The sequence below is a fragment of the Pezoporus occidentalis genome, unplaced genomic scaffold, assembly GCF_034315485.1.
Source record: "Pezoporus occidentalis ecotype Australia unplaced genomic scaffold, CSIRO_AGI_Poc_V1 ctg189, whole genome shotgun sequence".
Classification (NCBI taxonomy): domain Eukaryota; kingdom Metazoa; phylum Chordata; class Aves; order Psittaciformes; family Psittacidae; genus Pezoporus; species Pezoporus occidentalis.
In genome coordinates this window covers 212833-357011 of record NW_026913737.1, presented here as the reverse complement: position 1 = coordinate 357011, position 144179 = coordinate 212833, and the positions used below count along the sequence as shown (strand labels likewise).

Below are 144179 nucleotides of genomic sequence, written 5' to 3'. Positions count from 1 at the left end.
GCAAGCTGCAAGTGTATCCCACTTCTTTGATACAGACCAGGAAGCTGACTGATACATTTCCCTACACTTTATCTACATTCACTAAACTCTCTCTTCTGCTCTGAGAGATTGGCAACAGGTGGGAGAGGTTCAGCATTTGGTAGAAGCTGTTATGCCAAGATACACACCCACTGCTCTTCCCCAGTTACTTTCTGAGATATAAAACAAACCCAAAAGGGTCCACTAGCCTGAAGATCTGGCTTTACAGAGGCATTTCTGATGATGTTGCACAGATACATATTGTTTAGGACAACACCATTACAGGGGGTTCTCAGGCTGCTCTGAAAGTAACTACTGAGTCTTGCCAGTCAGATTGAGTAGCCAGCAGACCCTGGGGCAAAGCCATCCCACTTCTGACCTGCCCAAAGACACTGTGGTTTCTGCCTAAGCTGCCGATGTGTTGAGAGCATCCTATGTCCAGAGCTATCGTCGGCTCTCTGAGGGCAGGTGAGTGATACAACATATAGTAGTAGTGCCTGAAAGCCTGCTCCAGCACAGCTTCCACTCTCCGCTTATGCTGGTTAATAAATATACTGTGCATTGAGAGTTTTTCTGTCAACATTTCTGTCATGCAGAACCCTGTTCTAAAGATGAAGTACACATTGTATAGTACATACACATATATCTTAAAAAACAAGGTAACTTTCCTGGTTGGTGAAACGAGTGGATGATGCTGTCCTCTCTTCACAAACAGGGAGCACAGTCATGTAGGAAAGATAAATTACAACCTCTAATTTGGGTTCCTTGAAGCAAACTACCTAAAGACCTGTATAAGAACTACCATTAATTTTGGCTGTAACTTCCAGTGCTCAAGACTTCTACAAATAAGTCCAGTGAGGTAATGCAGCTTGTGATATTAGAGCTAAGTTGATATTAGAGCTTGGTTGATATTCAAGGATCACCTGCTACAAGGTCAGGAGTGTTGCATCCCAACCAGAAGGAAGTGCAGCAGGAGGGCCAGGAGACCTCCTTGGATGGATAAGGAGCTGCTGAGGAAAATTCAAATGAAAAAAGAGGCTTATAATAAGCGGAAGCAAGGACAGGCGGCCTGGGAAGAGTACCGGGATGTTGTGCGGGAAGCTAGGGACCAGGTTAGCTAAGGCCCAGTTAGAATTAAACTTGGCTAGGGATGTTAAGGATAACAGGAAGGGATTCTATAGGTACGTAGCAATTAAAAAACAGACTAGGGAGAATATAAGCCCACTCAGAAAGCTCTCGGGAGAACTGGCTACACAGGATTTGGAGAAGGCTGAGGTTCTGAATGACTTCTTTGCCTCGGTCTTCACTGGCAAAGGCTCTGACCGCACCACCCAAGTCTTGGAAGGGAGACGCAGGGACTGTGAGAATGAAGACCTTGCGCCCACTGTAGGAGAGGATCTGGTCTGAGACTATCTTAAAAATCTGAATGTGCACAAGTCCATGGGACCTGATGAAATCCATCTGCGGGTCCTGAAGGAGCTGGCGAATGAAGTTGCTAAGCCACTGGCCATCATATTTGAGAAATCATGGCAGTCAGGTGAAGTTCCCAATGACTGGAAAAAGGGAAATATAACCCCCATTTTCAAGAAGGGGAAAATGGATGACCAGGGGAATTACAGACCAGTCAGTCTCACCTCTGTGCCTGGCAAAATCTTGGAGCAGATTCTCCTGGAAGGCATGCTGAGGCACATGAAAATCAACAGGGTGCTTGGTGACAGCCAGCATGGCTTCACTAAGGGGAAATCCTGCCTGACCAATTTGGTGGCCTTCTATGATGGGGCTACAGAACTGATGGACAGGGGTAGAGCAGTTGATGTCATCTACCTGGACTTGTGCAAAGCCTTCCACACTGTCCCATGCAACATCCTTGTCTCTAAATTGGAGAGACATCAATTTGATGGATGGACCACTCGGTGGATAAAGAACTGCCTGGATGGCCGCACACAGAGAGTTGTGGTCAACGGCTCAATGTCCGGCTGGAGACCAGTAACGAGTGGTGTCCCTCAGGGATCGGTGTTGGGACCGGTCTTGATCAACATCTTTGTCACTGACATGGACAGTGGGATTGAGTGCGCCCTCAGCAAGTTTGCCGATGACACCAAGCTGTGTGGTTCGGTTGATACGCTGGAGGGAAGGAATGCCATCCAGAGGGACCTCGACACGCTTGTGAGGTGGGCTGATGCATGAAGTTTAACCATGCCAAGTGCAAGGTCCTACACCTGGGTTGGAGCAATCCCAGGCACAGCTACAGGTTGGGCAGAGAAGAGATTCAAAGCAGCCCTGCGGAGAAGGACTTGGGGGTGTTGGTTGATGAGAAAATGAACATGAGCTGGCTGCAGTGTGCGCTCGCAGCCCAGAAAGCCAACTATATCCTGGGCTGCATCAAAAGGAGCGTGACCAGAAGGTCAAAGGAGGCGATCCTGCCCCTCTACTCTGCTCTTGTGAGACCTCACCTGGAGTATTGTGTGCAGTTCTGGTGTCCTCAACATAAAAAGGACATAGATCTGTTGGAACAAGTCCAGAGAAGGGCCACGAGGATGATCAGGGGAGTGGAGCACCTCCTGTATGAAGACAGGCTGAGAAAGTTGGGGCTGTTCAGCCTGGAGAAGAGAAGGCTGCGTGGAGACCTCATAGCAGCCTTCCAGTATCTGAAGGGGGCCTATAGGGGTGCTGGGGAGGGACTTTTCATTAGAGACTTTAGTGACAGGACGAGGAGTAACGGGTTAAAACTTAAACAGGGGAAGTTTAGGTTGGATATAAGAAGGAAATTCTTTCCTGTTAGGGTGGTGAGGCACTGGAATGGGTTGCCCAGGGAGGTTGTGAATGCTCCATCCCAGGCGGTGTTCAAGGCCAGGTTGGACGAGGCCATGGGTGATACGGTTTAGTGTGAGGTGTCCCTGCCCATGGCAGGGGAGTTGGAACTCTATGATCTTAGGGTCCTTTCCAACCCTAACTATTCTATGATTCTATAAGCAAGCTGGCTTTGGTTCTGGTGTGAGAATGGCTACCTAAGTAGTGTGCTTTGAAAAGCCTTTACTCTGGACAACATAACCTGTGCTTCCTGGGTAAGAATGAACTGTCTCGATGGAAATTTTCCAGGGAAAAAATTCAGCCTGGTACAAACCCTTGCACTGGTAATTTCAGCTCTAAAATTTAATGCGTGGGAAGTTCAACACTGTTGAAAACAGTTTGTCAAGAGAACAAATAGAGAAGCATTATTGTTATTCCTGTCCCTGTAGACTGAATACTGGTTTTACAGTGATATTTCCCATAAATGATCTTTGTGAGATCTTGTGGTGGTCTTACCCCTCTTGTTTCTCAACTGGGTGGAGATTTTATGGTGCAACCCAAAAAGCCTTAGGCACCAGGCTAAGGTGTAGCACTCCAGTTTCCTGCTCTATTCTCCCAAGTTAAGGAAGGGTTTGCATCATGCCCAGGCTCTTCACCTCCCAGGCACACCCCCACTATGTGAGGTGGCACTAGCAGATGTTTTGAGAGGAATCATCCCCATCCACATGCAGGTTTCTGCATGCTCTTGTGCCTCCTGATTTCAGGTCTCCACTGTGCTGGAAACTTCACTTCCATACATAGCAAAAGACAGACAGTGTCATCACAGACTTTAACCTAATAAGCAAAATATATGTTAGAGGGGAAGAAAGAATTATCAGTACTTTAGAGATAGGGAAGAAAGGCACAGCAAGATGATGCAATTTCTTTAGGGTCACTGTAAGTCTACACAAGTAGAGATGAGATGAGAATTGATCATGGGACTCAGGGGAAGATACTAACCAAACATCCTCATTGCAGACAGTAAAAGCATAGAATCACAGAATCATAGAATAGTTAGGGTTGGGAAAGACCACATGTGGATTCTACTCTCAATTATTCTTTTCCTCTTAAAAAAAAAAAAAAAAAATAAAAATCACAGTATCCCAAAGTCAACAAAGAAAAGCTTCTAAATGCAAGAAATGTGACTCCGGTGCAGAGTGCAGTGCCGTGCTCACCCACTACTTTCTTTATATTCATTGGACACCTGCCTTTCCTACAGATCACTGCGCTTTGAAAAGCTGTGAAGCAGAAACTCATTTCTGCTTCAGGTTTTCTGAAATAGGGTTTTGTATTGAATGGCCATCCCAGAATAAATTTGGGAAATCCCACCTTTTATCTCATTTAAGGTGAAAGAACACAACAGCATTTTGGTTTTTTACCCTTTGACACACAACATTAATGTGTGGAAAAGAAATTCTGATTTCATGCCATAACTACACTGAAAGTTTCCACAGCACCTCAGCTCCCAGTACCCACAGAGCAGTTCCTGGTTACTGCTAGCACAGGCTTTACACACAGTGCAGGTAACGCATTTGCTCTGCACCTTTTCATAAACAGCACAAGGGCTCTGACACTGAGTAGTGCTGGAGAAACTGCATCATGGTATGACCATGCTGCTCCAGAAGATATCTGCTGGTATGGGCCAGCACCCTGCCTACCCCACTGGTAAATCTCTGAAGAAGTAGAAAGGATTTGGAAGCAACATATCCTGTCTCTGGAAAGTAAACAATTCACAGAAGAGCCACTGAAGGGAAGTGGCAGGGGTATGACTCACTCTTGGCATAAAATCAAAAGTATTTTAGGATAAGAGGTAAGAGCTGGATGCTGTTCCATCTTGCTATCACAGGCAACACCTTACCCCAGCTCCATTGTTGTAGGTTCCCTAGCATTCATCTTTTCTACTGGAAGACTCTGGGTCATCTCAAGCCCTTCAGACATTTCCAACCTGAAATAAAGTCTGGCTGGTTTATGCCCTGCCCTTTACATAAAAGGCTTTTGCTTTCAGTACTCCTTTCTCTCCCTTATCTTACCTCTCCTGCAATGCTGACAGCTGACTGCCACCTCTCCTCAAACAGTGCCTCAAAACCTTCCTCACAAGCCTTGCCAGTGGTTTTCCCACAGCACCACATACCAGAAATGAAGGCTTCAGTTAAAGGGCTTGCTCTTTTCCTGTGAGGTTTTGGAGGAAAAGTGAAAATATAAAAAGAAACCAAAGATATCAAATGGCTCCAACCTAACAGAAACTAGGCACTTTTCTTGTTAATCTTCAGATTTTATAGCTGGCTTCACAATATTTGGGATCTCAGTTAAAATTTTTAAACATTTTAGACTAGCAATAATAGAAGACCAAGGAAACCAAATAACTCCCTTCCTCCCCCCAACAATCAGATCTGTATGGAAATCGCTATGGCATTATCAACAAGCCATAGTTTATTTAAGTGTTACATGCTGCAGACCACGTTATGAGATTTAACTTAAGAAAACCTGTAAAAGTTTTTGACATGTGTGGAAGAAGTGTTGCATAATATTGTGGGGAGGAATATGATAACAAGTTCCAATTTTGGGCATTTTTGTGCTCACCTCAGCAGCCCATGAACTTACAGAGAAGGTTTTGTTTCTTTTTCATGACTGGCATTTGTTTCAAACTATTTCAAATGTGAGTCAAAATTGTACAGCTGGAGCTGAAAGGACCTGACCAACATATGGGGATAAGAAACCTTACTTCAATTCTCCTCTCTCATTTGGGGCATTTCACAAAGAATGTGCTTATGTGGAGCTGCTACATCAGACAACAGAGGTACAAGCAAGTAATTAGATGAGCCTTGAAAGAAACTCAGTCCTGCTTATCACCTCTCTTGGATAGCCTCTGTCTCCAAGATGGGCCAATATCTGCGTAAGATCAGCAGAGATGACAAAACCATTTTGACAAAGAACTGAAAAAGACCACCCTAGGGAGCATACCTACAACAGAATTTGAGCCAAATAACTATGGATTTTGTTTATCATGGACATGAAACTGCTACCAGGTGACACAGGTTTTCAATACTTTCAGGATCCAGCCATAGGGAGGACATCCAAACTGCTGCGCTGGAGCCATCCAGGTACAGACCTCAACCCTGACACACAGCTGGGCTAACAAGAAGGTGTCCTGGGTTTGACTGCAACAGCTGTTTTTCTCATTGCCAGTAGCTGGTGCAGTGCGGTGGTTTTGACTTTGGTCTGAGAACAATGCTGTAAAACCAATGTTTTTAGTTGTTGCTAATAATGCTTACCCCAATGGAGGACTTTTCAGTCTCATCCTCTGCCAGTGAGGAGTGGCACAAGAAGCCGGGAGGAAGCAGTGACAGGGCACCTGACCCGAACTAGCCAAAGGGGCATTTCATACCACAGCACATCATGCCCAGGATATAAACTGGGGGGGAGTTACCCAGAAGTCCCAGATAGCTGCTCGGATTGGGCTTGGTATCGATCGGCAGGTGCATTGTGCACCACTTGTGTTTAATGGGTTTTATTTTTCCTTTTCCCTTTCAGTTTATTATTCTCTTCCCTTGTTATTTCCCTTATCATTATTATTATTGGTGGTAGCAGTAGTAGTTTTGTGTTATACCTTAGTTACTGGACTGTTCTTATTTCAAACCATGGGATTTACATTCATTTTATTCTCCTCCCATTCCCATTCCATGTAAGCGGCTGCATGGTTCTGAATTACCAGCTGGGATTAAACCACAACAGTCCTTTCTTGTTGCAGCCAAACCCAATACAGAAGACAAAGGGGGTGATCAAGAAATCAGAACATATATACGCATATACTGCAGGCTGGCTTGCAAAATCACTTATCATTAGTATAAGTGAAACAATTTGCTTTCACTGTTGATGAAAAGATTTATGGAAATATTTTCCTGGCTGTCAACATGTTATGTATATGCTTTTTAAATATTATTTTTGTTTATGTGCTGAAATTCATATGGTTGCACAACAGCCTTGGCTTTGAAAACACAAGCCCAGTTATATTCTAATGTTATTTGGTGGGGGAACCCATATAAACAGTTTATCTTTAAGTGTTTATAGTGACTCAGTCCGAGACAGTAACATCTGTATTATGCTTAACCATCATGCCTTTTAATATGTGGGGACTGAGGACACGATTCTGCCCTTATCGATGATAATCCTAAATTTTGTATTGACAGTTGATTTAGATAACTTTAATATGAGTGGGATTTAAGTATGCCTCTAACAACAAAGGCTTGGCTGATTGTTTACTATTAACCATTAAATATTGTTTTATTGTTACTGTTAATTAGATGAGCAAAGAAATGCAATAAAAATATGGTTCAGATGACTTTGCTGGTATTTCATGGAATCCTGTTGAAGTCCTGCAGGCCTGCATGCATCCCAAAATAGAGACAAAGGACAGAACCCGACAATGAAGCTGTCCTGGCTCTGCCCCGATGAACTTGGACAGATGCTACTAACATAAGACCAGAACTGAGACCCAGGAGACGTTTTTTCAAAGTGTGCTCAGTAAACTACTATTCAATTACTGGAATTCACCTGCATTCTTCATGTCAGCTCTGCCTGTTGGGTAAGTCTCACTAGGTTAGGTCTACCTGCTCACTTGGCTGGCTGTGGTGGTTCCTGATGTGCCTTGGAGAGAGCCTGCTTTGTGGGCAGCCTTTGCCTTGCATAGCACTCATGAAGGCAACTGGTTACTCAACCACTAGCTGCTTATTAATGTAATTTGAGTGAAAGGACCTGTGGTACCTGGGACTGCAGAAACATGAAGCTCCTGCCCGAAACGGCTTGTGAACTAAACTGCTCTACATACAGAAAAGGGGAATTCACATTCTAGGTTGTAGAGAAACAAACCATAAAGTGTTTAAGTGATTAGTACGAAGTCAGATGAGCCCGGGACAGATCTGGGATGACAATGCCTCTTGCTTGATTCCTAAACCAGGACTTTAACAAGATGATGGTGGCTTTTCACTCTTTGTCCACATTCCCTTCAAAGATCTGCATAACATGGTTCTTTATCTCACTTTTTCGAAGACAGAAAAAAGTATGAGGACATGCAAGTTATATGATCAGTGGATAAAAGCTAGACCTGTTTTTTTTTGTACACAGGGAACCAAGCTAAAGCTGCAGAGGATATTTATTTTTTTCCCAAAGGAAATGGATAGGTTATAATTTAATTACCACTTGTAAGAATTTCTCTATGCATATTTCTCTTTGACCACACATCTATTATCTGCTGTGAGCTACCCTAAGTTCACTGAGGAGTGCTGGTTCACCAACATCTTAGTTCCCATGTAGTCCCATGTACTTCCAGCTATTGGGTTTGGACTATTTGTAGGTCTTCTCTATTACCTGTGTTTAATGAGGTCTCTTTCTAAAACAACATACTTGTGCTCTTTCTGTTTAGCTCAGCTCTAAATACAGATATTAATTCATATACAAAGTAAAGACCCAGTCTTAGAGCCTACCTTCTGCAAAACTCCTGGCATTCAGGCATCCAAAATTAGAATAAATTTTAAACTAAAATGCTTAACCCCGCTCCCCAAACCACCAACCCAATGTCACGCCAACAATCCCTTACCCCTGCCTCAGATTCTCTTCAATTTTCAGAAATGCTGATTTCCCACCATCAGGTGGATGTCTGTGATGACAGTCTGAGAAACCAGGCTCAAAGCATCTCAGGTATTGAGAAAAAAATAAGCTACTCAAAAACCCAGACCCACAAGCCCTCAATATCACATTTAGATATTGGCTCACAGAGGTTCCTCATTCAGTATTGCTCTTTTTGCAAGCAAGTCATGGTGTGGAGGCACACGCAGGGAGTAAGTAACCAGTCCTGTCTATGCAGCATGTTGCATGAGCATGAATGCTGCAGTGCTGGAGTCCCATGTAACTGATGGACAACTTTTAAGAGTAAGCTGTTTATTTTTTTTTCTTTCCCCTTTTAGTTTTATATTCTCTCCCCTTGTTATTTCCCTTATCATTATTATTATTGGTAGTAGCAGTAGTGATTTGTGTTATACCTTGGTTACTGGGCTGCTCTTACTTCAACCCGTAGGAGTTACGTTCTTTCGATTCTCCACCACATCCCTCCGGGAGAGGGAGTGAGTGAGCAGCTGCATGGTTCTGAGTTACTCTCTGGGCTTAAACTTACTCTCTGGGCTTAAACCTGCCGCCCATGCAGAGGAGCCCACGCAGAAGCAGGCTTGCCAGCAGGAACTGTGGCCAGGGAGGACCCATACAGGATTAATCTGCTCCTCAAGGACTATACATTGTGGAAAGGACTTACTCTGGAGCAGCTCTTGAAGAGCTGCAGCCCATGGGAAGCGCCCATGTTGGAGAAGTTTGGGAATCATAGAATCATAGAATAGTTAGGGTTGGGAAGGACCTTAAGATCATCTAGTTCCAACCCCCCTGCCATGGGAAGGGAAGCACCATACTCATGGTAAGGGCACCATACTCATGGGAGGGACCCCATGCTGAAGAAGGAGAACATCATGAGGAGGAAGGAGTAGCAGAGATAAAGTGTTACGGGCTGACCACAGTCCCTGTACTTCACCCCCTTGTGAGCCTTGGCCAGGAGAACATGGAAGACTCAGGAATGAACTGAGCCTGGGAAAAAGGAAGGCAGGAAGAACTTTTTTAAAACTTTGTTCTTATTTATCACCATCTTCCTCTGTTATTCACTGGCAATAAATGAAATGAATCTTCCCCAGGTCAAGTCTGTTTTGCATGTGGTGGTAATTGCTGTAAATCCCTGTCCTTATCTTGACCCATGAGCTCTTTCATCTTATTTTCTCCCCATGTACTGCTGAGGAGGGGGACTGAGAACATGGCAAGGTGATGACATGGTAGAAAGCCAAGGTTAAGCCATCAGAGTCAGCAAAATGTACATAAATTGCTAATCAGAACAGCAGCATTTTCCCTTGTCTGAACAATGAGATAATTTAGGTCATGAGGGAAACAAACTCTCTCCATTTTTGCTTTCCTTTCTGTATCTATGAGAGACTTCTGTTATACTTCAGGGTACAGAAAGGTTACACCCAATGAGGAAGGAGACAGCAAAGAAATATACAGCTCAGTAGGCCTAGGCAAGAGTTGAAATTTTCTGTCTTCATGCCTGTCTGCATTATTACACAATAGTCCTGCATAATTTGTTATGATTGTCTTTAATCTGTGCCAACTATTTTATTTACTGCAACAAGGCCATTAGTCGTAGAAAGTCACATGGAAATAGACTTCATAAGCCTGTACAGTAAAACGTGAGGACAACAATTCAGTCCTACTCTTAACCATCTGCTTAAATAAGCAGGGGTGAGCACCCCTTCCTGAAATATTGTTTTTCTCTTGAAGTCTGTATTCTATAGTTTGATGTTTTCAGGGAATCACTCTTGAGTACAAACTAAAAATCTCCACAATAGTGACAAAGTTTTTCAGGCTATAATTTAATTTATTCTTTTTTTAATTTTTTTTTATTTATTTTAAATGCATGTAAAATAAGTAATTTGCACAGGGTGTTTGTCCTGGGTTCAGCAGTAGCAGTCATTTTTCTCCTTCTTGGTAGCTGGTGCAGTGCTGTGTTTTGACTTTCGACCTGGGAACAGAGCTGATAACAATGTTTTGGTTTGGCCAAGGACTTTGTGAGCCTCATGCTCTGCCAGGGAGGAGGGGAAGCCAGGAGGAAGCAGAGACAGGACACCTGACCCAAACTGACCAAAGAGGTATTCCATACCACAGCACATCATGCCCAGGACGTAACTGGGAGTTACCGAGAAGGGCTGGGAGTCTGCAGGGTTGGAGGAGGTATCGGGCAGAGCTTGGTCGGGATGGGGGGGCAAATTATCGGTCGGCTGGTGCTGAGGTGTTGTATTCTCTTCCCTTGTTATTTCCTTTGTTATTATTGTTATTATTGGTGGTAGCAGTAGTGATTTGTGTTATACCTTAGTTACTGGACTGTTCTTGTCTCAACCTGTGGGAGTTGCATTCATTTCGATTCTCCTCTCCGTCCCTCCGGGAGTAGGGGGAGGGCAAGAAGGGGGGGAAGTGAGTGAACAAGTTGCCTGACTGGGCTTAAACCACGACAGGGTTATAAAACAGTGACAAAGTAGGAACGCACAGTACATTTCAGCATTGCTTCTGATGTTCTCTCTGTCTTGTGAAGTAGTAAAAAAGGGAAAATAAGAAATCTCTCAAAACGTAAAGACTACATGTGATGAAGCAAGGAACAAGCATTACATCTTGAACAGACTGAAGTTCGCCTTTCCAGTATTTCCAAATTAGGAGTTCCCAAGATAATTCTTACTATTAGCCAAAGAGTAACCTATACTTTGTGTTACTGAGGTTAGTAATGAGTCACAGCATAAGACATGTTTAGAAACAAACAAACAAAAATTCTATTTGCTTAGCAATAGAAGGAAATTTACCAGGTGAAATTTCCTGCTGGTGGTTGGAAGATGGCTACATTTCACATTGCAATTGCTGCCAGTCTTGGAAAAAATTCCTTTCTCTCCTGAAACGTGGCCATCTGCTAAGCCAGAAGTGCATGAGTAAGGCAGACTACAGAGCACCAGAGCTTCTGATAACAGCAGAAGAGCCAGCACACCTCAAGCAGTTTCTTTACTCCAGTTGTCACTTCTATATAATACTTACAGAAAGGCAAAAACCCCAGATGTGAAATTCATCTTGTACCAGGGAGAAAACGAAAACTTCCTGACCTCTGAAGATGACAAGCAGAATGCCAGAGCACTAACAGAATATCAGTATTACCAGATTAAGAGCTGTTAAATGCTCTTCATTTCTCTATGACTAACACTTCTGATAATCCAAGGATTTGTACCATTAAAATTTCCACCTCTTATTCTAAGATTACCCTCAGATAATCTCCTCCTTTAACCCCATATAGGAGCAATCCCACCAGTCACCCAGAAAGCTGCTCAGCTGTTCAGAACAGTTTCAAAGCTTTTGGCAATTTTCAACATGATTTATTCATAATTAAGTAGCTTTGAACTCAGAATTAACCTTAAACTGAAGCAGTCTCCCTCTTTGTCTGTTTATAGAGAAGCTTGGCATAGTCTGTAAATCTGCTGTTAGGCTAAACAACAAACTTCTCATTCGTTTTTATTTTCATTGGAATGTGTCTCTGAAGGTTAAGAGACACCTTGGCCACCCTAGGAATACTTTTGCTCCTCTCCAATTTATTTATTTTATTTTAAACATCAGGGATTGAAACTGTACCCAATAGTCCAAATGGGGTCTTAGAAACAGTTTCTACAACTACACTAATGCTGCTTCATCTTTACTAGGAATTTAAAGTCTGATGCATTCCATGGCTTTATAAGGTTTTTCTACAGCAGAGTCACATTGACACGTCAGTGAGAGAAGTCACTCTTCTCTGTCCTCCTCCACCCTCTCTCAGGAACAACTTCCCAGGGTATTGCAGAAGTTCTTGCTACTTTTCTCTTAAAAAGCAACCGTGCACTTCATGCTACTGCTTTCAATCCTCAGTTCAAAAGATCTTCTAATTATTCTCCAGTAGAGAAAAAAGTCCTCCACAGTAATGATATTAATCTCAGCTGTGTAATCTGCAAGTTTCATGCCTAAATATCTATATAACCAAGGAATATATTTAATAGGGTAGGTCCTAGCTTCACTATTACTGTCACCTCTCTTTAGCTTAGTCCATCTTTATCTCATAATTACCACTGTAATTTCTACTATGAAAAAGAAGCGTTATGGATTAGTGTTTCACTTGATTCTTGATTATGTCTGTGGCATTACCCTTTTTAAGATAGTTACCTTCTAACAAAATATATTAAATTACTTAAATAAACAAAGTATATTAAATTACCTTAGGGGTGTGTGTATCTTTATCCCCTTCCGCTGCTTTCTCACCCTTAGCCATCCTTCCTCTTGACTTATCAAGTCTTGTCAAGACTTGATACTTTTGCCAGCAAATTAGGAAACATATAGATTTCTGAAGACAGATGCTGTATTCACTACTTTGTTCCCAAATTTACAGATGAAGAAAAATTCCAAAAGTTAACAAAAAATAGACAAGGAAAAAGCTTACTTAGGGACCATGGTATTTGCATACTGATCAGCCTACATTTTGCTCCCACTCCAGATGCTGAATTTTCCTTGCCGCATTCACATTTTTACTGCAGACTCTCACATTAACTTTATATATCAGCCATACTGAAAACTCACTTGAGACATTATTTCAGTATTTGGGTCAGACATCAATCTACAGTGCTTCTTTGAAGTATAGCATCTGCACGTCCTCCACAGCTGTTCTCCTTCTGAAGCTAAGAATTTTTCCCTCCTCTAGTTGTTTTCTTTCCATGTGTCATTTCAGCTTTTTATCCATAACTAGGCTCTGGGACATGGGCTCCTTAGATATTCACACTATCTTTGCATACCATGTAGTTTCTAGATTTATCCTTGCTTGAGCAGCTTGCTCTGCTGGGGACATCAATTACTGTTCTTTATGATAATTTCTTACTTTATGGAAATGAAGCTCAACTTCATGTTTTTGCCTGAAATCCTATTCCGCATCTCCATAGTCACTATCACTTCATTTTCAAGGTCAGCCAGATATTTCTCTATGTTATCCTAACCAGCCTTCTTTTGTACTGACAATACCTCCTATTTGTACCAGAAATCCTCTCTCCACCTGCCACCGACATGTAATGTCCAGCATCCAGAATCTTTCCGTAAATTGCACGGGCAGTAAGATCTAAGTTTGTTATGACACACCAGAGCAATATTAATGGCTATTCCCAGCCAGCCACCTCTCTTACTAAAACAAACGGCTTTTTGTCACAAGTGGACAATAGCATCAATCTGTTCTGAATGAGCAGATTTGATTTCGCTAAGCCACAATGCAATCACTTTTACTGATGAAGAACTTTTCTCTCCTTTACATTGCTCAGGTTTGTACAGCACTAGCATTGGACTAGTGTCACAGCCTTCTGCTTCCAGGATAGTCTAAACAAAATCACACTGTCCTATGCCAAAAACTACCTCCCATACAGAGGCTGCATAACACACCTGCTCTACACATTACCAACAAACACATCCCTTTTCCAAGGCAAGCAGCTGCTTATTTTTAATGCTGTGCACATTGGCTCAGCCTCCAGCTGTAATGCTTCCACTACAAGTTGGAAATATACCTGACAGGTTATGGGGAAAGACAGGAGCATCCACTTGAGCATAAAGAAGCAGTGGGCCTGGGGAAGAGTTTTGAGTCTGACTGCTCAATGGTCAGCAGGGCAGCATTGTGTGAAGCAGCACTGTGTGAGGCAGCAGTGGCCCAGGCCCCTCAGTGTGAATGCCCCCATGGCCCCACATAGCTCCCTCATCAAGCTCCCTGTGGTCCTGCAAAATGAACTCAACCTGCTTCTATTGCACCTGAGGTTAGCCAGCTCTCACTGCTTCACCTGAAAGGACAAACTGATGAACCACTCACTTTTGATGTAAAAATACAGGAAGTTCAGCTGCACTTTTATTCCCCCCCCCCCATTTCCATGATAGAACTCAGCAGAGAGCATAGTCGATCATAGGCTGATCAGCCCAGGCTCTGTGTGGCTGTAATATATGCAGTCCTGCACATACCTCTCTGTGGGCATCATGGTCGAGGGCTCATAGCAGCACCCTTGGTGCTTGTCTCAATAAGCACCCTTATTGAGACAAGGGATATGAGCACTTGAATGGCAGGCCAATGCAGATGGTGTCTGCTGGCACATGCTGTCATAATTTCAGAAGTCATAGGACTCTCTAGAGTTCAAGTATGTAGAAATGTACAGAAATGCTGCACAGTAACAGTTTGGAGATCATGAAAACCATATGAGCAAAGTATGAAAAGTACCTATGTTCTGGAAAACAAAACCCTAGATTTTCATTCCTGTCTTGGAGGCTAGTGTAAGAAGGGGATGTAAAAAAACAGTGACCCTGGCTTAAGAAGGAAAATTTTGGATGGAAACATTTAGGTCATGTCTGCGGCATTCCAATTATGCCCACACAAAGCAAAGAACTTTGGCAGCAGTTTGAAAGTTAAAAAAAAAGTGCAGGAAGCCAATAGTTTTGAGACTATCTCATTCTGACTTTGGGAATTATGAAGCTTGAAGAAGGAAACTTCATGAACCACCCATCTCAAGTTTGCTCTTTCACTAAGTTCAGAGGGAGACCACAGGGCTCCGAGATCTTTCCACCACACAAAGAGCAAGATCTTTTCAATAATCTTGGTGATTTTGTGCACCCACCTTTCACAGCTCCCAACAGATCTGTGGTCCACTGCAGCCCTTTAGAAGGACTTGTGTCATCTCTGCTTCGGTCTATCATCTCTGATGACACCCTCAGCCTGTCCATATTGCAGTTGCTCATCTTTGGCAGTCCCCTGTTGTACACCAGCTGTCTACCCAAGAGGACTCAGATCTGTACAGGACTTCTGTTTACTTCATACCTGTACTGCATCTCACAAAGGATCCTTTCCTCAGTCAGACCATCCTGGCACGACTATAGTTTGAGTGCTACTGATAAAATCCTCCTTAATAGTAAATGCTTTTCAGTCTTGGTACCAGTACAGATTAGGGGTTGACCTGCTGGAAAGCAGGTCTGCAGAGGACCTGGGAGTCCTGGTGGACAAGTTAACCACGAGCCAGCAATGTGCCCTAGTGGCCAAGAAAGCCAATGGTATCCTGGGGTGCATTAGGAAGAGTGTGGCCAGCAGCCTGAGGGAGGTGATCTTCTTGCTCTACTTGGCCCTGGTGAGGCCAAATCTGGAGTACTGTGTCCAGTTCTGGGCTCACCAGTTCAAGACAGACAAGGAACTACTGGAGAGGGTCCAGTGAAGGGCTATGAAGACGATTAGGAGAGTGGAGCAACTCTCTTATCAGGAAAGGCCAGGAGACCTAGGCCTGGTTAGCCTGGAGAAGAGATGACTGATGGGAGATCTTAACAATGCATACAAATAATCTTAAAGGCAGGTGTCAAGAGGAAGGGGCCAAACTCTTTTCAGTGGTGCCCAATGCCTGTAAGGATATAGCGACAACAGATAAGGGGCAATGGGCACAAATCAAAACAGAGGAAGTTCTATCAGAATATGAGGACGAACTTTTTTACTTTGAGGCTGACAGAGCACTGGAGCAGGCTGCCCAGATAGGCTGTCACCTTCTCTGCAGATATTCAATATCCACCTGGACAGAATCCTGTGCAACTTGCTCTAGGTGAACCTGCTTTACTAGTTGGACTAGATGATTTTCAGAGGTACCTTCCAACCCAAATTTTGTGCTTCTGTGACTCAGTTATTTTTTAACGGAATAGAAGAAGACAACCCTTTGAGAGTAGCAGAGCAATACATTATTGGGCTAATAAATACCCTCCTATAAATAAAACCAGGAAAAATCACACACTCTCTTTTCTTCTTTAGCTGAGAACACTGAAAGCTCATTTTCACTAACACTTTTGATGCCTGAACCACTTTGGCCGTATCTCTGTAAATAAGAGGTCTTCCTCAGAATTACTCCCAAATAGCTTAGTGCTTACAGTGTTAGCAGGTGCATCTATAAATCATGTTTGTGACCTCCAAAACATGTTTCAGCTACCTGCCATTCATACATAAGGGCAGAATTTTAACCCTGATCCCCTGGGAAAACTGGATGCACATTCAAAGTTACAGTCCTTATTATCATCTGGCTAATACAGCTTCATCCATACTATTAAAAACCTGGTAAGCCAGGTGCTTTATCCTTGGAGTTGGGATGCATTGGCTGTATTGTGGTTAAGCGTGATAATTGGTTCAAAGGTCATCATTCACCAAGCTCTGCGTGCAATCACATAATTTAGTCATATGCAAGCCTTCAAATGCCATGTTTAACAACTAGAGCATTACCCAATTCTCATGACATGAAAATATTGTTTGATAAGTGGAAGTCTGGGATAATTTGTTACATGGGAGATGTTAAGACGTTAAGAAAAACAATACCAAGAGCAAGAAATCTACTCAGGAGTCATGGTGATTCATGGCCATACTAGTGGTCTGTGTTGCAGTTTTGGTTGCATAATATGATGGATGACTGGATGACTAGGTGTAAAGAAGGAAGCGGGCCTTTCCCACCAGCTTTCAGACTTTTCTTTCAGTACTACTGCCAAAGCCCTTAAGGAATTCTGAACTCAGAGATACAGAGGGGCTTCTCTGTTTTCTGCCTTTCTTCATGCAGCCTATGTATACGAGCAGCACCACGCACAACAACACAAAGTGCTGCAAAGAGATTTCTTTATTTTAAAAGAGGCTGTGCACCTATATCTGATACCTCAGAACACCTTCTCTCCAGGTCACTGCTAGCTTGCATTGCGGCAGTTTCAGTTCCCATGCATAAGATGTTTCCCTTACTTATTTCCCTTTGCACTCTCTTTTATTCCCACATGATGTAATATTTGGCTGCAATACAGAGATAAGAAAGGCAGGATAGACTACCAAAGGTCATGTTAGTTATTCTGATGCTCATTCATACCAGGATCTTTTGCTGCTGCCTCTTGTACCACTTCAGAGGCTGAATTTGGAAATTGTCCAGCACAAGCACAGTCTGTGAATGTATATATGCACCTTTGTATTGTCTTAGCCCAGCAGCTGGAGGGGATGGGTTCTGTTGTCACAATATCAATATCTGTTTTCTGTGCTGAAATAGCAGCAAAGTTGAAATAGGAAGAACAGCACCACGCTATTTCACATAGTCATGACTTAGATACAAGGACATGAAGAATACAGTGGGGATTTTGTGACAAAGGAGAAATTCTTGCATAAGAGAAACCAAGCAACTCAGAATTTCCTCATGAAGTGGAATTGGTACAGAAACAGTACTCTACCTTTAACAGAACAAAAGAGATGAGCCTGCAGCTGCATTTTTATGAACAATATATGTTAATGAGAACATCTGCCCTGTGTATGAGCCACAGGTGTGTCAATAGCCTGACTCTCCTATGGGCTTGCCTGGGAGAGCTTTGGAACCTGCCACTGTGCCTAGCTCACTTCCAACACCTGCTGCACTTGCTTTGCCAGGGAAAGCTTTGACAATGGCGATTCAGCAGCTGCCAGGAATGATTGATGACTGCCTCACATATTTACCATTAAAAAATATCTCTGGAATCCAATTTTAGTGTTCCTCCACTACAACAGGTCATGGACTTTTGCTCTATCCGCCAGGGATCTGGAGAAAAAAATATCTTCCCTCCTGCACGTGCTTATTTGCTTGTTCTTGTTGAACATTGTTATGTCCCTACTTATTCTTCTCTTCTTATATGGAATAGACCCAGTTAATTTGATCCACAAAAGCATATATTTAAGACCCTGGGAAGAGCAAGCAAGGTCCTATTCTACTTGAGAAACAAAAATTGCCAAGCTGAATTCGTAGGGCACAGAATTTATTTCTAGAAATAACATGACCTGTGACAGGAGCTCAGGCTCCAGACCTTAGAATGAAGCTAGTAAGCAAGAAACTCTTATTTTAAAATTAAACATCTTTGATTTGAAGTTAAAGATAGACTAAACATGGAAATCCAGACTCGTTCCTCTCTGCATGGTCTACATTAAGCAGGTGCAAAGGAGTGTGATGTTGATAAATAAAAAATAAGCCACTAGAAGTAATGTATTTATGCTTCTTGTAACTGTTTCTGAGTCCTGAATTTATAACAATACTCATGAAAAATGCAGGTGGTCTGTCTCAGAGAGGAAGCTGTAGGTGGGGGAAGGTCACAGAGGAATCAGAAAATGCTGCCATTATCTTGCCTGTGTACCCCAAAGGTTGCACAGGGCTTCACCAGTGCACCTCCCAGACAGCTTTCTCCTGATGGTTGGATTCCTCCTACCCCAGTTCCCACACAACCCTGACCCTCCCCATTTTCCTATAGCATGACCCATTGCTTCCTGACAACCACAGTATCATTGCTAGCTCCTTCTTTCCAGACCCAGAGATACATTAGATCTTCCACATCAATACACTGTCCCTCTGCTGTGCATTCTTGGAATCATAGAATCATAGAATAGTTAGGGTTGGAAGGACCTTAAGATCATCTAGTTCCACCCCCCTGCCATGGGCAGGGACATCTCACGCTAAACCAGATCACCCATGGCTTTGTCCAACCTGGTCTTGAACACTGCCAGGGATGGAGCATTCACAACCTCCCTGGGCAACCCAGTCCAGTGCCTCACCACCCTAACAGGAAAGAATTTCCTCCTTATATCCAATCTAAACTTCTCCTGTTCAAGTTTTAACCCGTTACTCCTTGTCCTATCACTACAGTCCCTAATGAAGAGTCCCTCCCCAGCATCCTTGCAGGCCCCCTTCAGATACTGGAAGGCTGCTATGAGGTCTCCACGCACCCTTCTCTTCTCCAGGCTGAACAGCCCCAACTTTCTCAGCCTGTCTTCATATGGGAGGTGCTCCAGTCCCCTCATCATCCTCGTGTCCCTCCTCTGGACTTGTTCCAACAGGTCCATGTCCTTTTTATGTTGAGGACACCAGAACTGCACACAATACTCCAGGTGAGGTCTCATGAGAGCAGAGTAGAGGGGCAGGATCGCCTCCTTTGACCTGCTGGTCACGTTCCTTTTGATGCAGCCCAGGATACGGTTGGCTTTCTGGGCTGCAAGCACACACTGCAGCCAGCTCATGCTCATTTTCTCATCAACCAACACCCCCAAGTCCTTCTCCACAGGGCTGCTCTGAATCTCTTCTCTGCCCAACCTGTAGCTGTGCCTGGGATTGCTCCGACCCAGGTGTAGGACCTTGCACTTGGCATGGTTAAACTTCATGAGGTTGGCATCAGCCCACCTCACAAGTGTGTCGAGGTCCCTCTGGATGGCATTCCTTCCCTCCAGCATATCAACCGAACCACACAGCTTGGTGTCATCGGCAAACTTGCTGAGGGCGCACTCAATCCCACTGTCAATGTCAGTGACAAAGACGTTAAACAAGACCGGTCCCAACACCGATCCCTGAGGGACACCACTCGTTACTGGTCTCCAGCCGGACATTGAGCCGTTGACCACAACTCTTTGTGTGCGGCCATCCAGCCAGTTCTTTATCCACCGAGTGGTCCATCCATCAAATTGATGTCTCTCCAATTTAGAGACAAGGATGTCATGTGGGACAGTGTTGAACACTTTACACAAGTCCAGGTAGATGACATCAACTGCTCTACCCCTGTCCATCAGTTCCTTAGCCACATCATAGAAGGCCACCAAATTGGTCAGGCAGGATTTCCCCTCAGTGAAGCCATGCTGGCTGTCACCAAGCACCTTGTTGTTTTTCATGTGCCTTAGCATGCCTTCCAGGAGAATCTGCTCCAAGATTTTGCCAGGCACAGAGGTGAGACTGACTGGTCTGTAATTCCCTGGGTCATCCATTTTCCCCTTCTTGAAAATGGGGGTTATAGTTCCCTTTTTCCAGTCATTGGGAACTTCACCTGACTGCCATGATTTCTCAAATATGATGGCTAGCGGCTTAGCAACTTCATTCGCCAGCTCCTTCAGGACCCGCGGATGGATTTCATCAGGACCCATGGACTTGTGCACGTTCAGATTTTTAAGATGGTCTCGAACCAGATCCTCTCCTACAGTGGGCTCAAGGTCTTCATTCCCACAGTCCCTGCGTCTCCCTTCCAAGACTTGGGTGGTGCGGTCAGAGCCTTTGCCAGTGAAGACCGAGGCAAAGAAGTCATTCAGAACCTCGGCCTTCTCCAAATCCTGTGTAGCCAGTTCTACTGAGAGCTTCCTGAGGGGGCCCACGTTCTCCCTAGTCTGTTTTTTATTTGCTATGTACCTGTAGAATCCCTTCCTGTTATCCTTAACATCCCTAGCCAAGTTTAATTCTAACTGAGCCTTAGCTTTCCTAACCTGGTTCATAGCTTTCCGGACAACATCCCTGTACTCTTCCTATGCCACCTGTCCTTGCTTCCACTTATTATAAGCCTCTTTTTTCAATTGAATTTTCCTCAGGAGCTCCTTGTCCATCCAAGGAGGTCTCCTGGCCCTCCTGCTGCACTTCCTACTTGCCTCTATACTACTTTTCTTTTTTACTTAGGAACTAGCAGCATTGAGGGTCCAAGGGAACTTCTTGCCCCTTGATTCTGTAAACAGTAAATTGGCTTGGATGCAAAAAGGAAATGACATGCCAAACCCAGAGACCAGACATGCAGACAGACTCACTTCAGAAACAGACACATATGAAGCACTTGGCTGACAAACTATTCCTGCTAAGGAGATGCAGACAGATCGTCATAATCTGGTTGGCTTTGAATTTATGTTTGCGTTGATTGCACAAGTGTGCACGTGGTTTCTCTGCCAAGTTCAAAGGGACACTCCACAGGCAGAAAGAAAACCCTGGTCAGTGCAGGAGCTGCAGAGGGAACAACCTGATCAGAAAGGAATGCTCCCTGTGGACCCAAACAGGAGGTGAACTGAGCAGTTGCAGCTAGTTGAGTAAGTTTGCAGACTGAAAACCAACTAAAAATAGCATTTAAAGGGAAAATATTCTTATTGTACATAGTTCTCATCAAAAGATGAAAGACTAGAAAAAGTCTAATAATTGCTAATCGTCTACTAATTACTGTGAATTTGTGTGTGTTTCAGAAACAATAAAAACTCTCAAGAGTCATTACAACTGACAAATAAGCAGAGGAATTTGTGAATATACCTACCCATATAAAAAACTTAGTTTGGGATTTCATTGAGGATAGATCCAAAAAGAGCCTGGCAACAAAATAAGACATCAGGGGCTGAAGTCTAAAAATGTTTCTTTCCACATATTAGTTCCAATTAGTTTCAAGATATATTTTTGTTCTATAACTTCAACAGGTGAAATGTATGCTCCTCACATTACACATAAATGAAATTTAGGATGAAGGGTGAGATGATAAAGTATGCTCCAATATTCACAATAGTGAAATTGAAAGGTGACTGTGAAAAGTCACAGACGGCTCTTGTGGGCCAAGGTAAGTGCACAGCAGATGAAATTCAAAATCAGTAAATGCTGTGTAATACAACTGGGGAAAAAAAGACCCTTGCCAGTATACACACATGTGAATGTATGTTTACATAAATAAATTACTAAATTGTTACTAAATTAATTGGGAAGAAGAATACTGTGTCCTTATGCAAAACACTGAAGGCAAACTCAGCACTCATGAGATATGACAGAGGATTAGGAATTATCTTAGGGAAGATACACTAGAATTAGGTGGAGAGGGGCAAGATGTAAAAGCAAAGGCTTGGAAGCTGTGCTGAGATTAAACAGAGAAGGATATTTCAGTTTGAAAAAATTTACGGTAGAAGGAGCAGGCAGTAGACAGATATACAGCTATAAGTGATAAGATGATAAGTAGAAAAGGGTAATTTATTTCTCAGTGCACAAAATCTAAGGGCAGACAATGACATTTTCAGGCAGCAGATTTATAAGAAACAAAAATAAAAGTTTTGCCTTACTGCATATTACTACGCAGGATATGGAAGCCCCTGTGGAAAACTGCAAAGCCAAAAATAAACGCAAGTTTGAAAAAGCATTAGACAACAGGATGTAATGTCTTAAAATCTGTAAACATTATGTCCATAAACATAATGCAACTGCTGTAAATCAGAGATTGTTGAAACAGTGCATATGCTACTCTCTTCTCAAAGCATTCCCCATCATCTGCTCTCAGGAGTAGAATCAGGGGCCAGGTAGGATTTGCTTTGACACTGTGTGGCTCGGGGGGGTTGCAGAAGAGCCCTTTTCAACATGGTACATTTTCATATTTTTCTGCATTTGGTAAATACATTTGCTCTTTCCCTTATTAAGCATAGTTCTTGAATTTTCACTCTCTCATTATTCCATTATGACAGGAGAAAGCATCTACCTCCCAGAGAAGGGAAGTGTCTCTTGTTACACACATGCAGATACAAACCTGTTTTTCCAAAAACAGCTTCTTTAACTAGAAAATACCTCTGGGATTTTTGAAAACTCTGGCTGATATCTGAACACTAATTTCATTGTTCCTACTGCCTGGTATCTTACCTGGGAGGAGAGCATAGACTACTGAGCATTTAGTAATCTGTATTTCAGGAAGGCCATCAGGTCTGAAAGAGAGATAAAAAGGAAAGATGGAAGAGTAAGCACAAGAGACATCAGAAAAATACATCAGGTTTTCTTGGGAATCTCACTATCCTGTGTATGGCGCGCACTCAGCTGTGTGCAGAGAGGTTAATATGGACACCAGAAGCTGAAGAGTCATAAGATCATGGAACACCAAAAGGATAATTTTCTATGAACAAAGCTGAAATATTTTTCCAGGTATGCAAAATAATTCAATCTCAAGCAGCAGTCCAGCCTTGGAATATCTGCCCAAGCAGCAGAAACTTGGAGGAAATTTCAATAACTGAGAAGTGGGGCTAACAACTAGCGTGCCTTGCTGGCCACTCTGCCGAGGCTGGTCTGTTCCTCAAGCTACCTCAACTTCAGTAGCAACCATAGGAGCCTCTGAAGGCAAGATTTGTGTCTTTGTTACTCCTGAGGTTGAAAGAGCCCAAAACATTTAACAAGCTTCTGTTGTTTGTATTCTCTTCACAATATGGAGATGGTTTAGAGACAGAGGAATTAATATGAGTCACTCAATGGCAGAAGGAAGTCATACTCCCGTTCCTGCAGCCCAGGTCCCAGGGGCTGCTGTGAGACTGAGTTTTGCAACCTGCAGGGGATTTGGACAAAATTTCAAACCACAGAACAAGTTTCTTATGTGTGGGAAGAAGATGCCAGAAAACTGTAGGTATGAAAAAATACTAGAAATCTTGCCTAGTTCTTCTCTTCGTAGGGGATATATGCTGACAAATGGTGAATACACTGTTGTGAAGTTCATGAGGGTGGTAAATACTGGCACAGGTTGCCCAGAGAGGTGGTAGATGCACCATCCTTGGAGACATTTAAGGCCAGGCTGGATGTGGTTCTGAGCAACCTGATCAAGAAGATGATTGAGGATGTCTCTGCTCATTGCAGGGGGGTTGTACTAGAAGACCTTTGAAGGTCCCTTCCAATCCAAACTTTTCTATGATTCTATATTACATTTCCACTACCAGGTCTACAAGCAGCTTAAGCTTTGTTTAGAGGTGGGTCTGTCTGACTTCAGAACAGGTTGGAAGGAGCAGTGGGAGGAGGGAGAATTCAGATGGTTAGTTTTGTGTACACTGCCTCCTGTTTCCCAGGAGAACAGGGCCAGCCTCCCCGTGTCCAACTCACTCTGCCCACCACAATAATCTATTTAATGACATTCGCCTGCTGGTGATAAACAGATGAGGAAGGAAAGCAGAGGTGTCCTTTCACAGAAAACCCTGAAATCAAGTTGGCATAACTACATGCCAATTCCTAAATGCCAAAGCTCCAGAACACCTACCAGGAATGCTAAAATAAAATAGAAATTTTTCTATTACTGGAGCAGGCCCCCATGAGGTATGCAATTCCTTAACACAGATGCGACAAGAGTATTCTATTGTTCTATGTGAAAAATATGGAACAAGTCTCAGATCTATTTTCAGGACTCCTTAGGCAGCTAGACTTTCTCAGAACCAGTGTAACATAGGAGAACTGAAACTAGAGTTACACAGGAACTTAAAAGCACTGCATAGTAGTTTTATGACAGCTAAGATGTATTTCATTATACCTGCCACAACCAAAGCAGAGAATGGGTAAAACCCCTTCTCCAAAAGGAAGACAGTGGAATTCTTTGCATTGACTTGAGGAGGGTCGGATTTTAGCCCATACAATTAGAGGGACAGAGAAAGATGCAGCAAAGCAGGTAAGTGGCAGATGATGTTCAGAAGGTGATGCATTAGTTGTAGTGATTCAGGACTGCACTAAACATTTAATTTTTTTGTTTTGCTTTGCATTTTTGAAAGGATGAAAGGTGCTTTCCATGTTATAGTTGGATTGAACATGGTGGAAATACAATTTTCACACAAGAAATTGAAGTTTCCACAAAATCAAATAACCAAATGTTGTGTCGTTCTCCACCCTTCTCTTCTCCTTGCCCCCTTCTTTTTTTAATTTCATTTTTCTGTAAAGAAAATTATGAAACAAAGTTTTGGTGAGGTCACTCATTACTGAAGATTTTACTTAGCTGAACTGTGCTGCTGCTGTGTCATTTCCAGGCAATATCAAACAATGCAGAGCTACGCTTCCCTTGAAGTCTGGAAAAAGTTACTTTTACTAGGCTGAATTTCTCGTAACGTTAAACAAATTTATAATTGAACCAAGCCGTGTACAATGCTGCAGGAGCCAAAACAACTCTGTGGTCACAGAGACAGACTGTATCAAAGGTTAAAATGGCATCAATGTGCTCAGGAGCTGTAAGACTCATGAGCTGACATGTGCTTGGAAAAACTGTATGTAAGAGTGAACTAGAAGAAAATGCACAAGTCTGTAACTCAGTTTTTTAAGCCAGACTATTTTAATTTGGGGAAATGTCAAAAAAAACCCAAATGTTTTTAAATACACTCTTCCTCCTGACACATTTCAGTCTAACAAGAAAATTTCAGAGTTTTGTCTTGATGTGGGAATTCAGAAGTTTGTTCAGACTATTCTGTAATTTTGTAAGTCATTGTGATGGGCTATTAGACATTAAACAAACACGGCATGGCCTCTTTGAACCCAGCTGTACCTCTCCGACCTTTTTCTTGGGAAAAGAATAAGAAACCTATCCTCGGGTTAACATATTTACTAATTCAAGGCAATCAACTTATTTTATTTTTTAATAGAATCAGTTTTGTAATGTATTTATTCCAGTCACAGAAAGAAGTGAAATTATTGCCTGTCTAGACAGGAATACAGTGCTTAAAAGTAGCTACTTGTGATGGCTTAGAAGCAGACAAAACCTTCTGCATTGCCAATTCACCTAACTGTGCACCTTCTCCTCCTTTTCTGATGAATCACAGGCAGCTTTTCCCAGTAAGGGCACAGTCCTGCAGTCTTTTTTGGACTAAAATCTATAGAACTGCTGAGCTACATTGTTAAAGGTGTCAATACTTTCCACTTTTTAATTTTTCATTCAAGAAATTAATGGAGTCTTGAAAGCCAACACTCACCTGCCAGCTTTGCTCTGGGCAGAGACATAATGCTCTCTCCAGGGATGCTGGAGAGGGACTCTTCATTAGAGACTGTAGTGACAGGACAAGGGGTAATGGGTTAAAACTTAAACAGGGGAAGTTTAGGTTGGATATAAGAAGAAAATTCTTTCCTGCTAGGTTGGTGAGGCACTGGAATGGGTTGCCCAGGGAGGCTGTGAATGCTCCATCCCTGGCAGTGATCAAGGCCAGGTTGGACGAGGCCTTGGGTGATATGATTTAGCGTAAGGTGTCCCTGCCCACGGCAGGGGGGTGGAACTAGATGATCTTAAGGTCCTTTCCAACCCTAATGATTCTATGATTCTATAATCTAAGACTAAAGGGAGAGAGGAACAGAAGTGGTGCCCATCTTCTGTGTGACAACCTGGTGGCCGAATCACATGCTGACAAAACGACAGTTCTGACCTCCAAATATGCCTAAACCTGAAAATCAGTGGAGGTGGGTTTACATCATTACAGGTGCTGAGATTCTAACCTTACAACTGTGAATTCAAACTGTGCTAATTAGCACAAGCTGAGGACATGGTTTATCCATTTTAAGTCATACAACTGGCTAAAGCAATGCCTGCATTTGCAGGCGAATCAAACGTCAAAACCAACAGGCCTGCCAGATTGCCCCATTCAAGTGAAAGAGGATGCTGCAAACATGGACCTAAACCAGGAGAAAACAAGCACCTGTGATTTGGCTTGCTGGCAAGAAGGTAGCACACTGGGAAGCAGACACAAGCAATCCACCTCCTCCTGGGGAAATTTAAAAGCTCTCAGGTCTAAGCCCAGAGAAGCTGCTTCAATCCAAACACTCAAGATACAAGAGGAATTTGTGATAGGAGACAAGCCAACAAGTGAAATTAATCATCAGTTATTTTTCCTTAGTTCCTCAATTCTTCCAGTGGAAATACCACTGGAAATAGTCTCCTTTCAAAAGAAATAATCTTAGGTCAGAAGAATTAAATAATTTCAATCTAGTTAAAATTTTTCAGATGTGATATGTAACAACTGAATTAAAGGATATCCTGCACATAGAGTCATCAGGAAAATTCACTACACAGACTGAGATCTTCTGGGCTATTCCCAGAACTTTTTGTGCAAACCAGAAGATAAAACCTCTTTTCCCTGCACCACTCATGTACTTTTCCATGGTGGTGGTTTTCAAGGAGATAGGATTCTGCACAGAAGCTAAGTAATAAGTTGTGATGTGAGAGGATGTGTCTTAATAACTTCCACTCTTCCAGAACCTGGAAGCTGTGGGTGGCAAAATCCTAGGTCACCTTGGCAAGGGCAACAACTCAACAAGAGTACAAGAGGGGAAGAGAAAAATCCAACACCTTTTGATGTCCAAAAATATTACTTTAAGCCAAAGGCAGAATTACCCAGTTAGGACATGGACCCCACAACTGCACCAGTGAGTGACATGACTCGCTGCACCTACTTGTTTCAGAAAACCAGGCTGGTAGAAGAGAGCCTTCCTGAGGAGGGAGTCTAAAGCTACCATCTCAATGTTTTGGGATTCTGGGGTTCACACAGAGAGATCACAAAATATGTCAATACAGTCCTTTGACCTTCCACATAAACCAATTAGAAGGTGAGACATATTTCAATCCTCATTCTGCCTTTCCCCTTCTGAAAAACCTCAGTTAAGTCAGAATGAGTCACTGTGCCTCAGCCCATAGATATTATTCTGTTCTGTGTAAAGATAAAGTATAATTTGATATTTTCATCTCCTGAGGAAACGGGATAAAAAGTATCAATTAGCAGTAGAGCTAAATTTTGAAATAACAAGGTTTGAATAAGACCATAGAGGTGAATAGCACATTGTATAACCCAGCAGTGCTCTTCTGCCAAAACTGGCCTGATTGCTGGGCTCCAGCTTTAATTTGGAGACAGCCAGTAACCCATTTGCAGGACAGACTAACAATACTCCTAAAAAAAACCATCCTGCCCAAGAAATTAATCTCAAATCCTTACCACACACCACTGGCAATAAAAAAAATCAAAGGGATGTGGTCCTAACCGTTCTCTAACCCTGACAAGATGAGCAGCAGTAATTTCAGGTAGCAAGAGCATGAGCTGATCACGGCAGAAACTGACAGCATCAGCGTATGCTCTATAGACAAGCAGAATTAACTAAAAAGTCTGTTTTCTACTACTGTTTTTAAGACTGGTGGTTAGCAGAAACACATAGAGTTAGACCCAGAAAGCAAGTCGTCAAGAAAGATTATCATTACAAACCGCTTTTGACCAGAGCAGCCAGAAAACTTTACCCAAACATCTGCAAGATTCGAAGAGAAAATGCAGAAGGAGAACACAAGGTCCTAAACACCAAGAACCTGCCATTGGTAACACAAAGGTTAAGAAGATGATGCATTAAATCTCGAAAGACATTTAGTGGTGATAGACAGGGAATTTGAGCAGGACATAAAAAAAATACCACGTTAAGTGGGGCAGGAACTGGTGCAGGACTGCAAAGCATATTTCTGGTTTTGCTGAATAGGTAGGGAAGAATATGTTACCAGTTCTAGTGAGATATCACAAATTTTACTATGATGTCTGAAATAAATACATATTTTAAGTCCCAGAGATGCTCTCATGATACAGCAAAACTCTAGAAAACAGGCTGGAGCAAGTACAATCTGAAAGATCAGACATCTAAATAAAATAAAAATTTCCAAATGCATTATTAACAAGAATTTTTTTTTTAAGGAAATCCCATTGCTTTGGGATCCACAAAATGGTATTTAAATATGATTTTGACCATAAATTTCTATTCACGCCCCACAGAGAACTTAAACCACAGACTTTGCTCCTATTTGTTAAAGAAGGCATAAAAGCAGCTCATATACTTCTCTTAGGCCTGGGTCGAAGCAGCTTTACCACTTCAGAAAAGGAAAGGACTGTGGACAGAGAAAATTTCTTGGACAAAAAGAGAACAAAGAACAACAAATATGCTAACAGAAATGTAGCTTCTCATGGGAAACTTGAGAAAGGAAAGAGGCAGATGAGAGGAGGTGAAAAGAGGGTGGACAAGTTAACAGGAACCAGCCTACAGTTTTCTGGAAACATTTAGAAGATGAGACAGTCGGGAAAAACAAGCAGCACGAGATCCCAAAACAATTTATTAAGCCCATCACAGAAGTCTAATAGACCATGCAAGGTCAAAGCCACAAGGGTGAAAAGGATGAAGACAGAGCTATGCTCCCTCATGGAGATAAGGGTATTTCTGTACAAGAAGGGACAGCTTCTTTGGACATCTGTCTTGAACAGGAGGTGGAGACCCACCAAGTTGGCAGCTTGGACACACTCTGAGAGATCGTAGCACCAGCCTGATCTCGATTCTCCTATGACATCCAGAGTTACCAAAAGAGAAATTGCATCCATACTACCAGGAGGGAATCACTGAGGAAGTGATAGCTGGAAATGGAGCCTGGCCTTGTCGGTCAGTTTAAGGACAAGAGTCTCATTCAGCACTGCATAGGTAAAGTCCCACACAAGGAAGCCATTCTGCTTATGCCCCAGACAAATGAAAACTTGCTTGTACTGTCCTGGAGGGATGAATCACACAGAGACAAACTCTAGCAGGAAACTCAAGGAAGGAGCATCACAGTCAGAATGCCCAGTATGAGCAAGCAAGATTCAGGCACATGAGAAGGCACAGCCTTGCAGGCTGCCTAGCAAAAGCATCCACCTTCAGAGTCCACCTATCATAACTTCTTGGCTGTGCCATGAATGCCTTAAGTGAGTTTTCGTATCTTTTTATGTCTGATGTACTGTCCTGGGTTCAGCAGTAGCAGTCATGTTTCTCCTTCTTGGTAGCTGGTGCAGTGCAGTGTTTTGACTTTCGGCCTGGGAACAGAGCTGATAACAAGGATGTTTTGGTTTGGCCAAGGACTTTGTGAGCCTCATGCTCTGCCAGGGAGGAGGGGAAGCCAGGAGGAAGCAGAGACAGGACACCTGACCCAAACTGACCAAAGAGGTATTCCATACCACAGCACGTCATGCCCAGGAGGTAACTGGGAGTTACCCAGAAGGGCTGGGGCACTGCGGGGTTGGAGGAGGTATCAGTCGGTTCTTGGTCGGGCTGGGGGGGGCAAGTTATCGGTTGGCTGGTGGTGAGGTGTTATATTCTCTTCCCTTGTTATTTCCTTTATCGTTATTATTATTGGTGGTAGCAGTAGTGATTTGTGTTATACCTTAGTTACTAAACTGTTCTTGTCTCAACCCGTGGGAGTTGCATTCTTTTTGACTCTCCTCTCCGTCCCTCTGGGAGCAGGGGGAGGGAAAGAAGGGGGGAAAGTGAGTGAACGAATTGCCTGACTGGGTTTAAACCACGACATGTACCAGGCAGGCATTGGGGAAAAAAAATCATTTGTATTTTTGCCTGCTCAGGTTGCAACTGCTTGGCACAGTGCCCCTCACTATGCAGTTGCCTTGCACCACAGGCTGACAAGGAATCTGTGACCCAAAAGGCACTATGATCTCCTCAAAACATGTAGTGAGGGAGTGGAGCTAAGCCAGGCACTGGAGAGAATGTAGTGCACATTGAGCTTGTTTACTTGGGAAGTTACTGCCCACAAGGCAGGGGAAAGAGCAGCACAGATTTTGAAACCCATCAGTATCACAGTCATTGAATCAGAGCTTGGCTTTGCTAGAAAGGCTTCTGAGAGGAAGCCCTAGAAGCTCCTAACCCCAAAGGAAAGGAAACATGAGGGGTGCCTTTGGCAGCTCTTCCCAGATGCTATGCCTGCCTCAGAGAAAAACAGCCTGAGCAAGTATAACTAGACAAAAAACAAGCAAGAAATGTTATCTGCTAAGCTTCCAAGCAAGATTGCCTTCTGACATGTCTTACAACATTAGCTCAGCCCTCAGGAAGATAGAAGCCTGGATATTTGCAGGCGCCTAGAAGGAGCAGTGGAGCATGTTCCATATGTGCTGTACATGAATAGCTGAGGGGCAGCAGAAGAAAAAACGCCCATCTTTAGCAGTTCTTGCTCGCTTGGCTTTCTGAAATATTAATCATAGAATCACAGGATGGTTTGGGTTGGAAGAGACTTTAAAGATCATCTAGTTCCAACGCTGCTACCATGGGCAAGGACACCTTCCACTAGACCAGGTTCTTCAAAGCCTCATCCAACCTGGCCTTGAACACTTCCAGGGAATGCCTACTACTGTATTATTATTCATCTGAGAAACAAAATATCTAGGACTGCTAACATCCTAATAAGGAGCACTTGTCTTTTCCATCAAGAATTAGGCTCTTTGGGCATCCTTTTGGTTTTCTCTGTAAAGATTCAGAATATATTAATAAATCAAAATCTGACTACTACATTGAACTTCCATGATACAAACCTGCTACAACGCTGCTTTTACCAGCAGAAGCACCCAGAAGTTGTTGTGCCTACTTTCAGTGCAGAACCCATGTCCACGTCACACTCATTTCCATGTGCCTGTGACATAACTGCTACATGCTCATTCCCAAAGACCCATGGCACACTTGAAAAATTGTCCCTAAATACCTGCTTTATATTGAGTAGTGTATAGCCATACAAATGGTTTTATCGTGCATATGGGTACTTCTATAAATTGATATAAATGTTGATTATGACTTCCATCTGAATTTCTGTTGGTCTTAAAGAAAGACTCCTTTGAACTACGTTAGCAACCTGCGAAAACGCATGCATGATAAAACTGCCCTCTAGCGGGGAAGTACCAATCACATCCATAACCAACATACAGAGGAGCATTTTAGGGCCCACTACATTGTTGAGCCTCAGGCTGTGGATCAGACAGCAGTTCCACCCTTTCAGACTGTCCCTGCATTTGGCTTGGCTGAGGCTGCAGCTGGGTAGTCTCTGAAGGGCTGCCTGCTGCATTCCCAGCACAGTCACACCAATATGACCAGAGCAAGCACTGCTTTGGCTTTTTCAGCCAGACCTTTCTTGTACTACCATTCACGGGGGCATGCAGAGGACATCCTCTGTCAACTTGCACCACCTATTAATTGAGGAAAGAAGACTTACTGGAAGCAAATTGAAAAAATACACATAAATGTCAACTGTCAGAAAACCTGCCATTATTCAGAAGCCTTGTATTCACATGATGCTAGCACTTGGCCAGCACCAGGTACACATCACTGAGTACACATCAACAGTGAAATCTGAAGCCCTAGAGACTGAGAATTCTCCCCAGGGCCCTATCTACAGAGATGCAATCACTCCGTACCAAAGAGCTGAGTAGATCCCCAAGACCCACTCTCCTGCCACATGCAATCCTTCCACCTTACTGAAATAAGGAAAGCAGTTAATACCTCACTCTGACCTTTTTATTCTTATTTGCTCTCTCTATGACAAGAGATAATGCCCTTCTCACACTCTCTTACCACAGATTTAGAGATGCACCAATGGGGTAGCATTTGCTGATCCTTCACCCCTGGATGATGATCTCAGCTTCAACTCTGCTTATTATTTCTACCCCACAGGATCTGAGGGCTCTGGCCAAGACACCACACAGACTCACTGCCTTCTGACAGAATGTGAGTCCTGAGCAGGACCATCTCCTAACTATGGTTTGTTCACACAACACTACGCCTGGTAGATAAAGAGCCAGTATGACTATTTCTCATAAACAAGCCATAGATCTCTCATGCTGCACAACATTCCTCCCTTCCTCCAAGAGCCTGCAACCAGGATATATGTGTTAAAATACTTGCAAATATGGCTGCTACCTTAAGCTAAAGTAGCCACTGAATGAAAGTGCTTACAGAAAGGTTAATTTCATGCTGATTGAACCTGCCTCAGGCCATTGGCTACAGCTGTAGAAAATAACTGTTCAGGGACACCAGAGGAGAGCCCTAAGACCTATGCAAGTACTTCTCTGCTTATCTTGTGCTCTTAAGAGTAGCCTGGGCTCTCCAATATTTAGGTCTAAAACTTGCACCCAAAATAGCATGCAGAAGTTCTGCAAAGGAAAAGAGCTTGCATAAAGGAAGATGCGCAAATTAAAGCCTCCACTTTTTCTTCAACTCAGACTTTAGTCCTCTACTACCAACTTCAAAATCATTGACAACCAAGAAGGAAGTGCTGAACTTAAAACTTTGCTCCAGACATTGTTTCCATATTTGTGATTTTAGAATAAAGTTTGGGTTAAGATATTTCAGGTTTTACTCTTAGATACATTTAGAATTTAATTGCAGAAATATTTGCCTCGTCCACAGGTGAGCAGTATACTTTGAAATACAAGGATTTTGGAATAAAGAAGTCTCCTTTCTCACACAGTAAAGACAAACTGATCTGACATATTATTTCTTATTAAAGGGCTTTGCTTTGCCCAGGTCACAGCTGTAACCATGTCTGTAACCATGACCTAGAAGCAATAAATTCAATTAAAACATCTCAACCAAAATACATCCTTAGTTACTAAATAAACCGGACTAAACCCGTTGACTGCATTGACTTGAAGAGAGAAGATGTTACCAGCAGTTCTTCACTCATCAGATATGGGGTCAGTTCCTATTCATCCTGCCAGCCTCACTGTCCTCTCCAACAGGTCTGCACAAGAGACAGGAGGGGAGACCAAGCATCAAGTGCCCATGGCGATTCACCAAAACCTTTGTGCTCCCCAAAGGCCAAGGGGCCTTGGACAACACAGACACCAGGGGGATGCTTTGCTTTGCAACTCCAGTGTCAACTCACATCTATGTCATTTTGAAACTACCCCATACCACAGCAGGAAACTCCTCAGAGTTGGCAGAGCAGCGTGGTCTACTCTATTTGAGCAAGGTGCTATACTCTTTACATAGTAGTGTTCACTGGTTTGGGGACCACCATTGCATGTCAAGCTTGCCTTTATCACTCAGATTTCTCCACATAACATCTAAGTGTGGCAGAGTATAGGTACCCTGACAGGAAAGATTACGTGTGGGGAACAGCCAGTAACAGTGAGACTCACATACACAAGAGCAAACACTGTAATCTCTCTGGAAGCTGTATGTGAAAGGAGGGCAGAAAAGACTGTAAGAGGGGCCGCCAAGGGGACTGAAAGCCCCATCAGATGCTTGGTTCAGATGGAGCCAGTGCGCACAGAAAACACACTGGTAGGGAGAGGCCCGCTTTAAAAACGCAAATCTTTTGTCTTCCCAGGGATTTTAATCACAGTGTGGTGGCTGGCAAGAAAGGAGGACTTCAAACAAGAACAAAATGTAGTTATAAACACACTTTTATTTAGAACCTGATGAGTTGCAAGTCAACCTCCCATTGCTGCTTTCCGTGTTGGCACCCTTGAACATTCACACCAAAGCAAGGAGATACCCTCCCCAGCTGTCTGCCCCCTAACCCCCACAGCAGAGAAAGGTGACAGATGAGGGCATCTCTTTATATCTCCTTTTACCAAAGCCTAAATTAGGTTGTATGGAAAGGTTTTGGTCACAACGGGGTCTACAGGGGTGGCTTCTGCAAGAAGCTACTAGAAGCTTACTCTATGTCTGATAGAGCCAATGCCAGCTGGCTCCAAAACATCCTGACACTGACCAAGGCCAAGCTACAGTGATAGCACCTCTGGGATAACATATTTAAGAAGGGGAAAATGTTACTGCACAGGAGCCAGAGAGAAGAGTGAGAACATGCAAGAGAAACAACTTTGCAGACACCAAAGGCAGTGAAGAAGGAGGTGAGGAGGTGCCCCAGGCACCAGAGCGAAGATTCCCCTGAAGCCCGTGGTAAAGACAATGGTGAGGCAGGCTGTCCCTCTGAAGCCCATGGTTAATGGTGGAACAGATATCCACCTGCAACTTACGGAGGATCCCCACTGAAGTAGGTGATGCCTGAAGGAGGTTGTGACCCCATGGGAAACCCAGGCTGGAGCAGGCACCTACAGGACCCATGGACTCATGTAGAGAGAAAAGTCCATGCTGAAACAGGTTTCCTGGTTTATTTCTCACTATCCTACTCTGATTTAGTTGGTAATAAACTGATTTCCTCAAGTTGAGTCTGGGTTTTCCTGTGACAGTAATTAGTGAGTGAACTTTCCCTATCTGTCATATTTTCTCTCCCCTGTCTAGCTGAGGAGGGAGAGTGATAGAGTGGCTTTGGTAGGCACCTGGTGTCCAGCCGATGTCAATCCACCACGAAGGCAGAATGGGCAGAGATTAGTTAGCAATTCCATATCACCAATATCAATCTATAAGAAGAGACAGCAGCAGGTCAAATGCAGTGAGGTGTCAGCACAAAAACAGTAAGCAACAAAGATACCAGTGCTTGATCCAAAGATACTGCCACACAAATGACAGCAAATGCATGCACTGACCAAAGAGTAGGATAAGTAGGAAGATGCAATAACTTGAAGTAAAAAAGCAGAAGTCAAGCTAAATGTACAGCTTGTAGAACTGCTACATAGGATCAGTTTGTGTCAAGAAAGTCAGGTGGAACAAGACTGATCCCAACACTGATCTCTGAGGGACACCACTCATTACTGGTCTCCAGCCAGACATTGAGCCATTGACCACAACTCTTTGTGTGCGGCCATCCAGCCAGTTCTTTATCCACTGAGTGGTCCATCCATCAAATTGATGTCTCTCCAATTTAGAGACAAGGATGTCATGTGGGACAGTGTTGAACACTTTACACAAGTTCAGGTAGATGACATCAACTGCTCTACCCCTGTCCAGCAGTTCTGTAGCCCCATCATAGAAGGCCACCAAATTGGTCAGGCAGGATTTCCCCTCAGTGAAGCCATGCTGGCTGTCACCAAGCACCTTGTTGTTTTTCATGTGCCTTAGCATGCCTTCCAGGAGAATCTGCTCCAAGATTTTGTCAGGCACAGAGGTGAGACTGACTGGTCTGTAGTTCCCTGGGTCATCCATTTTCCCCTTCTTGAAAATGGGGGTTATATTTGCAGTCATCGGGAACTTCACCTGACTGCCATGACTTTTCGAATATGATGAACAATGGCTTAGCAACTTCATTCGTCAGCTTCTTCAGGACCTGCGGATGGATTTCATCAGGTCTCATGAACTTGTGCTTGTTCAGGTTCTTAAGATGGTCTTGAAACAGTTAATTAATTGCAGTCTAAGAAATTCAGGTAAGACATGAGCAACACCTATAATAAAAACCACAGTGACTTCTGCAAGGGAAGATCTTTAGCTAAATACCAGCACTTAAGACACAGATTTAGAAGGCAGGCCAAAGTCCCACAGTACTTGTCATAAGTCCACAGCTCCTGTTTTACTTACTGCTGGGTTCCTGGTGGACACACTGCCACAGAAGACAAGGTCTTGGCAGGGTGAAAAGAATGACACAAGACCTACTGCAGAATGAGGATGTATCTCAAGGTTGCTGCATCAAGGATTTAAAACTGAAACTTGGCAAAAGATCTAGATATTCAGGTGAAGAATAGCAGAAAACAATCTCCCTGAAGAGTTCAGCAGTTTCCTCAAGGTTTCTTTCACTTTTATCCTAGGCAATTTGTGGTGACTAATGATGGAGATGACAGCCTGGGGTAGATGGATCATGTGCTTGACTCAGTCCAGAGATATATATGCTCAGCTACACATACAGATCTTTTCACCTGCTTCTTCTGCTCTCATAGTGAAACAATTGCCAAAATATTTTCCACTGTCTTTGCATCTTCCAGGCAATAACCTAAAAATGCATTGCAAGCTTTTAATAACCCCCCACAATCTTTCTCTAGTACAGCAAACAGATCTTAGCACCCTAGAAACTGAAAGAGAGAAAGCATTTACTTGGACTAGACCCACTAGCAAAACTACAGGGAAACAAGTAATAAGCACAGTTGCATTTATTTTAAGTCCGACAGCCTAAGATCACCAGAACAGCACAGAGTCTCACCGATACTTATGGGTTTGGCTTGATACCCTCCTGTAACACAAGGCCATGCAGGTCCCTGCAGATCAGAGGTGGGAATGTTCCCACTGCCTGGTGCTGGACTTCCGTCCTGTGTACACACCACTCAATCTCTACAATGTACAAAACACAATTCCCAAAGAGGACCAAACACTATTTGCACCAAAATGAAGTGCGCATTTCAATAACCAGGTATAGCAGGCTGCCACACTGTGATATTTCAACCAGATGATCCTTAAGGTCTCTTTCAGCCCAAACTGTTCCATGATTCTATGATGCAGCTGCATCGATTTCCCTGAATCACTGCATCCCACATCACAGCAGGAAGAATCCTTGTTGCTGGAGCAGCGTATGTGACTCGTGATAATTGTAGATGCTGAAGCTGAAGCGTGAGGGTTACCACTGGGGGCACTGAACAGGGATTTTACACAGCCACAAAGAAGAAAGGAAGTTTGTCAAATGAACTATTCAATTAAAAGGAAAATTACCAAAGGTCAAATATTAGTACTTCATGTATTTTTCACTACACCTTCCCCCCTCCCCCATCCCATCTTGTTCCCACTTCCTTCCTCTCCTCCCCCATGTTGCACCCCAACTAACATGAGTCTAGGTAACAGGCAGATAAAAAAACGTATTTCTTTCTATCTCCACTAGTAGACAGAGACTGCTAAAACTGAAAGAAGCTTTAGTCTAAGTAGGGATGTACATAAATGTGGCTGGGATGTTAAAGTAATATGCAAAAATAAAAGGTGGTGCTGGTTTAAGTTGAGGAGTTTGCAGTTTAGACAACAAATCACTACAGAAATTATGTCTAACTACACCTGTTTCAATGCAATAGGATTGGCCAATTTAGACAGGAGAAGCAGCTCTCATTTCCTCAGCTCAAAGTCAGGACCAAAGCAACCAAGTTAGCCTAGCAGCCAGGTAACTGCTGGCCTGCTCAGCCACAACCACCATCTCTTACAATTTACCACCCAAGTTTGCTCTTGGCTGTGTGTGCAATTCTTCGCTGTTATAAGCCAATAAACTAAGAGAACAAAGATAAAAACTGACCGTGGAGAAGACGGAAGCCTGATGGAGTACTATAATACATATAAAACTTTAAAATTGTATTTCTTCTATGGCCACGTTAAAGATAAGTGCTGTGGCTACTACTGAAAACTGTAGAACTGCTTCTGTTAACAGTTCTCTTAATGTTTCACTGGTTTTGGTAGTATTTCCTGGGAGATCCCTGGGCTGATCAAAGGAACAACAAATACAGTGGCAAAGACAGGGATTTTTGGAATGTAAACACGGAGTACTCAGGCAGATCAATCTCCCACCGGATCTATCAGTACATGTTGGTAGGCTACCCACACACCACAGTAGGTAATCTGTGAAAAACCTGCTTAGACTTCAAATTGCTACAGCTGTCCTGTCTCCTAAACACTGGTTGCTAAATCAGAAAGAAGCCTGCCAATATGAGTGCCCTGCTTTCTGTGGCTTCATTTTGAAAATCACCATAAATCAGTTCACCAAAACACAAGGCAATATACAGTCCACTCACGGCAAATGACAGAAGAGCTACTCCATACTGTGCTTCAAAATAAGAACACAAATTGCCTTCCTGCTTAAGAATGGAGAAAGTACACAATTTTCAGAATGACTGTAGGTCACATGTTGGCCCTTGCTAAATGCAAACCACAGTGCTTAAAGACATTGTGGTGATGAATTCAAACAAGAGTAATAACAGCTCTTGTACCAAGTTAAATAAGCAGCACCTGAAATGTACACAAAAGGACAAGAGGCCAAACCACAGCCAGTCAGTGGGAATTCACAGATATTACCATATATGATGCTGACAAACCATTAAGGCTTGGAAATATGGTTGCATAAGTATGTTATTAGAAGAATTATTTTAATTTACAGTCGGATGACTGAATTCAAAGACCTTAAATGACATTATTTCAATCTATGCTGTATAACCACAGGGTAGCAAATTCCTTCATTAAGCTCTGGTTTTATGGTTTATTCAAAGCTTTTCCTCTAGAAAACTATATGTTTTGTTTTAAGGTCTCAAAATGACCACAAAATCAGCTCATTTCTGACTCCTTTATTTGCCTTTATGACTAGCTGCTTTCTGATAAAACACAATGTCTCTTTAATTTCAGACAAAACTTGTCAAATTTCTTCTTCAAGGAAACATATTTTTGTTGTATTTTTTGACCTTTAAGCTACTAAATTATTTTTTGAAAGAATGATAAATGTTAAAAATCTGCATTTGGGAAAGGCTGGAAGACCGTACCCTTTGGAGCTTTGCTAAACAACTGCATTCTGGGTATTTTTAATTTTTTTCCCCACCTGCTGTAATTGTCTCTGCCCAAACCGGACGTCAGAACAACAAAAAGCCATAAAGGAGAATAATAGCCGAAGCCTCCTAATATTTGTTGCACATCACTGCTGCTCATCTGTCTTTCTCTGCACCAGGGTGAATTTGGAAGCTCATTGAGCTCATTATGGAATGACTTCTCCACCTTAGCAATAGTACCCCACGTATGAGCTGAGAGTCACTGCCCTAAATAAAATGTGAGGTAAACCTATTTCCACTAGTGGGTCATAGAAGCAGCTAAATCAAAAGTAGGTGAGTTAAGGAAAATTAATCAGAATAGGAAAGAATTAAAAAGTGTCAGAATATTGCACTGTACTATTTAGCAATGAGCTACAATTTGGATAATGATTAAAAGAAATATGGGAGGCCATATCGCTAAAACAGGCATGGCACATCCTAACCAAGCATGTGATGGGGCTAGCTTGTTTTCAACTGTTTGCAAAATTGCCAGTGTGCAGGCCAGAAAGGAATAACGAATGGTATTCTGCTTGCTTGCTGACCAAAGATCAACATGAAACAAAAAAATAAAGCTTATTTAGATGTAGAAAAACACTCATTCCATGGGCAATATTTCTTATTTAATCCATCTCTACTATTTTAAAATTCCATCACTCCTGTAATCATTACCATGTTTGGATTCAGATTTAGAATACAGCATATTTGGAAGATGACATTGCCAAATTGCTCAGCTTCAATGAGCACATGACATGACAATTGCTCAGTTTCAAAACCAATTGCAACATAGGCCTATTTGCAATAATTTCCACATATATAATAGCCAAAATACTATGACTAGGTTGTTATTTATGATAAGCAGCATTATTCACACTTGACTATAATGAGCAGTGATCATAATCATTATTTCTGAATTTAAAAAATGCTCACCAGTCCTGGACCAGAGGAAATTGCATGGCTGTTGTGGGTGTCAGGGTTTCTGAACTTCACCCCTAGAGGTTGTGAGTGGGCCTGGTCTCAGCCCTAAAGCACAGGAGGCAAGTTCCTCTGTTCCTTGCAATTCTCTACACTAATTTGTGATTCAGTTTCCAAATTCTTCACTTATAGTATGCAAAATGAGAGAAGCTTCGTTTTTGGAGTAACAGTACATTCCTACACACTTTCCATCAATGTGAAGACTTTGGGCGGGGATTGCCACTGTCTGAGTAGAAAAGGACTATGATTTAGGGGAAAAAAAAGTCTAAAATGTGTGTAAATGCCAGAGTAGATTCTTCTCCTCATTTAATCCATTTTGTATATTGCCCTTGTGCATGGAGGATTTGCGTCTGGTGTGACAAAGCAGTCAAACAAAAAAGCTTTTCAGAGCAATAGTTGATTATTTGATGTTTATTCAAGTGTGACCAAATTTGCAGTTGAATGCATTAGCAAAGATGAGGACAAAAGCAGACTGTCAGGAGACAGCAATTAGTGCAAGAGGTGAAGTGACTGTAGCAGCTGTGAAATGTGCTCCAGAGAAGAAACCTAGACACGCAGAATTATGTTAGTGAGGTTGATCTCACCTCCTGAAAACTGCCCACAGGAACTGCCTTTGAGGCTGTCCTGGGTTCAGCAGTAGCAGTCATGTTCGTCCTTTGTGGCAGCTGGTGCAGGGCTGTGTTTTGACTTCCAGCCTGGGAACAATGTTGGTGAAACCGATGTTTTCGGTTGTTGCTAAATACCAGGTAATCCACAAAAATGATTCACAGTATTTAGAGGTCTTGGAACTAGTGCTTTCAACAGAACTTACTCATGGGAACATGAAACATGTGGCTTGTCAGGACAACTGATAGCTCACTCAAAACAGCCAGGTCACTGTTAACTAGTCAATGCTGAAGGTTTCGTTATAAACCTTTCTTCAGCAGTTGTGATTTTTTTGTACACTGTATCAAAGATTTGAGCTAACAAACTGTACGTATCATGGGAAAAGCTGGAGAAAGTGTCAACTCTAGAGTTCTTCAGCCTCAGCAGACATGAGTTTGCTTGACATTGCTAAATGGGAAAGAGGGAACTTACACAGAGGACACTGCTGTTGTCCAACTAAGCCAACTCCTAAACTCACTTTTTTTTCCTTAAGGTTCAGACCAGGAAAAGCCTCATTCTAGAATAATTATACTTATTTAGAATATCTGCTGCTTTCCTAATAAACTGGTTAAAATAACACAAACTGTTCTTGCAACTAGAACAGGTTTCCCAACTTACAAATTTCTCTCTTTATAAAGATAAGACAATGAAAGAAAGTTGTCAGTTCTCTTTATGAAATGTGTAACAAAAACAAACAAACAAACAAAAACCAACACAAAAACCTGGAAAAAATATTATTAATGATGTAAGATTCAGGAAACACCTTAAATAAATTTCCCTCTGCCACTTCAGTTTGGCTTCCTTTTGTACACTCATGATACAACTTTCAATTACCCTTAAAAATAAAACTTTCCCCCAAGCATAATTGTGCCATCGTATGCAAGACAGCCAAATGATCATTAACTGAGTATCCATTGGCATTTGTTTCCTTTCCATTGTTTAATATACACTCCTTATTAATGCACACTATTTAAAACCTCCACTAAAAAGGCATAATTACTCCGTGTTGCAAAGGATTTTCTGTAATTATCACTATATAACAGCAGTGAAATTTACAAGCCTTATGACCCTGTGAAATGCAGACAGGCATAATACCAGGGAAGGAACAGGACAGTGTGGAGGTGGACAGACCAGATGGTACATCACTGACACAAGTGGCTTGTCCAAAGAAAGCCAGAATATACTTTTCTGGGGACAGTGCTGATGACCTGCACTGGAACAGTGGCATGAAAGACACAAGGCCTCAGCTGTTGTTAATAATAAGGAACCATCTCTACCACTTTCTATGAAATCAAACCACTGAGGGAAAAAAAATGTTGTTCCTATTTTTATGAAGAATAGACTCCCAACAAGGGATGGTGGATGCCCCTCAAACTTGAAGCAATTCTCTATGTAGTAGATCACTTCCTCCTTCATGCTGCCTTCACAGAACCCAGCAAAGATGCATATTTAGTCCTACCTTGATATTTGATTCAGAGAATTGGCTGAGAATTTGTAAAATGCAGTAATCAACTGCCACAGAGAAAAGGTGAATTCTTGTCCTCTAACTTGTAGCAACCCTGTTTTCTCAGGAGCTGTGGGATACTCAGATACCCAATATCAATCTAGTATGGTTCTAAGCAGGAAATATTAGAGAATACTATTCATTCCCCATTGCTACTAACTTCAAGATACCATGCACAAAAAAAATAAATCAAGTCATTCTGCTCACTATGCTTAAGAAGATAAGAACAGCAGCACTTTGCCTCAATAATTTGTATCTGATCAAGAAGAAGACTTCATTGTTGAGACAAGAAAATTTTCATTGGAAAATAAGATCTAATACTGCATCAGTCCAAGAAGTTGGATTAGCACAGACAGAAGTAGAAAATGCACATGGCTCTCAGGCATTATTGTAGCAGGGAAAGGAGTCTGCCATAAAAAGGACCTCTAGCTCCATGCACTCCTGGCTTGTAACAGGCTCTGAATAATGAGTCCTTGGAAAATAAGTAATTATTTCAACTTGCCAATATGTCCCTAGGGCTGGTAGACACACCATCTTCCTGCTTAGATGGGCAGACTTCCTTAAATTCTAGCTCTAAAAATCTCAAGGCAACCTTCCAAAATTATTTGAATGACGAGCTGCTCTGTCAATGCACCCGAAGTCTGAGAGCCCCAATCCTCCCATTCATGCTTTATTTTTCCCTAGGAAAGTTCAGATTTTTTTTCCTCATAATTTTTCTTTCTAGAAAGATGAAGTGTCACATTTCTTGTTAGGTTCTCCAAGGCAGAAAAATGGTAATTTCTTGAAGCACTTTTATTCTACATCAATTTACTATTTAGATACGTTAACTTGAAAGGCCAGAGCTGTTATCCAAGTGCTTTACTTGTTCCTCTTTATGAGTGACCAGTGCTCCGACAATGCATCACAGCCTCCTCTCCAGCAGCACCAGTGTGAGACTTTTACAGGAACTGTGCCCAGATGTAAATTCCCATACACCACATCCCTTGAAGCATGCTGAAGCAAATTCATAGAGAAAGCTCCAGCTGGGACATCATAACATGATGACATTTTCTTTGAGGACAAGGTGGTTTTCAAGTAACTGTTGATATCCCTCTTCCACAGGTAGCTCCAAGATTGTTTATTCCCAGTGCAGGACATGATCATAAAAAAAGCTGAGCTCGTGCCAGTATCCAAGACATAAGTAAGCACTCACATGCATATAAAGTAGATGAATGTAATGCTCTCAGAAAAATGTAGCTAAGTGGTGAACCCAAGTCCTTTAGTTCAGTGGTGGGCAGAACAAAATTACCTAGCTCTTGATTCCTTAGTTCATCCCTACAAACTCAAGAAGGTAGCATTTTTACAGTGGGGGTAGGAAGCAGAAGTGATTACAGAAGAATCTGAGTCTGCTACTTTTACACAAGGGTGGGGGGCAGACTAACTGTTAATGGGCAGGCTAATGCAGCTGCCTTTGCTTTGCAAATATTTGGGGATTTTTGTTACTCAATCCCAATGGAAGTGATCTGCTATGAAGAAACTCACACGAACGCTAACTGATAATACTAGTAGTGGTAGAACGTTAAATAGCCTAAACCATCATAAAATTATTTCATAACCGTACTATTATGAAATTCATTTTCAGTCACACTTTCAGAAAGCCTAAAGAGAAGTAATTAGTATCAGCATCTATTGATATAGCTACAGTGCAGAGCTAGCTGGAAAAGATTTCCCTGAACTGCAAGGAAATGCTTTCTTTTGTTCACTGGGGTGTGGTATCTATGCTCCTTCCAGCCAGACTCACAGAATTTTAAGCACCACTGTCTAAAGGTTACTCCATGTGGAAATACTAGCCACATGAGAACTGCAAAATTTAATAACCAGGCTCAGGAATCCAAAATCCTCACCAGTACCTGCACAGGATGCCCTTTTCATTAGTGTCTTTGTTGTAAAAAACCTACATGTAGATATTGAAAATGTGTGATGGTGTTGGATCATGACACCACAGGCTGTTAGGATACAGGCATGTGAAAACTAACCTTCCTCTTTCTCCTTGTGCTTGAACACCTCAGCAGTGAAGAGATACAACACAACCTGAAAGGAAATGAGAAGTTGCATACTCTTCTCTCAACTTGGTGCTCAGTGCTTCCCACACCATCCTGCCTCCCAGTGCTTACTTTTTTCCTCTCTGGGTAGGAATTAATCAAGAAATCCTAGAGGAACAGTAATATAATTATCACAGTTATTTTTTGTGTCAACAAGGGGATTGCAGTTGTACAGAGGAAGGTGGATGTGTTGTAGAAGGAAGCTGAATGAGTTGTCATAAATATTTTAACAAAGGCAATAAGCCTGAAGGGAACTGTCCACATAGAAAGTAATTTGGCTTACTTTGCCATTTGGCTTTCTTCGCCATAGATCAAAATCAGTGGCTGATTTTGGTTTACAGATGACTTCTATGCTGATTCTGGCAAAGCCATCAGTGTTTCAGTTTAGAGAAATAAGAGCATTATTCACTTTTCAAGGCATTCCTTTTGGCTCAGTTCTGCCCAACTTCCATACAGCCCCAAATCACTTTGGGAATGGCAGTGTAATCACACACAATCACAACAGGAGCCCCAGCAACTCTGCTGGCTGCAACAGAACAAATCACTGCAGGAAACATCTGCTCTGGCTGCACAGGACGTTCAGCTCTGACTGCTTTAAAAATCAAAGGCTGTTATATCCTGAACCATAACACTATGTACACTGTGTGACTACCCTAACCACCCGCTGAGAGGGAAGAAAGTGCCTACACTTGGGATGCGTAGAGCACACACTTGGGATGCGAAGATTGTCTCTGAGCTTTCTGCCATAATCTTAAGTTATACACACACAAAAATCAAGCGATCAGAAAACTCAGAGCCGTGCTGAAAACCCTGAGCGCAATGCCAGAAGTGTCACTGCAGCTTTCTCTTTCACCATTCTGTGCTCAGCAGTCTGCAGAAGGAGCCAGAAGCAGGGCAGCAGCAGGAGGCAGCCACAGCTCTGCTGTGTGCGATGGATGATCTGCCCCAGAGCCCCCCCAGCAGATGACAGGGACGTTCCCAGGCTGGGCCTGAGCCCAGCTTGAGGGGATGAGGGACGAACCAAAGCCTCAGCACTCACTGCAGCTGCCCCGGCACAAGTCTGCCCTTCTGCCAGAGGCACGGAGAGGGCCACAGTTCTGTGGCTATAAAGGACATGAGCAGCCTCTAGACATTCACAGATAAATTAATATATATAGGTAAAGATATATCTGTGTAGACAGAAGATAAATTTAAATGACAAAAATATAATTAAAAATACAGGTAAATTTGAAATAGCAGTTGGACTTGCTGCCCAATTGGAGGCAGAGCTGCCAGGTCTTGCATAGGCAGATAGCGTACCTGTCAGGAACAACTTTCAGAAAGCAAGTCTTCCCCACAAAACTCTCCACAGTCTGGGAAATCCAAGTGCATGTGACATGCACTTCATGGCCTCACTGACTAATAATTGCCAAATTGCAAGAATTAACTAGCAGGGATTACAAATCATGTATTTCTCAAGCAAGAAGTCAAATAAAGGCCTTCATATGCACGTGGAGAAAGGCTAGATGCTCTTTCCCTCACACAGCTGCCACAGGCTATCTTCTGTCTGCTGTTTTGCCACCATCAGTTTGAATGTCAGTTTGCATATCTTAGCCACTGCAAGCCCAGGATGACTGAAGTCCAGTCAAATCTCCAGAGTAATTGCTTCTTGACAGCAACAGACACTTTTCTCCATTATTCTGTTCTCAGTGCTACAAAGGGACCACGGAATCCCATTGCCAGTGCTATACTCAGGGAGCTTTGAACCATACTGGAGGAAGAGGTACCAGTGGTGCTGCAAATGGGACCACAAAGAACTGGGCAAGCTGGCTCTGTCAGCAGTTATTCCTACAGCCACAGCAGAAGAGACAGATTAAATCTATTAAATCCACCCATTGCTCTTGGGGGAGAAAAACAAACACCAGCGAATGCTCTGGAATGACTAGTTCAAAATAAGCATCTGCAATCTCCACATCAGGTTTGGGTGTGTGTCCAGGCTGTGTGCTAAGGCTTACCATCAGTTTCAGATTTCCTGAGTATGTACTGTGATCTAGAGGGAGCTGTCCTTCAATGACAGGGGCATCTCGACTTCAAGACGAGTGAGTATAGTTGTCTGCAGACTGAGCAAGGATGGAAAAACCTGCCAGAGATGAAGACCAAATGAGCTTTCTGTGCCCAAGGACCATCACAAACTCATTTGGGATTTCCCTTTACATACATAAGCAAGTGCTGATAGCCCAAGTAGTCTTTTTGGCAGAAGAGAAAACATAAAAGGCTTACAGTAAATAAGTTATCTTCTGAATAAAGTCTAAGTTTCAGTATGTTTCTTGGTTTAACATAAAAATCATACTTGTTTGAATTTCTTTATCTCTAATAATCTACACCACATTGTTAATATCAAGTCACAGGGAATTTGTCAGCAGTGCTGTTTGAGCAGAGCCTTGGTTTCATACCATGATGAGTTTATCATGCTGCATTGCCAATTTATCTGTAATTTATTGCTATTTGACTGTCAACAAGGAAAATACCCTCTGCTTTGCTAAATAAGCAAAACCCTGAACAATACATATTCTTTTGCTAAAGGAAGTCTGACCTATTTAGACTATACTGTAGAAAAATTAATGTTTTCTTCCCCAAAGGCTTTCATGTGCTCCATTTTCAGACAAACTTTAACAACATACAAATTCTTACTGAAAAGTCAGTCATCATACTACAAGTCACATATCTGAATCATTTCAGTACCTGGATGGGGGAAAAACAAGGTCTAACATTTACTTTGGCTTATAAACATTTTCCTCAGACAAAAACAAATTCACCTTGGAGTCTATGTTCCTGTGAAATTCAAACATGCTGCTCCAAAGGAGCTATCCCAGCTCCTGTTGGCTTAAAACCATATCAAGAAAGGAGAGTCTTAGTAATGTTCCCATAAAAAGAAAAGCAATGTGAATCAAAGTGGAAACATAGACTTCCCAGTGGTTCTTCTAAAACCAGTGGCTTTAAGAGTAAGCTTGATATTTGACAGTGACTACATACAGAGAGCTGCATTTAAAAATACAAAAGCTCCTCATGATTTTACTCACACTGAGGTGGGTTAGAATAACTCAAACAAACTAAGCAAAGTTACAGCTCAGAAAACAGGATGCCAGCAGGAAAAGAATAAAGCCCACAAAGTTTAACCTCTCCAAACATAGATTTCTGTTTAAAAGATATTTCAGTGACCTATCTACCACTGAACAGCTGACACTCATCTCCAGTCATCACCAGCCTTCAAAACACTAAAATGAGGGTTCTTTATCACTTCATAGCAAGAAATAAGACCATAAACAGCCTGCTCTGCAACTGGCACTTAAATTCACTTAAAATTCACTCTACCTGTGAGGTGGGAAGGCTCTACAGAGAGATCTGTAGATGAGGCCCTTGGTTTAGTGGTGGACTTGGCAGCCCTGGGGTAACGTTTGGACTTGATGAGCTTAAAGGTCTTTTCAAACCTGGCTGATTCTATATAGATATATATATATACATAAAAAAAAAAAAGAAAGAAAGAAAGAAAATAATCACCGCACTCTCTGGGCAGAACAAAGGCCCCCTACCATTGCCCACCCTGCAGCACCAGGACATCTTTTCTCTGATGGCCAGAACACTCAATCCTGAGAAAACTTCTTTCTTTGTTGCAGACTTCGGCATATTTGACTTGCATATGCATATGAGATTTCTCAAAGCGAAAGCAAAAGTGTTTGGAAAACAATCCAGCTAAACAACTCAATCACTCCTATCTGCAGCACAGTGTCACTGGGGCTCCACTGTGCTCCCCAACTCCTCTCTTGAGATGGCAGCAACAAGGCAAGAGCACCAGTTTCAGTGGTGTCTGCGGGAACCACCAACCCACATAGAGGCCATCAGCTGCCACAGGCAATAGCTGCTGGTTTCAGAGGAAGATGCTATGCTTAACAGGCTATTAATAGCACCCTAAAGTCACCTTAGACTGTGACCTCTTACTTCAGATATCACCCTCCCCAAAAATATATCACAACCTCACATTGCTTTCTGTTCTACGCAGGCACCTTCTTGACACCTCATGAGATAATGAGCATCCATTTTACCTAATTGGTTACACACAAAAAAGATAAACCACTCTTCTAGAAAAGGATGCAGGAGCCACACTAACAGTGTGCCTGCCTCACTAGATGCCAGCAAAATCCTCTAAATTCAGGCCAGGCTGACAAACAGCCTTGGACACAGCTGCTCAAACAGCTCTCTTTTATCTTCTAGGATCTTCATTGACTAGTGGTGGGCAAGAAAAACTTTGGTGTAACAGCACTAAATCAAAGAAGAGGTGCCTTCCAACCACTTTGCAGTTCATGAAGGAAAGGATTTGGATACAACAGCCAGAACACACACACGGCTTAACACAGCTTGAGCAACTGAGGCAGGCAGGAATATTGCCATGCTTTCAAAGTCAGGTGCTGGACTGAAGCATCACCCATCACTTCCAGCTGAAAGCCTCCCACTCAAGTGGCACTGGCAGCAGCAGAGGCTGCCAAGGGGACTCATTAGTGACAAGATTGCAACAGGAAATCTCAATCCATCCTTGTGGCAACAAGCACAGGATGCAAATTCTGTCTGTATTAAAGTCCTACCCCACATGCCTGCAAAAACAAGTCTCTTGCAACTGTGTAAAAGATAAAGATCACAGCAAAAACAGCAAGTTTCACAAAAAAAAAAAAACAAAACAAAACAGACTATTCTTAAAGAAAAAGAAAGAGTTCTGCTCACTTCAGTGACTCTGAGTCAACTTTTCATCTATGTTTTTTGTGAAACTCCTCTGGCTTTCGGTGACCTTTCTCAGATAGCTGCACAGCACCACCAGTGCTGATACTGGAAGTTACATGCGTCATTGCAGAACACATTAAAAGGAAATGGGCCAGGCCTGGAGAGGTGGATCTGAACATCATTCAGGCCTGTGTCCCAGAAGACTCAAACTCAAAAATAGATATACAATGAAAGTCTCTTCCCAACCAAACCTACTGCCAGTAGGAGTGGAGGGCTAGAATGGCTAGAATGCAAACGCTATCTCTACTTATGCACCGAATTCAGCAAATTGTGGTGTCTAGCTGTAGTATAGCCCAATATAATGGGACATCCTGGGTCTGTGTGAGATACCACAGGGTTTGGGTGATCAGCAGTGTGGTAGTTCCAACCTCCACTAGCATGCGCTGGACCCAGGCTTTGACACAGATCTGTGCCTGACTTGCAATTTAGAGAAACCAGTGCTTCTAGAAAGCTTACTTTGTCAGTTGCTTTGCCATCTTTTAGCAGAAAATGCACTGACTCAACACCACATTCCAATGGCAGCATCATGCCTGGCCTCTGCTGTCGACATGTCCTGGCTGATTCAGCAGCTTGGGACACCAGTGTCTGCCTTCTATTTGCTTAAATCACACAACACAGGCACCAGCAAAGCAAACACCTTCAAAGCCCCACACCGTGACAAGTCAATACCAGGACTCTCTGAATCTTTCAAGATTGAAGCATTGCATCAAATTATCAGTAGAGAGGTGATAATTTGGCAAGTGAGGAACTAGACTGGAGCCCCGATGACTTCTCCTTATCCAGTGGATACCATATAACCTTGGGGAACGTCATCCCATACTGGTCTGTGGCTGGAGTTCACAGCAGCTCAGTGCAAGGACTGTGTGTGCCCAGTGGGATGTCTCCTGGAGTTGCATAGTAGTGCTGGGCTTCACAGTGCCTGCTGCAGCACCTGGAGACCATACATCCACACCTCCAGCGGCACAGGGACCCTGTAGGTCAGGTTGAAAGAAGCTGACCCTCTCAATGTCTCTCCATGGTACCTACACACACTTCCTCAGCAAGGTTCACACTTGGCTGTGAAACTGCATTCACTGGTGATTCAGAAAATCAAAAGCCCAGAAGGGCCACATGAGCAATGTTACATATAACCACAAACCACATCAGAGCCAGTCAACCAGCCCATATGGTGGGAGAAGTTACAGCTCTGAGCCTGCTTGAAAAGGATGCTCAGAGGAATCCTGCAATCAGAGGAATCAAAGGCACTGAAAGAACTGCTTGAACAGCAAAAGAGTGAATCCATCAAAGAAATGGCTACAATGTTTGGCTCATGGGGATTTCAACATGCTTTGAATGATACTTTTCTGGGATGAAGAGTAAGTTTCCAAGCTCATCATCAGCCAAATAAGCAGCTGCCTTCAGAAAGGAGCATATCCAGACTTGCTCAGCATCATGTTTCAGAAGTGTCAGAGCCACTAAGTGCAGGACAATGGGTGCTGGAGTTTTTGACTCATCTTACTCATGGTGTTAAATGTTTTCACACCCATGGCTGGATCCAACCCCTTGTTCTGGGTTCGTAGGATTCCCATGTACAAAGACTGGACACCCAAATACAGTGTAAACCATCAAATGTTCTAGTCTATTTATTGAGTTATTACTGCAAAGCAAATATATATATATTTTAATGTGAAGCAGGTTACATACATACCAACCCCTGGCTGAAAGGGATACTGCCAAGCAGGAGAAGGAGATGAAACATATTGCTTGGTGGGAGGGGTGGTAGGCAATGTGTGGTCAGGGCATCCCCCAAATAAAGATGCACATCTGGCCTTCTCACCTGTCCATCCCCACACAGGTCCTTATATCCCCCCTTGGGTTGGAATGGAAAATTACCAGTTGAAACATCAGCCCACATGTGGCTAGCATGTGAACAGAGGTTTACTGGTATAAGATTCCCTTTTTCTAATAGTGGTGTTAACTCCCCTATTTTCAAGGTTATGTTCCCACAACCCATGCCAAACAGTACTTTTCTATTTTTATGTGTTTCACCACTGACCATTATCTGTTGTCACTGACACATCCTGTAATTTCACAGTGGTGTGAAATAAGCCTTGTCATGGTTGAGTGTTAGCCCAAGCTTAAGGGCTAGTCATAAGACTTCTGTTAACATAGCTGGGAAGGCTTCTCCCACCTCCAGCTCTTGATCCCACCATAACACTCCAAGAAGTATTTTCTTTTATCATCTTCTTCACATAGAGGTCACCTCACTTGCATATGGCAGAACAAGGCCATATGTATAGCATCATAGAATATATGAAGCATATGTGCCATTGTGAGCCTGGGTGGTCTCCCTGAGTCCTCTCCCAAAATTTCCAACAAGTCTGTCACTGTGGCAGTGATGAGGCCAGGCCATAGGAACAAGTCTCAGCTGGCTGCAACATGCATGCTGCCAAGAATTTGCTGTTTGGGGAGAAACAGGCATTCTGCTACAAAACAGGAAGCAAAAGATGACAACAAATGACACAAACCAGTGTGTGTGTTGAGATGGGACCCTAATGAAAAGATGGGAAAACAGTCACAAATCAGAAACCAAGTAGAAGCCACAGCTGTGAGCAGCAACTGCAAACACCAATCAATGATTGCAACCACAGACTGTCAAATGTTGCTATCAGATGTGTCCGCAGTTACCATGGCACCAGCTTGCTCATTCAATAGTTACTGGGAAAAAAGTAAAATCTTATCAGTTGGGAATAAGAAAATATCTCTTTCCAAGGCACGGCATACATATTTCCCCTCCTTGGCTCTCTGCTGTGCTCTTAGCTTCCCTATATCCTCTCCATGCTCTGTCTCCTCCTACTGGCTTTGTCTCCTTCACAAGCTGGAAGTGCAGCCAGCTGAGCCATGGGGAGCAAGCCAGAGGCTAATGTGCTGGACACAGACATTTCTACAAAGAAGAAAGCTCAAAAAGAAGGACAGATGCAGAACTGAAAAACAGGTGCACTTGGGAAAAGGGTCTTATGCTTTTGAACTTCTCTGGCATTATGCAACAGTTCTGCTCAGCGAGAAACAAATACTGGCCTGCCCCTCACACAGTCTGCTGGGCACCTGCTGATTTTGGTGGTGGAAGAGCGCATCCTGTCCTAGACCATCTATGAAATTGAAGCAGTTTCCTATCTTTGCTGCACTGAGGAGGCCTTGGACTGACAGCTTCCAGAGAAAGCAGCTGTACTGCAGATTCAATGCTTTTGCGATATTCTGCCAGCAGCAAGCACCCTACACAGAGATTCAGAACTGAGTGCACCTGAATTCATGCCTTTCCAAAGGCCTCATCAACCACTGTCTGGAGGCTTCCACTCCTCTGAGAGGCAACCTCTCCCTTCTGCTCGCACACTCACTCTGTATCCAGCTGCACACCGTCCCTGCCAGTTAGAAGGCCACAGCAGAAGGTGTCATTTTTCTTGCTCCTAGTTTTAGATACAGAAGGTGATTTTGTACTTCCAGACAGCTCAAACAGTGCTGACAGCACATCTACTTGGCTTGTGAATAAATCTAGAGTTTAGAGATTTAAAGGCCTGACCGACAGCCCTGAACACAGCCATTCACAGAGCTTTGAAGTGATGTTACAGAAACAACTTTATGTGACTGGGCTGACAGAGGATATGGGTATCTACACAATCTCCCAGCAAGCAAATTCTTGGTTTGACACAACCCGGCTGCAAGGTAAACAGCCAAGCCTTAGGCCTGCCTTCACAGGGCTCCACGCTCTACTCCCAACTGCCTCAGAAATGCCCACACAAGCTGGCAAATGTGTCTGCTCAATTCAAAAAATAAGCGCAACAGTGAAGAGCATGCAGAGGCAAGCAGTGGTGTCTTCCCTGAAGCATGGAATCCTGGGTTTCCTCAAAGGGTACATGAGAGCTCGTCCAATACCATGATTTAAACAATCGATTTGGAGACTGTCCCAACTGATCTTAGGACCCCTGGTAACAGGAAGGAAAGAAAAAAAGAAGAAAGAGAGGATCCCCAGGGGACGCATGATCTGCTCCATACTTTACAAATACTGGCCCTGGAATAAACACCATTGAGCAATACCTTAATTTGGCAGACATCTGTAGGCAGGATCTTCCTGAAAGCCCAAGTTTCCTTCAAGAATAGACAGAGACAAATGTTCTTTTAAAGGTAATGAGGACACAAGGACAGCTTTGCCCCATTACCCTCTTTCCTCACACCCCATGTTATGGCTCTGATGCCCTTACGCAATATCCCAGTGGTCTTTGGCTCATATTCCAGCTGCAGCCCACACTGCTTCCAGCTGCTTACCGCAGGCTCTGCTAGCTGGTGCAGTGACAAGCAGAGCATGGGTCTGGTGAGCATTTTCAGACAGCACATCTGCATTCCTAGGAGCTGCAGAAACACCCACAGCTCTGACCAGGTCACACTCCCACCCAGAGAGAGCCTTCAGCCACATCCTGATGAAGTCTCCAGAGTCAGTGACTTCATGCACATGTCTTGTGTGACGCAGTACAAGAAGCACAACGTGCAGTAACTGTTTTCCCATAGTTGCACCTTCTCCTTAACCATGTTGCGCTCCTAGAACTCCAATGTCACATAGGCAGGCTCAGGCACAGCTATTGTAAGGGAACACAGTCCGTTTGCACACTGATACTTCCTATAACTTCTCCACACAGCCAGCATGAGGGGGATGTGCTACTCCTCCATTACCACACCAAAGTAATTTCTGCCTTGCACAATCCTTATAGGGGCTTCCACTCAAGCGTAGCCACCCAGATTCCACAAATGTCAGAGGCATCAAACACCACATGTGTCTCACAGGGAGGCTGCCTGTCCCTCAGAGCGGCCTCCCAGATCTCTACAGCAAGGCTGAGCACCCTGAAAAGGCTAAGGTGGTGTTCCAGCCTGAGCTGGTGTAGCTGGAACAGGGGACAAAGCAGGGGCAAAGTAGGAAGGGGCTATGTAGCTGTGGGGAGGTGGTAGGGGAGCAGACCGGGAGGGATGTGATCTGGGGAACAAGCGGGTGCAGCAAGCCCAGCCTGCCCCAGGACACCTTCAGGAAGCAGAGAGCAGGATCCTTCCTCAGGTGAAGGATCTCACCCCAGGGACTGCTGAGCAATTTCCAGCAGGATCTGAGGCCACCCCGGTCTTTCACCTACCTTCCCTGCCCTCTGATGGCTTTAGGGGCATTGTGCGAGAGGACAAGCACTAGAAGACAATTGTGCGAGAGGACAAGCACTTCCTCCTCCTCTTCTACCTCCCCGCAGGCAGTTGGGTAGCTGCTCTCTGGTACTGGCAGCACCCCATCTTGCAGGGGCAAAGCAATCTGCTTCAGCAGAGAAACGCAGCACTCTGTGGCGGTACTCACGTTCAACCAGCACCCGGGGATTTGGAAAGCAGATGCTCATCACTGCCAGCAGAGGAAAGAGGGAGTAGGGCTTCTTCTCACCACTTTGGCCTCTCTTTTCAAAGAAACCTGTGAGTTCTTGCTCAAAGCAATCACTGTGCTTAGAGACACATGACTGTCAGGATGGTATGGAGAGAGCCACCTGAACCTGGAGTTTGTATTTCCCTCTGTGGTACAGCACACTTGAAAGGTCCCTGATACAGAGCTTAATGCCTATCTCATAGGAAAATTCCAAGCTGAGAAAGCACCTTCTTCCCAGTGGAATTCCAGCCATACTGACCTCTCACAGCAGAAAGCAAACCACAGAGTCTTCAACCATCAAGCCTTCAACTGGAAGGTTTCATGGTAGGCAAAGAACAAAAGCCTCTCTTATGCCATTAAACAAAACAAGTTTTCTTGGCAAGGGACAGATTTGATTGGGGTTGTAGGGAATCCTTGCTGGGAGCTTTGACTGCAGTGGCAGAGTATGTCTTACCAGAGTGCTGCAAGTTGGTAGCAGCACTAACCTGGACTTAGGATCCCACAAGACACCTCCCAGTCATACACCATCCCAACTTTGCGTTGCAGGATCTGCCTAGGACCTCCTCCTTTGCTGCCAACCCTTCTGTGCTGCCTGCATGAGACTGAAATCTGGGCTCCACTTCTGCTATTTGTAAGCCAATAAACGCCTAAACCACAGCTGGGACTGCTGCTTGTCAAACCCTGGTTAATACAGACACCTAGTGGTCTGTGCTCAAATTCCGTGAGTGCCATCATGCAGCAGCACCAGTGCCAGGGTTTATTTGCATTGTCAAAGTAAAACCAAGGCATCCCTCTGTTGGACGCTATGAACACACATAACGTAACAACATGCCCCAGACAGCTGCCAATCAAGTGAAGTAATTTAGGGAGCCCATGCCACAAACCAAATACATCCAAGATTAATCCAGTGCTCTGGCCATTTTTGATTCAGAAGAGAGCACGCAACCTATATGATGCATGTCTGGTAAAACATCTGTGTATCTCTCCACACAAGAAGACAACAAAGGCAGATGTCAGAAAGCAGTGTCTCAACAAATCTGAAACATAAAGCATTGAGGGGTGATGGATAAGCAGGTGTTGCACCTGTAATGGGGGATTTCAGCAAATACAGCCCCCAGGGTGCCACAACTGAAGGCATTGCCATCTCCCATGGGCAGCTGTGTCCTGCAGGGAGTTTTTCAGAGGACCAGACCATGGACCTGGAGCCTGGCAGCTTTAAAGAGTTGGTATTTCCTCTGTGGCCCTGTGTACTTGTAAGGTCCCTGTAACACAGCTCAATACCCATCTCACAGGGAAACTGAGAAGCTGAGAAAACTGTGTCCTGCAGGACATGCCCCAGGCATCAACGTGTTCAACCTTGCTCCCCCTGCTTCCTCCTCAACTGCTGTGACTTTTGACAGTCATCCCCTGGTGGATTGAAGAGGCAGTGCTGAATTTGCATGGAGCTGGATATCTTTGAACAGACTGAATGCCGAATATTGATAGATCTTGCTTAAAAGTGATATACACATCACCCTGCCAGATGCTTTGGAGTACCCAAAACAGGCAGTATTAGCCTTGATTTATATGTGTTTCTACCCCTCCACTTTGAGAGAGGCTATCCTGTCTCTACCCCCAGCATACCTTGAAGATAGTAAACTCGGTTTTATTTCATTCACACAGGGTAGTGGCAGGAGAAGATGGAAGTGACTGAGGGTTCAGTAGGAGTTCAGACAGTTTACAGACAGCTTCAGATCACTATCTAGGTTTCCAGGAGAGACAAGAGAAGTCCTGAATACCCACTGCTTTGGCAAAGCTAGCAGAAATCTTACAGGGAAAAAACCAAGAATGTTGCAGTATGTTAGGACTGCCCCGGCAGCAGCATGTACACTACGGTCTGTACCCACAAACTGTCTTACTCCTCTGAAGTTCTTATTGTAATGTAGTAAATGTAATCCCAGAATAGAGAGAGACAGGCTTCGCATTGCTTCTGTGCCCTGCTCCTCCCACCCTGGTCTGGACTTCCCCCACCAGGGTCCCCCATAGGGCACCTTTGCCTTGTTCTGCACAGAAACAGTGTGACTCCATCCCATTTGTGACAGTGGGCTACACACAGCTGCCATAAAGGAAAGGGCTGGAGTACAAGACAGAGAAGGGAAGAAAAGCAGGCAACCTCAAAGTGCAGCAGGAAAGAAAAAAGCCACCCCAAAGAGGAGTCCCCACCTGCTCTGTGCAAGAGCTGCAGCTGAGGAGCTTGGCTCTTGAATCTCTAGAGCACATTTGAATTTGAGGAGGTGGGGATGCCCCTGGAGCTGCTACAAGTAGCATTTGAGAGGTGTCTGTGCAGCTGAGGAGCTGTTGCTATCAGCCCCAGTTAGATTATCTACCTTGGTTTCCTGGAGGGCTGACTGTGTGAGTCACTTAGCAGTGGGAGGGTGATTTCTTCATGCGTTTATTGGAGCAGCATGAAATGCATGGGAAGGGTAAAAACAATGCAGATACAAGTGATTATGGGGGCAGGCAGAATCACCAGAATGGTAGCATCTTTACTAATTATTTGGGTATATATAACCTTCGTCTCATCAGCAGACAGAACTGCTGTTACCTGTGCCCTGTCCTGTGACAGGGCTGATAAACACAGTGCCTGTATCCCAGAGTTTGGGGCCCTTGGGTCTACTCCAATGGCATGCTGTCCTGCCATCAGCATTTCTGTTCTGTCTCCACACATGCTTATTGCCTATCACTTAGGAAGCCCCCTCCATACCTTCCTCAGGGACTTCACTCCATACCAGACTTCCCCTCTTTGCAGCCTTCAGCCCAGGACATGATGAACTGGAGAGGTTTCTTACACCAGATGCCACTTTGGACAGCAAGGGCACAGTGAACTCTGGGCAAGCAGGCAATGCCATACAGATGAGATGCCTGCTCACTGGGAGGGCAACATTCATTTCCCCATGCTCTTGATGCCAGCAGCCTCACTCAGCTAGCAGGACCAACAGCAGAGGGACTGGTCCCACCTGACACATGCCCCTTCAAAGGGCAGGATGAGACAGCTGCAGGGACTCATGCCTTGCTGATACAGCCCTTCTCTGCATCCTTGACCTCCTCCTCCCAGGACACAACTTTGCTCACTGCTGGGCTGCACCCAGGCCTAAGATACAGTTACCACACAGGGAGAGAAAAGAGCCACATCTCCTTTCAGTCACAGCTCTCCCACATTTTCCTCCTCACACCCACAGTCAAAGGCCTCCTCATCAAATCCTCCTCACTCTGTGGCTATTAGAGACTAACCATTTGGGAAGAGCAGATAACCCTTTACAGGACATCTCAGTAGCTGCAATCGGTAAACACAAACCTCTACACTTCTCAAGGTACCATGCACCTCTCATCCCACCTAGAACTAAACTATATGCATGGTAATAAAGGTCAAGGCACACAAGAGCTAACACTGGCTATGCTCCATCGCACCAGGCACCCTCACCACTCCTCTGCGTACCCACTGCTCAGGCTGAGCTGCAGCATTTTCACCAGGAGCAACACTCTGAGAATTACCATTTTACAAATAAACAGTAAAATCAGAAACATGGTGGGAAACTTTAGAGGAAAAGGCTTCACAAGAATATTTGAGCAACGTGGTCTAGTGGAAGATATCCCTGCCTGCAGCAGGATCTTAGATCTTTGGGGATGATTTTGCTAAGGATTTGAAAACTCCCTTTACCAGCCAGCATGGGGAAATAAAGCACCAAGTGGTTTTCAAACAAATATTTAAATGAACAGCCTTTTGCTGGCTAGGAAATAAGAAACATCACATTGTCCCAGGCTTGGTGGCTTAGAGGTGTCCCTTGACAAATGATCAAATGATGGAGCCAGGACAGTTGCAATATTTTTGCTCATGCAGGGACTTTAGAGAAGGACTAAAGGGCTTCAAAAACAGAAATGGTATTTCTCCCACTTATTTAAAAGAGGCTAATTTCATACAAGAAAAAAAAACAACTCTGAAACAAAACTCTGTGGTTGCCACTTCTCAAAAGTAGCATAAATCACTTCAGCACAGATGAGAACTTAAGGTATTGCAGGATGGAGAAAGCACAGCAAGGAATGAACTTTCCTCACTGAAAATCTTTCAAAAACCTTCTCAAGAACTTACAGAATGAAGACTCCCAGCTTCCAGCCTCCCTCAACAACCCTGGACAAGCACATTTTACATAGGCACTACAGCAGGAGGGCCTCATTCTGGGCACAGCTCCAAGACTCCTAGCAGGAAGGTGTTCAGCCTTTAATATTCAAACAAACTGCTGGAGGAGTACAGAATAGTTACAAGCAAATGAAACTAAGGAGTTTTGCATTTCAATCCCCCAATGCAGCTGATCAATGCACAGTTTCTTTGCCATTTTCCAGCTGAACTGCAGAGAGGAGAAGGCTAGAAGCATGCTCAGCTGAGACACAACAGAGCAAGCAGGCAAGGTGCAGGGTGAGTTATAAGATCCCTTTACACAGGGGCTGCTGCAGCTAACTCTGGATCACAAGTATACACCCATTTCTTCTGAAGCCTGCTACTGCTTCATTTTCCATGCAGGCTATCAGAGTACAGATAAATCCTGGGTTAAAGCAGATGGCCTTTGCTGCTAGACCCTGGGTCAGCACTGATCTTTGGAGGAGGCAGGAGGGTTGAGTGGGTAGAGCTGCTCTCCCTCCACTGGGGCATGGAACCAGTGTGGTGGTGGAAAAGGAGCTATTCTCTTTTATGTCTAATGGAAATACCTACTGATAATACCTTATCTCACCAGATCAACTTTCAAAGGGGAAGCACCTGTACTATGCTGCTTCTGATCAAACAGTGCCCGAGAAAGTTTGAGACAAACTTCCTAGAGATATCCCCAGCACTGCTCCTGGACTCAAACCCACACTAGGCAAGGCACCCAACCCTGCCTTGAAGGAGGACTCCTCCACACCATACGGCTGCAGAATCCCCCTTCCCTCTTACCCCACCCAGCAGTGTCCAACAGCCAGCTCCATCCAGCATTCGCTCTATTCCAGCCCAGCGTACCCCAGTCTGCACCAGCAGTCCAGCGTATCCCAGTCTGCACCAGTGGGTGTTCTACCAGGAGAGCTGAGAACATTCCAATTGAGGTACCTCTGTTAGGGGGCTGCCTCGCACATGCCTATTTAGTCAATCCGGTTGTTACGTGTCAGGCAGCAGACTGAGGGAAAGCCAGCACTCAGAGATGTAGAACAGGAGCACAGATCTGGTCAGGTAAAATTACCAGGGCTGATTTCATAGATGATTTCCTCTCTTGTAAACACCTTTTGATCCCTGTGTGACTGCTGGTTAGCCGAGTCTCGAGTCTTGCTCTCTCTCCTTTGACTGCATTTTCCTGTGTGAAAAACACATTCAGGACTTAAAGTTCACATTTTGGTTTATGATCACAGAGGAATTATTTTCATGACTGCAGTCCTGAAGGCTTCAAAGACCTGAAAATAGGGCAACATGGAGCTGCTCAGTTGCCAAGGTCATGGAGGCACAGCTTTCAGCATTTCTGCAGCTAGGCAACATATCCAAGACTTGAGATTTTAAGAACCAAGGTGCACAAATCCCTCTACAATCTGGGTATCAGTAACATGGGAGGGAAAACAGAACAATCCTTGTTGAACAGGATTTTGCTGCCTTCAGATTTGTCCAGCCCCTGTGTCACCAGCTGTTCCAAAGAACCACCAGGACATGGCTCTGAACAGTTAAACTCAAGGTCCAATAACCACACAGCACTGCACCAGCTTCTGGGCCAGACCAAAGGCAGCCAGGCCACTTTAAAACACACACAGCAAAATGCAAGTCAGTGGTAATGCCCTAGGCCTAGACAGGAACGTTAAACTGTAGAGCTTAAAGCATGAAGGTAGGAAAGCATACAGCCATACCTCCCTCCCAGCCAGCACAGCACAACTAGACTGGCACCCACTCACCTTTACCCTTCTTTAAGTAATTTGTCCAAGTAAGGCAGTTAACATTTGGCTGGACCTTGTTCTTCACACGGGTGCGAAGATGCCTTAAGTCAGAATTCCTCAGGTTAGGCACTGTTTCCTGTGCAAAGCAGGTGTTTTATTTTGCACACAGATTAGGCTGGCTTTCACCAGTGGGTCTCAGGCCTATCTCCAGTAAGGGAAAAAACCTTCTGTATTTTTTTCCTGAGAACAGTAGTTATGAGACAGAACTGAATTTCTTCTCAGCAATTCCTGAAGCACTATCATTTAAATTGGAGTCTCACTGCAACTCACTGTTGTTTCTTGCATGTTTTCACTCTTGTCTCTGGCTCCTGTACAGTAACATTTTCCTCTTCTTAAATATGTTATCCCAGAGATGCTACCACTGGTGCTGATGGGCTTGGGCTTGGCCTTGGCCAGTTTCAGACTGTTTCAGCTGACTGGCATTGCCTCTATCAGACATAGAGGAAGCTTCTAGCAGCTTCTCTCAGAAGCCACCCTTATAGCCCCCCTGCTACAAAAACCTTGTCATACAAACCAAATAGACTCCTCTTACTTCTTTCCACTTATCCCAGCAAGTCTTGCTTACTCAAACAAAATAGTTGTTTCCAAGTCCATGACAGTTTTGTTACGAATGCTTGACTTTTTTTCAGGACATTTTTTTGCATGCTTAGCAATGAAGACAGCAATGAGCCATCTTCTAGTAAGGAGGTCTCCTTTAAACAGGTTATCACTGGCAGAGGAAGACCAATGGAAGGCTGCAAACTATATCCAGTGAAGAGGTATCATAGGATGCTGCTTCTGTGCCCTCAGGCGCTTTGCTTTCATATCAATACTGAGCACTTTGCTGATGAGCCAACCTAAAACTTTCAATTTGATATACTTCATATCGCAGTCAGCCCACACTGGTCCCAAAAGACCTATGTGACAAATCCTCAGAAGGACTGGGAAATCTCTTTGGGACTCCAGTCCCCAAAAGATTTATTACTAACTTATTTGTCTAAAGATCTTCAGAAATACAGCTGGAAGTAACATTATTGTGTCTAGCAGATGAACAGTCTCAATAACACAACACTGGCAGTGCCCACCTCTAACTTCTTTAGACTCAGTCAGATGCTTATTTAATCTACTTCGTTGTCTACTTTTGAGTTTTCTGGGGATTTTACTTCAAGATTATTCTGAACTCAGCTTCCTACTTAACATTCTCAAAACAATCCAGGTATGGTTCTGCTAATACCCATTTTGACACATTCACATTCAATATCTGCATCCAGAGTCATATATTAACAAGTCTGCAGAGTTGCATATGTAAAGCAGGGTGTTCATTTCCATTGTGCCCTTTAAGCCTCCCTGTCCCAGTCTTCAGGGCTTCCATATATTTCACCAGCTGTCCTGACTTCAGCTCCTTCCTTGTGGAGCATTTCCTGAGAGCACTCATCCAGCCATGCTGAAAAGTGCATGATACACAGCAAAGTAGACTATCTCTCAGGCTACAAGTGTGACATCCCTGTTCCCCCCAGCCATAGCCCTTTGAGGCTCCTAAGACTCCATCAGGAAATTAAGATGGTGACTATTCTTTGGAGCAGCAGTGGATCAAGACAACCCCCAGAAGTATGCAAATCCCCACTGGCTGTCCTGTCCCTGTTCTCGGTAACCTCTGCTTCCTGCCCAAGGTAGCTCAATTTCCTGTAGCTGTGTTTACACAAAATAAAGCAGCAGCATTTTCTGTTTGCATCTGCTGTTCTAATAAACCCAGAGCTGTTTATTAGAATTGCTACTGTTATGCTCCCTTCCAGGTGGAAGAGAGGCATCACAGGGCAACAGCCCACCATGAGCACCTACGGGTGGAACAAGCCTGTCACCCCAAAGACATCTGGTGTATGGGGCTGTTCATCCCCTCCTGCACATCCTCTCCTCCTCCCTCACTGCCAGAAGAGAGTTTCTTTGTATGCGAGTATCACTCTGAATGTATGGACACTGCACAGAGGAACGACAATTCTAGCTTGGGACTAAGCCAGGACCTGTCATCAAGCCATAGAATAATAAGGTGGGAAGGGCCTTTTGGAGAGCCTTGCACCAGGCAGGGCTTACAAGTAGGGCAGGCTGCTGGCATGTGTCAGCCCACCTTGTAGTTTTCAGTCCCCGAGTTTCTGGCTAGAATCTCTTCCTACAGGGGTATCCTCCTGAGCTCAGAACACAGAGGGAGGCTTCAAGTTTTGCAGAGAATGCATACTTATGCAAAGGCCTCATCCCGTAGCCACATCCATCACCTCCATCTCCCAGCCACAGGGCAAAACTCCTTTCTGGGACTGAGATAAACCCCTGCAGCCAGACATACATTTGTGAAATCCCTGCTCAGGCCCTCAAGGACCCACAAACCACCCGAGGCTAAAATCAGCAATCTCAGGGAAGAAGGTCTCCTCACAGATCATCAGCACTTCCTGCCCCACCACCACCAAGCATCATGGAAACGCTTGAGCACCTTCCACCCAGCAGGGAGGGCAGCACCTGTGGTCACCATGGCCCTGCAGAAAACATAGGACCTCTCCAGTGCAGGCAATATGCTGGCCAGCAGCAGCATGGGGTGAGCCCAGGCCATGGGTGAAGGTGGCACTACTGCACACCCACAGAACCATCCCAAGCATTCACCTGGTCACAGGGAATGGGCACTGCTGAGGGATCTGATGAGCATAGGGAGGAAAGAGTTTCCAAAAGGTCCTCAGCACAGGCCATGGTGCTAGAGCACTGGGGCCAGAGAAGATCCATCATTCTTCATGGGAAGAAAGGCATTATCTGCCCCCAGGCCCTCACCACCAGCAGATGTGATTCACCCATCCCAGTAGAAGAGTCATTTTCAGAATGCAAATATTTCTGAATCACTCGTGGGCCTTGCTGTCTTCAGGCTGTTTTGGAAGTATTACACCACTCTCTCACAATGCCACATCACTTACCACAAGTCCTGCCAGCACTGCGTGACAGAACCAAGAAACACAGGCAGGACACAGGGATACTGGCTTAGTTGAGTGTTAGTGGAGCTGGAGCCTGGAGCTGCCCACAGCTGGGACCTGTTGCTCTGCTTTCTTTGTGCCACCAAAGAACTTTTTCATGTCCTTGCAAGATCCATGGCTTCATTCAGCATGGAGACCCCTGTGAATGTCTGTCCAAATCTTGATCCTCCCTGCAGGCTCCTGGCTCCAGTCACTCGTTTCAGCTTCCTCCTTTATTGCAGAGTTAATTTGTGTGTAGACACAACTTTCCTGTTCTCTGCTGCCCTTCAGCTGAAAATGTTGCTGTAACCGTGCCCTCACAAACTGCACACTAAGAATCAATTCAGACCAGTGTCCCCAAGATACCAGGCTCTGATACAAAAGAGATAAAATTCAGATATCATGTCCTTAAGAAATGAAAGGATGCACTCTGATCATTCAAGCAGAGTTTCAGGGACCTCAGTATAGTTCTTCCATTCTGTATTGCCAGTCCCCATACCTGCCCTTACCAAGCTCATGCCTCCAGGCAAGGAGTTCAGGGTATCTTCCATTCCCTAGCACTTGCAGTGGTACCCGTATGTCCTAACCTCCCTCCCAAACACATCTCCTGGCTGCTCATCCAAGTCACTTCTCTGCAAGGTCTCAAAATCCTGCAGACACAGTGACTGTGGTGTTCATCTTCCTCAGCTTCCAGGTCCCACTTCATGCCAGCAAAGCAAAGTTCTGTGTCAAATCAGAAACATGCTATAACCTTTCTTACAAGGTATGTTAAGTATTTTTGCAGACCAGCTCTTCCTTCCTTCAAATACTGAAATGCAGACACCTCTGGGTGGGATAAAAACCCCATACAGCATTAGTTACTCTGACCTCATATTTTCCTCATCAGCAGTGCTTCTTTTGTGGCATTTGTAACTCTTTGTACGTGCTTCCTGTCCCAGTACAAGAGGAGCTGGAGTGCACTAACAGGAGACGCTCCCAGACGCAAGCAGCTTTTCCATGATGCTGCTTGCAGCCTGTACTGCACACTTCAGCCGTTGTCCCAGCATTTTGAAGAAAACCATGGCTCCTCAGCCTATCATTTCCTTGCCCTCCACCACTAGTCATGTACTCTTCTCTGCCTGGGCACAGAGCCCTGTGCCATGCAAGCTTTGTGGAGAAAAGCGACCGTTAGAGATGTATCAAAATTAGGCAGAGTGGTAGATGGAAAATAGTTCTGTTTTGGACATTCACCCACATGCATACATACACAATTGGCTGCCACCTGCCAATGTTTACAATTTAAGCTGGTTTTTGCTTGCCACAGGCACTGCTGTCACCCTGTCAAGCTCACACTGCCCTCATCCTTAGCATTACCAGCTGCTTATTCCAATGTCATAATATAAAGTGAGTATCTCCCTTCAAGATAAAATAGAGTGCATCCTATATTAAAGCAGAGTGCATCCTATGGTTGAGTTAATGCAAACATTAACAATGCTGAAGGAAATACAAAAAACCAAAAAAAAGATCACATGAAAAGTGTGATTCATCACAGATTGCTGAGAGGACCTCAGTAACACTTGAAGACGTACATACACGCATATCCACGATGCCGTCACACATCAAAGTGCACTAAATGCTGACAAGAAACATATAAATCATCAAACCAGATAACAATAAGAATCATACATCATCTGGAGAGGCATCAAAACATGCAACCAGAAACACAGAGCAAAGAACAATGCAATGCAGAGTGCAAACCACAGCTACGGATCTCAGTCACCAGCAAAGGGTATGTAGGAAAATACTGCCTGGAGATCAAACATATGCTGCTCAGGGTGAAAAAGGAGTAACTCCTCCTGACTTCTAAGTTTTTCTAATTTCAAAGGGGAAACTGGATGTGATGAAGAAGGCCCAGCAGTAAGTAAAGCACAAGTGAACTCTCCTCTCATGCTTTTATACCTACAGTTTCAAACTCCTGCATGTCCCTCATGTCAAAGAGCTTGGTTCCAGGATGCGTGACAGGGCATTCACAGGACATCAAGCCAGAAAAAGGGTAAAAAAATCCAATACCTGGGGAAAGTGCTTTCTAGCAGGTTCCCATGAGGCAGTGTCCCACCTGGCTACAGCCATCTTCCCTCTCTGCACTTCACACAGTTGCTGCAGCTGTTTTGGGTGTCATACTAAGCAAGTGCCTCTGGCATGTGGGGCACAGAGCTCACTGCCCATGCTCTGCCACACTATTGCCAGGGAGGCAGTGGGTCTGAAACCCCTCTGTCCTTGGCAGGGATGGAACTCACCTGCTGCCTATTGGTTGCTCTCCGGTGTTAGACTTCTATAGACCCACTCCTTAAATTCCTCATAAAGCTTCACATAAAGGATTTCGTGTGTTCATCATTCCTTACCTGGTTTAAGAGGTCAGGTGGAAGCCCTCCCATCCTCAGGGATGTACTGAGCCTACCTGGGAAAGGGGCCCTGGTCTTTGTGAAGAGGACAGGGAAAGGAGTCCCAGGGTGATCTGAGTGTCAGCCTGTGGCAGAAGAACAAGCCTTGGGAGTGACAGAGACCTTGCTGGGGCAGCAAGGGCGTGTTGGTGGCTGTAGGCAAAGACCTAGCTGCGAGGACCAAGCAGCCCTGGGGAGCACAGTGGGGAAACCTTTTTTACTTCTCTTTTGTTCTCTCTCCTTGCTCAGAATTGTTTTTTACTAAAAAAAAAAAAAGTATTTCTTAGTTTCTATTCATGCTTTCATTTCCAGCTGCTAGCTCTGCTTTTACACCAGAAATTTAATTTTTAACGGACATGAGGCTGCAGTCCTGTCCTCAACTTGCACATTTAATCTAACTCCAGCAGCTCAAGTAGCTCCAGTCAGAAACACAAAACTGACACAAGTCCTCACCACAAGTCCTCCAGGCCTTTAGGTTTTAATCTTGATATTAATGGGCTAGCTAACTTTGGAAATTAAAGTATTATAGTTATGATATGATTATATTTCATTTCCTTCCAAATGTAAACCCAAATCACCTCAAGTATTCTGCATAAACCGCTGACGGTTTTGTGTGCTCTGTGGCAGGCTGCAATTTATATTGCTTTTGGGTTTGCTCCATTTAAGGGCAGTAAAGACTATCTGTCTATAGACATAGTAATATCTGTCTATAGATATAGATAGTACTTATTAATTACTCTCTATCTTCCCATGCAGACTGTAGCCATTCATTTCTAATGTCCCAGCCACAGCTATTCTGTCACAAATCTGCTGTACCTGCTCAACTGTGTCTCTTCCCTGCCTCAGCCATTCCCAGATCCTTCCGTGTTCTGTCCAATACAGGTCATCACCCTGTTCATGAGCTCCAGTGCATGTTAACATCCAGCTTTCTTCCTATTAACACTGAACAGTTAACGCTGTCAAGCTATGCCACTGCTTCCCAAGCCTTTCAAGTTCTATGTGAAGAAGGGTGTCAGGTAACTGTTCCCAGCCGCTGGCACGCTATCTGTGAGGGGAGCTCGGGGCTGCCCCACATCAGACATGGCCAGCCCCGGCCACCTCAGTAACAGACCCACAACAGGCCCCCTCAGCAAGGCTGGTGGTGCCTCTGTGAAAATGTGTTTAAGGCAGGGAAAGATACTGCCCAGGACTGAAGAGGGGAGACAGAAAGGTGGGAAACAGCTCTGAGGACAGAGGGGGAGTGGGGAGGCCTTCCAGGCACCAGAGCAGGGATTCCCTGCAGCCTCGGGGAGACCACGCAGGAACGGGGTAGGACTGCAGCCCATGGAAGGACCCAAACTGAGGCAGGGAAGGAGGAGTGGAGAGAGGAACTGTTATGGACTGGTCCCAACGCCCACTCCCCTGTTCTGCCTAGGCGGGGAAGGAGGAGGCAGATAGTTACCTGGGAATGGATGTGTGAAGTTGAGCCCAGGGGAAAAGACAGGTGAGGAGGTGAGTGGAAGGTGTTCTGTCTTTCTCACTCTTCAAATCTCTTTCAATTGGCAATAAATTAGTTTCCCCAGATGAAATCTATTTCGGTGGTGAGGGTAACGGGTAAACAATCGCACTGTCTATCTCAGTGTGCCCCCCTTACTGTCTCTCCTTGTCCTGTTGAGGAAGGGGAGCCAGAGTGTCTGGGTGGCCATCGAGGAGCTGGCCAGAGTCAACCCACTACAAGTACCAAGTGCTATTTAAACTTCTAGTCTTAAAAGGTGTGTGGAGTATTCATGTAGGATGTATCACTTCTCTAGCATATTCCAGGTGAGAGTTTGAGTACACGTGGCTCAGCACCACTTGTTCCAGAAAGATAAACTGGCCCTGTTCAGCACACAGGGACACTGAGAGGAAACAAAGCACCTTTGGTAGAGACACGTTTGCAACGCTGGCAGGGCCTTTGGAGACCACAACCCCTTGCAGTGGTGGGGGCAGGAAGGGATTCCTGATAGTCAAGCATGCCCTGATGACTCAGTAACCCTGCACAAAGCTGGGGGGTTACTGGAAGTCAGCATGGGTCTTCACCGCCTGCCCACTCCTTTTATGCTCAGCAAGAGAGCACAGTGGTACTTCAGGTTTCTGTGTTCAGTGTGCTCTTCAAGACCACAGGAAATAGCACTTTTAAGAAGTAAGTCTATGGGGGGCAAATTTTTTCTCTTTTTTTTTTTTTTTTCACAGAGGAAATTAAAGAATGAGAGGAGTAAAAGCAGATAAAGAGAGACTGAATTTCCAAACCAATTGTGTGACGCATACGGCTAAGAGACAATTCAATGGTTCCTCAAGAGGTTTTCATACCCTAAGAACAAAAGCCCCGTTAAGCAGACTTGCAGAGGGTACAAGTCACTAGAAAAGAATCACAAGAAAAAGGAGATCAATTTGGTCACAAAGAAGAGATAAAACTTAACAAGAAAAAGCAGCAACACTTGGTGTCTAAGTGAAGTTCCTGGAAAGTCAATGATATAAGACAATGAACATCAATTTCTTCTCTAAGCCATGTCGCAAAGTCATGTAGCCTTATTCTCTCTCTTCAGAGGGCTTGGTGTACTGATTCGACCTCACTGCAGGCTGGTGGAAGGCAGAGGTTCACCAGTGTCACCATCTCCTTACACAGTTTTGATGCTGGTCATAAACCAAATGTGAACACTGTGGAAAAGTTAGCAAGCTTTTCTTCAGTTTCCCATAAAGTTAGGTGCCAAGCGTGGTTTACAGGCAATGAGCTGAAACACGGAGAAATGGAAGTGCTGCTGTGAAGTGCCATTTTCATGATTTTTTTTCAAAGAATTCAGTGGTTGTATTCCTTTTGGTATGCTCTGCATTCATCCCCAGCAGGCCCAAACAGTGGTCTTGAGCATGGCAGCCTGGATGTTTGCCACTGTGTCCCCATGTTCTCTTATCTCATTCCCCTCAGTGTATCCTCCAGCTCCCTCCAAGCAATATGGCTGGATTTTTGTTTACTTGTTTACTTTGTCTGCATGAAGACAAATGAGGATGGTGGGAGGAATGATTCTAGCTGAAATGATAGTTAGACTTTTCAAGCCTGAGGCCTGGGGGAGAGGAATCAGCACATGGAGGCAGAAGCTCCCAGTACCCAGTGCTGCCTGTGGCCACCATCAGCCCTCAGCAAAGAGCCTGGTTCCAGCAGGAATGGATACTGCTGGTGCTCTGTTCCCTGCCAGGACAGGTTTGCCCCTGTCCCTCAGTACAAAGTCCCAAGCCCATTTTCAGGCTCTTGCATGCTTTCTGTTTCTCTTCTCAGCCTGTCTGATGATCTAGCACAGTAGAAATTATGAGATCCACAAGATGGTTTCTGCTACAACCTGCACCTAGAAGCTTTTCTTAGTGGCATTTCCAGCATGAGAGTAAAGGAAAGGGACTTCTGTGGCATGGTTTTCCTTGACAGCCTAAGTAGACTAGATGCCTCTAGCCTTCATTGATATATATTGGGGAAGGCACTAAGGCATAGGTTCCCCCAGACTGGAGAACCATCTCTGTATCTATTCCTCTCCTATATGCACTCTGGGATCAGGGACCACTCAGGGCAGCACTGGTACATCTCTTGTAGCACAGAACTGATGGTCCTACCAGGTCTGAAACGTTTATTCTGTGACTGGGAGCACACTAGATCCACTGGCAATGTGGATGCATAGACATGACAGATGGATCACACCATGTCTTGCCACTGAACTTCCCCCCTGTGCAGAATAAAATACATGTGATATGACAAAATAAACATTTCAAGGGCAAGGAGACAATACCTGAGAGTGGTTTGAGCTGGAACAAGAAATTACCACCTTCTTCTCTCCTTCAACAGCCTTGCCTAAGGCACATCCTCCAGCCCAGCAAGCAGGGTTTCCACAGGATGCGAGTGGGGAGTTTCAAGCAAACCTTCAAAACAGTCATTCTTTACTCTTGCTGTAAACTCGCACACTGTGGTGGCAGAGAAGCCCTCACAAAAGCTCCTCACTCAAGTCCTTGGCAGCTCAGATAAACAATCAAGCACAGCTGCAAGCAGGAAGCAGAAATGCCCCTCCACCCCCAAACTTCAAAGGATCTGACAACATATCACATTTGCTATGGCCACAGCTCTGCTAACAGACAATAGCTGGCTAAGCCACAATAACTCCTTATCACATGCAAACCTTAAATTCTCTCTCAGCAGCAAAGCAGTTCATATGTACAGTCACACACAGCCTGGCAGGACCACTCATGGCTAGGACATGCATCGCATAACAGCAAGGAGCATCACAAAGTCTGCAACAGCACACATTTGCTGCTTATTTAATAACAACTATCCAGCCAACCTGCCCCCACTCAAACCAAGTGCAACAATGGGATTTGTCTCCTGAATATGCTGAATTTCTCCTGGTCCTTTCCTGTCCAATCTGAGCAGGGAATTAGAGCAAATGACGTCCATCCTTTTTTGTTGCTAAAGTATTTCCCATTTTCCATGGTCTGGATTTCTCTTTCAGGACTTTAATGAAAGACAAATTTTGAATAGCTGTTCCCCATGCAAAAACCTTAGCAAGGAGTACAGATAAATAGAATGGTAGCCAGCCGCTCTGTAAGCATGTCCTACAAAGCTTGTGCTGAGACTGGGCAGCTTGTGCCAGTGTTTTGGTTGACCCCATGGTAGCTGAGAATTGCACCAGCTATAAACAGATTGCCCCCTGCTTAGGGAATTTCATGTTCACCGCATCTCCAGCATGAACAAGTAGCCTGTAGACTGTTGCAATTAAGAGAGACAAATGTATCTCTCACATGTCCTTTTTCCTGAAATCTTTTGCCTCTGTGTTGACATAAACCTCAACAGCAGCACCAGGAGAAATGCATGTCCCCAGCACAGGGCTCAGGAGAGCACGGAGTCCAGTTTTGATATTCATTCACATGGCTCAAAAGTCCAGCTACTCCCCTGTCCTGTGCAGATTTCCAAGCTGAACATCCCAGGAACTAGCTGCTCAGCAGCCTTTCACTCCCTAGGAATGACCTGGCAAAGGGGAACTGAAGGAATCCCTATCAACAAAAGGAAACTGGACAAGAAGACTTTTTCAGTTGTTTTTGAAGGAAACTGGTTGTGTGGTATGGGAAAAAGAGATGCAACATCTCTATGATGGTTTGTAAGTCAGGGAGAGAAGCTGATTCTTTGTAGAGTGCCCTGAATCATATGGAGTGTGCTGAGGAATGGTGAAACAACTGAGGCAGGGTAAAGCTTGCTGGGTTTGTTATTCCACCTACAGCTTTTTATGTTTGCTACCCAGAGGAAAAAAAAACAGTTTATTTAAAAAAGAAAACCATCACACTTCACAACAGAAAGCTTGTGTGCCTGTTTGTATGACTGCTGATGTCCTGGCAGAGGTAAACAGACAGAGCACTGCCTCCTGGTAGGATCCTAAAGCGGCGTTGCTGGTCACACCAAGGCAGGGGCCAGGGAACTGAGCATGTCTTCACACCTTTGTCTGGTGGAAGATGCCACTGCAGACACTGCCAGCAGTCTCCTGCACCACAGCCTGCAGTCCCACATCTCCTATGTCAGGGCTTCGCTCGTGTACAGGGAATGGAGCATCTGATTCTCCCTATTACCCTGAGAGATGAATCAGCAAGAAGTTGCCAAGTTTTTCTTCTTTTCACTCTCTCTCTTTTTTTTTTTTAATTAAAATCAACAAGAAATTCACATATAACTTGCCTCACTTTGCATCAGAACCCCTCCTCTCCCTTTACTCACCTTATCCTCTCGTTTGCATTAAACCTCAATCACTTAGTCAGGCCTAAAATGACACTTTTGTAACCATGATGTAATATGCCCACATGTCAGAGTGCCAGAAAAATAACAGCAATATTTAAATTAACTCCCTTCACCTTTTCTCCCCTCTCTTACCACTAGACAATGCTCCTTTCCAAACGGGTCAAAATTTGGCAGTCTTTACGTCTCTTTACAACTTTACTGGAAGAAGCAACCCCACAAGACATTGTAACAGAAACTTAGAAAGCCCAAGGCTGGCTTCAGGTAACAAAAATAAAGAAAGAAAGAAAGAAAAAAATCAACCACAAAAAAAAAAAGCCAACCCCAAAGCAACAGTGAAACTTGTCAGATCAAATAGAAGGTGGTTGTCTGAACTCACAGGATTTGAGTGGCTTCAAACAGATCAATTCTTTCATTCTTACTCATGCCGTCTCTTCTCCCGGAGAGGGCTACAGAAACAGTCACACATAACACCCCTCAACAGTGTGAGTTCCAGCTAACTACAACAAGCTGTGAGGTTTCTGAGCCAAGATACGCAACTGAGCAAGCCTGCTGAGAGCCAGTCCATGCTGTGGCTCCATTTCTTGTCTCTGACACGCTGATGCCTCAGCACATGCAGAGGACGTGCTGGAGACCAGCAACTGTTCTTTGCTTTTACACTACAGGTGCCCTGCATGCCCTTGCTGTGTACCAGTTACCTTCCTCCCCATCAGGACTGACCATGAACTGGTAAAGAGTCAGGACACATGGATGCAATATGCAGTATTGGTATGAGGGATGCTAGCCATATCTGGCAGGGCACATTTCTTCCTCTCTGACCAGGATTTCTCCACTGGGGAAAGCAGAGCTGTAGCAGGCTCTGGCAGGGCTGTTTGCCAGCACACCACCTTCCGTCTCAACAGATACCTCAAACAGCTCTGTGAGGAATGGTACCCACCACACAGCAGTACCCACTGTCACACCAGCTCTTCTCATTGCTTGTCCTGCCTCACTCTCTGCTGATACTCTGTCTCTCAGAGCCCATTGAGCATCCCTTTGCTTCCACTGTGTTTTTGCTGCAGAAGTAGCAATGACCCTATTCACACATTCCTTTCTTATAAAGCAGTCCCTTTTACCACCTTGGTTACTATACCAAATATAGTCCAAGAGCTATTAATAATGGCAGCATTAAGTAGCAATTAAGTGGTTAATGTTAACAATGAGTACATCACTACAGTTCATTGGCTAAACAGATGTCTTTACTAAAGCCACTGAGGCACAAGCAGCCTGTAAATTGACTCTATACAGTTTGAAATTGTAGAACCTTGTCAAGCCTTAGTTTGAATCTTTAGCTGGAGACTGCAGGCTAAGTAGTGGATTTGCTCTGGGCAGTTCAGAGCTACCTTTGAGGAAGAGATCACAAAGCAGTAACACTGTGTCTTACTTGCAGCCATGCTATTGTCCCAAGACAGTCACAGATGCTCTCTCACTTAGGAGCAAGCCTGGCAGCACCTAGCTTTATCCTGCCAGGATCAGCCAGCTCTGCCCACCTTAGGAGATCCCAGCACTATATATAACATGAGTGTCACTATATATAAACGAGTGGCACTGTGTCACTGCCCCTGAGACATGCAGATCTGCATTGCCTTTAGTATTTCAGATAAAAAGACTAACAGATCCCTGCCCCTCCCAGATGTGCAGCAATAGCAACTGCTGCATCCTGCCCCAGAGCTAACTACATTCACAGCCTAGATGAGCTACTGTGTGCCAATTTATACAAATCTTTGGGATCTTTCCAGCCCCACACCAATATGGTACCAGCAGAGACAGTACCATCTGTGTGAGATTCCCCTGGGCACTGCACCCACTGTCTCTCTCTAAGCTGCTCACCAGTAAAGAAAGTAAGCATGCAATGTGCTTGGCTAGTTTTGCTACAGAAACAGCTGCAAGTTTGAGGGCACATGTACATACAGATGCCTACTCCTCACTTGCATGCCCGGTCACTAGAAAAGCAACACAGCACCAACAGCAATCAGAAGAGGATAGCAACTTCCAGCCTTTCCTGGCAGGGTCTAGATCCAAGCCTCTGTCCCTGCACTATGTGGTTTGCCCCCCTGATACTAGAGGGAATGGGAGCAAGAATAAAGCATAATTCAAACAAAAAGGTCCCTAAACTTTGACTTTCTGAGGGATTTTCTATCCTGAGAAATGCAGTGGAAATATCTGAGTGCAGCAACACTTGTGTGAGCAGAGAGATGCAGCGTTCACTTCACACTGGCCATACTAGTGGCTAGTCTACTTCCATGTTTCAAAGAAATAAGTTCCCCTGAAGCAAGAAACAGCAAACCACAGGACACACATCACTGAGCTGAGAGCAGCACCACCGAAAAGGAAATAAAGGCTGCTGAAGAGCCACTGTTTGCTGTGACCAACATCAGAGTTTCGAGAACTTTGGACCACAAAGATGATGCGCCTTTGTGTACTGCCTGGTGGACAGGTGGCAGATAGCCTTGGGGTTAACACATGCAGGGAAGAGCTCATGAATCAGAAACCAGAGTGAGCAAATAAGGGGCTTTTAACACCAAAGCACCCCTTCCTTTCCTTGACCTTCAGACTTCCACATCAGAAGGGCCATGTGCTAGGGCCAGGGGGCACACAGAGGAGTATGATGCCTTTGGGGATGGCAGAACTTCTGCTCCGCAACAAGTGTCTGGCTCTACTCAAGCTGAAGCCTGTGTTGTGAGATCAGTCACCTTCCTGATGGCCAAACTGGGCTTGGGCTGTCTGGTCTGTGCTACCCACATCACACCTCCCTGGTTCCCAAATCCTGATGTTTCGATGCTGGAACCCCAAAGCTCCATAGCAGGGACACTGTGCCCTGCGAAGCAAGCAGCAAACTGGGATCAAGCTCCCAAATCGCTGTTGATCATAGAGACCTTCAGGACTTTGGGTCACTGCAGAAGCCTGCTGCCCAAATGAGGGGAGAACAGTGTCACTTACTAGAAAAATATACCTTTATTTACCAGATGTGTTTTATTCAGGAGAGAATATCCCCTGATAAGGGGGCCAGCCATAGCCATACTGTTTATGGTGGCCAGCATGCCACCCCACCTGCACCATACAGAGGGTGACAGAACCAGTTTCCCATGGGGGACCCTGATGCTTTGAAAAGACAGAAAGGGGGCTGGAGATGCTGCTTTCATCTTGGGCCCCATCGCTCTCCACCACTATGTTGTTTAGGTTCTGTCAGTGGAGCATGTGGCCTCCCCACCAGCCCCTTCAACACAGAACAGTCATATTTTCTCTCCAGGGTTGGGATCCCCCTCATGGCCCTGCTGCTTTGGCACATTCCTTGCAAGGCAGTGGGCACGAGTTAAATAAAGGGGTTGGGGAACATTTTCTGAGATGGGCACAGTCAACAACACAAAATGTACTGATGGCACCAAAGTAGCCGGCTAGCAGGCAGGTGCCTGTTGTACATCAGTCACAGTGCTGAGTGCCCAGGCAGGGTGCTTAGTCATAGCTTGAGATGGGTAGAGAGACCTCTGCACTACTTGTTCTCACACCACCACCTGCGGTGTGCCATGGCATGGCACAGCCCAGGCACCTGCAGACAAAGCTTTAGGGGCCTCCACGCTGCCTGCCTGCTGCTCAAGCTCACCAAGGCCATGGCACCATGTGGGGCTGCTGGCACCAGCATCTTCTCAGGTAGCAAGTAACTAGTTTCAGTGGTGTTTTCAGGACACTACATTTTGAGTTTGTTGTTGGGTTGCTTTTTTTTTTTTCCAGAGGGGAAAATGTGTGATTCTCTTCAGGTTGGTGTAGTACAGCCCTGGTGCTTCTGAGAGGTCTACTTCCAAACCTTTACCAGTTGCTTGAGGCTTCTCATGCTGAAGACCAAAACATGGTTTCCTGGAGAACTTCATGGGGCAAGACCCTGGCTTTGCCACTGCCACTCAGGCAGCACTCACCACTCACGCATATTTGAGTGTGTCTCATGGGCTGCTGGCCATGCTCCAACAGCCTCATTCAAAGCTTAAATAAGCCAAAGAATGTCTTGGATTCCTCAAAATTAATCAGAGAGATTTTGGAGACATTGACATGCAAACTGTCCATCTTCCTGAGCTTGAATAAAGCCCCCAGGTAGCTTTTCCGGGCCCATGTTTTCTGACCTGTACAGTAGTTGATGCCCTTGTCCTCCATCAGCACATGGCTACCAAGCAAGGCTGGGTTTTTCTTGTAGACGCTGTGGGTCAACACCTGGCTGGTGCAGACACTGCCTCGAAAGAGCACGTTGGAATATACAAAGTACAGACCAGTCTCATTGATGATGAGGCCCTGATCACGGTACTGAATGCCGTTGGTGAAGGCATGGCCAGAGATGGGTTCCCAATCCAGAGGGAGGTCTCGCTGGTCCGGGTTTCCTGGGAGCCAGAACAAGATAAAAAGTGCAGTAAGCACAAGCAGTTGTGTGATTTTTTCTCAAGTGACACCCCAAGTCACAACAAGTCAGCTGTTCTCCAAGCCCTTGTCTGCAGCATGGAAAGCCTGTCCTCACTTCAGGCTGGTGGAAGCTCTCACCTTCATCTCCCTCAGCTGCTTCCGACAGCCTTCTGCCCTGCACACCCCAGATGCAAACCAAAGACAGAGCCCTCATTGAAAAGCCTAAACAAGGGGAAAATTTTAGCTGTGGAGTAACTTCCCAATGTCAGAGTGCATCTTACCAAAGAAAAGCAGGAAAGCCTGAGTGAGCTGTGCTCCTCACAGCTATGACTATGTCACCCCCTCACCCCAGCCATGTCTGCCCTATTCCGTGCTCCCACATTTTGCTGGCCCCTTAGCACATACCTGTTAAGTGTGCTGCTTTCCTTGCTTCATTTTTCATTGACTGCTCCTTCTGCCCTGCACAAAAATAGGGAAGAGTTTAGCTGTGTGCTCCATGGAGAAGCCAGTCTAGAGAGCAGAAGAGAGACAACCAAGAAGCTAAAGCAGGGCAGATTCAAAGCAGCACAGGGAACGTAAGCACCATGGCTTAGCACAGGAAGGCAGAGTAGTGCTTGAGCAAGCACTGCAGGGCAAGAAGAGAAATTTAAAAGGAAGAGCTGCAGCAGAGAGCCCAGATGTGATCAAAAACAAGGGGAAAGAGCAAGAGGAGCTTCCACCTTAGAATGGCTCAGTTGGTGAGCTCAAGCAGAGGCCTCTCATGCAGGATATAGGAGAGGGACAACGCTGCCCCTTTATCCAGCATCTCTGGGCCACGCAAAGGTAACTGCTCATTTTCTATCATAGATGAGCCTGCTTTAGTGCCCCCCCTCTAGTCCAGCACTACCAAGGGCAGATGTACTCATGGCAATGGACTTCTGTTTGCTGACTACCAACCCTCCTCACAGCTAGAACAGAGACGCTTGAGACATCCTGCAAACCATTCCACTGGCCAGGCAGACCTTTTCTTCAGAGACAGAACACAGCTGGGAAAATTCTGCCTTCCCTGGAGCGCTCTGTTTCCCTTGGAGAGATGGACTTGGAGAGTGACTTCATATTTGGATCCCATCCCCACTCCATCCTTCCCTTCTCAGCATCTCCTCCTTTAGACCAGTTCTCTAGCTTTATTTATTTATTCATCCCCTTCAAAAAATTCAGAATTGCTACTTATAGCTTATGTTCGGCTACTGTGGTCAGACCACTGAACGTCGAGTTAAAATGACAGCTCCCCCTTCTCCTAAGCAATAGATTGCAAAATTTATCAATACGGGAGTTGATGGGAACCAGAACTGCCCTTTCCAGAGAATTTTGCTATTTCCAAAATTGCTTTAATGCAGTATCGGAACATACTTGAAAAGAAATTGACTTTCCTACTAACCAAAATCCTCAAGGGAAAAAAAAAAACAAAACACCTTTCCAGATGTAGCAAAAATTGTCAAGAGATGAAAAATTCCTTTAGACTTGGCCGTTTTCAAAAAGTGATATCCTCACTGCTAACATTAACAGGAAATGTAAAAGTAAAATAATAGTTTTGAAGTTCAAAATATTATTTTTAAATTTTTCCTTTCAGATTCAAACTCTTTGGGTTTTTTTCCTTGTCTCTAAACTGGATGAACATAAATTTGATAGGTGGACCACTTGGTGGATAAAGAACTGGCTGGATGGCCGCACGCAAAGAGTTGTGGTCAACGGCTCAATGTCCGGCTGGAGACCAGTAACGAGTGGTGTCCCTCAGGGATCGGTGTTGGGACCGGTCTTGTTCAACATATTCATTGGTGACATGGACAGTGGGATTGAGTGCACCCTCAGCAAGTTTGCCGATGACACCAAGCTGTGTGGTTCAGTTGATATGCTGGAGGGAAGGAATGCCATACAGAGGGACCTCGACACGCTTGTGAGGTGGGCTGATGGCATGGTTAAACTTCATGATGTTGGCAAGTGCAAGGTCCTACACCTGGGTTGGAGCAATCCCAGGCACAGCTACAGGTTGGGCAGAGAAGAGATTCAGAGCAGCCCTGTGGAGAAGGACTTGGGTGTGTTGGTTGATGAGAAAATGAACATAGACCGGCAGTGTGCGTTTGCAGCCCAGAAAGCCAACTGTATCCTGGGCTGCATCAAAAGGAACGTGACCAGCAGGTTGAGGGAGGTGATCCTGCCCCTCTACTCTGCTCTCGTGAGACCTCACCTGGAGTATTGTGTGCAGTTCTGGTGTCCTCAACATAAAAAGGACATGGAACTATTGGAACAAGTCCAGAGAAGGGCCACAAGGATGATCAGGGAACTGGAACACCTCCCATACGAAGACAGGCTGAGAAAGTTGGGGCTGTTCAGCCTGGAGAAGAGAAGGCTGCGTGGAGACCTTATAGCAGCCTTCCAGTACCTGAAGGGGGCCTATAGGGGTGCTGGGGAGGGACTCTTCATCAGGGACTGTATCAACAGGACAAGAGATAATGGGTTTACACTTAAACAAGGGAAGTTCGGGTTAGACACAAGGAAGAAATTCTGTACTGTGAGGGTGGTGAGGCATTGGCACAGGTTGCCCAGGGAGGTTGTGAATGCTCCATCTCTGTCGGGTGGCCTTGGGATGGCCATCTTGGGCTACATGGTCTAGTGCAAGTCATCCCTGCCCATGGAAGGGGGGTTGGAACTAGATGACCTCAAGGTCCTTTCCAACCCTAAGCATTCTATGATTCTGTGATTCTAAATTAAATTTAGAAAAATTGGCAGTTTCTTGTGAGAAGCTATTTCAGTGAAAATGACATTTATAAAAGACACCTCCCCAGACATATAATCAGGCTTTTCTCAATTAGCTTTGGCTGCAGTGAGAATTTGTACCAAAAGGGTTTAGAAAAAAAAATAAAAAAAATGGATTCCCTACCCCAAAGAAAACTAAATCCTTTGCATCATCCAAAAATATTAAACAAGTTAGAAGAGAAAGAATTAAGATGTGCAGTGCCCATCGCTGTTGTCCGTCTATTCATGTTGTTGCTATAGATTAGGACAGCCAGAAACCACTTCTACAGCAGAGCATCTCCAGTACCGCTGCCCCACTGGCCTGGGGAGTCCCAAGGTGGAGGCACACTGTCCCAGAAAGCTGTTGCTGACACCTCTAAGCACTACAGCAGGTAGAGTACAGGACAACATCCCCACCATCACAAAAAGAAAGATCTTTTTTCAGCCAAGCAAGTGAAATCAGCACTTTCATAGCATCAAGCTGTGACCCTGCCTTTACCCCAGGCAAGGAGAGGGAAGAGTTCAACAGGATCATTCACACATGCTGTCACAGAGGAGTTCCTCCTCTATGTACATTAACTCACCTATGAGTTTTTCCAAAGCTGGAGGGATGTGCTCACTGCTGGCAGACTGTCAAAAGAGAAGAGTCACAAGCTGTCTTAGCAGAGTGAGAACACAGGGGCATCACCTAAGCAGCCAAGGACTGTCTTTGACAATGGTTAATTCTCCGTGCTCATACGAAAGACCTTGCTGCACTCAAAGACATCCAAATAGACCCATCAGTCCTCTTGCAGTAATAAGCACCCCCACTTACATGGCAAACATTTAAATGTCCCTTGGGGATCTTTGCAACACTTGAGCACCTCAGAGCCAATTTTCAGGGTTTTTTTCCTGTTTCCCCAAAGCCTCTGCAGACCTCACCTCTCTGAGTTCAGCCAGTTCCTTCTCCAGGTGGAATATCTGAAACATGCTCAGCCCCACTCCAGTGAGGGCCAGCAGGAGCAGCAAGGAGATCACCAGAAAGCCAGTGCTCCTCCTTTCCCTGTTGTTCCTTGGCTTTCTGCTCCGGTCAGGTACTGGTGGTGGGAAAGGAGCGACGGGGGGTGCTGGAGGGCAGGAAGTATTTGCACTGGCACAGCCATCCACCCAAAAGATCTGAGGATACACGTAGTTCAAGTTCTGCTGCATGGCCGGGAGCGGGATGGACTGGACGTGCTTAGCGTGATCTTCCATGTGGCAGCCAAAAACTGCTGGGGCTGTCCCAGACTGAGCCTTGGGGGAAGACACAGATCTACCTTTATACGCCTGCATCACTCCAGCAGAGAGCACCCAGCTCAGATGCTGCAACTCTACAAAAGCCTCAAGCATCAACCCCAAAGCGTTTCCGCCCTCAGCTGCAAGTTCAGGGTACCCGCCTGCTCCTCCCACAGCGAGGCAGCAGCACCAGCCCGGCGGCAGATGCTCACGCAAAACCATGCTCGGGAAGTACATGCACTCACATGCAAGGGCCACGCTGCTAACTGGGGGCTGAGTAATCAGCACAGCGCACATCCACCAGCCAACCACCCTTTCCAGCAGCCCACTCGGGAAGAGACACCTGTTTTTCCACCGCAGTGTCCTGGATGACAAGCAGAGCACCCTGCACAAGAGGGGAGAGGCAGAGTTGAGGACTCCTCAGCAGAAAGATTAAGACCTAATCCCAAATGCATCTATGGGTGCTGGGGAATTGCTTAGTTCATACAGGACAAATTACTTGCTCCTCTCCGTTGTACATCCTGCCTTTTCCTTGGCTGCTCCATAGGGCACAGATTGTGAGTCACAAAACACCGGCCACAGACACCATCCCACTGTTAAAAACCGGTCTATCAGAAAACAGGAAGATGTCAGCGCTGCAGCCACAGCAGAGCTACCCCATTAACAGCCCACTTAGAGCAAGCACAGTGGACTACCTTCAGCCACACCAAATCACTGCAGGACACTAGCCAAGCTGAAACAGTGGTGTACTGTAATGGGGAAACATACCATGTCTCAGGGCACAAGCAGGCTCTTCTGGCAGCTTCTGCTGCCCCTCTTACCTTTGCAAATAGTATCTCAAATCCCACAGTCCTCTTCTAATCTGAAGAAGTCTCAGATAGGGAAGGCTTTTTTTATCATCTCTTCAGGTCAGCGTTGAGCATTGCAGCGGGACCTAACCTGGCTGAGTAACTTAAGAGTAAAGCCGAGGGTAGACACTAGGCTACTTATCTTGATAGAACTTCTTTTGCCTTCCAAGAAAAGATTGAGAATTCAAGCCATGCTGCAAGCACAAGCAGTTACAAGAGCTCATTACAAAATCTTCATGAGACAGGGCAAGACAGGGACATTTCCATTCCTCAATTTCCAGTTTCTCAATTTTCATTCCTTATTGACTGCAGATTTCTAAGGGGCAGCAATGAGACTTTCCCACAGAATTACAGGCGCACACAAGGGATTACAAACAGCAGTTTGCTCTTTCAATTCTTGCACTTATGTTGAAGTGTGTATTTGGGATAGCACATAAAAACAGAAACACTACAAGAAGAACCTGGAGATTTGTCTCTTCTGTGGCAGGACACACAGCCTTTAATCTTGAACATCAAAACTGTGGTCTGAAAACAACATGCTTTAACAACATAAATATGCTTTTTTTTTTCTCCAAACAGGGGCTCAGCTTTGCCTCCAACCACACCAGTAAGTCAGACGTGTCCTCAAAGCCTTGCCTGCACCACCAGACACCACACTGCTTTTTGAAGATGTTCACCACAGCTGTTTGTTGCAGAGTGATCTGCAGCACAAGAGGTTTCAGCAATCCACCTGGCTCATCCTCATACTTCTAGGTTTCTGACATAAAAGACACAAAAGCAACATAATTCCAGCTTCAGCAGTTCAACCCTGGTCATGCCTACCCTCATTCTGCACCTTAGAACAGCACACCCCAGATGGCCCAAGATCCTCATCCACTCCCACAGTCATGACAAGAGATCACAAAAAGGTCTGGGCTTAGCCCTGCACCTCCCATACCACATGGTGAACCCCAGCCTGCTATCCAGTGCTGGGTATGGGGAAAAAGAGATGCCTCCATGGCACAGGGAGCCCAGAGAGACAGCAGGATGGCTGGGGAAGCATCTCTCCTGCCAGGACACTCTCCACTACCCTACCTGTGCAGCTCCCCAGCACCACTGCCTGAGCCACATGTGAGGGAACTCACCAGCCACTGAGGCACCTCACTCAGTGGGCAGTGCCTGCACTCCCTTGCTATCAGAGCAATGAGCACCAGGTGCCCACGACTCTTTCCAACACGGACATGGGCATCAGAGTTCCTGTTTCTTTAATGCCCTCTGTGGCCCATTCAACTGTTGTAAAATACAGTGATGGCCAAGAGCAGAGACTGAAGCTCAGGACTTTGTCATCTGGAGGCATTGCTGACCAGCATGCCAGAAGTCATTGACCACACAGCTTTGCCTGGAGATCTGCTGTCAAGTTCTTCCTGACACTGACTGCTTAATGCAGATAGTTTATCTTGGTGGGATTGAAGGTACAGTAGCAGTCTCCCTTAAATGTCAGAAGAGCACTTATTTCTCACCCACTGCTTCCTTTTTTCACAAGGATGCCTTTTTTGATGGGTGGGCGAGAAGGCAGGGATGACTAAAACAATGAAAGCCATTTCAGCCACAGCTGCTGCATCCTCTCTTTTGGATGGGTAGATCAATAGCCTGCTAATACCACATGCTGTGGCAAGCCAAAGATTGGGACTAATTACCATCAAATGACCATCTTTTGGTGCATAGGATACTTTTAGAGACTTCTCCCTTCCTAGCACACTCTACTGTGCAGGTCCTGCTGTCACACTGTTTCCCCTGTCACCATCTTCAGAGATCACCAAGATGATATGTGCTGGAAGACAGGGCAGGCAGAGCTGTGGCTTTGCAGTGTGTCATGGCACCTACAAGCTCTGTTCTGCTGACTTCCTATTGCTCAAGCCACATGCAACATTAACAAGGCTATTGAAATAATTGTGAGACAATTTGCTGTAGGTAGATACTTAAGTCACAGGAATCTATTTTGCTAGAGAACCTAGAGACAGAATTTAGACAAGCCTGACCTTTCCTAAAACATGGGGCAAGGACAGCTGGGCAGGAAAGGAGGACACAAGAAGGACAAAGGGGGTGGTCAGATTTGTCTACGTGCCTCCCTATCCTCTCTTCACTCAGCCTGCAAGATACACACATTGTTTTCAGCAGCCTCATGTCATTTGAACAGGAGGGAATATTTCCAAGTGGAAATATTCCATATCCCCTTATTAGAGAATCAATCCCCTTTGCCAAGAACAGCAAAAGACAAGCAACAGTTAGACAACAAAAAAAGATTTGCTCAGAACTCCTACCATCGCTATCTCACTCCCAGAGAGGCAGAAGCTGTTATTAACAACACACACCAAGTTTATGTTGACAGCAAAGAGAATCAGCCAGCAGCTAGATGTTTCTATCAGCAGATTTAAGGACAAAAGGATGACCTGCTTGAAAGACACCAAAGAAAAGGACTTGAACAATGATGGAGATCTAATACTCAACAGAAAATAATACTATAAACAACCAAAAAACTGAAGTGTGAACCACTGGTGTATGAGAGACTCTCATTGGTTTCTGGGCAGTCAGATATGTGTCTGAAAGTGATTAACAAATATTTCCTATTACACCAGTGACTAGTGGAAATGCTAAAAAGCAACTGTTAAAAACCCATAGGGCTACGTAAATTGCACCCAAGAACAACTGAAGAAGTTGAGAATCATTTGCATTCAAAAACCAGGATTCAAAACATTAACCCAAGATATTAACAGCCTTGGCAACCTTTTGCAGTCCCAGGCTAAACTGTGCCATCAGACCCAGGAGAGGCAGCTACTGCAAGCCCAGTGAGGATTAGCCACAGCGGGCAGAAGAGATGGGACCCACTGATGCTCACTGGTTGGTACACTGGAAAGAGTAACGGAGCACCATGTAGGACAAAGCTTCTGATTTTCCACCAGGATTGTCCTCAGCACAATGCTACTTCAACACCTTTACCAAAGATCTGGAAAAAACTGGGCAACATATTACACCAGCAATATTTGCAGATTAAAATAACTGGTAAGAGACCCTGAGTAACCATGAGGACAGAGAATTTTATAAGAAGGAAACAAGTCTAGAAACAAAGACTACAGATAAAACTTTAGGTGGAGAATAATATCCTGGAAAGAAAACACAGTTCTGAAACTGATAGAGAGGATACCAGCTGTACACAAGCTTCCAGCAGGGAAAGCCCACGGGCTTCCATAGGCACAAACTCACATTTAGCACTAGACAAGTAGAAACAGCCCAGAACCCACATTGCATGGTTGTGTTCAGCTTCAGAGGGGCTCAAGCAAAAGTTGCAATAACTGCTGGACAGCAAAAATGTTCAACTCAGTCCATTCAAGAGCAGATGGGCAGGGAGGGACAGACTGTGTTAAAAACCTGTCAGAGGGGGATGATTTCCAGCAGCAGAGAGCTCTTACGTTTCAGGGAAAAAACCCTCCCAGGGAGCCACTAACCGGCAGCCAAAGCTGAAGGAGTCTGTGCAAAAAAACTATGGATTTTTGACTGAACATTGGAACAGAGGCTCATGAGGAATGCCTCCAAAGGCAGCAGGATCTCTATCCACTGAAGACTCCAAGGAGCGTGGAAGACACTGGAATTCACCCAGCCTTGCAGTTAGCACTGACATCTTAGTGTCATCTCTTTATTACTTGTGGCTTTTTTATTAACAGTTCAGTTTCCCAGATGAGGGTGATGCTTTTCATTTTCTCTCTTCGCTAGAAGCATTTGTGGCATACGTAAAGCCACATGCTGGTGCCAACAGCTCATGAGAGAGACATTCACATCGAGAGCAGGTTTCAAAATCTGCTTCTAACAGCTCTGGCCAGGCATTAGGGTGCTCAATATGGTCCTCTTCCAGTGAACAAGGTGCTTTGTTATCTTGCTCACCGTGAACCCCAACAAGTAGACAGCAGCACCGGGTTCAGCAGAAGTGGCACAGGACTCTGACCCGAGGCAGGAAAGAATCCAAGCAGGGAAGGAGCCAAAGCAGCTGAGAGGAAGAACTGAAAGCAGCAGAGCAAGATTTTCTTTTGTGTCTGTAACAAAAGGGAAGAAATGAGATATAGTGGTTATGAGATAATGGGACCTATTGCTTAAACAGCCGAGAAAGAGAAGCCTGTCATTTCAAACACATAATAGCTTAGTCACAGAACAAGGTGGTGTGGTCAGCCAGAGGTGGCAAGGAAAACCACAGTGAACGTGCAGATGTTGATTTCCTGTCCAGCCCAGTGACGGTTGAGAACTGCATTCACAAACCCTTCACAGCAGGACCCATGCCCTGGCTCTGGAGATCACCAGCTGCCTCTGACAGCCAATGTGGCCTCATTAGCATTTGACAATTTTATTCCTCCTTGGCAGCAGCTGTTCCCAGCCCATAAAAAAAAACAACAAAACAAACACCCCAAAACCAAGCCCACCCACCCAAACAAGAAATAAACAACAAACCCCCTGGGATCTACCCTGAGATCCTTACTGAGTTCCACCAGGATCACATATAGCTGTGTCACTCAGCAAATTCAGGCCCTATGGCATCAGTCTGGCACACAGAGAGCCCAACACAAGAGTGCCCATCTCATTTCACAAGCACCCTGACACTAGTGACCTACTAACTTCCCAAAACACCAAAGGACCTTCATCTGACTTCCCTGGGATTTTGTTTCTAGCTGCTTTCATCTCCATTCCCTACCAAAAGCCTTACCTCTAATTTGTGACTTAGTGACTCTAATGAAAAAGCAGAAAGCTCCTTGGTATCTCCTTTTAAAATTACTATTCTTAAATTTGAGAAGGGATATGTAAGACAGATTCATGAGTTTTGCCACCCTTTCCTAAGGAAGCATTTTATCTCAACAAGCTCTGGGAAAACTCATTCTTCCCATGCTATTGCAAACCCCCGTTACGGCTTCAGTAGCGCCTGGTGCTGTTTGACACTCAGGGTTTCCAGGAGATGAGACACGCACTGGTGGCGCACCCACAGCACCCTGTGGTCAGGGCTCTATACTTGAATTGTTCCAAATGAAGTGGAACATGTTCGTACCTAATTATGTGAAGCATGCTAAGCTGTTCCGTCTTGTATCATCTCACACTGTAACTTGGCAAGAGCAGAAGCCACACAAAGACACCATGCATTGTAGTTCTCTACTTGCCAAATACCACACCGCTGGTAGAGTTTGCGTATTTTAAAAATACTGGATTTCTGCTCTGACACTTAATGTATATAACCCAAATACCTCAATTTTGGCAAACACGGCTAGTAATTCACTTATGAAATGTGTTGTTTTGTGATTATCCATCCTCCCATGGAAACCTTCGTGCTGCTTAAGTATTTTTTGACCCTGGGCTCAAGATATGCCCAAGGGCCACTACTGCATACGCATGCTGGCTTACACCAACAACTATTTAACCTTACCATATAATATCACAAGATGGACTAGGCCCTCCCTTTAATGATCCACACAATCACAGGAATTTGTCAAGGTTTGTAAGTTGTCTTCGTTAGAAACTATTATGTCTCTAATAAAGATTATGACCAACTAGAGAGACTTAATTTCACCAAAGAATCAAGTTCTGAAAGCTAGAGTCAGTATGACATTAATAAAACTGGAAGCAAAAAGTGACTCAAGCCCACATGAAAGGATAACATTGAGCAACAAGAACTTAGACACGATGAGCTTTTTTTTTCCCCCCTCATTTTTTAAAGAGTGGTTACAAATACTTAAAAGCAGCAAGACAGCAGCAGGTGGAAGCTGTGGTTCAATCTCCAGTCTATTGACAGAATAAACTCTTGAGTTTGCAGTAGCACCATCAACTCCACAGGTTCATTCAGATGCTGGCTTTCTTGACAGCTGAAGCATAACCTACACTTTGATTGGGAAGTTTAGAGCTAGATAGTTTGGTAACGCACTTACGAGAATGTGAAAGCCACATGCACCAGCAGCGACTCCTGCCATAGCTGTGCTTTATTCACAGGGGTCATCGCTGTTAACAGACATCTCTGTTGACCTGGCATTAAAAAAAAACCCTAGGCTGACATTTTTCACTGTATGACTTGAGTTTCTGCTATCCCAATACTTAAAATACTAGAAAAGGCTGCACTGCACAAGTGGCTTCGAAACCCATCTGTCCAGCTGAATACACACAAGCTCCTATTGACTCAGAGTCCAGAGGCACCATTTCTTAGGAACAGTATATAGCTTTCAGGAAAGTTAACCTATACAGCCCATGATATCATTTATTCTTTACACTGACTTTGGGGTACACTTTCAGAAGTGAGGATGCTGTGAGGCATTTTCAGAACAGTCCCAAAACATGGAAGCCTGAGTGAGGAGTGTCCGGCTCTTTATTATCCAGCACTCACAGCATCTGCTGCATTGCCAGTGTGAATTGGAAGCCATGTGGCCTCAAGCCACATTCTCACCAGAGCTCTGTTCTGCCCATTTAGGATACGCAGTATCCCCATGGCATGTTTCCTATGTGTTCATTATGTGACCAGCTTTACTGCTCTAGTTTGAAATGATAACCAATAGCCTCTTTTAATAGTCTTTTATATTCTTTGAAAACCTCAGCTCCGAGTACCAAGAAATAATTTCATGCAGTCATTATCACAGAAAAGTACCACTTCCAAGGATCCCCCAGGTCAAAACATGAACTGACACCTGCTGGAAACTCTTTTAGCAGTTTTTCATGGCCATCATTCCTGAACTTTCAGACAAAGCACCACTGGGCCTTCAGCTTCCCTTCACCCATCTCCCCTTTTTAAACAAATACATACAGGCTAACAAGTTTATGAACTCCTTATTACGGCCTAAGGGACCCCAGTCCTAGTCCTGGACTGAAATTTAAAGACTGGTCCTCCTCAAATAATTTAAGCCACAAGTTTCATTTTCAAAGGAAAAATGCCAGTAAATTAAAGACAAAGTGTTCAGATTTATTTGGAAATTCACAGTTTCTAATGGCACTACAGCTCTGTAGTTACATACTCTTGTTCCACAACATTGTATGCCGCACTCAGGTGTTATGTATTTTCCTCATCCAGGTTTGAAACCCTTCTGAATTCATGTTCAACACGTCTGGTTCATGTGCTCTGACTGGCTAATTGTGCAGATCAACTCCAAAAGTACATCACTTTAAAGTATTCATAAACTAACAAGAAAGCAGCAAAAAAAAAAACAAAGGCTTTAAATAAGTCACATTACATACAATACCCAGGAAAGGCATTAGATCTGTTAAAAAGGGTACCACTAAAAGTGCTCAATAAGTTAACTTACTTTTTATGTGAACCTGTAACACCTGTCAAAAGGAATAACCTTTTGTTCCACTCTCTCAGATACACACGCAACATTTTTGTCATCACACATCCTATAGTATCCAAATATACAGTCACACTCAACATTTTAGCAATCACACATCCTACAATATCCAAATATACAATCACAGTCAAATTAAAAAACACTTAGATATGAAAATACCAACCATACAAACACTGCACATTTGTTAGCCAATACAAAAGCAAACATTATGGAAATACCCACTTTGAACCAGCCTGACTGGTCAGACTCCAAGGCTTTGCAAACTCAAGACATCCAGAGCTGGCTTGGACAAGGCTCAGCTGCAGCTGCACTAGCCTGCCCTCATGTTCTTCAGCTGAGCCTTTCCTGAACTCTCAGCACAGAAATGTCAAGTGTTCCCCAACCACTTCTTTTGCAGGCAATTCAGGTAACAAATGCACTCAGCACCCTAAGTTCCCATCATACATAGGAAATCTTAAAAAGCCTCTGTAATTCATTTAGTACATCAGACTACAGTTCCGAATTACCATCCCCAGTGAGATATTTTCCTCAACCGAGTTTGCAAAACCAGAATCTTGTCAGGCAAGTCCATCTATTGGGATTTTTACAGTATCCAGTCCACATTATTGAGTCCAGCAGAAGGCCAACACATGTCCCTTTACAGCACTGTAGTGTTGCATCTTCAAAATAAGCTAGAGAAATTACAAAATAAATCAAATGACAAACAATTGTATTTCCCCTCTTCCAGTGGCATTATAAATAGACAAAAGGCACATAAATATGGGAAGGTGCAAGAAATAGGAACAAAGCTAAAGGAAGAGGATTAGGCTTTTATCCCTATTCCACCCAACAAACTGGGTTTCAAAAAATCTCTGCCCCAGGAACTGTGAAAAAAAAACCAAACCTTTATAAAATGAACCCTGCCCTCCCTCCCCCCAAAGCTGTTCTCATAGGAAATTACCAGCCTTGTAAAGCTGCAGCTTATAGCCACGATTGACACAATCCCATCTATTTAAAAAGACAGAAACCAGATTTCTGAATACTTTCCAATTAGTTGAGCTCTTTGTCTCCCACTATCCTCCCACAGAATACCACAGACTGTTCTCAAACGAACAAACACTCTCCTGTTTGAGTTCAGCTAGTTTTAGATGTGTCCAGAAACTGCTGTGACACCAAGTGTTCCCACTGTTATATCTTTGTTTCCTTTGATTATGTCATGCAGGCTTGGCATTGACCCTGACTTAGTCTGTATTAGAGTTTTTATAAGCTTCCCTTGGTCAGAAACTTTAGACCGTCTTCGTTTTATAGCCCTCTTATCAGTTTTTGTCTTTTGGGTCTGGCCATTGCACAGACTTGTACATGCTGAAATGCCACAAAAATAGGACTCCTCAGACTGCGATGATGTTTCAGAGCTTCCTTCGGACGGAGGACCCTTATATGAAGAGTGATAAACTTCCCCAATGTTAGAGAAGTCTCTCTGGTTTGTAAACGGCTTCCTTCCTTTAATTTCCCCGTTGGCTATTGGATGCACAGGCTCTGTTGCTGACTGAACAGTCTCTATTTTTTCACTTTTGTATTTACAACGCTTTTTCTGAAACCACAAGTAAAAAGAGATAAGAGTTAGGCTCTGGAAACTAAGTGGAGTACAAAACCCAAGCCTAGGAACCACTGGAGGGGAAAGCAGCTGAGACAGGCGCCACCTGCCAGCAGAAACAGGCTCAGCCCAGCCTGCCCTTCTGACAGTCACTATACCTTCTTCTCCGGAGAAAACTTCAGGGGTTCTACAATGTACAGGTCCTCTGGATCCACTGTAAGAGAGGGAACACAGACTTAGCAGTCCTCACACTACCAGCTCTAAAGCAACACAACTGTAAGTCACACTATTACTTATCTCACACATCTTTGCTCCCATTACAAGCTAATGAAGGCACAACACATGAACACTGACAGTGAAGTCAACACACACAGAGCTGTCATGGCAGCTGCCAGTGACATACACTTGAAAACGCTTGCCTCCTGATAGATTAGGCCATAGGAGAGGTGCAGAGAACATCCTCTGGGGAAAAGGAGCAGCAGTCAGCAAAAGTTAGCTTCTACAAAAACAAGCTGTTAGCAATATGATGTGTTTAACGTGCAGCCTACCCGTAATAGGACAGATACTCAAGTCTGTGTACCTATCAAGGACACGGATGTTCAGACTGACTAGACCAGTCTGGTATTCCTCCATCAGTGCTTTGTAAATCATTCTTCCAAACTGAAGCAGGGGAGAATTCTGAAAAAGCATAGTTTTGCAAAGAAAAAAAAAAGGGGAAAAAAAAAATCCTTTGCTGTCTTCTATTGCAAGATGTTCCCAACTCAGTTCATGAGTAGTCCTGCAGATTCAGTCACAGTACAAAAGTCTGTGAAGCAAGTTCACTGCACCCAGAAAAGCAGTGTCAGCCGCATACTTGTTAGTTACTATAATCTGCAACACCTTTGGTTTTGCAGGAAGGTGAGGGCCTAAAAATAAATATTTAAGTTTTCTCAAGACTATCATGAATACCAAAACCACCAGATCATTCCTCATACCCAATCTAAGGTAAATAGTCTTAGTTTTCTTACTACAGTTGACAAATTTGGATCCTAAATATCTGCCAAGTTTCAAAAACAGGCCATCAGGATTTCTGAGAAGGCATTCAGACTTCCCACGTCTGGCATTAAGTTAAAAATAAAATAAAATGTCACTTTCTAGTTACAAAGCTGCAAAGCTTTGCAGACCTATATGCCTGCATGGATTGCTGCTATAAATGACAGCACACCACATTTAATGTTTTAGCATAATTTAGCACAGTTCTGCGAGTATCCAGTAACTTGTTCATGAACCACCTTGTCCTTCATGAAATACTATAATCCAGTGTACTTTGGCATTAACCTGCAATTCCATTTTCATACACCTGCAGTAGCACACTCATTGTACAGCACTAAGAGAAACATGAGAGAGTAGATGTACGAATATGTGAATGTATGTGCGAATGTATGTGAATAATACCTTCTTTGCCAGCTAGCTGAAAAGACTGTGATCTGACCAGTGGAAGAGAAGTTCTTCTTTTCAAATTCATATCATCATAAGAGGAAAAACATCTAGGAAACAAAACCCACAAACCTTTTAAAAACATTTTTCTCAGTACTTCATTATACATATTTTTCATTAAGAAACATCTTTGCAGAAGGACAGTATTATACAGAGATGCCCAAGAAACCCTGGCAAAAAGACACAGCACTGTATTTGCAACAAGCTATCGTGGCATGGTAAGTGTAGTTGCCTCAAAATGCTCTCAGGAGAGCCTTCCTTCCTACAGACCTGTAATGGCTCTTTGCTACTAATTTTGAGCTTTCAGATACAAGACTCAGAATTAATGTAGATACTACAGTCCAAGCAGACTTAGGAAATAGTGTTAAAAGCTGCAAGAACAATTCCGTTTCAAATATAAATACATTACCTTTTGGGGCTAGGGTAGTGATTACTTTTAGGAATTTTTGAGAGGTAATCTTCACAGAACTGAGAAGAGCTTCTGCACCGCTGCACACAAAGTACCAAGCCCAGAATGACACAGAGAACCAGAGAAATCACAAGATAAGTCTGCCGATCAGAAACCTGGAAGAATTTCAAACAGATGTTAAAGACAAAAAATAATTTAATGATACTATTATTCTTGTTTTAAAAATTAAAATCTTTAAAAGAACACAACTGACATTCTCAAGTCATTTTCTTTCCATTTTGATAAGCACTTGTTCAAATTTGAATATTTTTTCAGAGGTTTGATGTAGTCTATTGGCTATGCAGCATTCAAGGAATAAAGTCTGAATACCACCAGCTGGGAACACAGACAAGATTTCACTGGCTAGGGTACTACCAGAACTTACAGAAGCAGCCACCCCTTGCAAATAGCATTCAAACCTATCTGAAAGTAATATACTTTGCACAAAAAAGTGTACTAAGAAAGCAACTTCTTTTTTATAGTTGACATGGATGCAGTACTACCTCAATTTTATGTGATGCTTATCAGCTGACATGGAAGAACTTCACAGAATACCATTATATTCACTTGATTCAATGGGTTTAATCTTTCTGTACTCATCCATTTCACAATTTAGCAGAAGGATTTTTTGAAGTATGCTCATTTCTGAAGCTTGACAGATGGTGCTTACTAGAAATAAGTGGAAGTTGAAATCCTAGGGTACTTTGCAGATAATGTTTAGAAAAGGAATTGCACGGTTATTTTCCTTAGAAAAAGCCTATCTGAATCACACTACGACATCTTAGAAGTCACAGAAAGACTTTAGAAAACATAACACAAATTCCCATTTTATAACAAGCAAATGTCTCAGATAAATAGACTAGACCTGACTAATAGACAGGTTACTAGAGCTGAGTTCAGGTAAAGCCATGTGTTAAAATTCCAGGATACTCATCTAAAGTACCCTAAGGATCACCACTGTTAAATCCTGGTTAAAACCACAGCACTCATGAACAGGAGTTTAGCCAGCCAAGCATCAAAGGAGGCTCACTAAGAGATTGAAAACAGTTCAAAGAGATGTCCTTTGGCAACAGCACCATTAAAAAAAATTGTATGGCTTGAAATCCCAGGCTGGAGAACGTAAACATTGAGAGTATGTTGCTAATATTGTTGCAAAGATTCCCCTAATCTCAAAAGATCACAAAAACCAGGAAAGAAGGAGGCTGCAGCCATATGAGCCTCCCATTCAGTAGCTAAGAGTGCAACCCTCCACATACTCATCTTATGATGACAGACCAGTCCTAACAGTGACCAGCACACATTTTCACACTAAACTTCCTACAGCATGAGTCTGCTGATATTTAAGTGAACAATGTGAGTGCTGGACACTGCAAAGCATCCCATTTTACTGAAGTTGTGTAACGAAGCCATGCAGTACAACTGGTTATATAACGCAGCAAGTGCCAGAAGCGTTCCTGAAGCATGAACTCTACCATTCCCTCTGACACACAAACACTCCAGATGTGCACCAGATCCCATTACTGCCATTTCAAAATCAATAGGTAGTTTTCTAATTTCATTAAGAATCATTTCACAGAACAGTACCAATTCTAGTGCACTACAGGAAGGCTGAGATATTAAGTTATCCTAAGTTTTAGCTTTATAGTTACTTCAGACTCCGATCATGGGGCTACTAGGGCTGTAGTAGAAATTATCACCAATCTTGCTGTGCCCTAGACAGCTCAAGCTACTCAAACTTTCCTTCCCTCCCTTACCCAGCTGCTAAAGTAGCCTGAAAGCAACACTACAGACAGTTCAAATGAAAAGCTTCACTTAAAGATTCCAGGCCTCTTCAAATTGAGTTACATTTATACACCCTTTTCCTTTGAGTTTCTCAAGATGAATTATAATTACCTCACGTTTTAATTCTGCCACAGTTGTTGACAGGTTAGAAACTAGCTGCGCCATGTTGGTGAGCTGTGTTTGTAACAGCTGGATTGCTTCTGTTTGCCGCTGATCCTGTATTAAAGAGAGTCATGGTCATGCTGTTTAGCTGTCAGGTTCCCATTATGATAATAGGCTCACATGTACCAAGTTACTGTTCTATCTGATACAGCCAGGCATTCTGTAGCCACATGACCTATTCAGTTTTGTTTTCAACACAACTTTTATACAGCATTTGAAACATCAGCACTGTATTTATCAAATAACTTTTTGTAATATATGCCAAGTATATTTCATTACAGTCAATTCTGCTACCTTCCTGAAAGGCAGATTAAATAGCCACCTCCATGCAGTGACTATCAGGAAACTGAGTATTGTCACATTACAGAATACACATGCAGATGACTAGGTAGAGCTAAAGCCTAAGGGCTAACACATAGCTTCAGTTTTGGGATGAGGTAAACAGCCACTTGACAAGAGCCCAAGCCAGACAGAAAGAAGGCCTTTGCAGCTATTATCTCTTTCCCAGGAAGAACCCTAACAGGATTCTTAATCCTACAAGAAATTAAGGAAGGTGAGCAAAGTGTCAGGGAGGTTAACCAAGAGATACACCTCTGACTGACCAGCATTTGCTATTATTCAAACAAAAAGCAGAAAAACTAATAAGAATTTCTGCACCTCCTTGTAACTAGTTCTTAAAAGTAAACTTTCCTAACGAGGAAAATGCTTAAGTACTTCAACAAACCATACCTGCTCTTCTGCTATTCTTGAGGTGTTCTGAAGTTTTATTATTGTTTTATTAAAAGCCTTCTGCATTTCCTCCATTTGCTTTCGGTACCTAAAAGAAAGAGTATAAAGGTCTGAAGCACTAGTACATGAAACTCCTCAGCACTAGACTCATCTCCAGAAAATACAACTATGCCACCTGAATACTTCTTCTCACCTAAAAAGGTTTTATTTGAACATGAAGTGGTACTTCAAGTTTCACATAAAAACAGATGTGTCTCTGGTTTGGGAGTTTTGACATTTTCTGCCAAGGTTAAAGTCAAATCTGTTTCAACACCTTAGAGCTTAGCACCAATTTACTGGAATTCACTATGGAGAACTGTCTGCTAACACTGACTGCCAAGACAGATAAAATGACAGCATAAGGAAGAGCCCACTCCTTGGGGCCAATTCTGAAATGGGTACATTTCCTGATTCTCCTATGACTAAGGAGTACCACAGATAAACACTAATACATGCAACTCTCACAGAAAGCTCTTGGTTCTCTCACCGAGCTCCCTTCTTCCACAAGAGTTATTACAAGTAACACAGTAGTTTAAGTAGAAACAATCAATTCAGTAAACAAGACATTGTAGGTCTGTGTCATTCAGTTTAAGGGCAGCAGGAGGATGTGCCCTTTTGTTGAATGGCTGATGGACAGAATTAGTGGTTACATCTTTGCAATACCTTATCCTTTTAAAAATACCTCACAGCACTACTCCTTAAACAAAAATAAATGTGATTGTATCTGAAACACAGAAAGGGAACCCCTGCTACCTGCAGACATCTCGTCTCCAGTAGCTACCTAAGATTAGGTACTAACTTTCTCAGTTTTCCATAAAGCTTTTTGCTATGATTTATGTTATACTCAGACTTACCTCTGACTAAGTTCTTCTAAGTAACGGCTGCTGAGAGACATGTTCACTTCTAGGGCTTTTATGCGATTATTAAGGCGCATGAAGACAGACTCCTTTTGATTAGATCCATGAACAAGATTTCCATTAGCATAGCCTAGATCTGTTGAATTCTGCAATTCAGCATAGAAATCCGTAGCTGTCCTTTGTTGTACCCCAGAAACCGGAATTGCCATTAAAGCTTCTTCTGTTGCTTGATCATCCTCCTTCGTTTCAGCAGATACAGAAGACTCAGCAGGAGGCAAAATAGGTTTCTGCACTTCTGGAGTGCTTTCCTTTACTTCCCCAGCCTCACTGACTAGCATGTCCACTGTATATTCAGGCTGCTGGACAGTCTCTGCCAGCTTTGAAATCACTGAAGTAGCCATAGTCTCTCTTATGCTCATCTCCTTTACCTCAGTAGCCACAGTGGTCTCAGAAGCTACAGGGCTTTCTTCTGCAACAGAGCTCTCAGCCTTTTTTGTTTCTGTGCTGATCTCAGGTATATCCACCCGAGGTGTCATTCCTGGTGCTGCTTGGCTCGCATCATCTTTTTCAGGCTCCAAAGCCATGTCTGTTGTTGGCAATGGCTTAACTTCAGAAGCAACTTCTAAGAGGACGGCCTGAGAGACAGTCTGAGGATGGCTTGGCTCCAGTTCAACTGAATCTGTGGTCTCATTACCAATCTCCGCAGGGACCACACTGCTAAAATTAACTGCAACAGTAGCTCCAGATGAACTCTCAACTTTGCTGTCTAATTGCTCAGGCAAAGGCTCATCTACTAATGTACGTATAGGTTCAGTCAGAACCGTCTGTGGCTGCTGAATATCAGCAGAGTAATCTTGCCCTTGTTTACCTTCAGTTTTACTATGCTGCCGGTGCATGGCTACTACAACCGAACACCATTTAAACAGGTATTCTGAAAAGGTGGAAATACAACATACTGTTGCCATGTCATAGCAGTACTTTTCTGTCTCAAGTTCAAACCATGCCGATGCTTCTTCTTCCTGATCATCACTGGGCAGCAACGTTACTGTTGACTGGCTTGTATCTTCTTCATACTCTTGTACTAGCTGAACAATAGGACTTTCCTTTGTCAAATCCACAATTAATTGCTCTTTATCCATCTGTGGAGTATCTGTAGTAACAAGTCTACAACAAGAGTTAGACAGGATGTTACCTGAAGAATTTTACATACCTGCTCTGGAAGATTGCAAAAGTAGGATCTTTCAGAAAACTATCAAAGCTCATTCCTGTGACAAAAGGCCAGTTTGGATACAGTCATAAATTCTATTAGTGTTTTCTCTTGTGTTCTTCAGTTCCAATTTGCAAACAAAATTATTTCAACCCTTGCTTCTGAATGAGCAAGTTTTATCAGATATTGCCCTTTTCCTCAGCCCTGAAAAGAGTCACCAGTTCAGATACCACTAACGTCTACACAGCAAACATCTTGCACTTTTGCTGCAATCTTCAAATGCAAAAGCAAGAACCACAACCTTTCCACTGACCTTCCTTAACCTCTCAACAATCAAGAGTGCTACGAGACCATAAAACCACTTAATAGAGCACAAGTTATGTCTTAACATTTAAGAGCTACAGTCTCAGCTCTACATAGCCAAATCAATTCCAAACAATTATAATAATCTGAAAAAAGACCATAGAATATTTATATACACCTGCTCCTCCCAATCTGATTCTGTACCTTTGTCAATATATTTTCATCAAGAGATAGATTTCCCTGGTTAATACACTACCATACTACAGATTTGACCAAATACTTGCCTTTTTACTTGCTTTAGGCAGCATGCCATATCTGAGCATTCTGCTACCAAAGATTCCAGACTAGTTCCTGTTAGTCTCTGCTAGGAACACACTAGGGAAAAAAAAACCCAACAGCAATCACTTACTCTGGTGAAGGAACAGGAGTTGGTTCAGGCAGTCTTGGTGCAGCTGTTGAAGTTTCAGGGGTAGCAGTGACATTTTCAGACACACTTGTATTCCCTGCTGCAGGAAGGAGGAAAATATGAACATGAAAATTCAAGAACCATGAATATTGCAGTTCTGTGGATTAAGTTTAGGGGTAGTTTTGTTTGGTTGGTTTTGGGGTTTTGTTCTTTTCCTTAAAGATCACTAACTGCACTATCAAATTAACTGCAGGTGTCACTCAAAGTCACCTGAAAGTCCTACTGACAGCTTATGTATACGACATTACAGACAGTCTCAAAATATTTCCAGAAAGAAGCATCAAGTTAGACTTTACAAATGAAGCTAAGTAATACAGACAGTGAAGATCTCCAAATACAGTGAAGCAAACATGTATGTTCTCTTTGTACTGGCTCCTTTCTCTGCAAATTCAGCATCTTAGTTCCACTTTTCAGAATCAGTAGGCCAAGAATACTATAGTACTAATCAGGTATGCCATAAAAGGTGAAAAAAGTCATTTAAACATACAACATCCAAACAACTCACAAAAATTAAACAAGAAATTAAACTTTCAGAATGCTTTTCACAAGCAACCAACCAACAAAAAAACAAACAAACAAAAAAAAAAACCAAAATTACCTTCAGCTTCAGATGACTCTTCAGTTTTGGCTCCAAGCATATTAGCAGCAATATTTACCATACTTAGGATTGCATCTGAAAGAGAAAACAGCTACTCAAAGAGGACATTCTCAAAAGGCCACCGAGACTAGCACCACTGATCAATCTGCTATTTTGTAACTTGATTGAAACAAATAACAGTCTAAGGCCACAAAACACTGCTGTCATTCTATGACACTAGATACAACTATTGCTGTTAAAGTTTACAAGCTAGAAAGCTGTTTTTGAAAACCTGTATCTAACCTTTACCAGCTGCGCCTTCTAACACCAGTGAGAGAACTCACTGACCATTACTCCACTGAAACCAAGGAACATGAAGACAAACAGAAGAATAATTACACACAGTATTTTCTGTTAACCTGAATGTGTGAACCACTGTGGGAGGTCCCAGGCCAGAAATTTAGAGCTTGAACACTCAAATGGAGGAGCTCTAATAAAGCCAGGCTGGATCATTTGACACAACAGAACTAAAAGAAGGGCCCCAATGTCATTTGCTAATTGAACGAGACAATTCTGCCTTTGAAGACAGGATGTCCCCAGAAAACTACAGGTTTGCTCAAATTAAGCAGGACTGCCATTTTGCATCACACTTCTCTCCTTGACCCCAAATGTTATTTTCAGCTCTGATACTCCTGCAAAACAGCAACTGTAAATATTTTAAAGAACTGAAGCAGGAAAACCTACATTTTGAAATCTGTTACTTGAATGTAATCTAGATCAGTCAAGGCAACTGGAAGAAAACTGTAACAAATAGCCGCAGAGCTGGCTTAGGTATCTATATTTTAAGGATCTGTTAAGTAGAACAGTTCCCCCTCCCTCCTCCCCTCAACCCCCCTCCCCACCCCCTGAAAAAAAAATATAAAAATCACAGAAGTAAACACAGAGAGGGTCTGCTCTGTATCAGCACACACATTAGATACAGCCAGCTCCTTGGTCTTGGTACTGAAAGCAAACATCATTGACAGGCTTATTTAAAAGATGAGGAATGGGGAAAGAAAACTTTTGCATATTGTAAATACTGGCTGAAGTTTGCCTATTTGTCCCCCACCAAAATATATCTGTACATCACATGTGTAAGTTCATAAGGTGAGCAGCATTTTACTACTAATGACAGATTTCTAAGACTTCAGGAATCACAACAGATTTTTTCAGCAGAAAAATATGAAAGTCATAATTGTTGCATGACAAAATGTCATTCTACTTTCAATGAGTTCATTTTGCTTCAGCACAGCAATGACTTTTCTAATAAATCATGCTTACTTGTAGCAGAACCAAGGAGATTTTTTGAAGATTTTTCTTCCCCTGTATTGTAATCCAGTAGATAATCTATGCATAAAGAAGAACACTTGTGACTATCGAAATTACATGTGTTACGGGCAAAGAAAATAAACAGTAAGATTTAACATGTCATTCAACTATGTCATTTTAGCAGTGTTAAAATAAAACTACAGAAAGAAAGTTAAAGGTCAAAAATTACATACTGAAATATAAAGCTCCAAGCAATGAGAAACCCAAAGAGATTCAGGGTTCAAGGTTCAGTTTTCCTAGATTCATGACACAGATGCAGCAAACTGCTCATTTTGCTCCATACAGTGTTTTTACCCCTTCTCCTCGTGAGGGCCGAAGATAAGCCATTTCATATTTTTTATTTAAACACAAAGTCTACAAGCCAAAATAAGCACCTTCCCAATCGTGTGCAGCATTGATCATACAAACAATCTCAGGGAATGAGCTACAGACACTAAGAACAAAGCTGTTTCGTGTGATCTGCTTTGATTATTTTAGTTACCCATCACTACTTTCAGCACATGAAGATATTATTGCCTAGCCTGCCAAATAAAATAGAGACTTACTACTAGCATTTTAAAGTAACCCTCCAAATAGCTACAACACATAGTTTAAAACTTAAAAGAACTGTTGATTAAGACCAGAAATACTGAAATGTTGCCACAAGATTAAGCGTAAATTTAGCAGTAAAATAATTCATCATGTGAAGGAAATGATGAGCCACACCACTAGCACAAGACTTGCCTTAACAGCTAAAAATGCAGAAATTATTTGCTTACCATAATCTTCATCAAAGAGTTCCTGACGTTCAGACTGATACTGAGAATCAGCTATTTCTTCATACTCTTCAACCATGCTAGTACCAAATACCCTATAAAAAAAGTTTTAAGATAAAAACTTAGTATTATTGTATTATTCACATAATTGGTTGACATAACTGATAATTAGCTACGCAATATAAACATTATGTAATAGGTAGCAAATAAACTAGATAAGCTACAGTGGCCTTCTGCTAACCAAGATCAAGCAGCAGAGATATGCTTATTCTCTTGAAGTTGCACGCACAAAATCCACTGCACACTTTCAAGTGCTGCACCAAAGAGACTTCTTTTTAACTTGAGCTCATACCTGTTTAAGGAGCTCAAGGTGTCCTGGTCTTAAACTCTTCATGAGCTCTTGCACCTCCTCTTCAGCCTCACCTCTGACCAACTTTAGAAGTATCTAATTAATGACTACCTCACTTTGCCTACTACATTCTCTTTGACCTGCTCTGCTGAAATAAAATTAAACCAATCCAATTTAAAGCAGTCTTGTCAACTGAAAATATGGTTTGAATTATAACACTAGAGTTCCCAGGTTCAAATTCTGACACAGCTTTGACAGCAGAACTGACACTGGTTTTTAAGAGTAGGACAGAGGCTGATTATTTTCTGAACTACACACAATCACTAACAGTGTGTATCTGGGGTGCCATGCAACACAGCAACTTCCCAAAAGCACTCATCACGCCTGCTCTTTTTAGTTCACCATTTGTTCATTGTTTTGCTTGGTCAGCCTTGAAATGCTCACGTCCTCCTATAAGGCTGCTTATGTTCCTGTTTCCTAACAAGCCCCGTGCAAATATAACCTCTTCCTTATATACTGGAAAATCAAAACTAACCATTCAAAGCTTCTAAACAGATGTGAAGCATACTACACAGCAGGTAAGTTAGGCAACTACTTCAGGTTACGGTATTTGCTACTACAGCTGAAAACTAGGATTTGTCGCCCAACTATTATTAAAATACACTATTCCTCACAGCAAGGTGGTAGAAAGACAAAGCAGAATTCTTAAAATATTACCTTATAAGACTTAAAGGGCAAAAATGTTCCGATCCAAAGTGTGATATCAACTCCACCTAAAGAATAAAAGGTACTTAAAATAAAACTCCAAGACCCAGAGTTAAGAGTTCATTTAACATATATATCCAATCTTGAAATTGCAAGTTTTGTTTACTCAAGGGATTTGTAGATTGCCCGTAACAGAAAAGACTGAAAGATTTGTTCTTGCCATGCATTAGAGTGCTGAGCCACAGCAGAGAAGACCACAAGCCCCATGCATTCGTCATTCCAAAACAAGAGGTTGCTAACCTTTATGTACTTGATGAACATCTGAAGCAAGAAGGGAAAGGAAAAAAAAAATAAAAATGTCAGTACAAAGGCTGAACACATGCCACAAGCAACTAGAATTTTGTTGATTTTAATTCAGTACTATAAAAGCCTCATGTGATGAAGGATAAAGTTGCAATACTACTTCATCTGCCACAGGTAGCAAGATTTCATTTAGCCTTCACACCTTGCAGATAAAAGGTAACATGCAACAAGTTTTGTTAATGAACTCAAGTTATCCAGTAATTAAAGTTACTGAGTTTTTCTAGAAGCACTATTGCATACAGAGTACTGAAGCATGTTAAATTTAAGTGTGGGTTTTTTTTTTTAAAGAGAACAGATTACAGAAAGTAACTCAAAAGGAAAACACCCTTCATAGCATGCACTCTGTATACTGCTGCTGCTTCAAGTTCAACCTAACATGCTTCAATTTATAGAAACGCCACAGGAAGAAACGCATAGAGCATCTGATGATACACTTGGAAGCTTCAGCCATCTATATATTCCTAGTGAAAACTTGACTACATACTGGTGTTTCGCCTAAACTAACAAGTGAAAAATGAGTTCACTAAATAACTGTGTAGACACCACTAATGAAGACTGTAATAATCTGCAAGTGAGATCAAGATAACTAGTCCCAGAAAGCACTCAAAAAAAAAAATTCATTATTTTTCATGCAAATTCATTAAAGCCACTTAAATTTTGAGATTTTTTTTTAAATTATTCTTCCTCTGTAGTCTGGATACACCAAAAATTTGCTTTTTTTTGTGTGTGCTGTGCTACAAAGAACAATCCTTTGAAAATTTTAAAACACTACACTACTCAAGGCAGAACACTGTATCCACATAGGGATTAAGTGCTGAAGCACCTAGTGTAATTCTGGAACTTCAGTGACAACAAGCAAGATTCCAGTTACCTTAAGGCATTAATTCAGACCAAAAGCAGAATTAAAACGTAAATGAAATCTTTATCCTGTGACTCATGCAGAATTTCTGTGTACAGAAGTTAGATTCCAACTGTCATTCAGAGGCAATTTCTTCATGAAAGCACCAATCTTGATTCAGTATCACAAACCAGTTTTGGGTTGGTTGGGGTTTTTTGTTGTTCTGTTTGTTGTTTTTTTTTTTTTTTTATTTTTGTTTGCTTTTTTGCCTGGAGTTTTCTTTTGCAGCACCATGATTGGAACAGAACACATCACTGGAGAAGACCTAAAAGGTCCGTGTTCTATTTGTGTTTAAACCTCTGCTACATCCGTATTTTCACAAAAGCTTTTATCCCAGTCTTAAGTACCACATTATTTAGGTAGGTCTATGCTCTTGGAGTCTCCTGAGTAAAGACAGATTGCTGCAAATTATTTTGAAGGTGGAGCGATCATGGCAAGTACTCCAGTAGCAGTAAGCCTAAATTTGCCCGAGTCACAGTTACTTTTTCTTTCAGATTCATTTAAAAATCTATAGCAGAATACAGCACAGAAGTATTAAGAAATATGCCTATTCTAATCTGCTCTGCAGGGAGAGAAACTGTGTGTATACATATACTTTTATATGTATGTGTCTGTGTATACATACATATCTCTACAAAAAACTGGTACAGCCAAGAAACAAAATAGGTAAATACTTCTCATCTTACATTCATGAGAAGTTTGTTAAGTTAAACAGAATAGAACACTGTCTGGATTTTTCATAATTCAGATATCAAATAAGTACATACTCAGGCACAAGGCAATAGATGCTTCCCAAGATGCTCTCAGTTACCATTTTGAGGAAGATAATATACTCATGATTCTGTGAGGAGGATTTAGCACATGACCAGTCACACTAGGGTCACTAAGAAAACCAGTGCAATTAATGGTAAAGCATGCTTTGATACACATTTCTCCGGGATGCTCTGCTATACAGGGTAAGCCCAGCAAACCCTTCTTTCTCCGAGAAGTGTAGATGCTTTTACATTGGTAAGTTACCTTAACATATTTTGCATACATCTGTTCATCCAGAGGAAAGCTTTGGACATTTCTCTCGTCTCTGGCATGGAAAGTACCTAATTTAATCCATTTGTTTGTTGGATACCTAGAAAAAAACACAATGGAGTCAGACGTGCTGAAATTTCCCAAAACACCTTTTCACAGAATACTTTTTATTTTTCCAAGTTGCAAAATAGCAATAATATGATTTTTATTGAAAGAGTAGTTGCAAGATAAAGCTAGTGCCAACACAAAACCTCAGCAGTAGCTCTTCACGTACTTAAAATGGTATGCAAGCCCTTGAAGGATGAAACCCTATACTTGGTCCAATTACTGAAATTCTATCAGTCTACAGTAAAGTTTCTGGAACAGAAAAAAATCACCTCATATGAACACTTAAGAACATGACACGTAAGTAATAGACCGTAAGTATTATTGTAAGCAAGCAGCAAAAAAATAAAAGCTATGAGCAAAGCAGAGTCAGAACTAGGCAACAGACCAACTATTGAAAAATTAGAATCTACATGGAGTAGTGAAGAAGTGAGGTTTTTTGATGCACTGTATGAACACCCTCTCACATATCAGAATAATCTGCTCACTCCCAGAAAGCACTGGGGGTACAACATTGTCTAAAACACAGCGCAGCCACCCTTTAAGCAGACATTTGGCCAACCAATAATATACTTACCTGTTCCAATTCCAAATTTAATAATTTGGGGGTTTTGTTGGTTTGGTTTTTGGTTTGTTTTTTTTTTTTTTGGACAGCATTCTGCACTTGAAGACAGCTTAAGCCATGTGAAAATAGTCTGAATGACAAGGGAGGAGACAGACCACAACCCCAGTGGCATTCTGTTAATAAATGTTCATTTTATCACCTGTATCATTTCTGCTGCTCCACTGTTACTTTTCAAAGACTTTTTCTTTTCATTTTTAAGGTGACAAAGAAAAAACACAGGAAGCATGGAAAGAACTCAAGCCATGTAATTCTACGAGCTCAGTTTCCCTTTCCACAGAAAAAAATGTTAATAACTGATGCTATACACAAAGAAAATCCATGTAATTTCACAAAGCACAAGTCAATTTCCATAATACCAAGCATACATAGACCATATGTATACACATAGATATTAAGCCACCCATTTAATTATTTATGTTTTCATTGAGAAGGGTTAACTTGTATAACATACCTGTCACTAATAGACACTAGAAAGTCTTTTGGAGTTGAAGAGAATAATTCATGATTTGCAATGTCAAACTGCTTTACTTGGACTGGTTCACAGAGCTCAATAACAAACCTGGAAGACAAAAAGGAAATACTGAAAAATATACTCTTCCATCTGCAGTTATAATCCTCAGCCCTTTACCCGATTGCCACATCCTTCACTGGGTATAAAAAAAACACTGCAAAAAATGCTGTACAATAAGGAGGCATTACTTGCTGCTCCCTTCAAAATCACTAGTGATATTTACCTGCATACCTACCTTAGTAATTCTAGAGAGCACCTGCAGCTACAAAAGTTTCATGTACCTGCACTCAAGGGCAACAGTTACAGAACTAAACCCAAACATCATTTAAACCATACCTGAAATACCACTTAGTATATGTTAAGTTCTGACCATGTCTCCTACAGTTACTTGACAGCTGGAGAAAGAAACCAAAACCTTAACTTGAACACTCAGTACATTCTCTTCTTGTAAGATTACAATAATGCAAAATCTACAAAGTGAATAAAGTTACCCCTCAATCTTACTTTCCAATACCAGAGACAGAATTCTATGGGGGCCATGATAAAGCATCTAGTGCTAAGTCCAAACTTCCTTACACACAGACTTCAGACAGAGACACACTAAGATCTAGTCCCACAGTCCCATCATGATGGAAAATTATAATCACTCCCATCTTAAGAGCAAGCCTCAGTAACCTACCAGATTTTAGTACTGCAAGGATTTAGCATATAAAGGTCCATGTTTTCCATCAAAATAGCTGAAGTGCTCTGTATGAAGAAAAGAATTAGTATTTTCAATCGCAGATACTAACACAGCACCAAGATTTTCTCCCCAATCTCCAAAAATAAGTTTGGTATTATTTATGTAGACTAATACCAAGTTTCACAACCTTTTAAGCAAGATAGTATGTTAGAGACAGTATGCCATTCTACTATGGCACAATCATAGATTTACTATGGCAAGCTGTTTAATACAACTTAGTTCAGTTCTGTTTCTGTAGGGAGTAAACTGTTACCCCTTCCAAATTCACTTAAAGACATCAACTTCTCTACAGCAACCCCTCTTCAAAAAAGAAGATACGATAGCTTTTGTTCCATTTTTATAAATCAAAAATCACGATCAACCTGAACACAGAAATAAAGATTTTTCTAGTAATCAGTGTTCAGCTTAAGCATACTTTGTACTTCTTCTTGCATAACAGTAAATTGAAATAATGCACACTAATAATTAGTAAATGCTTACCTTTGCCTCTGGATTGGCTGCCAAAATTTTGGCACCACACTCTACAGAGGCATAGTTATTTCTATTTTTCTGGACTTTTTTTGTGGTATGCTGCCCACCAACAGCAGAAGGATGCATTGACTGACCTAGGAACAAGAAAATATTGCTACTATAACAAACGATGCAAACAAACAGTATTTTCACTTCTGCTCACTGCTTTTATATACTAAATGCCATTAATTATGTAGTTCTAGCAGAAAAATGAAGTTCCAGGCTGCATTCCAAATCAAATCTGATACAAGAAGGAAGTGGTCTGTCTTTAGACCAAATCAATGAATCCTGAACTTACTCTTTTCTTTCTCCACTTCCATGACTTTTTTCTTCCATTCATCAAATGTTGGAATGTCTCCAGGGTCCTTTGGAGTCATCGCCGATGTAGGGTCAATTTCTCCTGTTTTCTTATAGTCTTTCTGCAGAAGAATAAACCACCAATTGTGAATATCTTTCAGCACCAATGAAAATAAACTTCAATACTTAAAAAAAAAACACCACCAAACACAAAACCAAAAAACAAAACATTCTCATCAACAGCAGATACATCATTTGAACCCATCTTAAAAACTTAGTGCCAAGGTAAGCTCACTAGCCAGGAAAAACATGTGATGATTTCCTCCCAAAATTATACTCTTTCACTGAGATGCTGATAATTTTTGTGGCTAAACTAACATTTTAAGTAAGAAAAGTATGTCTCTCTAAATGCCTGCTTTTCTTTGGTATTTTTGCTTTTCCTCCTTCTAAGGAGAAAAGGCTTCCCTGTAGCAGAAACTTTCAAATATGAATGTTGGTCATGACAGAATTCAGAGTTCCCCTAGAGTTTTTGAACACCTCAAAAAAAACCCCACAGACACATTATATTTATTAATGTCTAATGATTAAAGAAAATATTTTGGACTTGCCTAACAATGCAGCAACCGTTTTAAGTTAACCTTATGCTATACCATTTCACATTTTAACTTCTCCTTCGTACAAACACTCTGCCAGCACACCATCAGACGGCACAAAAAACTTTTGCTAGACATTTCAAGTGTAGAGGTTATTTTGTAGACAATATTTTGCAGGTAGTTTCCAGAATGATGGCTTTGTAAGTTGACATTTTCTCTGCACTTAAAGCAAGAATTATTTCACATATAATTCTATAGCTGAAAACTATCAAAAAAAGAGCCAAACTCACATATTTGGACAAAAGTGAGTACAGAATTCTTCACATGACTATACTGCAACAGAACTTTAGATGTGACACAAAAATACATCCCCACATGTATTTAGAAATAAAGGACCTGAAAAAAACCTCTAACTCCCTCTGCAAAGTAAGTTCAGGATATAAGATCCTCCTTGGTCTATGATAAAAATGGTAAGTCAAAAAACAAACTGAGTAAGGAATGCCAAATCATGCGCTTGCTTAACTATGACATCAGGCCAATGCCATAGCTACTTACACTGTAGTCACGCAAACTGGGGGGGGTTTAATAAAGGTTTGTTTGTAGCAAGTTCTGACTGCATTTAATTACTTTAAGGTACACGGTACTCTGTTCAATAATCCTGGGAAAAACTTCTTAACTTTAAAAGAGAGTTATCCAAGTTATTAGTGACAGACTAAATGTGATCCTAAAATAGCACGAAAAAAATGGTATTGCTGTGGCCTTGGTCATTATCTATCTAAAAAAAAAAGAAAAAAAAGAAAAAAAAAGTAAGCTTTAGGAAGTGCCTCACTGGGAGAATGTAAAAGCGGTCATACAGTTAAGTGTAAAAGACCTGTCCAGCTATGTATCCCACTTTGACAGGGGTGAAGTAAGATGCCTAGGAAAGAATAAAACCACCCCAAACATTTGCTATTTTTTCCAACTGTTATCTTTCCCTCTAACCATCTGCTTGCTACCCAGGCACTTCCTGATTCAGTCAAGACTCAACCCTCAAGACTTCTACAGGCTTACCTAGACCATGCAAACCATACCATGACCTGCTCACCCCCCCTTTTTTTTTTAAACCCATGTGAAAAAATTCACCATGCACAGCAACCTACAGGAAGTCCCAGATTACTGATCAGTTACATGAAGAACATTTCTGCTGGATTTTGCTCCATATGGGGAAATCAAACAAAACTAAGTCTTCCATTTGAGATGGCAATATCAGAAACACACACAGGACTCAAGACATGAAGCCTGCGCAATCAGGAAAGCAATGGATATGAACTCATCTTCAACAGTGGTGATAACCTAACAGAGGGCATGAGGCTCCTGTGTGTACTGAGCAGCTATCAGCACTGCTTACCTCCCTTTTTAAGTTCTCCGAGGCATTCAGAGCAGGTTTTTGCTCCTCTGCGCCCTTTTCAGCTGCTGAAACTTTCGACTCAAACTCAGATTTCGTCTTCTTTCCCTTGCCGTGTGAAGATGATATGTTATCTATATGTTGACCTGCAAGGCTGAAAATTTTAGGACTATTAGAACCTATAAAATTATCACATTTTTCAACCATAAGCAATATTAACACACACACAAATACACAGATAAGCAAGCACATGCAAATGTTTGTTGCAAGGCCAGGACAGAAAAGAACAATTACCTTTAAATTATTCAGACTCACAACCTACTTCAATACTCACCTCTCTGGTGGGCTGACAAAAGTGGAAGGCTCACTCTGAGGGTCAGCCTCAAGTGTCCCACCAATATCACAGTCAGGTTCTGACTGCTCAGGTTCACTAGTGCTGACTACAGGGATATCAGCATGGGAATTTTCTATTGCACTGAAGGGAAAGAAATAACATGCTTTTTACCCTTTTGATAATACAAGTAACCCAGATAATCAACCACATGACTAAAGATAATTGAAAGTTTTAGAAAAGCAACAGTCTCACAGAAATAATCAAGAAGAATGAAGTATGCTTACACTTGCGAAACTGCATTCTTAGCTGTACCCATACAAGAATAGAATTTCACTTTCCAGCCTGTCTGCCCCAGCAAAGGAACTCAAAGCTAGCTTCTCATCTACCAGAACTCTCATCTAACATCCTACCAAACACTGCAATGGATAATTTTCCCCATCATTACTACAAACTAAGAACAGCTTCATAGTTATGCTACTGCAGCAATTTTCCTTTCCCTTTCAACAAAGGAATCAAACATGAGTCCGAGTTCCACCACTAAAAGCTCCTAATGTTCCCAAGTAAGGGAGCAGCAATCAAAAAAGAACTTGGCTAAAACTAGAGGAGAAAAGGGGTCACATAATGATATACAGTAGAGCCAGACAGACTTCCTTTCCACTAGATTTTTAAATTTTTTGCTAATGTAACAAAACCAACAGACCATTACCCAAGCTACATCAACAGCCCAAACTAGTTTATCTGCCCGCTGCCCTACTTCCTCTCCCCAGAAAGCCTGAACACATCACATCATACAAATCCTAGGGTAAAAACTGAAAAGAAACTCTCTCTATAGAATGGACTGGGAGGAAAAGACAGACAAATAACTTTCAGTTGATAACTTGTGTTAACTGTCTCCACCAGCACAAGGATGACTTTCATACTGATCTAAGTCATAAACCAGTTCTAAAGAAAAGCTTTACTCTGCCTTCTAAATTTCAACATAAGATTCTTCAATGCCAGCACCAAATCAGGTTAATCCAATACCATGATACAGAGCTGCCAAAACATAAACAGTGTATCAGCAACTTAAAAGGGAACCTTTTTTGTTCTGGCTGCTACAATTATCAGTAGAAGCAGCTATAACAAACCCAGGGAGCCAATTTTAGTACCTTTCATATGATAAAAGTCCCCTCAGTTTAAAAAAAAAAAAACAAAAAAAAAACCAACCAAAAACCAACAAGAACAAAAAAAACAACCCACAGAAAAATTCCTAGGTATCTGAGACTTTTCGCTATGTAGCAAAATCTGACACTCGGAACAAAAGAATTTATTAGTTACAAACCACGAGAAGTTTCTCTGAATACCCCAACACACACCCACCCACCCAAGAGGCTCACAGTTTAGCTCTGCATGTGACACTTCAATGACTGAAAGCTAACCATTGCACATAAAATTAAAACCCCCCACATATCCCTGATTTCAGTAGGTAGAAGAGACAGTATGAATAATAATCAACTGAATAAAACATGGCACAAGTACGAACTTAAAAATACCCTGGTATCACGGTGTACCTGCGTGGCTTCAAGTCACTAGTTTTAGTAGAAGGCAAGTAGCACAAGCCTAAAAGCTGTAGTGCTCCCTCTCCTTCAGGTACTTCATTTGTTAATAGCTTTGCCTTTATTTTTAAAGTGTATTACCAAGCTCACTTTGCACAGCAACTGTCTTTACTTGCAGCCACAAGAACTCAGTTGATTTTTCAAGACATTTTCCCCAGATTAGGTCTGGATAGAAAAGCTACAAGCAATATCATCCTAAAAAAAAAAAATAAATCATTACAGGGTAAAAATAGTTTGGAATAAAAATACTTCCAGACTATTTTGACTAAGAGGTCCTGCTACAGTACCAAACTGGTAACACCCAAGGGAGCTGGACTTTGTTACACTGGTAGAAATCAACATCTAAACCAGGAAAAATACTCTCTAAACATTACAAATGCAACTGAGTCTTTGTAAAGATCTTGTGCAACTATGGAGTTCAACCACACGTGTTTTGGATATTAATCTGTACAAAAAGAGATCATCTGTTACTATTTAAAGCTAAACTGAAGTTTGAAATAACATAAAATGCATCTCTTCTATACTAATTCTACTCTTTCTTCCTGTAAATGGTATTAGAGTCAGAACACTACTGCTCCAAAACAAATTTCCATTTTCATTTCATAGTTTGAGTCTTCAGAGCTCATCACTCCATTACTCCCCAACTACAACAGCAAGGCCATTTTCAGCATTTATAAGATGCCAAGCTGAATGTTCAAAAGAAAATAACATCCTGAATCTTGTTCCGAGATGTGACAACAGTAGGACTTCTAACACATTACACAAACAAATAAGTAGTCAACAAAAAAAACCACACTGAAATTATGTTCCAGTTTTGCTTTTTAAAAACTGCAAATGTGGGAAGCTAGATTTTCAAAGACTTCCAATTAAAAGCACTTCTGAAGTACCAGATGTGCTTAAGTATTAGCCCTAGCAGACTAGGCAAGATCAGTCAGCAGACCAGACTTCCACACCTTTTCTATGGTAAAGAAGCAAGATTTGCTAAAACCAGAAAAGCTGGACTCTTAATAAAACCCCCTTAAAAAAAACCTAAACACCAAAAAGAAGTCTACTTCATTTTTAGTGTGTTGAATTTGTATCTACCATAATATTATATCTTTATCAACAATCAGAATATATTCCCCTTAACACACATTAAAAATCCCAGAATTTTCTGAAAGTACCTCAAAGTGTACACACAGACACTAACTTCCAGAGTTCACATTTGATAGCACAGCATTTCACAAAAGGGAAACAAAATTAAGCACATCAATTTCTGAAGTCTGCCAGCAGCAGAGGTAGCTCTGCAATACACTACTAAGCAACAGAATTACAAGCCATCTTGGTTGCTCTTATACTAAAATGTAACTCAGTTATTCCTTAACTGAAAGCAGAGGCCATCACTGAAGCAGCTTTGATGCTTGTTATCGCCAATCTTAAAGCATATTTCTGAAGGTCAGAAATCCTAATGGTAAAAACCTAAGGGTTTCTGTAGTACAGATTATCTAGCACGTAAAAGACTGGATTTTTTTCTGCCAAAGCAGCAGCTTCGAAACCAATACTGGCAATAGTATGACACTTCACACAAGTACACAACTTTTAATCCACGCACTGATTAAATGATAGCATCTTCCATTAGCATTGACACCATAAACCAAAGCACAGCAAAAAAAATCATGTGTAGCAATCTAGTCTTATGCCTACTAAACCTGAAGATGTAACACTTTAACAACAGAGCGATATTCTCTTGAAGGTAAAAACAATAAAATGAAAAAGCTTACTCGGGCTGTGAGACTGGAAGTATCTCTGAGGTAGGTGAACTGGAAGTGCTTTCAGTGCTTGCAACTATGCTAGATGAAGCTCCATTTAAATCTACTGAAGGTGGTGTCTCAGCTTCAGGCTGGCTTGCTTCATTCATTTCTGTAGTCTGTGGAAACATACATAAACATACATTTTTTCAAAACTTGAATAGGAAAAGCATTCATACAAAAACACCTAGTATGGAATTTTAACAGTTTGATAATTCACATTTCTGTCAGAAATAAGTTTCCTTCACAAACCTAGGTAGTATTCAGTGCTACTTTGTGATAGTTGCAACACTCTTCCATAGCCTGCAATAATAGTGCCAAAATATTAACTGGAGGAGACATGTGCAACAGCTTCCTCAACCATGCATTTCTATAGAGACAGCTACAAAGAAACAAGCTTGAATACTTCAGTAACTGAAATATATGGTTGTATTTGCACAGTCCACTGCAATAAAACTCATTTACTATTTTCATCCTAAGCTTAATTTTGGGAAAGGCTTTCAATTTTATCACTCCAATGGAGATCCAAAATGATTTAGAAGTCTATTCCACGTTGTAACTGAACAAAGAGGTAAATTGCTTATCACTTCCTAGAGTCCAGTAGTCTTGAGTCTTACTTATTCTATGTCCAGTTTCCATAAGCTCTTGCACAGCACAATCAATATAAGTCTTTCTAAATATGGAAAAGTACAGAGCCACTGGAACAGCTCAGATTAACTCCTGCAGTAATAGAAAATACTATTACACAAGACCCTCTTGCCAATGGCTAGATTACTCCGAGTCATCTAACTGAACATGAAGAGGTCTGGAACATTTTACTACAGAATTACGCATCTAAACCATGAAATATATATTCAGAAGTATGTCCTATGCATGTCATCTTGTGATCTACAAAACAAAAATGTATCAAATAATCTTTAACAGTGGGCTTTGCAATATTTAACACCGGGCTTTGTAATATTTAGCACCAAGCACTGACTTAATGGTATTAATAGCACATACAACTGAAACACAACCTTTTTTCCATTTTAACAAAGGAAGTTAAAATAACAGAAGCCACTAAGGGTCAAAGCTAAAATGGACTGCTATGATCACCAAGTCTGATATCTATAGAAGATCTCAGTTAGAAGGCTTTTATGTTTTATTTTATTAAGAGATACCCATACCTGTAACATCCAATTTTATCTTGCAAAGATTTATTTAGTCAGTACCTACAAATTAATATTTGTTACTCTTATTATTACTTATGCACATGGGAAACGCAAGATCTGCTAGCTCGTAAGTTTTCTCCTTCATTGGAAACATGAGTCCAATGGCAAGCCTGGTGCAAGTGAAATGTGATAGATTGTCACTATGAGCTTGAGATAACCAAAGTGAATGACTGAAATCCAAGAAGCATTTTAAGTGAATGAAATGAAAGTCTTGCCTGGACAGATTTTGTAAGGTCATCAAGTAGCTCTTCTGTAGCGTAATTCCACATACTTGAGTCTGCATGCTCAGACCCCAGCCTGGGACCAGCCTCTTCCCCCTAGCATATTAAAGGTAAAACAACAAGAAGCATGCAGTAACACAATGCCTTCTAGTAAGAAGAGTTACCTTTGGTACAGACTTAATAACACTACCTTTACAAGCTACATGAACCTTCAGAGCCACTGCCCACGAACGTTTAAAAAGTCATTTTATCTCATGTAGTCTTTAAAACAAACACTACAGCAAGTCAAAACAATTCCATTAAAGCTTCACAGGAAAGACCACTTCAGCATTGTCTTAAAATTGTTCAGTGTGTGCTAAGGAAAATTAATCACTCTGCAGTGATTTCCCACGTTGACAAACCCTCTGTATCTCCCTCCTTGCAGCCCAAAAAGCAGGGAGAAAGGGATAATCCTAAAATGACTTGCAACAGACAACCATTAAAAAATAATGCTTCACACATCTCAGTTATAGCAATCTTTTCAGCAGAACTAGAATAATTCATAAGTCTGCTGTAACCTTCTGAAGCAACTTCCTTTTTTATAAATATTTACAATCAAGTGCAGGGAATTCACAAAGTAAAACAAAAGAATAAAAAAGGTTTTAAAGCCACCAGACTGTAGAACTAATAAAAATGTACTTGCCACTCAAACTTTTTTTTTTAAAGTTGTGACTACATCACACATTTTTGAGCAATACTTCAAGAACACAGCAAGAAGCCTGATAGAAATTTACACACCCCTCATTTTCTATGGGCTATCTAAAACCCTATGGTCAAATACTGGAAGCTCAAATCCAAAACAGACTGATATGCTACACAAGATTACATGATCATTAATCATTTGAGAGAGTTAAGGCACACACTGAAAGAACAGGAACTACATACTTTAGCTGGCAAATCTTAGTGACAACAGCTAAGCAACATTTTTCCCAAATATTATTAGATCACATGCTAGTCCCCAAGATGAAATACCATCAATGCCTTGAAGAGACAACTGATCTAACGAAAACTGATCAAGGGCTGCAAGACTGCTCTTTTTGAGCAGGACAACTGTGGCAGCCTAGTTAGGAGTAATAACACACATGCCTAAAATTTTTCATACATCCAAGAGATTTTTCTTTAATAAGTAAAAAGTACAGCATAATGTATGAGCTTTCATACCTTTGGGTTTAAATTTAGAAGGCTCCTTAACAATGCAGGCAAGTTAATAGAATAAAGAGAAGAATGCTCCAAAAAAGTAAGAAAACATACACCAGTGGCTTCCCAGTCTCCAAGCTTACTTGATCTTCCCAGTTTTGTTACATCAGCCATTAAATTTGAACAGGACATTTTTCAGGCAGCCAGAAGAATAGTACTGAATGCTATCTGACTGCACAAGCTGGCAAAAAAATACAGCTACCCTAGACAGTGAAATGCTTCAGACAGTGAAATACACTAAAGTATTTTTTTTCTGGTCAGGCAGCTCTCCACCTAGGTAAACTAGAATACTCAACACATTTTCCAGGTTTGATGTGGCATGTAAAAGCCACCTTGGAATGAGGACCATGATTAGCACTACTGCTGAACAAAAGGGGAAGACCAATAACATCCATATTACCCATACTTATTGTGGGACTGATTCGTTACCTGTGTAAGTAAATGAATGAAATGACCATGACTCCCTGATATGACTCAACAGCTTGGGACCTCACTATGAGACTCCAATATGCAGAAATCTGTGATGAGTTAGGGTGGGACAAGTACACTCAATTCAACCTAAAGTGCTGAGTAATGTAAATAGAGGACAAAATTTTGTTTACTAGTATTTCACATATGTGCTTTAGCTTTGTGAATTTTTAAGTGCGAGGAAAACTAGGATAAGTACTGACTTAAAAAAAACCAACCTTAAGTCTTCTATTTAGGATATCAATCATTTGATCACTGGCTTTTAACACAACACAGGTGCAACAGGCATACTGTGGCCTAAACCTATTCAGGCCATCACCTCTTACCATTGTTTGTAAAGAGCCACGTACACATATCCCTGATGACTTCTTCTAATATCTGGCACCCAAATAAACTAAGTCAGCATTATTAGCTTTACTATTTGTTCTTACACACAGCCTCTCTTCCCCCCCCCCCCCCCAACTGTCCAGCTGTACTGTCACATAACTGCGAAAAATATGAAGAAAAAGAAAAACCTGGGTTCATCATGGTTCATGGAACAACTGAATATATTAAAAATTCTGGCCAAGAAGACCCAATGAGTCAAAGTGTGTGAATTTTTTTTTATTATTTAATATTAAATCAGACTGAGCAGCTAATTAACATGTTTTAGTCAGCATACCTTTTCTTTGACATTTTCATCATCATTTGCCAGGGCACAAGCATCACCTGAAGCATATTGCACTGCCGATGAAAGACTGTCTTTACAAAAGACATGCCAAACAGGAAGCCTATTTAATACAAAAAAACAACACCAGAGTCAAAGTCTTGATCTAAAATGAATAAACAGTATTTTGAAATTCCCTCAGCATTGTCTCCCTCATCCTTTTTTCAGTTGTACCCACGAGGTACTTAGAAAAATAAAAATATACACATACAGTTCATAGATACTCATTTATCAAAACTATTGGTGGACTTAAGAAATTAGTAACAGAAAACACTGTAAATTTACTACTTCCAAAAGACAAAAGTATCAGCAAAGCAATTATTGGGGTGATACCAGGTCACAAAATGGAAGCTGACACAAATTAGTTAAGTTATTGCAAGTTAGGAAAAAACTGAATCAATCATATCTTTTGCCATGTAGCAGCAGGGTGTCTTTAGCATTGATTATTACTGAGCAAAAGCTAAAGCCACAGACAAAAAAAAAAAATTAAAGCTCCTTATTTCCCTGTACAGATGATACCTGAAAAATCTTGTATGGTCAGCATCAAGCACATTTAATTAGAGAAAATAAGTATATTAAACAAAAGGCCCATGCAAAACCCGATGAAAATACAGAGACAAATGGCAAACCAAGTGGTTGCTTTAACCACAACCTCCAGAGATCTGTTTGTATTTTCAGCTCTGAACAGTTTTGCTCCTCAGTAGAAATTGATTTATTTCCATAGAAAAGCAGCCAACACCTATACAAATGCACGAGAACAGCATCTTTTGTTGCTTAGAGTGCGTGGCCCCTTTACATCCTAGATAATATCTGTGCAGCAAACCACTAGGTTTGGAGGCCCAAAGGCCATAAAAGGTCTTCATGCAGACTTCAAATAAGTACTGCAAAATGCTATGCAAATTGAGCTTTAAGTGGAGTTTTCAACAATACTTGAACATCAGCACCACCTGCTACTTTAAAGCCAAACCCTGTTCCAGGAAATACTGTTTACATGACATCCAGGTGATACGTATGACCCTGTGTGATTTTCCACAAATGTTCCTCTGAGCCCTGAAAGAAGACCCCCCCCTTGCAAGAGGAGACATATATATAAGCATAAAAGAAATGTGGATGCAGCAACCTGCAAGTTTGAAAAACTAAACCACAGCCTTAACAGTAACAGTAGTAAGAATATTTAGGTCAGGATTGACTTAATACAACTTGATCATTCTCGTGTTTAGAATTTGAGTGACCACCTCTCTTAAAAACTTGAAGACCTTTATTGTTAAGTATATGCAGCAGATATTGCCACAGACCACTAAAGGGGTACTAAATTGTAGAGAAGGAAAGACATCGTCTTTGAATCAGCATTTTAAAACAAGGTGTATTTTCACAACCAAGTTAATAACTACTTTAGCACTTGCCATCAAGAAAAGCACTTAGCACAAAAGGCATACATTTCTTGCCTTAATATTCTGATACTGTAACACAACTAACCATGCTGTAGTAACGAGTGGTGCCCCCCAGGGATTGGTGTTGGGACCGGTCTTGTTCAACATCTTTGTCGCTGACACGGACAGTGGGATTGAGCGCACCCTCAGCAAGTTTGCCGACGACAACAAGCTGTGTGGTTCGGTTGATATGCTGGAGGGAAGGAATGCCATCCAGAGGGACCTTGACACACTTGTGGGGTGGGCTGATGCCAACCCCATGAAGTTTAACCATGACAAGTGCAAGGTCCTACACCTGGGTCGGAGCAATTCCAGGCACAGCTACAGGCTGGGCAGAGAAGAGATTCAGAGCAGCCTTGGGGGTGATCATCGATGAGAAACTCAACACGAGCCGGCTGCAGTGAGCACTCGCAGCCCAGAAAGCCAACTGTATCCTGGGCTGCATCAAAAGGGGCATGATCCTGCCCCTCTACTCTTCTCTCACTTGGAGACCTCATTTGGAGTATCGTATACAGTTCTGGTGTCCTCAACATAAAAGAGCATGGAACTGTTGGAACAAGCCCAGAGGAGGGCCACGAGGATGATCAGGGGAGTGGAGCACCTCCCATATGAAGACAGGCTGAGAAAGTTGGGGCTGTTCAGCCTGGAGAAGGCTGCGTGGAGACCATGAAGCAGCCTTCCAGTATCTGAAGGGGGCCTATAGGGATGCTGGGGAGGGACTCTTCATTAGGGACTGTAGTGACAGGGCAAGGAGTAACGGGTTAAAACTCAAACAGGGGAAGTTTAGATTAGATATAAGGAAGAACTTTACTGTTAGGGTGGTGAGGCACTGGAATGGATTGCCCAGGGAGGTTGTGAATGCTCCATCCCTGGCAGTGTTCAAGACCAGGTTGGACAAAGCCTTGGGTGGCATGGTTTAGTGGGAGGTGTCCCTGCCCATGGCTTGGGGGTTGGAACTGGACGATCTTAAGGTCCTTTCCAACCCTAACTATTCTATGATTCTATGCAACTTTTAGAAGAATACAGTTTAATAGTTCATAAATTTAAGATATTCCAACACAATCTATGTGCAATATCCACAGTATCACAGAATGCTAGAGATTGGAAGGGACCTCAAAAGATCATCTAGTCCAATCCCCCTGCCGGAGCAGGAACACCTAGATAATGTTACACAGGAATGTGTCCAGGCGGGTTTTGAATGTCTCCAGGGAAGGAGACTCCACAACCTCCCTGGGCAGCCTGTTCCAGTGTTCCGTCACCCTCACTGAGAAGAAGTTTCTTCTCAAGTTTAAGTGGAACCTCTTGTGTTTCCAGTTTGTACCCATTACCCCTTGTCCTATCATTGTTTGCCACTGAGTAGAGCCTGGCTCCATCCTCGTGACACTCCCCCTATATATATTTATATACACTTATAAGGTCACCCCTCAGTCTCCTCTTCTCTAAACTATCAAGACCCAGCTCCCTCAGTCTTTCCTCATAAGGGAGATGCTCCACTCCCTCAATCACCTTCGTTGCCCTGCGCTGGACTCTCTCCAGCAGCTCCCTGTCCTTCTTGAACTGAGGTGCCCAGAACTGGACACAATATTCCAGATGGGGTCTCACCAGGGCAGAGTAGAGGGGAAGGAGGACCTCTCTTGACCTACTAACCACCCCCCTTCTAATACACCCCAGGATGCCACTGGCCTTCTTGGCCACAAGGGCAGCGGTGGCTCATGGTCATCCTGTCCTGCACTAGGACCCCCAGGTCCCTCTCCCCTACACTGCTCTCTAACAGGTTGTTCCCCAACCTATACTGGAACCTGGGGTTGTTCCTGCCCAGATGCAGGACTCCACACTTTCCCTTGTTATATTTCCAATTTGTTTATTCCCAGAAATTCTCCTGTGTATACTCCCCGACTCAACCATGATGCCTTAAGTCTCCCAAAAAGCCCTATGAGCAAGGGAGGGGACTGAAAATTCATTTTGTACATACGTTCACGCATGTACCCACAGGAAAAGCTAAGCCCTATTACAACAGAGGATGCAGCAGGCAGGATGTATCATTCAACTGCTGCCATCAAGCTCTGGCAAAGCCTTAAAAACACAAAGGCACAGCATGCAAGGCCACATGAGACCATTTATTCTGAGAGAAATCAAATTAACCGCATCATCAGGACACTGCAATTCTTTTTTCTTCTTTCAGCATTCTGCATATTCAACAGGCATTTTTTATTTTAGACAGAGGCTGACAAATTATACAGCCCACCATAACAGAGAATTGCCAAATGGAACAGCACCTCTGTTAAATATTTCTCTATATGCAGAAATACAACAAACAAAAACCTGTTAATTTACAGAGAACAGAATTCCCCTTGAGTTTAGTAAACTTGCACAATATGTCAAGGATAGGCTGGATGGGGCTTTCAGCAACCTGCCCACGGTCGGGGGTTTGGAACTAGATGATCTTTAAGATCCCTTCCAACCTTCTATGATTCTATGTCCAGTGAAAGCACAGCAGCTTCTCTATCTCTAGATATTAATACATTCATCCCTTTTTCATGACTAAAGAGTAGTATTTTAATGCTGACTTGAAAGCGAGCAGGCAGATCTAATGCTCAAACGGTACTGGAGATTAGTCACTAGATATACTTTCTCAGGTACAAGGTAATGACATAACAGCATAGAGATACGTCAAGAGAGCGTTCCAAACACTTAACCAACAGTTAGTGACTTACATGTATACAAAAGTTTTCAATAGCTCAGTTTTTCTTAAGTATGACTGAAAATAGCAGCTGCTATTAAATCTCATGAAGAACAAAGAAAGTTAAACATAAGTCTTTTAGTATCATTATTAATGTTGTTTTCTCTAACACACCATGAATTCTCCAGCTTGATATGCACAAAAGCAAAGCATGCAAGCCCAGACAGAAATGCAGGGAGGAATCTCCACTCTTCACAGGGCACGTACATACTGTGGGCTCTCTACTGAAGCAGAAAGTCTGCTCACCCCTATCTAAATGGTACTGTACGCTTATTGCTGCACAAATTGGCTATGGTCTACTGACAGCTGTTAGGCTTTTGAGAAAGAAGGCACTGAAATCTGAAAGTGCAGGTGGTTCTGAAATTGCAGTGTAGGTTTCTTGTGAAAGACTGTCCAGTTCTGATTTGGCTGAAACTCTTAATTGTGAAGGAGGCAGCAGAAGACTATCAGAGATAGTGAAGCTATTAATAACTGGTTTGACAAGCATAAAAATCAAGTAAAAAGTAAACAAGTGGTAAGAAAAAAACCTGTCATACAAGTTACAGCCGACAAAAATTCAAATTGGCGGTAAGAGCTGTTCTACTATTTGACCTTCCCAGAGAAAAACAGGTTAAGCTTTCCTTTCCAAAGGCTTCACAGACAGACACACACACAAAATATGCAATTCAAACACATTTGTTCACTAAACTACTCAAGAGTTTTCTTAAACTCTCTCCAAACAAGACCTGTATCTGGGCACTAAAGAGTGAAACAGTTCAGAACAGTTTACAGTTGACAGCTGTGAGAGAGTAATTTTAAGCAAAGGGAAAGTAAAGAGGAAGCTACCACCAGCATATTACCAAGCCCTTCCTGAAGGCACAGGGGACAGTCTCTCTCTGCAGGACAATCACTGACACTTTCTCCACCTCTCAGAGGGCTGCATTACCAACAGGTGCGGATGCACCAGTGGCCAACACCTAAGAGAGAATGAAGATGTCACCATCCCTGCCATACGACACTTCTCTAGTGAAAATATTCATAGAATCAGTTCAGAATAGGCCTCTGGAAGAGACAGAGGGTGAGGTTTGGACCTAGGGAGCAGAGGGCCAACGAAGCAAGCCTATTAATGGCAGAGAGGCACCTATTTGTTGGTTGAAGCTTCTCAATTATAGGATAATTTCTGATTAATCACATAAAAAATGAAAAGTTGTGAAAGAACAAGGAGTCATAAAAATATCTCCTGCTTTGAACAAGTGCTACAGACCTGTGACTACTATCACTAGTCTGTTAAAGAGAAAAAAGGCTCTGTATAAACAAGGAACTCAGCAGACCCACAACCAAACTCTCCAGACAGCAGTAAACGGCCTTCCAGCCACTGCAAATGCAGCAGAAACAGCAGAAGGAGGAAACCCTCACCCTCTCCCTAGTAACTTAATGGAATCAATATTTCTCTCAGAACAGTTCAGCAAGAGAGACTTGCATTTAAGAAGGCCTGCAGAACAAAGCAGATCTCTCAGAAAACGAAGACCGGGTTTTTATGGCAGCATTATTTCAACCAGTCAAAGGAAAAAAAAAAAAAATATTTGCAAGCCACTGACTGCTTCAGTACAATCCCCCTAGACACAACATTAATTTCCACACATGAAGTGGAAATAAGTGTTGATAAATGCACTGAAGAATCATTAATCTTCCTTAACCCTGATTTTAAAACAAAAAAAACAACAAACACCCCACACCATTTAGAAGCATTTACTACCCCAGAAGAGCAGCATGCATTACTAAGATAAAAGTTATGATGGATCTTTAAGGGGAAAAGCTGAAAATTAGATCCACAGATCTAGCTTAATCAAGGCTGCTGCCAGCAAGGCACTGATACTGTCTCATTTCCTACCACTACCCACCAGCTTTATTCATGGGGGGGAAGGACGGGAGGACTGGACAGGGACAGGACCACCACTGCCTCCCAAAACCAAACAAAAAAAAACCAAACAAAACAAACCTAAACAAACCAAAACGACACAAACTCCCCAAACCCAGCACACAAAAACACAACCCCAAACCAGCTGAAGTTGGAGGTTTTTTGCAAATCCTTTACCAATCCATTGTATTTTTGCAATTAATTTAGGGGTTTAATATCTTTCCCACTCCTTGCAAAGAATGTGCTCTCCAAACTGTCTCCTAACTGGAATTAGATACACAAAAAATAGACAGTTACTTCACTTATTCAGAGGAGTCCAAAACAAAGATACTTCTGACACCACTGAATTCCACAGCTTCAGACAATAAGATTCCAGCCATCAATAAAAAATACGTCTTTCAGCACTTTAAATGCACTAGCATGCAAAGACTGCAAAACAAGGTTACTTTATCAGATTTAACCCATTTACTGCCTGAAGGAGTAGTCCTGCATTCCACCCTCCGCCACGTAATTCTCTGCAACCCTGATCTGATCTGGTGACTGTGGACACTTTTAACGTGTAAAAAGAAAGTCTGCTTTGAGCTAGTGTATACTCAGATATAAAAATTGAACACAGAGGGAGAACACACCACTGTCCATGACCTTCCCGTTTCCTAAGTCAAACAATGGAAATCAAGGTGAAGGACTAACAGTGGAAAACCCCTTCAAGCCTTTCTTACAGTGCTACCAATATTACTCTAATCCTATCCTAGAAAAGGCTATTATCTCAATAGCCACCTTCACAGCACCATAACTGTATAGTTTTGACACAGTGCCCATGACAGACAACAGCCTATATTAGATGCATGCTGCAAGGTAACACTGGAACACATACCTCTTAATTCTTGGAGCATTCAGGTAGCCTATTTCAGAAATCGCAGACAAAAATTACAAACCCTAACCCTTGAAAGGTGTCCATCTGGAAGTGCTCAAAGTGATTAAAAGTTCCTAGTAGTTCTCAGTAACAAGCTTCTGTAATACTGCACTGAAGATCACAGCTTAAGAGAATCTCCCTGCATTGTCAGGCTCTAGTTATCTTTAATGCAAGAGTTTTGGGAAAAGAACACATTCTGGAAAAAGACAGTAAAGCCTTAAACTAAACACAAAAACTACAGGAAAATAGTAGAATAACTATGTGATTAAACTTTAAGGATTTTAGAGTCTTCAGTAATGTCTGACTTACACACCTTTGAAGATTTCCCTCACTGCTTAAATTCATAAGCTTATCTACATAGCCACAATACCGCATCAGCGGGCTCAGAATCATCAGCAGTTGCTCTGCACTAACTTCCCATGTAAAAAGCCCCTGCGAGTGCAACACAGCTTAACACAGTGCCAATGAGTGGAATGTCAGCATAAACTTCACATGAATTTTGCCCTAGATCATTCTAAAGTTGCTATCAGCTAACTCACAGGCATTTTGTCATGTATTTTTAATAGGCTTCTTACCTTTAAAGTATTTTTAAAATATCTTGATTGCCATTCCAAAACTCAGTCAAGCCAAGAAGGTTCCTTTGAGCACCTAAGCTAATTTTGAACTGCTAGAACCTTTTACTGATACTCCAATCCAGTTGAAGTCATCTCTATACCAACATTTTCACTCACCCAAGCAGAAGTTCTCCACACTAGCTTTGGGATCAGTCTGTTGTACCAGCTCAGTATTTTCACCAAAAATTGTAAGAAAAGCTTTTAGAGTATTACCCTGTTCTCAACCAAAAGTTTTCATGCACAGAAAAAAACACCCTCTTCAGGCAAAGGGCTGTAGCACCTCCAGGTGTTAATCTGATAAAAAAAATTTTACAACCTGCCTTTGAAAGCAGCACGGAATTTACCAAGGGCTAGATTAGTAAAGAAAACTGAAAACAGGAAAAGCAGAAAAGCCAAAAGTGTTCTGTAAAATACAGTGATAAGATTAAAGTGGAAAACAACTAACAACAGGTTAGAGAAAAAAGTTTCAGAAAAAATTGAAATTAAGTGCGTAAGTGGGGCACATTTCATTGCAACAGGCAGAGTCTTGTGCATCAACACAGCAACCTCATGAGGGGGCACATGCCACTTTAGTACACTACTTGCGTAACAAAACTATGAAGTTTCTAGGACGAATATTTTAGAAGATACTGCATGAAAACACTGATTTTCAAGTAATTTTAGAAGCCAAGTATTCAATAACTGGGCAAAGCATTTGTTTTGCGTAAGACACCAGAGCCCCTGCTTGCATACAATACCTTCAACTTGAGCAGGCTACAAGCTAGGCATATTCAAATTTGACTGAGTCCAAGAGCTCCAGTGCAGCTTTTGTCCCAACCTTAACTACAGAGCTTCCAAACAAGACGCTTCCAAATAAGAGACTTCATATCTAAGAACATGGTTTTAATTCTGAAATCAGATGCCTGGAACAAAAGTTTATATGAGCAGTGCCTAAATCACATTACTCCCTTCTGCCATAAAACTAAGCACCCTGTGTGTGCATTTCATTATCAGCCTTCTGAAGAGATTAAAGTAACTACACAAGAGGAGAATCACCATATAAAATTCTCAGCACCATTACTAACAAGTTACACTAGCAGGTCTATTGAGATCATCAAGGCACTCTCCTGCAAACATTATACTCTGCTGAAAAGAGGGTTTCTGTGATAAACAGGCATGTTACACTGGCACAAAAGCCTCTCACACCCCAACTCTACCACTCAACACCTTTGTTATTAACAGATGCAAGCTTAAGGTTTAAGCCGAAAGCCAGTAATAAGCAAATAAATTTCCTATTAGGAAACCCTTTCCTTTAGAGATCTCCCATCTAGTTTGCATGGCTTTTGCCTGTGCAGGATAGGAGCGGCAAAATAAACACTAGTGATGTTATCACAATGCCAGTATAGCACTGCTTTTTTCACAGGTCCTCTTGCATTGCAGGATCTTTCAACAAGCACACCTTCAAAAATGTAGAACATTGTAACACAAAGCAAAACCAGACATTTTATTTCCTTAACATTCACGTAAATCTTCACATAAATAGGTAGAAATACAAAGCAATATCAAAATCTGCCCCCTTCCAATGCAGTTGTATCACGGCTTTATTCCTGGCTATGCCACTGACCCAATCTGATCCTCACAATTTTCAGGGTACGCTCATTTCAGAGTGAGAGGTATTAGACTAGGGGTTTTCCACCAGGAACAGCACATCTTGCTGCTCAGTCACTTTGATACAAGCCATGCTTTACTGATGCAGCACATTCACAGTGCAACCACAACTAAAGCATCCCAGCGTGCACATGTGCTTATACCCATCTTACGCAGAGTTGTAAAACTGAAGATGATAAAAGAATTCATGAAAGCTAAGTAGACCAGGATAACACAATGCATTTTCTGGGATAGAATGAATCAGAAAGACAAATCACTGTACGTATTATTTCTTTCCTAAACTCATAGCTAACACTTTGAAAGTGCAGCTTATGGCAAAACAAAAGCTGATGTCTGAAAAATTTATACGGGTTATGCTTCAAACAACTGTCACAGCTACTTTCAATTCAGATAGTACTAGTATCCCTATAAGCTTCTAAACCTGTTCCACTTACTCAGCTCTGTATATTGTCGAGCTACAAAACACTACAAGTTTTAAAATATTTTTTGCATTATATCATCCACACAAAGGGATTAACTGAAGCGTAAAGCCATCTCTGTAAATTCAGGACAACAGGAGTTATTTCTTATGCACAGTCAAAGCTTCAGTCTGCACAGATAGGTATTATTTTTAGAGCACTACATTCCTAAGCCTTACCTCCATCAACAGCATTTCTCTAAAGCCATGCAGCCATCCTGCTTTTTTGAACTACTCAAAATAAGCTTGCTGGCTCTCAGGCTTGTCAGAGAGCTGTAGCTTCAGAAAGCCTCAAGTACCAGTAACTCTCAGGTCCCACACTCCAAAGAGCATCACATTGCCTTTATTGCAAAGACATCAGTTAACAAACCCCCAAACTCAAGGTTCTGGGATTTTTTTTAGGTTTTGTAATACACAGTCACATTTTTAACTAAAAAGTAAGAGTCAAAAGAGCCCCAAGAGTGTTCTTTCAACAATTCTGGTTTCCCTGCTTTTTTGCTTCTTACTATTCTGTTGACCACTAGTTTTATGTATAAAAGCACTTCTCTCCTGCCACCATTAAATCCTTTGAAGATGACTTTTCAAATTTAGATGTCTTGAAATGTGTTTGTCCCACATGCCAACATTTATATCACAAAGCCTCCATTTACTATTTAAAGATTCTTAACTGCTTATGTAAATGAAGCTGCTGATTTTCTTTTTAGGAAAGGAAAAGTTAAATACATCACAACTTATCATGCTACACAGTCCAGCAACAATGCCAGAATTAATGGATCTCAAGACTTTACAACTACAACTCCGACATGGCTACTGAAATTAAAGCACGTCACAATGCCATCCTGCAGAGGATTTTAAGCTCTCCAATGTGAATTCATATTTGGACACCAAACTAAGCAACTAGAGCTTGTACTGCTCCCAAGGTCCATTGGATCTGTAATCAAAAGCAGCCAGAGTGTGCAGGGTGAACACTCAAGCTGAACTTTTTTTTATAAATAGTAAAAGGTTTGTGATACTCTAGTACAAGCTCTAAGATCAGTTAAGAGAATGCTTTAAAGAGCCATCTCCAAGTTAGCTGAACATGATAATCCTTTATCAATATGGAATAGGTACCTGAACTTTTTCTTTAGCTGAACAATTCTATTAAAACAGCAGACAAAGAACATAGCAACAAAAAAAATTACTCTGACCACTATCATTAAGCTGAGAACACCTTCATTTACAAATTACCTCGAGGCAGGAACAGGTTATCTGCCTTTAAGACAGAGTCAGAAAGAAAAAGAACTGTTTTCCTAGTAAGAATCCCAACTATACAAGTAGAACCTTTCATGAGAAGAAACTTAGTTCGCCAAGAAGTTGAAAGCTGTCTAAAACAGTTGACCAGGTTCACAGCTCACTGAAAAAAGTTCTAGCCATATAGGTTCGATTAAAATTTTTCCAAATGGAAACACAGCAAGAGAGTTTTCAAGCACTTTTTGGACTCATTGTTTTGTCTCCTAAGAACAAAAATGTGATGACACAAACCTAATTTGCTCCAGGACTGTCTGAACCCAGTAACGCAACTGTCAGCACCCGATTTGCAACTGATTTTGTACAGAGATATCTGAACTCCCCCTTCTTCATCCAACTAGAATTACCTGTAAAACAACCCAAACCTTAAAGACTATTGCCTTTATTTTTTTTATAGACTATTTAAACGATTTACAGGAAGTGTATTAAAAGTAATATACTGGACACACAATTATCTCTAGCAACTACTGCTGTTCTGTTTTCCGTATTTGCAGTTTGCTGTTCAAATTGGTTAGTATTTCTCAAACAGTGAGTCAGTGTTCAAAGGAGGCCAAAGTTTAAGATGCTTACAACCTACATTACAGAAATATATTCCCCTAATATTTGTGTTGTGATAAGTACCATCTTTTAAGGCAGTTTGAAAACAAAGTAAACAGAAGATGCTGGAACACCGTAATCACTGTGAAAACACTCAAATACATAACCAAAGCAAAAATGAAAAGGCTCATTGGCTTTAATTTAACATGACTCCAGCCAGCTGCAGAAAAACGGTTTCAAGACTAAGGCAACTTGATCTTTAAGAGAACACAGCCAGAGTTCAGCCTGAAATTGGAAAAGCAAGTAAATCATATAGTTAAAAGCACCAAGTGGCAACAAAATATTCATACAGAAGCATACAGAATAACTCCAAACAGCTGATATCCGAGGACGATCTCTACATCTGACAGCACCTGTTTTCAAGAGCACACTACATGATCGCCATTCACATCCCCCGGAGTTACCCTCCCAAAATCTGTTACCTGCCTTTCCCCTAACGCAACACCACATGCTACCAGCACCTGAACGCGTTCTTGTTTTTCCGAGAGAAAGCACCTTCCTTTCCCCAGTGGCACCATCTCCGTTTCCACCTCCCACCCCGTGCGTCTCCGGCCATTAGCCCTCAGCATCCCGACCAAGGCGCTCTCTGCGCCGGAGCCGCGGCAGAAAAAGGCTCCCCAAGCTGGGCACCGTGAGCGGACCGAGGTCCCCGGGCTGCTGGAAAAGACGGCAGCGGCAGGGCTGCAGGCAGGCCCGGCAGCGGGGGTCCTCCACCTCTGTCCTCTCAGGGAGCTCCGAGAGGCAGGACACCCTCGCCCGGGGAGGCCTCGGAGGAGCCTCCCGGCCTGATGGCGAGGGCCCGCGGAAGGGCCGGGACTCACCAGAGCAGCGAGCAGAGGAAGAGGCAGGAGCCCAGGACCAGGAGCCGGCGGGGCGGCTCCCTCATCGTCTCCCCCGTCTACCTGCCGCGGCCGGGAAGCGGCGGCGCATCCTCCCCGGCAGAGGGACCGCGGGAGAAGCGGGAGCGGCGGCTGCCGCTAAAGAGGAACGACCGCTGGGGCGGCCCCTCCCCCACGCAACGCACCGCGGCGCGAGCGAACGCAGCCGTTACTGCCCGCCGCACCGGGCCCCTCCCCCCAGCCCCGGATCCTTTCACGCGCTGAGCTGGAAGGATATGCGTCATCCACTACCACATCTCGCCACGCCCCCTCGCTCTGTCGCCACCAATGGAGAGCCTGCCCTTTCCCCGCCCTCCCAAGGACCCCTCTGTCATTATCTCCAGTGCGAGAGACGTTTTAAGCAAAGGCTTTCCGACACGACGGTTCATTAAAATGTATTTTTTAAATCGGGCTTCTTCGCCTGTTGCCCCGCAGAGCCGAGCGCTTAAGGCCCCCAGCGGAAGCACCTTCGCGGAGTGGGCGTGGACCGGACGCTGTTTGCGGGGGCTGCTGGGAGCTGTAGTTCCGGGCCGGAAGGCGGTGCGGGTATCTGCTGCGAGCGGGTGCCCATCAGCCATTTTGCAGGCGGTCTGCGGGAGCCCGTGAGGAGCGGTTGGGCTCGGGCTTCACCCACTGACAGCTGCATGGCAGCCCTGCTCGAGTCCGTAGGCACAGGTGGTGCCAGAGAAGTGTTTAAGGTGGTTTTGTCCATATTCATTTATCGTAGGAAAACGAGCTGAGCCATAGTTTGCCTGGCAGCTCCTCAGGTGCGTCCTGAGGCCCACAAGGGAAGTGCCTGGGACCTGGCAGCCTGGCCAAGCCCTGCTGGGCCAGCTTCTCTCCCCAGCCCAGCAGCTGTCTGCACAGAACTCGTTTGTTTCCCTGCCTGGCACTGCCTTCTGATGGCTGGGGCTTGCAGAGCACCACTGGGAGTTGCAGGCCTGGCAGCTGTGAGCATGACCTCGGCAGCTGGGTACCCGTGCCCAATGTGGGACAGAGGAGAGGTGCCTTTCCTGGTACAGGCACATTTGGGTAGACAGCTACCAAAACGTTAGGGATTTTGTAGATAGCCAGGCCTAAATCTGAAGCAAAGTGTTCTAAAATGGGCTTTACACTGAACTATGGCAGCCAAGAAAGCCATCCTTGCAGCTTACTGTCACCAAAAAATGACTCAAGATTGGGGTTCCTGCTGCAACAGCATAATCAGATCCACAGGGAACAGCAACATGCACTGCTCACCCAGCACATGGGGCATTATGACAGCCTTGGAAGGCACAGGTGGATTAGTCACCAGCATGCTGCTTTGGAAACATGCACATGTCAGAACTCTGAACAGGGAAGGACAGCTTTGCCCCGAGGGCAGAAGGGGAGGGTGTGAATCACGGCAATCCTTGTAGGAGCAGTAGGTCACAGTTCCTGTTTATCCCAGAGCAGCTCCAGCAGCTCTGGCCCTTATGGCAGACCAAGGGTGCTCCCAAAAGAAGGGGTGCTTGCAGCACTCAGCTTGATGCTGACAAGCTGCAGGATGGATTGACTGGAGTCAGCCAGCTGCAAGTAGCTTTCCCAGCTGGCACTGGAAACCTCTGTAGAGTCTTTGTGTCTGTTCCTTTCTGATTTCTCACCTAGTCATTCTGTGTTTTCATTAACACTTGGCATCTCCCACCCTTCCAAGAGCTCCAAATGCCGCAGGCAGCAGACAGAGCTGTGTGCCAACACATTGGGAAGAGGGAGAAGCTCCAGCTTTGTGCCTCATCTCTACACAGGCTGTGGGTCAGCAAACCATGGGCTTCCCAGTGACAGAAACGGCCTATCCTGCAGTACATTTATCTCTTTGGAAAACAGGGGGAATAACAACACAGCGCATGGGGCAGCAAGTTGGGGTGCAGAGCAGCACCTGCTGCTCCATGCCTTGCAGCTTAGCCAGGCTTGGAGCTGCCTGGATGAGTCTGTGACTCATGAGGTTGAACAGGAAGAAATTCCTGTGCAAGTCACTGGTAGGTTTCACAAGAAGCCTATGGGATTTAACGTGAACCTCTGGCAATGGGAAATGGGCTTGCTAAACCACAGTACGGATTATACTGAGATGAAAGTGGCCGGGCAGGTGGCTCTGACAGCGATTGGCTTTGCTCTATGTCCCAGTGCGAGTGCCAGCTGCAGGACCCACTGGCAGCTCTCCCAGTGCATCAGCAACCAGCCTGCTGCCCCAGTGCCACTCAGCTCCTGGGTCAGGTCCTGTTGCCCCAGGAGCGTGGATCACACAGGAGCTGCCCAACCAGTTATAGGAGTGAGGCGAGTCCTGAAAAACACTGAGAAGCTGCCTCATGGCACTGGTGGGGCATGAGCAAGCACCTTTGCCATGAGGGTTTCTTCAGCCTTTTGCAGCAGCAGAGCTAAGACATGGCACAGCAGCAGCATGGATCCGTGGCTGTGAGGGCGTCTAACTGTTCTTGGGAGGGTTTCAAGCAGAGATGCTGTGTGGAGGGCTCTGCTGTGCCTCCAGGGACCTGCAGCAGGACCATGCCCAGAGCACCACTGGTGCAGAAGGTATCTCTGCCCAGGGGTGTGCCTCCACGCTGGCCCCAGGGAGCTGCCTGGGAGGTGGGAAACTCCCCGAGCCAGGGGAGCAAGAGCGCAGGTCTCACCAGCAGCTGGTTTAATCATGTCAGGGAATGCCACAGATCTCCCCTTTCAGGGCTGGAGGCTGCTGCAGAGAGGCAGGGCAATGTGAGCTTTGGCTGCAGCTGCCTCCCTCTGTCCCTCTGGGGCAACATGACCCCGAGGGTAGGACTCAGCACCTTCATTGATGCTGCCAGTTACAGTACCTTACCTTTTGAGCGAGAGCAGTGCGTCAGCACAGGAAGATGCCAGGCAAGGTGTGCATCTACATACTCAGTGTCCTGCCTCCAACCTCCCCAAGGATTCACAGTAGTCAAGTCACACAGCAGACAGAGAGCACTTCCCCATCCCACCAATACAGCTTTGGCCACAACCTCTGTGCATTCGGGATGGCCAGGAGCAGAGCAGTAGAGAAATCCATCCATGAAGCATTATAAATTGAAAAAACTGCTCAGCTGTCTGCTAGAAGTGCTGGTAAACATTTATTAACTCATTGCTACGTATTTCCAGCTATAGCACTTGCCTCGGCGCTGGCAGGCAGTGTTTTGCTCAGGGCCATGCCACAGCATACGGCTGGGACCACCTCCATTGTCAGACTCTGCCTTGCTCCCAGGACAGTAATTCTTCCAGCTTCCTTGCCAAAAGCTTTTCCCCCAAGAGAAGGGGAAAAGGCTGTGAAGCCACACTTGCTCAGCTCATGCAGCTGCTCTCAACTGGCACAGCTCCCACACACTTTGGTCCCATTACCAGATGGGGATTAATCACACACGGTTTAGACCAAACACAGCTAAAGAGCTGTCACGAAAGATGGCTCATTTAGGGGAAGCATTACAGTGACAGGTCAGGATCCTGGAGAAAAACCCCTTTGAGTTAGTCCCCACCAGGTATAAACATCCACCAAAAGAGCCTGGTGCCATAAGCCACACAGAGGTTTTGAGGCATCGCCTCTGACATACCCACATACCAATGCTTACTAAGCTTGTTTCTCAACCACTGATAAGATGAGCAATGTAATAGTAAAAAATTTGCAGCTTACCCAACTAGAACCCATGATTAACCCAAAGCCCAATGTACTGTAGGGTTACTTGGGAGCAAATATTTGCATGGGATTCTCAAAAGGCGCTGTATGTTCACAGTGGGATTTTGGCTTGCTCTTAGCCAGATCTCCCTTGGCTATACCCCAGCATGAGGTGAGCTGGGGCACGGGCTGAATTCAAACCACTGTGCCACTGATGGTGTATGTACCTGCATCCCCTGGGTGGGGAGGGCTCTCCACGGCCTGCAATGGTTATGTGCAGGCACAAAAGACTGGGTATACAAAGCGTAACGCGTTGCACTGGCAGTGGTACAAGCATTGCTCTGCTGACTGGGAATAAAAGCCAGGTCGTTGTGCTCAGTGCTCCAAGTAGAGAGACCCGGAGGGAGCCACCCAAAGGGCACCTCCATGCGGTGTTTCTGAGCAGGAGGAGAAAAATGGTGCTGTGGTTTTACCTGCAAACCCTACACGGCTATGGGGCAATGCTTGTCCATTGCACTCTTTTAACACTCAAATGCACCTGGAGTGTTGCACAGGCTGTAGAGTATCTCTCCGAGATTTGAGCACTGAGGCCAGGGAGAAGTGCTTGACTTCTGGAGAGACACCTGATCCTGGGTTACGTCCTGGGCCTTTGTTTCCAGCATTTTCAGGAAGCAGATGCTAAGCCTTCTGTTGCATTCATCCCTATCTGCTCTTTACAAAGGCTTCTTGTTTTCCCAAGCGTTGGGGTTTTTTTCATGTGTCATTTAATTCACACAAACTCCTTCCTCTTCTGACTATTGATCTTGGCTCCTTACTGGTTAAAATAAAGTAAACCTTTCATAAAGAGGTTTTGACAACGAAACTTTTGTTCCTTCCAGACACAATTTCCTGTTTAATTTCCTGACCGTTTCTTATTTAGTAAAGGAAAAGCTGTAAATTGCAAGATTGCTTTCCAGAACTTCCTCTGACTTTAGATGAACTGTTAACCACTTGCAGGAAAAAATTCAGCATAAAACTTAACTTAGAAAAAAATCCTGAATTCTTCTGCACTTCACACCAAAGGGAAACAAGCTGCATAAACCAGAAAAGGGGTTGGAATAATTTGCCTTGCAAAATCAAACAAGAGCAGCTCTGCCTCCAGCTGAGCTAATTACTCTTGCATCACTCAATAAACTGCCTCCAAGATATGGGACTTTGGGAGAGGATTGCTGCAGGGTTTCACCCCTGGGCTGAGGTGGCCGGGAGTGTTGGTGGAGTTTGCACACTCAGCGGTCCTGCTCATGTCATGTCTCTGCCGTGCTGGGGCTGCCATGCTGTCCCATGGGGAGGGCCCGTGTCTGTGCAGCCCCAAAGGCAGGTCCTGCATCCCCTGTATGGATGCTGATTCCCGCTTCCATACCCCTCTTTAAAACCTGGTGGGCACCACCCTGGGCTGCCAGGCTGTGAGCACAGTCAGAGTGACTGGCTGATGGAGCCGACCAAAACGCTTGCTGTGCGCAGAGACTCGTTAGGTTTATTTAATGTGGGCAGCGCAGTGGGGCGTGACGGCGCTGAGGAGTGGTGGGCAGCTCTCATGGCAGGCAGGGTTGATTGCACAGTGACACTTGGCTGGGGCTGTGTGACCTGGTGTAGGAGAGCGACTGCTCTGATCTCTAGCCAGCAAGCCTCAGTCGTGCCTGAAAGAGCCTTGAAATCCAGCAAGGTAGGTGGTACCACAGTCCTGCGGCTCCCAAAAGCACTGACGGACCATGGCTGGGATCACCCGTTTAAACGGCTCATGTGGCTCTCCAAGGGGCACAGCCAGGGTGGGAGAGAGATTTCCTCTGCCTACTTTAAGTAAGATGGATGAAATTAATTGAGATGGGAATTCCACTTTTGGAAACATTTCCATTTGGTTTCCTTACTTGGAATGGCTCTGTTTGAATTTATCTTTGCCTAGAAATAGGAGATGAAATGATTGTTCCAGCAAGGATGCCCAGGTAGGGTGCATCAGGGAGGACCCCTTTTGGGATCACAGAGCCCCATCCTGCATGACAGAAAATACTATTTCCTACAGCCAGTGCTTGGGAACTGATAGAAAATGGCTTCAAGGAGCCATCCCTTAGCCTGGCAGCAGACGTTCAAGGTACAACCATAAGCAGCATTCTTGCTTGATGCAGTGACACCAGTACAGAGGCTGCTGCTCGCTGCCAGCCAGAGAGACGAGATGGTCAGCAGCCGAGGAGCTGCTCTTGCCGTCAGGGCAGGGGGGCTGATGGGGTGGGGAAAGTCCAGGGCTGCTGGCAGCTGAATCACAGAGAATCAAAATTAGCTCTTGGACACATGGTGGAAACGTGGTGTAGGACCAGGGGCTGCCAGTGGGGTGAACTGCTGCAACGGTGCCTGCTGGTTCCCCCGGTGCTTCCTGGCAGCTGCTGTTTGAGCCCCCTGGGAAAAGGAAAAACAAATCTTGCTACAGAAACCAAGAAACAGCACAGCTTGGTGATGGAGGTATTAAGCTTTTGGGGGTCTTTATTTCTGGGAGGACAGTGTGGGCTTCAGCTGCCCATAAGCGCTGAGGGCAAGCAGAGGGGCTGGGAAAGCACCCAGTGCAACCCAGTGCTGGGTTTCTCATATGGCCCCATGCAAATTGAAGCCAAGGCAGGCAATGCGTGATCCAGCAAGACAGCACAGCACTGCTTTCTCCACACAAAACCAAAACCGAGACACCCCCCGCACTCCCCCGGAGCCGGGAGGGTGGCTGAGGCCCAGAGACAGCTCTGCTGGAATGTACCATCATGGCAACGCAGCCTGAGCAGGAGCAGCAGCACCTCCGCTAGATGCAAGTGGTGAAGGTGAGAGGGAAGGAGGGCCATCCAGGCACACACAGGGAACCCCATGGACTCAGCTCAGCCACTTCCTTACCCTCTTGCCGAGTACTAAAATAAACTAAATTCCCACCTGGCTCCATCCTCTCCATGGCAGACATTTAAGAATGGGGGGGTGGGGGGTGTGGCAGGAGCAGGAAGTGTCACTCCTCAGGGACCCACATGCTGTCAGGGGAACATGCATGTCCTGGAGAGCCTGGTGCAGGGGACCCTCCTCCCTGTGTTCTTGTATTTGTGCTTGTATTGCAGGGAGAGGCACTGTGTGTGTAAAACACACCGCAGCCCCCCCATCACACCGTAATTCCCAAACACACAGGCTCCTGTTTGGAGACTTCAGTTAGATGTTCATGGGAAGAGGGCAGGAAGGGCTCCTGGGGTGAATATATCCTGTGAAACTGCTGTGTTTCCAGGTTGAGGCCATGCTGTGTTTGAACAAATGCTTCCTTACTAGTCAAATGGGAAGGTGAGCACAGAGGAGGATCCTTTCGCAGTGCACCAAGCTAAAGCAGTGATTTACAACCTGTTTTGACCTGTGCATGCCAAATTTTTCCCCAGCTACACTACCCATAAAAGCCAGCCTGTTTGCATACACTATTTCATCCAATGTCCCCCCTTCCCCATCTATTTCTGGCTTTGCAATTATACAGCTAAAGAACATAAACATATCCTGGGCAGACAGTAAAAACCTTGTTAGGAAACTCCAGGTCCCTTTGCGCCTTTCGCTCCATATCCCAGAACTGCAAGGGGAGAGAAGCAGCTGCTGCATGAGGCTTGGGGCAATGGACAGCTGGTGTGGGACAGCTGGTGTGTGGCTCCAGCAACCACCACCCTGGGTACCAGCTCTCCCCAGTGATATGTTTTGTTTGCCCTCCAGGGAATTGGGGTTTTCGGTATTTTGCCACCTGCAGTTCTTTTAACTGACAATGGCAGAGCTGGGTCAGCACTTCACATCCCATCCCCACACTTCAGATTCAGGGCTAGAGAGGAAAAGTCATAAACCACTCAGCAAAGCTTTGTACCGGAGCCCCAGCCCTGTTTTGCCAGGTCTCAGGGGCACCTGAGTGAACCATAAGACCCTCCCAAGTCCTGAATCTTGGACATTTTTCACCTTCCAGATTTCATGGCAATCCATGCTCGGGTACCACAGGCAGGTTTTAGGTTTTTCACCCCCAGGTCTGGTTTCATCACTGTGTGCATTAGGAACGTGCCAGCTATGGCTGAGGGTTGAGCTGAGCTTACCTGGGCAGCTGAAGTTTGGAAGTGTCACACTTTGGAGCACCCTGCAGCTGGCAGAGCATGTTGTTGATACCATTTTGGGCTGCGCTTCCTAGGGATTTTTATTTTTAAAGCAGATTAAAATACAAACCCATCTTCATTAGTGACAGGTTGACTTTCACAGAGCTGCCCTATGGAACAGAACCCTGCTGACCCATTGCACTGGAGCTGGCTGGGACCTCAGCTGAGCCAACTTGCCCGTATCTGTCCCTGGAGCCCAGTGCAGGCAGTGGGGAGGGCGTTTTTCCACAGGGCTTCACCGATCCATGCTGACCGCTGGGGAATGCCAGAGCCAAGGTAGCTCAGTTTTGCAGCTGCCCCAGAGGCTGTGTCTTCCAGAGGTCACATCCCTGAATCCATGTGCCTTTCCACATTATGTCTTTTCTGCCCTAGCTCCTTGACCTAGCTCCACAGCAGCTTTCCTGTCCTTCTGCCTCTGCAACAGGCTCAGCAAATCCCAAAGCTCACCTGGCAGATGCCAGTGCAGCCTGGGCTCCTCAGACCTGAGCCCAGTTTCCTAGATTCCCTAGCCCAGAGCAGCATCACTGGGTACCTCCTTATCTCAGTTTATTGCCTGGGAGGGCACTAGTTTCCCTTTTCCCTGGCTGCTCTCCCTCCCTTCCTACTGCCTTATTCTCTCTTGCAAGCCGCCACATCTCGTCCAGCCTGGCCCCTGTCCTCCTAGGATGCTGGCACAAGAGAAAACCAGTGATTCACCAGCATTTAGGTCCTCTCTTTGTCCTGGACAGGGACAGATCTCCCAGGAATGCCTCCATAGGATCTCCAGCAAGGTCCCTTGCACCCTTTTACAGGCTCCTCTCCTGGAAATGAAGTGCCTGGGACAAGAAATCTGACCTGCACACATGGAAAAGAGATGCTTGGGAGAGCTGAAGCAGCACCAGACTCCCCGATGCCCAGACACACCACTATGGGGGACCCCAGGGCAACCAGCCCCCCATGGCTCAGCATCTTCCCCCAGGGCTCAGCCTAGCTGTGGGGCACTGCGCTGGTGGCGTTCCACTCCATGCTGGGGACTAAATCCAAAACATCTTTAAGTAGGTGATTGCAAGAGGGCAGGCGCGGCCCCTGCCATCGGCCCATTTAAGGCAGGAGATGGTCTCTAGGCACAGAAAAATTCAGCAGCTGGAGCTCCACCAGCCTCCCCCTGGAAAACATTCCTGTGGAGGGAGGGTTCAGCTCCAGGGTCACTAGGGAGGGCTGGGGGATCACTTGACAGAAATGAAGCCCAAGCATCCAGAGCTGTGCTCACAGGCAGCTCCATCTGTACCACTGCCCCAGGCACATGGAGGGACCCAGCTCCATTGCAGCAGCCTGGGATACACAGCACAACCTTTGCAGGCACCACTCGCTGCAGAGGCACGGTGAGGAGGACAGAGCCCGCACTGCAAGGCAGCCTGCAAAGCTGCTGGTGCCATCACAGACCTACAGCTGGAACAGCCCTGTCCCCCATGAGGTGACGCGGGTGGGATGCAGGGGAAAAGCCCCAGCCAAGGGCATGGAGCAGTGCAGGAGCTGCCCTCATCCGTGCAGCCTCAGGCAAGCTCAAACCCTAAGCAGGGTGTGCTGTTTCATTATTTCAAAGACTACGTCTGTGGCACAAGTGATATACCCACCCTGAGAAGAAGCAGACACACCTGGAGGCAGCTCTGAGCCCTTGGGGAGGGTACCATGCCATGCACAGTTTGATACTCAAATATCTCCAGTGGAGGTCTACATCAGTCACAGCTATTTCAGTCGTGGCCTGTCACCTTTTCCAACCTTCCTTCCAAACAGCTTTAGAAGTGTATTCAAACATTCAGAGCCTGGCAGACGCTAAACAGATCCTCAGTGGGGTCTCCTTGCAAAGGGCAGGGGACAGCCAAGCCAACATACACAGAGCTTGTAGTGCCATAGAATCCAGCTCCTCATTCCTACATTTCAGCAGAGGGGCTCAAAGCACTCACCATCTTACAGCCTCTCCAGAGGCCAGTGGCACCTGGGGACACCTAATTGTGAGGTGAGGGAGGTCGTCATGTGCGGACTCCAGAGCGGAAATTAAGATGTGCTCACAAACGGCTTTTGCATCCTTGACCTTAGATACTGCTCATCCCTGCCAGGAGAGCCCCATCGGCCACATAGCCCCAGGAGGGCTGAGGAGTGACTCCACAGTGCACATTCCCCTCTGACTGGCAGGAACGGATGGTGATGTGGCGAGTCCCGTGGCTGGTCCCGCTAGGGCTGTTGTGCTGGCAGGCAAGTCAGTCCCCTGCAGGCAAAGTCTGGGCCACCCAGGCAGGGCTGAGCTGCCCTTTGGACTGTGGGCAATGCGCTCACGCTGTGACAGCACACAGTGTGCCGTCTCGTGGGGTTACAGTGCCAGTGCTGCAGCGGCAGCTGCTCCACACCAGAGCCCATTGGGGTCTCCCAAGTACCAAGTGGGTGCCAGGCCCATAGGTCTTGGCACTGCATCAGCACTGCCAAGGGTGTGGAGCCAGCACCAGGGTGATCCCCTTGTCTGGTGGCTGAGCACCCCATGGGGGGCTACGGCTCCTATGCTGGCATCTCCCAGAAGGGCTTTGCTTTGCCATGGCTGACATCACGCAGCACAGCTTGGGGATGCTGAGAGTCATGGACCAGCAGCAGTCTCTGGCCTCTCTCTGCCTTCAAGGGGGACTTTGGTGGCCACAGCAGAGGAGATTTCAGGGAACACAAGAAGCACCCCTTGTCTCTGTTCTCTCCCCCTCCACTGGAGTTTCCAGATGGACTTGACCATGTGGAGCATCATGTCCCAGCCCCAGCCCAGCTGCTGTTCCTGGTCCCTAATGCATCATGGCTGTGCACAAGAGCACAGCATTGCCCTGCTCCTGCCTGTGGGATGTGATGTCCCTTCACTTTGGCGGCCATGGCACTTCTCATGCTGCCCTCCAGACTTTTCTCTTGCAGGCCCCTGCTTTACTTTGCAGCTTTGGGAGAATGACAGTTTGTTCAAAATCTTGAGTTCCCAGATCCTGGCTTTCAAGGCAATGCCAGCAATTGCAGGAGCTAGCAGCATTCCCTGTCCCTGTAGGCACCAGCTTGCGTCCACAAAGGCACGCACACTGCTCTGTGCAAAGTGAGGGGATTGGAACTTGTAGGTAGGGCAGCTAAAACTGGGTCCCGCTCCATCCTGGCTTGGAGGCAATGATATGGGACAGGAAGATGGCACTTTTTAGATGTGGCTCAGCCTGAGGCCCCTCTGAAGGCACACCATTAGTGTGGGAGTTACCTGCTCCTCTGCACGTACCTGGAGGAGGTGAGGTCCTGCTTGGAGAGTCCCATGCAGCAGGCACTGGCTGGCTCCTGTCCTAGCGAAGGGAAATATGTGAGGCCTGTGGGAATAAAACAACCACCAGCTCTTTTGCCGGCTCCCACTGTGACGGGATGGCCACGAACACCCCTCCCTGAAGCACAAACAGGGCAGTGTTTGGAGCTGCTCTACCCCCTGCTGAGGCCTCTCAGGTGAGGCCAAAATAAGCAACTCCTCTGCAGCGAGCACCTCTCCAAGGCTGGGAAGGCTCTGACCTGAACACAAACACACACACACAAACACACACACACACAAACACACACACACACTTAGGGAAAATGCCTCTTGCCCCTGCAAATCACCCCCTCCCCCATCCCATTTTGTTCCCCAGTCCTGTTGCTGCATGCTAGCTCCGTCCCTATGGTGAGGGGATGATGAGTGCACCAGATGGGTGTCCATGGAGAGGTGCTACTCAGCCACTGCGCAACCATGAATTTTCCTTTGCCTCCTCCACTTCTTGAGAGTGCCAGCAGGCTTGGGGAGCAGAGCAGGACTGAGCTGTGAGCAGGCAGGAGCTGCAGGGGAAAGGTGACCCGTGCTTGTAGCATCACACCCACATTCCCCAGCATGGGTGCTGGAGCCTGGTTTGGCCAGGAAAGCAGGTACCTCGCTGGGCTGGAACAGGGAGTGGGGCTTGGGCCATGGTCTGGGGTTACTCACTGAGCAGTGAGGACAGACACACACACGCACAGGGAGTTCCAGGCCAAATCCCACCAACTGGCCGTGCCCTTCTTGACGGCCGCTTAAGGATGGCACATTAGGGCTGCAAAGACGGTCCTCCGGGAGAGCCCCTTGCCACGGTGCGAGGGCACAGCTGCTGCCGGGACCACGGCAGGGACTCACAGCCCAAACCAGGAAGGAGGAGCATCCTTCCTTCCATGGGCTGGCAGCACCTCCTGCAGGTGCCCACCCAGCTGTTTGGGGTGCGGGGAGGGGGACACAGGCAGGAGCGAGGCAGCCGCAGGAGCACTTCCAGGCAGAATCCTGCGCGCAGGGTGAGGGCTGTGGCATTCAGGATGGCCAGATCCTGGCACGGAGCCGGGGTCTCCACAGAACCCCCCAGAGCTGGCTGCGGGGAAGAGCCTGCTTGCCTGGCGAGGGGAGTGCAGCCGCGGGGTGCCTGACAGTGCCCAGCGCTGCTGCTCCCTCCTCATCCCTCCTGCCCCGGGCCCCGGCCGCATCCGCGCACGGCGCCGTCTGCTGGGACCTCCCGCCGGCTGGTGGCGGCCCAGAGCGCCCGGCGTCCCTTGCGTCGCGGCCGGGGCGAGGCGGAGGCGGTGAGAGCGGGCGGGGGCCGGAGAAGGGGGTGCGTGTGTGTGGCGGCGGAGCCCCTCACATCCGCCCTCCCCGCCCGCCCCGGGGAGATGGAGCCGGTTGCCGGGCGGCGGTGGCAGAAGGTGCTGTACGAGCGGCAGCCCTTCCCGGATAACTACGTGGACCAGCGGTTCCTGGAGGAGCTGCAGAAGAACGTGCACGCCCGGCGGTACCGGTACCAGGCCGTCGTCTTCCAGTCGGGAGTGGTGGCGCAGCAGCTGTGCAGCGTCTGCGTCTTCGTCGTCACCTGGTGGTACATGGACGCTGGGGTGCTGAGCCCGCAGGGGCTTTTCGGGGTGGCCCTGGTCTCCTCCCTGCTCGGCTATGTCCTCTTTGATGCCGTGGACGGCGGGGCTGGGCGGTGGGAAAGCGGGAGGACACGGTGGGCTGACCTCAAGAGCACACTGGTGTTCACTGCTTTCACCTATGGCTTCTCTCCGGTGCTGAAGACGCTTACCGAGTCCATCAGCACTGACACTATCTATGCCATGTCAGCTCTCATGCTCCTTGGTCACCTCATCTTCTTTGACTATGGTGCCAATGCTGCCATTGTCTCCAGCACGCTGTCCCTCAACATGGCCATCTTTGCATCCGTGTGCCTGGCTTCCCGCCTGCCACGCTCCCTCCATGCCTTTGTCATGGTCACCTTTGCCATGCAGATCTTCGCCCTCTGGCCCATGCTGCAGAAGAAGCTGAAAGCCCTGACGCCTCGATGCTATGTGGGGGTGACAGTGCTCTTTGCGCTGGCAGCACTGGCAGGGCTGGCCACCATCTCCACTGTGGGCGCCGTGCTCTTCACCTCACTGCTGCTGGCCATCTGTGGCCTCTGCCCTTACTGCCTCATCCGCCTTCAGCTGCTCAAGGACAACATCCATGGGCCATGGGACGAGGCTGAAATCAAGGAGGACCTTTCCAAGTTCCTCATGTAGGTCCCAGGGGGACCCTCTGCTGGGAGCAGTGCAAAGGTCCTTGCTGGGGGACAGCCGTGTGGGAGGAGGACACCTGTCCCAATAAAGCCTCTCACCCAGTGAGGACCACGTTTGTGTTACCCTCAGCATCTGTTTCCAGACATGACCTGCTTGGTTTTGGCAAAGGAAGTAGTTGAACCCCGCAGAGCAGGCAGCCCGTGCAGGAGCTCAGAAGCAGGCCAGCGAGGCAAGGTGTGCTCCAGCCATGCAGACCTATACTTGTGCTTGGTGGGAGTGGGCGTAGAGAGGGTGTGGGCATCCTCTGAGCAGACATGCCACTCAGAAACATTCATCTGACCCAGATATGCCCTGCAGAATGCCCATGGAAGTCCTCAGCCCCAGGAACCTTGACTTGTGTGATGGCGACTGGTAGTGCTTCCCTGGGAGGGCTGAAGCAGAAGGGAGTTGGGTAAAGATTGCTGTGGGCAGAGCAGAGGTGCAGGGTGGTGAGTGCTGCTGGACCTGCAGGCCTGAGCACGAGGGCGTTGGGATGGGTGGGTTCTGATGCCAGAATAGCCTCACAACACTGCCAGAGACCACATTAACCTAAACCCTTTAGAAGAGTGAGGTGTGAGGCGTCTTCCTGCCCTAACCCCCTCCCAGAGGTGGATCTGGTCTTGCTGCAGAGCCATACTCCAAGACAAAGGGATGGAGCTCAGTGCACGCCCCTGCGGATGCACCCACCGGCTGCATGCCAGGCTCCTTAGGACGCTGACGGGGCCCATTGCGGTCCGGTCCAGCACCGCCTGTTCAGCAGCACACACACCACAACAGAGGGCGCTCCAGGCAAACAAGTCCCGCTGGAGCTGGAGAGGCCCGGCCAACTTCCTGGAGCTTCCCTTTCCCTGCTCCCATCAGGGACAGTCCCTTGGCTGATGGGTCCAGGTCCGGCCGCAGCCAGCACCGCGAGCGAGGCAGGGTGCACACGCTTGCCCCAGCCCCACCACGCAAGGGTGCATTTGGCATTACCCGGGTTTCTGTGAAACCTCTCTTGGAGAAGCACCGCTCTGATTTACCCCATCCCTCAGCACTGGCGTCTCACCTCAGGCAGCGGTACTCCTTGGGCTTTCTCGGAAATGAGCAGTCCCCAGAGGAGTCCCCAGCACCTCCAGTGCTTTGTTACGGCTCCTGCCAAGTGTTACGGTGACGACTACATCTCGCTTTGGTTTTAATTAAAACCTGTGGAAGTTTAGAGCCTGTGCTCCAGTCTCACAGGGAGCACAGAGCAGCCAGGTGCTCACAGTCCAGATGACATGTTCTAGTTCTGTGGAAAGAAAACTCTGTTTTCACAAGGTTTCCTGGGAAGCTGCTCAGTGACTGGGCTGTCTATCTCACACTAATGCCACTGTAACATCACAATCCAAAAGCGATTCACGGAGCTCACTGGTAGGGCAAGGCTGAAGTGTAAACCAAAAGTAAATCAGATCTAGCCTGCCTGGTGCCTGTTGTTACTGTCTGTCACAATAGAGACTAGAAGAAAGCAGAGTTTCTGCTGCACCCATTCCCCCAGGGGGAAATATTTTTCCCAAAAATATTCTTCCCAAAATCAGACTCTCAAAACCAGCTCTGGGTTAGGACATTCAACTACCTGGACATTCCAGGTGGAGAAGGGCACAACTGCCACCATCACCTCAGCCACAGCTGGAGCCCAGTGGATCAGCTGAGCAGATTCCTGCACTTTGATTGATGCAGCAGGCCCTGTGTGCCCAGCTCCAGGCAGGATGCAGGATGTGTTCTGTCCAGCCCACCACAGACAGTTCCATCCCTGCCTACAGCCCCAGGCCTCTTTGCTCTGTGCAGGTCCTTCCCTTCACATTCTCCTTAGCCTCATTCCTTGCCCAGAGATCCCTGGGGAAAGGCTTTGACCTATTTAGCTTGCCCACACAGATACTCTGCTCTCCCTAACCTGGGGGATGAAAATATAAAACCCAGTCCATGGCTTGAATGCACAAAGGGACCTAGAAGGAGGGTAAGATGCCAGAGAGAGCCAGGGCCAGGAGAGGAGGGGACAAGAAGGCCAGGCAGAGTTTCGCCTAGGACTTCTCTGACCTTTGCCTGGGGACACATATTCTGCAATGCTGCTGAACTTATTTACAATGCTGAATAAGTGGCCATTACGAGTATGTCTTCATGCCTGAGCTTAGAATATTCTCTCGAACAAAACTTGGCCATAACTCTATGCCCAGCTCAGCGGTAAAGCTGGATGTCTTTTGCGCATTCGCTACCTGAGCCTAACATTTTGGGGTTTCTCTGTTGAAGCAGACACTGAGACCAAAGAAATAGGTCCTTCTCAGTTTGTATGCAACCAGCTCATCATCAACCACCTCCAAAGAGTTAAATATTATGCATTATAAGGAAGTGCATTTTCTGTCTCTTAAGTTTCCAAGTCCACTGAGATTGAGTACTTCAAGGGGACATTTTCTTTAGATTTAAGTTGGCCAAATGTGAGTAATTATAAATTGGCTGGGGATAAGCTTTGCTCCTGGGGGAGCCACTGACACGTGTTGTCTGGAATCTCCATCTACAGCCACTGCTGCAGGGAA

General features: G+C 44.2%; 3 protein-coding genes and 1 long non-coding RNA gene across 19 annotated transcripts; 1 reads left to right on the top strand and 3 right to left on the bottom strand.

Annotated features, from left to right (window-relative positions):
• Positions 1 to 71271: 71271 nt before the first annotated feature.
• FASLG (Fas ligand) lies at positions 71272 to 80562 on the bottom strand. Of its 2 annotated transcripts, XR_009964321.1 has the most exons (5): positions 79853 to 80562; positions 79516 to 79561; positions 76565 to 76618; positions 74713 to 76140; positions 71272 to 71560 (listed from the first exon to the last, which is right to left on the bottom strand). XR_009964321.1 is itself a non-coding variant. In XM_062616183.1 (4 exons), exons 1-4 carry the CDS (start codon positions 80480 to 80482, stop codon positions 75746 to 75748), a joined length of 1125 nt encoding a protein of 374 aa, XP_062472167.1. In that variant the 5' UTR covers positions 80483 to 80562; the 3' UTR covers positions 73100 to 75745. The 2 variants fall into 2 exon arrangements, 1 of the variants encoding a protein (XP_062472167.1); XM_062616183.1 differs by lacking the exon at positions 71272 to 71560 and having other exon boundaries at positions 73100 to 76140.
• Positions 80563 to 87964: 7402 nt separating this feature from the next.
• On the bottom strand, positions 87965 to 128455 carry SUCO (SUN domain containing ossification factor). Of its 15 annotated transcripts, none has more exons than XM_062616168.1 (24): positions 128176 to 128453; positions 115728 to 115836; positions 113357 to 113458; positions 111904 to 112049; positions 108549 to 108689; positions 108218 to 108368; positions 106239 to 106359; positions 105911 to 106035; positions 105368 to 105435; positions 104629 to 104736; positions 103442 to 103547; positions 101464 to 101484; positions 101176 to 101231; positions 100113 to 100204; positions 99307 to 99372; positions 98008 to 98082; positions 97353 to 97446; positions 95431 to 96597; positions 94538 to 94625; positions 93758 to 93862; positions 91826 to 91980; positions 91375 to 91466; positions 90099 to 90154; positions 87965 to 89937 (listed from the first exon to the last, which is right to left on the bottom strand). In XM_062616168.1, exons 1-24 carry the CDS (start codon positions 128238 to 128240, stop codon positions 89491 to 89493), a joined length of 3756 nt encoding a protein of 1251 aa, XP_062472152.1. In that variant the 5' UTR covers positions 128241 to 128453; the 3' UTR covers positions 87965 to 89490. The 15 variants fall into 15 exon arrangements, with proteins under 15 accessions (XP_062472152.1, XP_062472151.1, XP_062472155.1 ...); XM_062616167.1 differs by having other exon boundaries at positions 97353 to 97449; positions 128176 to 128452; XM_062616175.1 differs by lacking the exon at positions 87965 to 89937 and adding an exon at positions 90489 to 90618 and having other exon boundaries at positions 97353 to 97449; positions 128176 to 128455.
• An 8374-nt stretch (positions 128456 to 136829) lies between these two features.
• On the bottom strand, positions 136830 to 140514 carry LOC134162411 (uncharacterized). The gene is made up of 3 exons (XR_009964320.1): positions 139600 to 140514; positions 139292 to 139569; positions 136830 to 136863 (listed from the first exon to the last, which is right to left on the bottom strand). It is a non-coding gene; the product is annotated as an uncharacterized LOC134162411 (long non-coding RNA).
• A 128-nt stretch (positions 140515 to 140642) lies between these two features.
• On the top strand, positions 140643 to 141702 carry PIGC (phosphatidylinositol glycan anchor biosynthesis class C). Its single transcript, XM_062616166.1, has one exon. It carries the CDS (start codon positions 140719 to 140721, stop codon positions 141595 to 141597), a length of 879 nt encoding a protein of 292 aa, XP_062472150.1. The 5' UTR covers positions 140643 to 140718; the 3' UTR covers positions 141598 to 141702.
• Positions 141703 to 144179: the final 2477 nt, after the last annotated feature.

What these genes read in the sequence shown, in the direction of transcription:
- FASLG (XM_062616183.1), bottom strand. Translation starts at nt 80,482, where the DNA reads ATGTGCGCTGTGCTGATTACTCAGCCCCCAGTTAGCAGCGTGGCCCTT. An exon ending in AACTGGCTGAACTCAGAGAG is followed by an intron (nt 79,562 to 79,852) that starts GTGAGGTCTGCA and finishes CTCTTTTGACAG; the next exon opens with TCTGCCAGCAGTGAGCACAT. An exon ending in AGCTTTGGAAAAACTCATAG is followed by an intron (nt 76,619 to 79,515) that starts GTGAGTTAATGT and finishes ATTTTTGTGCAG; the next exon opens with GGCAGAAGGAGCAGTCAATG.
- SUCO (XM_062616167.1), bottom strand. Translation starts at nt 128,240, where the DNA reads ATGAGGGAGCCGCCCCGCCGGCTCCTGGTCCTGGGCTCCTGCCTCTTC. An exon ending in TTTGTCAGCCCACCAGAGAG is followed by an intron (nt 108,369 to 108,548) that starts GTGAGTATTGAA and finishes TAAAATTTTCAG; the next exon opens with CCTTGCAGGTCAACATATAG. An exon ending in AGTTTTCTCCGGAGAAGAAG is followed by an intron (nt 89,938 to 90,098) that starts GTATAGTGACTG and finishes TTGTGGTTTCAG; the next exon opens with AAAAAGCGTTGTAAATACAA.
- PIGC (XM_062616166.1), top strand. Translation starts at nt 140,719, where the DNA reads ATGGAGCCGGTTGCCGGGCGGCGGTGGCAGAAGGTGCTGTACGAGCGG.